Source organism: Mustela putorius, unplaced genomic scaffold (genome assembly GCF_011764305.1).
Source record: "Mustela putorius furo isolate JIRA1106 unplaced genomic scaffold, ASM1176430v1.1 tig00003853_pilon_pilon_pilon, whole genome shotgun sequence".
NCBI classification, from domain to species: domain Eukaryota; kingdom Metazoa; phylum Chordata; class Mammalia; order Carnivora; family Mustelidae; genus Mustela; species Mustela putorius.
In genome coordinates, this window is record NW_025422005.1 from 19,456,706 (window position 1) to 19,578,319 (window position 121,614).

General features: G+C 45.7%; 3 protein-coding genes across 9 annotated transcripts; 2 read left to right on the plus strand and 1 right to left on the minus strand.

The window, feature by feature from the left end:
* Positions 1–12,196: 12,196 nt before the first annotated feature.
* Positions 12,197–12,553, minus strand: LOC101676244 (transcription and mRNA export factor ENY2-like). Its single transcript, XM_045064938.1, is given in 1 exon segment — positions 12,197–12,553. A coding segment is annotated over 1 exon segment (282 nt). The 5' UTR covers positions 12,533–12,553; the 3' UTR covers positions 12,197–12,250.
* A 20,440-nt stretch (positions 12,554–32,993) lies between these two features.
* ARID1A (AT-rich interaction domain 1A) lies at positions 32,994–102,784 on the plus strand. 4 transcript variants are annotated; one of them, XM_045064010.1, is made up of 20 exons: positions 32,994–34,550; positions 58,995–59,207; positions 60,557–61,009; positions 62,257–62,364; positions 85,527–85,767; positions 86,050–86,139; positions 86,652–86,819; positions 87,483–87,795; positions 88,948–89,093; positions 89,186–89,295; positions 90,520–90,729; positions 93,168–93,375; positions 94,720–94,852; positions 95,025–95,200; positions 95,546–95,696; positions 95,778–95,912; positions 95,997–96,093; positions 96,560–97,451; positions 97,805–97,935; positions 99,699–102,784. In XM_045064010.1, exons 1-20 carry the CDS (start codon positions 33,411–33,413, stop codon positions 101,427–101,429), a joined length of 6,846 nt encoding a protein of 2,281 aa, XP_044919945.1. In that variant the 5' UTR covers positions 32,994–33,410; the 3' UTR covers positions 101,430–102,784. The 4 variants fall into 4 exon arrangements, with proteins under 4 accessions (XP_044919945.1, XP_012902725.2, XP_044919946.1 ...); XM_013047271.2 differs by having other exon boundaries at positions 95,028–95,200; XM_045064012.1 differs by lacking the exon at positions 32,994–34,550 and adding an exon at positions 44,591–48,378.
* Positions 102,785–108,877: 6,093 nt separating this feature from the next.
* PIGV (phosphatidylinositol glycan anchor biosynthesis class V) lies at positions 108,878–119,536 on the plus strand. Of its 4 annotated transcripts, none has more exons than XM_004741095.3 (5): positions 108,878–109,105; positions 110,682–110,775; positions 112,560–112,694; positions 116,279–117,400; positions 118,733–119,536. In XM_004741095.3, exons 3-5 carry the CDS (start codon positions 112,617–112,619, stop codon positions 119,012–119,014), a joined length of 1,482 nt encoding a protein of 493 aa, XP_004741152.1. In that variant the 5' UTR covers positions 108,878–109,105; positions 110,682–110,775; positions 112,560–112,616; the 3' UTR covers positions 119,015–119,536. The 4 variants fall into 4 exon arrangements, with proteins under 4 accessions (XP_004741152.1, XP_044919948.1, XP_004741151.1 ...); XM_045064013.1 differs by lacking the exon at positions 108,878–109,105 and adding an exon at positions 109,128–109,485; XM_004741094.3 differs by lacking the exon at positions 108,878–109,105 and adding an exon at positions 109,522–109,689.
* Positions 119,537–121,614: the final 2,078 nt, after the last annotated feature.

The window sequence follows — 121,614 nt, forward strand, 5'->3', positions numbered from 1 at the left end:
AATTTGATTGGGTTGACTTTATTCAGTACTGAGTGCTGCTTTTTTTTTTTTCCCAATATTTTATTTATTTATTTGAGAGAGAGGGAGAGTGAGGGGAAGAAGCCAACTCCTCACTGAGCAGAGAGTCCAATGTGGGACTCAATCCCAGAACCCTGAGGTTATGGCCTGAGCCAAAGGCAGGCATTTAACTGATTGAGCCACCCAGGCACCCTGAGCACTGCTTTTGAACACAGCTACCACTACTGCCTCGATGCCTTAGTTGGCTAATGTATGTGTAGTTGCCTGTGGCTCATGTGTTAATCATCTGTGACAGCAAGGTTTGTCTCATTCAAAACATGTTGTATGAGTCAGAGCACCTGAAGAAGAAAGAACAGTTTGGATCACTTTGCCTAGAAGGGGGCCATGTACCTGGCAAGTCCAGATGGCTGCCTGGACTCCTTGCCTCCTTCCAGTAAATTGTTCGTTTTCTTTGTCTCAGTAATGCATTCTGTTTTTGGAAATCTAACCTAGGGAAATGATTTGTAGGAGGTAGTTTAGAAGATTGGTTAAGAACACACAGGCTCTGGAGTCAGATATACCTAGGATTGAATCCCAAGTGGTGGTGATCTTGAGTACGTATCTACTAGAGATTTATATCTCTGGGTGCCTGGGCGACTCAGTTGAATAAGCATCTGCCTTTGGCTCAGGTCATGATGTCAGGGTCGTGGCATCAAGCCCTGCATCGGGCTCCTTGCTCAGCGGAGCCTGCTTCTCCCTCTCCTTCTGCCTGCTGCTCCCCCTGCTTGTGTTCTTTCCCTCTTTCTCTGTCAAATAAATAAATGAAATCTTGAAAAAACAATTTAAAGATATTTATATCGTTGAGCCTTAAGTCATAGTTATTCAATTTTTAAAAAATATCTTCATTGATACAATTCACGTACCATAAAATTCACTCATTTAAAGTATACAATTCAATGGTTTAACCATATTCACAGTTGTGCAACCATCACCACAATTAATTTTAGAATATTTTCATCATCCCCCAAATAAACTCCCTGCTCATTTATCACTCTCCATCCTATAGAGTCCTATATAATCACTAATTTTTTGTCTGTGTGGATTTGTCTATTTTGGACTTTTTGTATTATGGAATCATACAATATGTGGTCTTTTGCACCTGGATTCTTTCGTTTAGCATAATGTCTTCAAGCTCATTCATATTTTAGCATATATCAGTCCTAGATTCCTTTTTATTACTGAATAATAATTCCACTGTTTGAATATATCACTTTTTTTTTAATATAAAAGCCCTGGCAATACACTCTTGGACTTTTTTTTTTTTTTTTAAGATTTTATTTATTTATTTGACAGAGAGAGATCACAAGTAGGCAGAGAGGCAGGCAGAGAGAGAGAGAGGAGGAAGCAGGCTCCCTGCTGAGCAGAGAGCTCGATGTGGGACTCAATCCCAGGACCCTGGGACCATGACCTGAGCCGAAGGCAGAGGCTTTAACCCACTGAGCCACCCAGACACCCCAGAATATATCACTTTCATTTACCCACTCATTAGTTGATGAGCATTTGGACTGTTTCCGTTTGGGGGCTATTATGAATGATCCTCCCATGAACATTCACCCACACCTTTTTGCATACAAGTTTTGTGTAGACATATATATATATATTTTAAAGATTTTATTTATTTATTTGACAGACAGAGATCACAAGTAGGCAGAGAGGCAGGCAGAGAGAGAGGAAGGGAAGCAGGCTCCCTGCTGAGCAGAGAGCCCGATGCGGGACTTGATCCCAGGACCCTGAGATCATGACCTGAGCCACCCAGGCGCCCTAGACATATATTTTTATTTCTCTTTTATATACCTAGAAGTGGAATTGCCAGGTTATAGGATAACTCTGTCTTCAACTTTTAAGCAATTGCCAAACTGTTTCCTAGAATGCTACATCTCTTTACAAACATACATCCCAGCAATAGCTGAGAATCCAGTTTCTGCTTCCTCACCAACACTTGTTATGATCTACCTTTCTGATTATAGCCATCCTAATGGGTGTGATTTTATAGCTCATTATGATTTGTTTTTTGTTTTTTGTTTCTAAGTAGGCTCCATGCTCAGGCGTGGAGCCCAAGGCAGGGCTTAAACTCCTGACCCTGAGATCAAGCCCTGAGTGGAGATCACAAGTAGGCTCCCTAACCAACTGAGTCACCCAGGTGCCCCTCATTAGTTTTGATTTGCATTTCTCCAGCTGTGTGTTTGCCTTCAGCTCAGGTCATGATCTCAGGGGACCTCTTGCTCTGTTGGGAGTCTGCTTTTCCTTCTGCCCCTCCCCTACTTGTTCTCTCTCTCTCTCTCTCTCAAAGAAATAAAAATAAAAAAATATATATTTTATTTGTGGGACACCTGGGTGGCTCAGTGACTTAAAGCCTCTGCCTTCGGCTCCGGTCATGATCCCAGGGTCCTGAGATTGAGCCCCACATGGGGCTCTCTACTCAGCAAGGAGCCTGCTTCCTCCTCTCTCTCTCTCTCTGCTTGCCTCTCTGCCTACTTGTGATCTCTATCTGTCAAATAAATAAATAAAATCTTTAAAAAATATTTTATTCAGGGCGCCTGGGTGGCTCAGTGGGTTAAGCCGCTGCCTTCGGCTCAGGTCATGATCTCAGGGTCCTGGGATTGAGTCCCGCATCGGGCTCTCTGCTCAGCAGGGAGCCTGCTTCCCTTCCTCTCTCTCTGCCTGCCTCTCTGCCTACTTGTGATCTCTCTCTGTCAAATGAATAAATAAAATCTTTAAAAAAAATATTTTATTCATAAGTAATCTCTACAACCAGAGTGGGGCTCAAACTCACAACCCCGAGATCTAGAGCCTCAGGCTCCAGTGATTAAGCCAGCCAGGGGCCCATTCTTCATTCTCTTGATGGTGTCTATCATTTGCAGTAAAATGTTTTAGATTTTGATATAGTCCATTTTGTCTACTTTTTCTTTTGTTGCTTTTCCAATCAACGTTTTAAATTCGTCTTTACTCAGTCTCTCTTGATCCTACTCCAACCAGGCTTTAACTTTCAACACTGTATCAGAATTGCTCTTGATAAACTCATCAGTAATCTCCATATTATTGATCCAATGGTCAGGACTCAGCCTTCATTTTTACTTGACACAGCTCTCACCCCTTCCTTCTTGAAATACTATGGTTTATTCACTTGGCTCCAGGATACTACACCCTCCTGGTTTTCTCTTACCTCACTGGCTGCTCGTCCCAGTCTCCCTTGCTGCTTCTACCTCATCTCCCTGACCTTAAACATTGGAGTGCAGCAGGACGCAGACCTTGGATTTGTATCTCTTCTCAACAGTCACTGTGTTGGTGATTTCATCTAGCCTGATGGCTTTTTTTTTTTTTTAAGATTTTATTTATGTAGGGGCGCCTGGGTGGCTTAGTGGATTAAGCCGCTGCCTTCGGCTCAGGTCGCGATCTCAGGGTCCTGGGATCGAGTCCCACATTGGGCTCTCTGCTCAGCAGGGAGCCTGCTTCTCTCTCTCTCTCTCTCTCTCTCTCTCTGCCTGCCTCTCTGTCTACTTGTGATCTCTCTCAGTCAAACTAATAAATAAATCTTAAAAAAAAAAAGATTTTATTTATGTATTTGAGAGAGAGAGGAGCAGAAGCAGGGGCAGAGGCAGAGGGAGAAGTAGGCTCCCCAACAAGCAGGGAGCTCGATGTGGGGCTTGATCCTAGGGCCCTGAGATCATAACCTGAGCTGAAGGCAGACGCTTAACCAACTGAGTCACCCAGACACCCCTAGCCTGATGGCTTTAAATATTATCTGTATGGGACAGGGTCCTGAGATCAAGTCCCCACATCAGGCTCCTTGCTCAGTGGGGAGCCTGCTTCTCCTTCTGCCTGCTGCTCCCCCTTCTTGTGCTTTCTCTCTCTCTCTGAGAAATAAAAATTAAAAAAAAAAGATAAATATAATTTGTATACTAATAACTCCTTAACTTATATCTCTGGCCCAAACTCTCTGCCAAAACATTCTTCCCCCAGATATCTGCACTGCTCACTCCCTACTATGGACTGAATTGTGTCCCCCACCAAATTCATATGTTGAAGCCTTAACCCCCAGTGAAACTATTTGGAGATAGGGCCTTTATGAAGGTAATTAAGGTTGAATGAGGTCATGAGGGTGGAGTTCTAATCCAATAGGAGGAGGAGACTCCAGAGAGCTCACGCTCCAGCCCACCCCCCCATGTACAACATCCAGGAAAGGCCATGTGAGAACATGACGAATGAGAAGGCTACCGTCGGCAAGCTAGAAAGTGAGCTCTTATCAGAACCCAGCTATGCTGACACCCTGGTCTCAGATTTCCAGCCTCCAGAACTGTTAGAAAATAAATGTCTGTTGTTTAAGCCCCACAATCTACGGTATTATGTTATGGCGGACTGAGCCAATTAATAAACTCCCACACTCACTTTAGATTTTTGCTTGATGTTTCCTTTTCACTGAGGTATTTCCACATTGTCTTGTTTAAAGTTGCAAGCTTACCTAACCCTGGCATTGTCTTTTCTTTCCTGTTTTATTTTTCTCCATTGAATCAATTGACATATATACTATCTATATTTTAATTAACTTTTAATTATCTGTTTTCCACCACTAAAATGTAAGGTTTTTTTTTAAAGATTTTATTTATTTATTTGACAGAGAGAAATCACAAGTAGGCAGAGAGGCAGGCAGAGAGAGAGAGAGGAGGAAGCAGGCTCCCTGCTGAGCAGAGAGCCCAATGTGGGACTCGATCCCAGGACCCTGAGATCATGACCTGAGCCAAAGGCATAGGCTTAACCACTGAGCCACCCAGGTGCCCCAAAATGTAAGTTTTTAAGGGTAGAGTCTTTTGTTCACTTTGCTTACCTCTGTTAGGGGATCCCTGGGTGGCTCAGTTGGTTAAGGGTCTGTCTTTAGTTCAGGTCATGAATCCAGGGTCCTGGGATTGAGTACTGTGTTGGCTTCCTGCTCAGTAGGGAGTCTGCTTCTCCCTCTCCCTGTCTCTGCCCCTTCTCATGTTCTCTCTTGCTGTCTCTCTCAAACAAACAACAAAAAAATTTTTTTATGTTTATTTATTTATTTATTTGAGAGAGAGAAAGACCACACAGGCACAAGCAGGTGGAGGGGCAGAGGGAGAGAGAGAACCTCAACTGGACTACCCACTAACATGGAACCTGCTGTGGGCCTCAATCTCATGACCCTGAGATCATGACTTGAGCCAAAATCAAGAGCTGTATGCTGAGCACCTGAATGGTTCAGTTGGTTGGGTGTCTGTTCAGTGGGGAGTCTGCTTCTTCCTCTCCCTCTGCCTATAGCTCCCCCTGCTTATGCTCTCTCTCTCTCTCTGTCAAATAAATAAATAAAATCTTAAAAAAATAAAAATATACATGTTTAATGAATGATTTCCATTGTAGCTTGAGAATATACGATGAAATTGGATATATTAAATTGGAAAATAATGAAGTTGGCTACTTCTGTGAAAGTGATAATTCAGGCCTTCATAGTTACTTCTTAGGAACTGTTAATGAACAGCTTTTTTTTTTTTTTTTATGTTCCCATGAGTCATGTTGGGATGTGTGTGGGTGAAGTATTGAGTTCATGGACAAGGTAGGGATTGTTCAGGTGTGCCTTTCTCTTGGAATGCCTTTCACACTTCCCTTAATCTCTCAATTTTCAGTCTCATTGCTTCCATGAAGGTTTTCCACAGCTATTGCAGCTACAAAGCCCCCACCCTCATGACCACTGGCGTGAAAGACTCTTGGTGAGCAAGTCACAATTGGGACAGGGATGCTCTTTATGTCGACATCATGTAAACAGAGCCCTGTCCTAAAGCATCATGCTTGAATGTTTCATATACGTTGGTGACTCCTCTGACATTGTTAGGAGGTCCTCTTCAAAGCTTGTGGTCCATTGCTGGCATGATGGTGCTGGCCCCTTTGTGGTGATCTAAATGAAAACATTTTGGCATGGGAATACCCTTAAAGAAGCAGTTTAAATGTTTTTGGTTCTTTACTAGGATCTGTGTTTCATGGTCATTATACTTTTGCTGTTTAAGATAGACTTGTTTTTGTGATTGTTTTGTAGCAATTCTTTGTATATGGCATGAGAAAGCATCAACAGAAGGATCTCTAGTAGGGTGCCTGGGTGGCTCAGTGGGTTAAAGCCTCTGCCTTCGGCTCTAGTCATGATCCCAGGGTCCTGCTGGGATCAGGACCACATCAGGCTCTCTGCTCAGCGGGAAGCCTGCTTCCTCCTTCTCTCTCTCTCTCTGCCTACTTGTGATCTCTCTCTCTCTCTCTCTCTCTCTCTGTGTCAAATAAATAAATAAATAAATAAATTTTTTTTTTAAAAAAGAAGGATCTCTAGTGAAAGATATGACTTCATTATTTTAATGATGGAACTCTATATAGATACATTAATATAAATAAGTTATATTAGTAGCCACTGAAGTAGGAACTATAAGTGAAAGACCTACTCTTACACAACAAAAGAGCAGTTAATTATTTAAAGACTGGGGGGGGTCTTTCATAAGTAACTAGAGAAAATTAACAGATTCAATTCTCAGTCACCTCTAAATCAACGGATACTCTTGCTAGTTTTAATTAGTGTGTATACTTATTATATAATTTGTATAATCAATTTTAGTTGAAGTCAGGTCAGATCATTTACATGTTCTGGTATAACATGTACTTTAGGTGTACTTTTCTACTGAGAATGACTTTAATAGTTCTCTTGCAAATTTTCACAGTGACATAAAATAAAAATTAATTTTAATTTTAATTTTTTTAAAGTAAGCTCTCTGCCCCAACTGGGGTTGAACTCACAACCCTGAGATCAAGAGTACCATGTTCCGGGACTCCTGGGTGGCTCAGTTGGTTAAGCAGCTGCCTTCGGCTCAGGTCATGATCCCAGCGTCCTGGGATCGAGTCCCACATTGGGCTCCTTGCTTGGCAGGGAGCCTGCTTCTCCCTCTGCCTCTGCCTGCCATTCTGTCTGCCTGTGCTTGCTCTCTCTCCCTCTCTCTGACAAATAAATAAAATATTTAAAAAAAAAAAAAAGAGTACCATGTTCCACTAACTGAACCAGCCAGTGCCCCAAAAGAAAAAATTAAAAGTATCTGCTAACTTGTTGACACCCATAACAATGGTATTTATACATATGACCATTTGTATGTATTACTGTAAATACTATACAGTCTCAAGGCATTTTGCTCTGAGCTTTACTATTACATGTATCATGAATTATCCAAATCCTATTATCAGTTGAATTTTCTAGTACTTTGAATGGCATCGTCTTTCAAGAGAGCCCTTCTAATTGCAGAATCTTGGTACCCTTGGATTTGCTGTTTCAGTATAAACAGGGGTTGACTAGTCTGTAGATCCACATGTCTTATGAAATGTCTATTTCCTGTTTTCTCCACCTGCTGAACTGTAACAACATTTGGAATATAAAAGTTACTACTGCTGGGGTTCCTGGGTGGCTCAGTCATTAAGCATCTATCTTTGGCTCAGGTCATGATCCAGGGTCTTGGGATTGAGCCCCACATCAGACTCCCTGCTAGTCAGAACTCCTGCTTCTTCCTCTCCCCCTACCCTGCTTGTGTTTCCTCTCTGTCAAATAAATAAATAAAATCTTTAAAAAAGGGCGCCTGGGTGGCTCAGTGGGTTAGGGCCTCTGCCTTCAGCTTGGGTCATGATCCCAGGGTCCTGGGATCAAGCCCTGCATCAGACTCTCTACTCTGCAGAGAGCCTGCTTCCCCTCTCTCTCTCCGTCTACTTGTGATCTCTGTCTGTCAAATAAATAAGTAAAATCTTTAAAAAAAAAAAAAAAAGGGAGGGGGGCGGGGCGCCTGGGTGGCTCAGTGGGTTAAGCCTCCGACTTCCGGCTCAGGTCATGGTGTCAGCGTCCTGGAATCGAGCCCCGCATCAGGCTTTCTGCTCAGTGGGGAGCCTGCTTCCCTCTCTCTCTGCCTGCCTCTCTGTCTACTTGTGATCTCTCTCTGTCTGTCAAATAAATAAATAAAATCTTAAAAAAAAAAAAAAAGGATTCTACCGTCTTGGCTGTGATTTACTGTCCGAGTAGGACCTTTTATTTAAATTTGGCTTGGTCTAGAGGCATTATTTAGAGGGTTTTATTTTTAAATTCAGTATAACTGGTGATATTACAACAAAGCGAAGAATTCTCCAAACTGCAATTGTGCCAAATATGGCACAATTTTAAGTCATGTACAGTATCATGGGAAGTCCACCTTTAGTTATTCCACAAACTGATCACTTAATTTACCACTCAACAAGCATTTATTGAATACCTTTGTAGGGGACACTTGCAAATATTGGAAATACAACGTGATAAACTAAGGTCCTTGCCCTCATGGAGCTCATAGACAGCCAACTCCTATTTTTTTTTTAATTATTTATTTGACTGACAGAGATCACAAGTGGGCAGAGAGGTAGGCAGAGAGAGGAGGAAGCAGGCTTCCTGCTGAGCAAAGAACCCGATGCGGAGCTCAATTCCAGGACCCTGAGCCGAAGGCAGAGGCTTTAACCCACTGAGCCACCCAGGCATGCCAGCCAACTCCTATTTGGTGCGATAATGCTACAACAGAAGCACAGAAATGTTTTAATCCTATGTGAAGGATAGTTTTTGGGAAGACACCATTATAATATGCTTTAGGCACACAAAATGTTGGGAGCAAATCACTCTTCACTTTAAGAGTCTTTATTTTGTTTGTTACTAGATATTTACTAATATTTATATATTAGTAAATATCTATATCTATATACATATATACATATATACATATACACCTAATGAAAGATACAGACATTAAATAAGTATAGAGTTAGATATTTTATTTTTTTTAAGATTTTATTTTTTTTTTTGACAGAGAGAGATCACAAGTAGGCAGAGAGGCAGGCAGAGAGAGAGAGAGAGGAGGAAGCAGGGTTCCTGCTGAGCAGAGAGCCCGATGTGGGGCTCAATCTCAGGACCCTGGGATCATGACCTGAGCAGAAGGCAGAAGCTTAACCCACTGAGCCACCCAGGAGCCCAGAGTTAGATATTTTAAATGCTAGAAGAAATGCTAAAAAGGTGTTTTTTTAAAAATATTTTATTTATTTATTTGTCAGAGAGAGAGGGAGAGAGAGCGAACACAGGGGGACAGAATGGCAGGCAGAGGCAGAGGGAGAAGTAGGCTCCCTGCCAAGCAAGGAGCCCGATGTGGGACTCGATCCCAGGACGCTGGGATCATGACCTGAGCCGAAGGCAGCTGCTTAACCCACTGAGCCACCCAGGCGTCCCTAAAAAGGTGTTCTGAAAGACTATAGGGATTTTGTTTTTATTTTATTTTATTTTTTAAGATTTTATTTATTTATTTGACAGATGACAAGTAGGCAGAGAGGCAGGCAGAGGGAGAGAGGAGGAAGCAGGCTCCCTGCTGAGCAGAGAGCCCGATGCAGGACTCCATTCCAGGACGTGGGGATCATGACCTGAGCAGATGTCAGAGGCTTTAACCCACTGAGCCACCCAGGTGCCCCAAGACTATAGGGATTTTAGATAGAATGAAAGCTACTTAGCATATTGTATGTTGTTTATTGCTGTATAACAAATAATTTCCCAAACTAGCAGCTTAAGACAATAATAAACATTATCTCATATAGTTTAAATGGGTCAGGATTTCAGGAGAGTCTAAGTAGTATAGTTCAAAATCTCTCATCAGTTTATAGTCAAAATGTCAGTTGAAACAGCAGTCTTCTGAGACTTAACGGAGGAAGAGAAGATCCAATTCCAAGATGGTTCACTCTCATGACTGTTGATACAAAGCCTCATTTCTTTGTTCCAAGTTCATGCATTTGCTTGTCCTCAACAAGTTTCCTCCAAAGAGAGTAATCAAAGAGAGAACAAGGCAGAAGTCACATCACTCTTCTGACTTGTTCCAGAAGTCATACACCTTTATTTCCACAGTACCTTATTAGTTACTAGTTTGTCATGGTTCAGCATGGGAGGTGACACCAGTGCCAGGATGTAAGGATTACTAAAGGCCATCTTGGAGGCTGGCTACCGCATATATAGTTTCCAAACGCAAACTTGCTGAAATCAAACTTTGCAGAAGAGCCTAATACAGTCATTTTATAAACAACATCTGTTCGCGTTACTAGAAGTTCATATTCAATTGCCTATCAGTAGAGGATTTGCATGATCCTGTTTCCCAATTATTTAAGAACCCTACCTCTTCCTACATTTCTCCCCCACTTTTTCCATAGATGTTTACAGAGTACCTGTAATCATTAGGATTTCGGTTTTGCTCAGTTAAGAGAGATATAAAGACAGAACATTTGTCCTCAAGGGCTCATATGATGGAGGTTTATAAACTTTTCATACAAATGTGATAATGGAGGCATGAACAATCAGGTTGGAAAAGAAATATCTAAGTAGACGGGCACCTGGGTGGCTCAGTGGATTAAAGCCTTTGCCTTTGGCTCAGGTCATGATCCTGGGGTCCTGGGATAGATCCCTGCATCGGGCTCTCTGCTCCGTGGGGAACCTGCTTCCTCCTCTCTCTCTCTCTTCCTGCCTCTCTGCCTACTTCTGATCTCTATCAAATTAATAAATAAAATCTTTTAAGAAAAAGTAATATTTAAGTAGAGTAGGGGCCGCCAAATCAGAGATCATGGGCCAAATCTACCTCACTGCCTGTTTTTATGAATAAAGTTTTATTGCTGTGCAGCTACTTCCATTTGTCTATTGTCTCTGACTACTTTTGCACAACAATGGTAGAGTGAAGTCATTGAGATTGAGGCATTAACTGGCACTCTCATCCCTCTTGGCTTGTATAGCATACAATATTTACTACAGGGTTTTTTACTGAAAATGTTTGCCAACCTCGGGCCAGAGGAATTAATGTCACCCACACAGGTGACATTGGAGATAAGACTTGGAGGAGCCATAGAAGTACTTTTGCAGAAGGGAGCATCATGAGATAAGGTATGAAGGGATATATCTTTTTTTTTTTTAAGATTATTTATTTATTTATTTGACAGAGATCACAAGTAGGCAGAGAGGCAGGCAGACAGAGAGGAAGGGAAGCAGGCTCCCTGCTGAGCAGAGAGCCCTATGTGGGGCTCGATCCCAGGACCCTGGGATCATGACCTGAGCTGAAGGCAGAGGCTTTAACCCACCGAACCACCCAGGCGCCCCTGAAGGGATATACCTTAATACCCTGGAGAGGGGTCTTTAGTGGACTAAGACTACATTGGGTTAACCCTCAATCACTGCAGCTTACAACTACAGGAATTGAAGGAACAAGATACTAACAGGAAAACATGAGACATAACAAAAACATGGCACCATAGCTCCCAAACCACATCCCTACTTTCCGCTCTCCTCACACAAAGATCCAAAGCAAAGCTTTGAAGGCTAAGTTATTGACCTTAGCTAACTTTTAGTTCAACTGAGTTTTGACCACAAATGCATTTTGGCCCCAACTTTGGTGGAGTAGAACATCTGAAGAAAGGAGAACCCCTAGAATCTCAACCCTGTTTACAACATCTAAGATAAGTTGCTTCACCTCTCCTAGACAAAAAGTAATAGGTGTATGGAAGGCCAAGTAACAGACAAAACAATAAATGTGAAAATCTGAAGGAAAAAACGAAAACCCAACCTAAGGATGGAGTGGGCTAAAGAATCATGGAATATTGTACCTAACTGGGTGGAAGCAGTTTGGATAGAAACTCTAATACAGTAAAATATATATGGCATATATTACATAGCATAAAACCAACATAAAGCAGAAGCAGAAAATGGGAGAAAACATGAATTAACTGAGGCAAACCGGAATTGGTGTTTGTCACAACTAATAGGTTAAGAAAGAAAAACTAAAGAATTAAAGGCTTCAAAAGCTGCTGTAAATATTAAATAAGAGCTCAGAAAAGCACAATCCTTATTGTCATTTATTCATTAGTGGCCCATACCATTGGCTGATGGAACTTGTGAATAATCCTATGATTTAAGTCATCTCAGACATCCGCATGGAAGAGCTTGTCCCCTTTAATCCTCTACATATCTTCCAGAACCATGTATTTTAGAAGATTGTCCAAGATTTCTTCTTCTTTTCTTCTTCTTTTTTTTTTTTTTAACCACCATACAAAAAAGGATTTTATTTTGGGAAATCGATTCCTAATTTATGGCAAGTTTTACTTTCAGAAAGAAAACCACAAAACAACACAATCTAATTCAATCTTAAAGGCTGGCATGCTGAGCAAGGAATGTTCTTATTCTTTGTAGGAGCTCCTTCTTTACACTGTCAGGTACCAGGGCTCTGCCTTTTGGTGTGATTTCAGCCACCGAAGTCATCAATAGACCCTTTTCTTTAATTACCTCTTTACAGTGTGCCTTCCACTAATGTGTCTTTCAGCCACATTCAGTTAATTTAGCTCTCAGCAACTCGTTGAGGCGTTCTCTTTCTCCAGTTTCTATCAACTTTTGGTCAATCGCTGCGCTCATCTGCGCATCTTTGTTCATCTTGCTAACCACACTCTTCAGCTGCCCGGACCTAGACCCGCAGTAGCTTGGGCACCTAAGCACACAGAAAGCTAAAACACACATTTCCCTTATTCTTTTTTTAAGACTTACTTATTTATTTAAGTAATATCCACACCCAAAGTGGAGGCTCAAACTCACAATCCTGAGATTAAGAATCACGCTTTCTTCCTACTTAACCAGCCAGGCACTCCGCCTAAGATTTCTTCTTATTGAAATACTTCTGTACTTGTTTCACCAAAATCTCAACCTTATGTTCCATCAACCCAATATTTGCCTTTGCACTCTGGATGAGGTATTCATATCCCTGATAAGCTAATATTTGACCCTGTGGCTTTCCTCATGTGGCTTTAGATCTGCTCTTATGGGACCCAATAATGGCCTTTAAAAGATATGGCCTTTGGCTCAAGCTGGGCTAGTTCAAGTCATCCCCAACCCCTCCTTCAGGGGGAGATACTAGCAGCCGATGGGAACCACTACTACTTGATCTCCAAATAATAATTGCTGATTACAGACACGGCTGGTTGGTTACATTTCTTACCAATAGGTCCTTGGTCAAGTTGACAATTATTACCAAAATACATGCTCAATACATCTTATTACCTCTCAAGCAATAGTGTAAGGATGGTAATTTGGCTTAATAGAAAGAATGCAGACTTTGAGAATAGCCTTCTAAGTATGACAATGCGGGGGGAGTGGGTGGAGGTGGGGAGATGAGCATCCTTAGTCCCTAATCGTCATTCATCCGGGGCATCCGATCCCCTATTTCTCCTTTCCTCAATATATGGGCATTTGAAGTTTTCTTGGCCTACCTGTGTTTGGCCACTGCTGATCCAGAGCAAACTGGAACAGATGTTCCTGAGACTGAGTTTTGACCATGCAAGGGGAGTGAAATCCCCATAGGAGAGGGCAAAGCAGCAATATGAAAAGAACCCAAGTCCTTGACTGACCAGGTGGAGTAGAGCTGCCTGCAATCCACAGTCTTCCAGACTGTTATTTGACAAATAAATTCCTGTTTTCTGTTTTTATTTTATTTTAAAGATTTTATTATTTATTTGACACAGCAAGAGAGGGAACACAAGCAAGGGGAGTGGGAGAGGGTAAAGCTTAACAACTGAGCCACGAGGCGCCCGTTTTCTGTTTTTAAAAAGAAAAAAGAAGGGGTATCTGGGTGGCTCAGTAGGTTAAAGCCTCCCCCTTCAGCTCGGGTCATGATCCCAGGGTCCTGGGATCAAACCCCCGACATCGGTTTCTCCACTCAGTGGGGAGCCTGCTTCCCCCACAACCCGCCTGCCTCTCTGCCTACTTGTGATCTCTGTCTGTCAAATAAATAAGTAAAATCTTAAAAAAAGAAAAAAAAAAGAGGAGCACCTGGGTGGCTCAGTAGGTTAAGCCTCTGCCTTCAGCTCAGGTCATGATATCAGGGTCCTGGAATTGAGTCCCGCATTGGGCTCTCTGCTCAGCAGGGAGCCTGCTTCTCTCTCTCTCTCTCTCTCTGCCTACTTTTGATCTCTCTCTGTCAAATAAATAAATAAGATCTTAAAAAAAAAAAAAAGAAAAGAAAAGAGAATCCAGACTTTTTACTCAGGATTGGATTTGAATCTCAGCTCTTATACTTATTATTCCTATAACGCTGTTTAAGTCACTTAAAGTCTGTTAACTTTAACTTCCTACAAATGTAAATTAGGGTTGTTACATATTTTGCAGAGATGCTCTAAATAGAGGGAAGAAAATATGTATACCTGGCATATATTGGACACTCAATGTAAGATGGTAATTGTAACTTTTTTAAACTGAGTATGTTGGTTTTATTATTATTTATTTATTTATTTTTAAATTTTTAAAAAAGATTTTATTTATTTATTTGTCAGAGAGAGAGGAGCTAGAGTGAGCACAAGCAGACAGAGTGGTAGGCAGAGGCAGAGGGAGAAGCAGGCTCCCGGCTGAGCAAGGAGCCTGATGCGGGGCTCGATCCCAGGACGCTGGGATCATGACCTGAGCCAAAGGCAGCCGCTTAACCAGCTGAGCCACCCAGGCGTCCCTTATTTTTTATTTTTAAAGATTTTTATTTATTTGACAGAGAGAGAGAATGCACAAGCAGGGGGAGCAACAGAGGGAGAGGGACAAACAATCTCTCTGCTGATCAGGGAGCCCGCCCCACATGGGGCCCGATCCCACTGAGATCATGACCTGAGCCGAAGGCAGAGGCTTAACTGACTGAGCCACCCAGGTGCCTGAGTACATTGGGTTTAATCTAAAACTAAAACTCAGACATTTTTCTTATCATAAAAAAGTATCATATTTTGAAATGTCTCTGTAATCTATAAGAAGATCTTGAGATTTTACCAGGTTTTCTTTATGCCCATATAGGAAGGACTAATGGTTTTTAAATCAGAAATTAGAAGGAACTTAAAAAGAACGGTTTAGAAACAAACAACTTTTTTTTTCCCCAAGATTTTATTTATCTGTTATTTGAGAGAGAACAGGGAGGGAGGCAGAGGGAGGAGCAGACTTCCTGCTGAGCAGGGAGCCTGAGGTGGGGCTCAGTCCCAGGAGTTTGGGATCATGACCTGAGCTGAAGGCAGACGCCTAACCCACTGAGCCACCCAGGTGCCCTACAAAGAACTTCGGATGAAAAAAATCATATCTGGCTGAATTGTGTTAGCAGAAATTGATAACACCTCACTTTTCTACAGAAAGTAATTTAACAATCTAGGGTATCTGTAGGGGAATTGAGAATATTGGAGCAAGTAAAAAGGAACATTGAACTGCTTTGAAAAGCCAGTACTACTCACTTTTTAGGAAAGACTCCCATATTTAAAAACCTATTTGCTCTCACTTTACACACAATGCTAATAAACTTGGTTATCTGGTTTCCTAGGACACAGATTAGGTAGAGGACTGCTAAAGCCAGGTATTCAGGAAGTAGTAAGAAGTACTACCTAACATTTTAACAAAATAAGAGGCAAAAAGTCAGAAAGAAAATTATTAATATGTAAGCAGCCCAAGTGTCTATTGATAGATGAATAAATAAAGATAAAGAAGATGTGTGTGTGTGCATGTTTGTGGGTGATGGAATATTACTCAGCCATAAAAAAGAATGGGTAGATCTACAGAGTATAATGCTAAGTGAAATAAGTCAGTCAGAGAAAGACAAAAACCATATGATTTCACTCAGCTGTGGAATTTAAGAAACAAAACAAATGAACAAAGAAAAAAAATAGATAAACCAAAAGCAGACTTTTAACTACAGGGAACAAACAGATGGTTACCAGAGGGGAGGTCGTGGGGGGATGGGTGAAACAGGTGAAGTGGATTAAGAGTACAGTTACCAGAATGAACATTGAGAAATGTATGGAATTGTTGAATCACTGCATTGTACATATGAAAACTAATATTACATTGTATGTTGACTCTCTACTGGAATTAAAATTTAAAAATAAATAAATAAAATAAAGTGAAGATTAGGAATGTAAAGAAAAAAGAAAATTATTAGAAGGACATAAAGGAACACAAAAACACACTTAACCTTGGATCATTTGGGGGAGAACAAAAAGTCTAGAATATTTCTGTTTCTTAAAGATGCATCACTTTGCACTCTAGTTTTTTTTTCTTTTTCTTTTTTCTGAAGATTTTATCTATTTATTTGAGAAAGAGTGTGACACAGAGAGAGACAGCACAAACAGAGGGGAAGGATAGAGGGAGAAGCAGACTCCCCACATAGCAGGGACCCCCAATGCAGGGACTTGATTGGGCAGAAGCTTAACCAAATGAGCCACCCAGGTGCCCACACTCTAGTTCTGAATGCTAATAATGACCAAGAAAGAAGTTAAATTATATTTGCTCTATGTTTCAAGAATTCAGAAATCTATTTTATTTAAAATAATATTTCAGGAGTATATTTCAGGGTGGCTCACACATTAAGCATCTACCTTCAGCTTACGTCATGATCTCCAGGTCCTGGGATCAAACCCCACACTGGGCTCGCAGCTCTATGTGGAGTCTGCTTCTCCCTCTCCCTCTGCCCCTCCCCTTGCTTGTGTTCTATCTCTCTTTCTTAAATGAATAAAAAAGTCTTTAAAAAATAAAATACATAAAATAAAATACTTCATTAAAGGTGGGTTTAAAGCATTTTATACTTAAAGGGATTACTTCCAATTATTTAGAAAACGGATTCATACCTCTCACATTTTTCAAAGACAAATGGAGCTTTTCTGAATTGTAATAGCAAAGACAGAGTAAATACACACCAGTTTGTGTTGACAGGTCTTCTAAAAGCGTCTTTAGATCTGGTTGGTTGCTTTGACCCCCAAGCAAGAGAAAATAAATAATGCATTCCACTACAAGCTGACTAACAGTAAAAGTTTAACAAGCTCCCATTGGCATGCCCAGCTCTGTAGGAGACAAAAAGTAGAAAATAGAAAAGGTATGCAACACCTTTTTCTAAGTTCCCAAGAATTAAAGGAGGATCATACAAGCAAACCCATAATATGAAACTAGATAAATTAACAAAGGTTCTATATAAGAATAATTTCTAAGCAATGCCTGATACGTATAAGTTATTAAGAATTCAGTAAAATCATGAAGTCCATTAATACTATGGTTCTTTGCCTTTGCGATACCTCTGTGGCTCTCAGGGGTTTATTCAAGTGTCAGAGTAAGTTGAAGGCAGAAGGTTCTGCAAGGCTACCAGCCAGGACCACATGATTCCATCTGCTTTTCTTCCTTGATGTCCAAGACAGCAAGGTCTTTCTTGCCTGCTTTCACTCAGAGAGAGCGGGATTCATTAAGACACACTGAGGGAATCCGCCAGACATATGACAGTTCTATTCCGGCTGCGGTGTACCATTATAGAGCCTCCTCCACATCCCCCTGCACAAAACAAGTGAGACCTGGATCCTTGTCTGCCTTGTGTACAGCACAGGGCTGGTGTGGAGTAGTATCCAAACATTTCTTGAATGACTGTGATAGAGTGACAGTGGAAGCTTGAGGTTCCGGAAGCCTAAGACTAGAAAGCCTTTCCCAGGACTAAGGACATGACCTGGGGACACATGTGCTACTCGGAGAGCACAGGGTAGCATACAACAACCTGTAGTCAAGCTACATACCCCCCAATGAACTCAGGCAAGGTTCTAAATCCAGCCACCAGCAATGCGGGAAAGTGCTTTTGTTATTATGCTGATTTTAATTTTCATTTATGTTTCATATCAAGAGTTCTTCATTTATTAAAGAACACCTTGATTTTGGAGAACAACAAAAACAACAACAAAAAAAACCCTCCTTTTCCTTGATCTGCTGTTCAGTCGGGCAGAATGTTTAGACCAACTCTCTTTTTTAAGTAGTAATTTAGCATACCCAAATGTCTAAGAACCCAACCGTTGTGCTGCTGGAAGCACAAGAGAAAACAATCCAGGTAGAAAGGAAAGGGGAGAGATGTTTAGGTTCCCTATTCTGAGAAGAATAGCATAGAGAAATGAAAGTGAGCTGAAGAGAGGAAGAGAAATGGTAGCTGAAGAAAGCTGAGAGAATCAGGAAGGGAGATTGCAAAAGCGTGTCCCTTTTAGCCACACGTGCATTTGCACTTGTTTCTTTCTCTGCCTCTTGGTTGTCTGAAGGTACCAAGCATATGTTCCCACACAGCACACCCTCGGCCTCTCCTGGTCACACTCTGTCATGAGTCACAACCTTGACTGCTGTGGAAACAGCAAAGGGCAGGGCTCTGGGGAGGAAGGCAGTGCCCGACCCAGTGTCCACTACTTCAAGAAATGGGCATAAGGTGGCAGCACTGGTAGGGCCTGCAGGTGTTGTGGAGAGTAACTTGGCCAAGGACCAGCTGTACTTGAGCTGCTAAATCCCAGGGAGAAGATGGGAAAAGGGGACTCTGTTAAAGTTCTCCTTATTAGGGTTGTTAGTAATGGGAAGTGCCAGGCTTCTCCTAGGGGAACAGTGGCACTCAGGAGTTGCACAAGGAGGAGTGGCTGATGGGTCCCATTGTCAGGTACCTCCACCTCTGTTGAAGGAGCAACTACCACTTATGAGGAACGATTAAGACGCATTGATGTACAACATGGATGAAGCCTGAGAACATGGTAAGTGAAAGAAGCCAATCACAAAAGACCATGTATTGTTTTGTATTGTACTGTACTGTATTGTAGGTCCAGAAGAAGAAAATCTGTAGAGACAGAAAGATTAGTGGTTGCCTACGGTTGGGGCTGGGGAGATTGGGGGTGACTTTTAAAGAGTATGGGGTTTCATTTGGGGGTGATGAAATGTCCTAAAATTGATTGCAGTGACAGTTGCACAACTCTAAGTAAGTTAAAAACCATAACTGAGTAAGTTAAAAACCATAGCACTTTAATGGGTGAGTTTTAATATACCTCAATAAACCTGTCACTAAAAAAAAAAAAAAAAAAAAGAATGATGAACATATAGTTAAAAAACAGAGAGGAAAGGTAATTTTTGAGTGCATTTGAACATATAGTTTAAAAAAAAAAAACAGAGAAGAAACGTAACAATGTGAGTGCATTCTTACCATTCTCTCCCTCCCTGGTCTTAGGAACAAGGAGGGCCTCAGTATGGGAGAGAGGCATCCCTTTTTCTGGAATCCCCCATCTCTAAGACAGTGCCACTTAAATTTTAAGTTGCATACAAAGCACCTAAGGATCTTGTCCGAATGAAGATTATGTTTCAGAAGGTCTGAAATGGGACCTGACATTGTGCATTTCTAAGAAACTCCTAGGTGATCCTGAAACTTCAAGTCTTGAAGTTAAAGTTTCAAGTCTTAAAGTTAAAATTTTTATTTATTTACTCTTATTAACATATAATGTGTTATTTCTTTCAGGGATGCAGGTATGTGATCCATCAGTCTTACACAATTCACAGTGCTCATCATAGCACATACCCTCCCGGAAGTCCATTAGCCGGCCACCTCATCCCTCCACCCCCCTCCACTCCAGCAACCCTGAGTTTCTTTCCTGAGATTAAGAATCTCTTATGGTTTCTCTCTCTCTCTCTCTCTGGTTTCATCTTATTTCATTTTTCCCTCCCCTCCCTGATAATCCTCTGCCTTGTTTCTCAAATTCCTCCTATCAGTGAGATCATATGATATTTGTCTGTCTCTGATTGACTTAACATAATACCCTCTACTTGCATCCGTGTCATTGCAAATGGCAAGATTTCATTTTTTGATGGCCCCATAATATTCCATTATACATATATATACACATATATACATGTATATATATACATCTATATATAGATGTATACACACACACATACACACCCCACATCTTCTTTATACATATACATATATGTATATATACATATATATGTATGTGGGGTGTGTGGGTATGTGTATATATATATATACACACATCTATATATAGATGTATATATAAAGAAGATGTGGTATATAGCATATACCATTCATCTGTTGAGGGGCATCTTGGCTCTTTCTATAGTTTGGCTATTGTGGACATTGCTGCTATAAACGTTCAGGTGCACATGCCCCTTCAGATCACTACATTTGTATCTTTAGGGTAAATACCCAGTCGTGCAATTGTTGGGTCATAGGGTAGCTCTATTTTCAACTTTTTGAGGAACCTCCATGCTGTTTTCCAGAGTGGCTGCACCAGCTTGCATTCCCACCAACAGTGTAGGAGGGTTCCCCTTTCTCCGCATCCTTGCCAACATCTGTTGTTTCCTGACTTGTTAATTTTAGCCATTCTCACTGGTGTGAGGTGGTATCTCATTGTGGTTTTGATTTGTATTTCCCTGATGCTGAGTGATGTTGAGCACTTTTTCATGTGTCTGTTGGATGTCTTCTTTGCAAAAATGTCTGTTCATCTCTCCTGCCCATATCTTGATTGGGTGATTTGTTTTTTGAGTGTTGAGTTCAATAAGTTCTTTATAGATTTTGGATACCAACACTTTATGTGATATGTCATTTGCAGATATCTTTTCCCATTCTGTTGTCTGTTGTCTTTGTCTGTCTGTCCATGTCTGTTGTCTCCCATTCCCATGTCTGTTGTCTTTTGGTTTTGTTGACTGTTTCCTTTGCTGCTCAGAAGCTTTTTATCTGGATGAAGTCCCAGTAGTTCATTTTTGCCCTTGTGTCCCTTTCCTTTGGCGATGTGTCCAGGAAAATGCTGTGCCTGAGGCTGAGGAGGTTGCTGCCTGTGTTCTTCTCGAGGATTTTGATGGATTCTTGTCTCACCTTTAGATCTTTCAACCATTTTGAGTCTATTTTTGTGTGTAGAATCACATTTTGAATAGAGAGAAGAAACTCTAAGACACCCAGTGAAATTATGTTTATTGCCTGATTGGGATCGATATTATGTCAGCTCTGAACTAAAGTTAAGAGATCTGGGGCGCCTGGGTGGCGCCATTGGCTAAAATGTCTGACTTGGTTTCTGCTCAGGTCTGATCTCAGGGTTGTGAGATCAAGCCCCACATCAGGCTCCATGCTGTGTGGAATCTGCTTGAGTTTCTCTCTCTCTCTCCTTCTGCCAGTACCTCTCTCCCTGCTAGCACTCTCTCCCTTCGAAATAAGTAAATAAATCTTTAAAAATCATAATAAAGTTAAAAGACCAACTAAATAGTTTTATTTTTACCTCATACTTGGTAGTGGCATTTACTAGTATCTTGAAAAAGCATATTACTAAAGTACACTGTGGAATTTATTATCTATTTTTATTGAAAAGTTAGTATTTGGAATTTGTAAGAGAACTAGGTTTGAATCCTGACTCTGTCATTTACCAGAGTCATGGCCTTGGATTACTTTATCTGAGTTTCAGTATCTTCATTACAGATTGGAGATAATGCTATTTATCTTAGTGGATTTTTGTGAGTACTAGAGACTATATGGTGTATACATAGTGGTCAATCATAAGATTACTACTTTTTAAAGATTTTATTTATTTACTCATTTATTTGAGAGAGAGAGAGCATGAGCAGGGGAGGGGCAGAGGTGGAAGCAGACTCCCCAATGAGCAGGGAGCCTGATGTGGGGCTCAATCCTAGGACCTTAGGATCATGACCTGAACTGAAGGCATCTCAGGAGATGCTTCTTTAAGATTCTTTTACTTGGAGTGCCTGGTTGGCTCAGTGGGTTAAAGCCTCTGCCTTTGGCTTGGGTTATGATCCTGGGTCCTGGAATCCAGCCCCGTGTCGGGCTCTCTGCTTGGCAGGGAGCCTGCTTCTCTACCTACTTGTGATCTCAGTCTGTCAAATAAATAAATAAAATCTTAAAAAAAAAAAGATTCTTTTTCTTCATCCATTTGAAAAAGATATTGTTTAGAGTTCTAGGAAAATGCATATGGAATATAATTTTTCATAGATAGAGCTATGGATTTTTTTTTTATTAGTTCTGATATGAAGGAATTCAAAGTAAAAGTTCAGATATTCAATAAGGAATTTTGGTCTCTTTGATTCTTTTTTTTTTTTTTAACCTTTTATTTATTTAGGTAATCTGTATTCCCAACATGGAACTTGAACTCACGACTCCAAGATCAAGAGTCACATGCTCTTCTGACTGAGCCAGCCAAGCACCCAGTCTCCTTGGTTCTTAAGTGTGAAGCTGAAATAATTCAACAACAACAATCTTTACTTTTGTTGAAAAAAATTTTCAAACTGTTGCTTAATTTCATTTTAGGGCCTCTGTTATTTTCCTTTTTGTTTACCGGTACAACAGGCAAGTTCTCCTAATGCCTGGCCCTCAGGGAAGCCTACAGAGAGAGGCAATTTGGAAAACCCTGCTTTGGATTGGAGTTGCTCCTTAATAGCTCCCCATGGAAGAGGGATTCCTGCTGCAAATGACATGACATCACAGGCACATGGCTTGGGCTGGAGCAAGGACTGCTGCTTCTTCCTTCTTGAGGCTCTCTGACCTAGGAGGTCCGTGGTCTAGACTGCTAGGTGAATGCCCAGGTCCCTTGTTCCTCCATGTCATGCCTGGTCTATTCTCTGGAAGTTACAGAGACACAGAGGCTGCCCAATGTGTATGTTTACTTTTCTTTTCATATGCTTTTGACTTTTAGGTTGACTTCATCTCCTTGGTTTTCCTGGTTTCTGGAAGAAAATGAGGCAAACGTTATCATTGGCAAATTCCTGCCATGCAGCTTTAGTAATATTCCCCCCACACACCGCTTTTTTACACTATAAATTTAAATTCTTGCCAACACATTCTATCACCATGTACTCTTCATTACCTATATGAAGGCCTAAGCAGTATGGAGACAAGAATTTGTTTTCTTCTCTATTTGATTTTTAAATTATAGACGACTCTAATGCTGCCAGCTGGTAAATGTTTAGAGTTTAAGGTAAACATCACTCCAACTTTTATAATGTTTAGAGTTTAAGGTAAACATCACTCCGACTGAAAACTGATTTTGAAGACACCCTTTTTTGGGAAAAAAAAACTATTTTATAAAGAATACTCTTAAACACATATTTTCCAAATTTGAAAGGGAAAACAAGGGGTTCTACCTGTTCCATGCGGTTTTGAATATTTAGGATTTCTTCTGTTAACTGTTCTGCTGCATGTGGTGCTCAGAAAGACTGAACGGGAGACACCAGTCCCCAGAAAGGAATAGCCTCATGTTCATGGAGTGAGGAAGTGCTAGCTGCTGGCTGGGGACTTCCCAGATCACTAATTTTGAAACCTCCAAACACTGACCTAAAGATCAAATTCTTGTCCTCAATAGCAAGGATCAAACAGTTGGAAGGCTGTATTCTGTTTCCTCATCCAGCACCAGGGTTCTGTTGGACAGTTGCAATTAAATGGATGCTAAGTCCCGCTTGTTCTTTTCTTTCTCATCTGTCCAATTAAGGATATTCTTTGATTTGGTGCATCTTAGCCAGTCGTTTTGGTGGACAGTTGCTCCTCTTGTTAAAAAGACCAAAGACCATTCTAAACTTGGAGTCAGCCAAGTAGATAGAACAAGTATCTCATCATTCCACACAGCTGCCTTAGGAGCACTGGGTTCCAATCTATGCAGAAGTCCCCGTTATGAGCGTTGTTATGTACAAGAACTTGAGCTTTGAGAGCAGCCATGTAGCATAAATTGTACCTCGTGGACATTTTTGTATGGTTTAGTTCAAGTACAATTACCTGACATGAGAGCCTATGTGACACTGAGACAAAAAAAGAGAGAAGAGAGAAAAGAGGGAGGAGCAGAAGTTATCTTGATTCATTTCTCTTAATTCTCCCTAGGGGAAAAGAATGACTAAAATATAACCTGAATATAAGAGCATTAATATTATTAATAATAATACTTTTGATAACTAAGCCAGTGATTTCACAATACTTTTATCATCCATTATTTTCTTTATACTCACCCAAATCTCAAGGTCCTATAGAATGGGTATTGCCATATCTTAAGTTTTTTTGTTTGTTTGTTTCTCTTTTCTCTTTCCTCATTAACTTTGTTTGAAAATGAGGGACCTTGGGGCACCTGGGTGGCTCAGGCTCAGTTAAGCCTCTGCCTTCAGCCCAGGTCATAATCTCAGGATGCTGGGATTGAGCCCCACATCGGGCTCTCTGCTCAGCGGGGAACCTGCTTCCCTCTCTTTCTCTCTGCCTGCCTCTCTGCCTACTTGTGATCTCTGTCTGTCAAATAAATAAATAGAATCTTAAAAAAAAAATGAGGGACCTTGACCTGAGCTCTAATAACTTATAAATTTTGAATGGAGGGGCGCCTGGGTGGCTCAGTGGTTGGGCCGCGGCCTTCGGCTCGGGTCATGATCTCAGGGTCCTGGGATCCAGCCCTGCATCGGGCTCTCTGCTCAGCGGGGAGCCTGCTTCCTCCTCTCTCTCTGCCTGCCTCTCTGCCTGCTTGTGATCTCTCTCTGTCAAATAAATAAATAAATCCAAAAAAATTTTTTGAATGAAAAAAGCCTATATTATTTTGAAGGCATTGTCTTTCCTCTTAGACATCAGCCTACAATGTCCTTTATAGGCGGTACAAAGGTTGTGTATATATACAATATTGTACATCCCAGCAGAGTGATGTCAATGGGCCTTCCATTTAGAGTAAACTCAATGACAGAATTTATATCCAAAATCAAAAAATGGAAAATTCTAGACTGGTTTCAAAGTATCATAGTGCAGAGACAGTTGACTCCTGGAAAGCCTCTCTTCTTGTACATCTGAGCACACATAGTTCATATGATTAGATTTCTTGAGTCTATTTAAAATCTTGGGGGCACCTGAGTGGCTCAGTGGACTAACCTTCTGACTTCAGCTCAGGTCATGATCCCAAGGTTCTGGGATTGAGCGCAGGGCATCAGGCTCCTTACACAGCGGGAGCCTACTTCTCCCTCTCCCTCTGCCCTTCCCCCTTCTCCTGCTCTCTCTCAAATAAATAAATAAAATCTTAAAAGAAATGAAATCTTGGGGATGCCTGGGTGGCTCAGTTGGTTGGACGACTGCCTTCAGCTCAGGTCATGATCCCGGAGTCCCGGGATCGAGTCCCGCATCGGGCTCCCAGCTCCATGGGGAGTCTGCTTCTCCCTCTGACCTTCTCCTCGCTCATGCTCTCTCTCACTGTCTCTCTCTCTCAAATAAATAAATAAAATCTTAAAAAAAAAAAGAAATGAAATCTTGATCATTACAGCTTATAAATGAATACAGCCACTTGGAAATCTGACTTAAAATGAAAGTCTGGATATTTGTCTCAAATGTTGAGATAGCTCTCAAATGGTAAGCTCTTTGCCTTGAATATTAGGTCGGTCATCCTCCTTTAAATCTTGTCTTTCCTTAACCCATCCCTACCCCCATTCATCTCCCAAATAAAACCTCTAACAGAGTTTTCCATGGTCTTTGTAGTACTCCATTCCTGTAAATTCCTTCCCCATGTTTTTCTTCTGTTTCACTTATTTTGGAAAATGGCAGTATAGAATATGTTTGGTAATGTTTGGTATAACCTTAATCCTGGCTGGCATCAGTGATCACTTAAAACACACACACACACACATTTGAAGATATCTTTTCTAAAAAAACCTATTTTATAAAGAATTTTGCTGAATTCTTTACATATGTAGAATATGTATATTTGTATATATTTGTGTATATTCCTCTGTGTGTGTGTGTCTGTTTGTGTGTGTTCTGGGGTTGAAGTATAGAAGTAAAAACCTTAAATAAAGTAGAAAACAAGCATCTCTTATTACCCAGTCCCCTTTTAGTTGTTTAGAAAAAATGTTTCCCCTGTTGTTCCTATTAAATATTTTTCTAGTTTTGGCATCATACACCAAAATGTGATGTCAGAGTGTGTGTGTATGTGTGTGCATGTGGGATAGAGGTAAGGGAGAGACTAGGTCACATCCTATAATGTGCAGTGGTGAAGAACCTATTAAATTACGTAATCTTTAATTAGCAGATCATTGAGAATATGAACACGCACACAGGCAATCAAAAGGTGACGTCAGTGAACGGTTACGGCTCAGCATGACTGTTCCTGTTTGGTATTGCATTTATTCCTAGAACTCTTGCTATCACAAGGCTGTCTTTTGAGTTTTACTGTAGGACTTTAGAAATGTCTATAACAAAGAGGCATCTGGGTGGTGTCCACCTCTTGGCTTTGGCTCAGGAAATCTTGGGGTGGTGAGATCGATCCCAACATCAGACACCACACTCAGCATGGAGTCTGCTTGAGATTCTCTTTCCCTTTTCCTCTCCTGCTCGTGCTCCCTTTCTCTAAAAATAAATAAATAAATCTTTTTAAAAAAGTCTATATCCGATAGCATTAATAAGTATTCTAGGACATAGTTAAAACAAGGAACAAGAAGGATGTCTGGGTGGCTGAGCCAGTTAAGCATCCGCCTTAAACTCAGGTCATGATCTTAGGGTCCTAGTATCAAACCCTTGCATTGGGTTCCTTGCTCAACTGGGAGTCTGTTTCTCCCTCTGCCTCTGTGTCTCCCCTCCCCAACTTGTGCTCTCTTTCTCAAGTAAGTAAATAATCTTAAGAAAGAAAAAAAAAAAAAAAAGCAAGGAACATGGTGCTGAATGAAGTATATAAATATGGCTTTGGAATGACCTTATTATTAGCAATAGTCACTTAATTAACTTCTAGTTGAAAGAATAACATGCTCACAAGATTACTGAGCTTCAGAAGACCCATTCTGGTATAAATTAGGTCAGAACAGCACATGCAACTCAAGGATTGCTGAGGAGGGTCAGATGCCTATGGTGAAGTTGCCTCCTCATGAAAGGGGAGTATTCAAGGAGGAAACTGGGTGCCCTTGATCTATGGTATTTGGTTAAGTTTATAAAAATGGTTTCTATCTAACCTCTTCATGATCAGTTATAAATCATGCTAATGAAGGATTACTAAAAATCCTCAGTAGCCAATCAGGGTTACCTCTTTACATCTGTTTTTTCCTAGAGAAGATCTTTTTGAAGGCCATGGACTACTCTAATTCTCCCACATCTTAGAAACACTGGTTGCTAGTTCATAAAAAAACAGAGAGTAGGTGTGGAGTCAACTATAATACTCCTTTTCTAGAATACTTTGGACTTCTATGGGCTAAAGGGGAAACACAACATCAGCCATCAACTCCAGTTTTTGCTGGACAGAGTATCCATATTCTTAGTTAGCTGTTGGTTGGTTGGTTGAGGAGGAAAAAAAAAAAAAAGAGAGAGAGAGCCCTTGGACTGTTCTGGGTCAAAAAGGACCTCACATTGACGAAATGTATAATCAATATCCTGGTCTTGGTGTTTGGGGCAAAAATAGTCCCTAACGTTGAATGGCATGGTGTATTCTTTTGTTTGAGTATAGTTTGTGGATGGACTCTATTGATGAAAACACACTGTGGTAGAGAGCAGTATGAGTATGTGTGTGTGGCGGGGGGTTCAGTGTTGTTTTTCAATGGCCTGTCGGATAGGCTTGATGGAGTGTGTTGGGTTGTTTCTTCTTTGTTTCCTGTCTTCTTCCTCCACAGCAAGACAGGCAGAACAACACACTTGTACCCAGATGTCCAGGAGTTTCTCTGGAGGGGTAGGCCAATGAGCACTAACCTGCCAGTGCCCACCCTTCAGCCCCTCCGGTTGCTTTTGAATCCAATTTTGTTAAATTTCCAAGCAGAAAGTGATAATTTGGAAAAGTGCCAAAACCCACAGTAGTTTTTCCTGGCAGCTTTCCTTTGGTGTCATTGGTAAGTTTGCATTTCACCAGAGTGCCACAACACTACCACCACAGTATCTCACAGCTCCCTTTTTTGTTTGGTCCACTTTTCTTTTCTCTTTGGAAGAAGCCATTTTCTTTCTGTAGGGATAGCTGGGTTTCAATTCTATTAAAGCTAGTCAGAATGCTTTCCCTTAGGGGCCATTCACTTCCTGTCTTATGCCTAATAGGATCCTTTGGATTTTCTTTGATTCTTACATAAAAAGCCCGGGCTGATCATTCTGTAGTATTCTCTTGAGGTAGCTGTGTTGCAGAGAACAGGCAGCACATTTGCTGTTTCAGCCTCCCATCCTGTTTTACAGGACTGCCTGCCTCCCTCCATTTTGTCAGTGCTCACACAGTTCTTCTCTTTCCCACTCTCTTCTACAGAACTTGTGTTGGAGCAAAAGACTCCATTCCAGATCCATTCCAGAGTTGCTATGAGAAACCTCCCCACTCACTGACTCTTTCTCCTATCTCAGTAAAATGGCAGTGTAAGAAAGCCGTATGCAATCAGGGCTGAAGGAAATACCCACCTAGAATATTTGATTTTCCTTCTGATTTTCTCCTCTACCCTCAACGTCCAAAAATTTCTCTTCCAATCATTTTTACGTGTGTGAAATTTTCCTGGATTGGTTTTAAAATAAAGCAAAACAAAAGCAGCCTACATTGATTTAATATGGGAAGTCGAAGATAACAGACTTTTCCTGTTCCTGAGCAATAGACTTCAATATTAAGATTGATGACCTTATCTTTTCTTGGTAATATTGTTGGTACTTAGCTCTCCAAATCCAAAAACAACTTAGTATAATAAGTACCAAATACAAAATCATGAAGTTTCTCTTCTAATGGACTATAAAGGGGCTTTTTTTTTTTTTTTTTTTTGGCAAGTAGATTTTTTTCATATACTATTTTTGTATCAGTTGGTGAATACAAACCTTCAGTGAGCCTCAGCAGAAATGTCCAAATTCCTGATCTGCCCAGTGGTTTTATAAAATTCCAGTTCAGGTATGTTTGTTTGTCTTTAAAATATTGGCAGTACTTTTACTCTCTGTTATCTCCAAAAGAATAGACAGCATGCTCACCAATGAGGTTGATGGATAAGGAAAAGGTACATAATAGAGTGGGAGAGTTGGTACCTATTTCCTCATGTTAGATGGAACCTGGGTTGTAAGATGTTGTTTCAAATCTGCCACAAATCAGACCAGCCTGGATCTTTACTTTATTTCTGATTTTAGTTTTTGGAGAGGTAATGGTGAGGGTAATTCTCATTTTATAAAGCAAACTGATGTACACCCTAAGGTATTTTTGGAGAGCTACTCTTCTGGTAGTGGAAAAAAAGAAAGCCTCATTCAGAAATGAACATTTCTCAAAATGTGTTCCTTATTATTCTATATGTGAATTTCTCCAAATTATTTTAAAACTTTGAGATTGGTGGAAGAAAGCATCTACACAAGCAGTTGTTGAGCGCCTGGCAAGCTCAATGCTTCTGGGGTTGCTGCTTCAGGATTCTAGACGTTGGGCAGGCACAATTTTACCGCTAAGAGCTGTTGAGCGCCATTTAGACTCCATTCCATTTTTCTCCCTGGCGATCCAGTTCGTATCTTACAGCTCCCTTCTGGGAGCCGATAATATAATGAATTGCCTTGACTCTCGCTTCAATCCACTTTCCTCGCTTAATATGCAGCCCAAAGTTTTGCTGTTCGCTGTCAGATGGTAGTGCTAGACTTTCACACTGCTCCCAAAGCCTCCGCTGGGGCTGTTTCTGAACACGGAGTTACAAACTTTAAGAAGCCGGCAGTTCCAGACGGAAATCCACGCCAGGATTTGAATTCTGCTTCTGGCTTCCGTCAACTGACATAGTTGCCCTTTTGCTCAAACTCGCAGCTCCAGTTCGCACTCGGGAGAGCTCCGCTGGGTGTCTGCTGCTTTGCCGCGGCGGGGACGCGTGTGGGGGCCACAACCCGGCGCTCCTCCGATTCCTCGCGCCTTATTCAGAACCGAGGCAAACCCTCACTAGGATCCCAGGGCTTAAAACGTCTTCCCCCCAAAAGAAGTGGGGAAAGGAAGGAGCCGATCTTGATCTTTTTTGTTTGTTGAGTTTTATATTTCGGACCCTTAAGGAAGCAAATTGTGAGAAAGGAAGGGCTGTTCTTCCAGCAAACGTTTCCCTCTCTTAGCAAGCCCTCCAGGCCTCGGTTCCACATTTTGCAGTTGACTGCGTGGATTTTAATAGGTTGTTCCTATATTTTCGGGCCCAATCCTTGCACACTGTACAAGCCGGATAAAATGAGAGCACGTCCTCTGCCATTTTCAGTCGGTTTGTCCTGGCAGCCCTGCCCCCCTCCTTGGCTGCCGCAACCGCTGGAGTTAAAGCTGAGCGGAGAAACTCCGCCTGATCCGCTGGGCGGGAGATCCAGTCCATATTTGCCAAGTGCTGTGCGGTCGGGGATGGCGATAAGAACTCTCTTGTGAGGGAGCGAGCAAGACTTTAGTCCGGTTTCCATGTCAACGATTCAGTCCATATTTGCCATCAGGCTGTTGGAGGCTGAGGCGCTTTCGTGAGGGTAGCGCTGTCCTAGTCCTAGTTCTCCAATCTGCGCCGGGATTCCTGAGCTGCCTGGGTGTGGGGTTAAAATACTGGGGCTATGGGGGAGAAAACTCCACCGGGAGAACCCGCAGCCCCAAACCTGAGTCTTGGAGCTCCGGCCAGCCACGTGCCCAGCTCCTCCCCTCCCCCCCCTTTCCCGCTGCCATTGCCCCTAGGGAAAGCTGATGGGCCAGTTTCTAAGAAAGTTCCCTTCAACTCGGCAGTCCCTGGGATAGTGGTCTGGGGCTCTAAAGGTAGGGGGTGGGAGAGGTCCCTAAACGATTTGAAATTTAAAAAAAAAATGGTAAAGGAGAAATCCTACATTACCTGCTCCAGTCCAAGTGGATAGAGTTTTACGCACTTTACCTTATTGCTAGATAAAAATGGTGGCTGTTTTCAAAACAGCGTGCCCACGTGTAGGAAAGGGATTTTGGCACTTTTCAAATTTCACTGCCATTGAAAATAAGGGGAATGAGGGCTTTCTCTGGAGACAAATCCATTCTGGCTTCCAGATTTTCACTAGGCTCCAGGTTTCCCATTACACTCCAGCTCTGAGGAAAATGGCAGGGTAATTGCATGTAAAAATTCCTCATTTGTGTGCAGGACTCAGGACTGTTTGCCAGCTCAGAAGCAGTTGATTAAATAGCCAAGCTCCATTTATGAGGCAGCCTATAATTTGGTTTCTAGGACCTAATGCACCGGGAGAGTAGTTGCCCCTGAGGACTGTGAGTGAAAGGAGGGCACTGGCCCATTCCAGTCGGTCAGAGCCTGGTAGTTTGGTTCTTGACTTGAGGGGGGGGTGGAAACCCACCAGGCTTAGATTAACAGAAAGGTTTTGTCTTTTTAGTGTAAGATGATATTAAGTTTTCTTCAGAGTAGGAATGACTTCAGGTTTTTTTAATTATTCACAGTGACCAGCGGCATGACCAGAATTTGTCCAAGGGGCCTGTAGGATCTGGAAGTTCTAAGATAATGGATCTGTGGCTATGACGTCTCAATTTATAAAATCTGAGGGGAAAAGAGGCCCTGGTGTCTAGTGACTACAGTGGCCTGGGCCTCTCCCAAGGCAGCCTTGGGCCTGGTGAGGAGCTGGAATCCCCTCTGGCTTTTGCAGCCTGTCACGTCAGAGCATTCCAAATCAGCTTGAGGAAAAAGCTGCTGCTGGGATTTGGTAGGGCTGGAGATCTAGAGTTTTCTCTGTATGTTTCTAGCTCAATTGGCACCTTTTGAAATATAATAGTAAACTTTGAAGAATCTTTACACTGGGGGGTTGAAAACAATTTGGTTGCATCCATTTTTTAAGTGACCTGTTAGACTGCCCCTTTTCTCTCTTTAAGTAAGGAGAAAATGGTTGGCCTCTCTGTGGCCATCCCCATTCTGTCGTGGTTCCTTTGAACACTCAGTTTCCTTCAGTCCCTGGAGCCTCTTGTGTCAAGTGTTCACAGTCTTACAGGTATTATCTTCAGAGACTGGGGCTATGATCATTGTGGCCTAAGTTCTCTTAAGAGGAAAAATTGGCCTTGGGTTCTCCTGCTAGAAGGCTGTCATATGTCCCCAAAATAGCTTCAATGGTGGTCATTTTATGTTAGTGTTGAGATAATCTAAGGTTGAGATGATCTGCTTTCAGCTTTGATCTCAAACCCATTCTTATATTCTGATCACAGTGTTGAATGTGGGAGGACTTGACGGCTTCTTTTTTTTTTTTTTTCTTTTAAGGCTAAATGGACGGGGATTCTGCTACTTTTAAAAATCACCCTCCTCTGTGCTTTGACAGACAGGGCAGTCCCTTCCCCTTGGTCTTCAATTCTATAAAATGGGGATAATCGGAACCTCATGCCCCCAGGGCCTTATGAGGCCCGGCTAATGAGGGAGGGGAGTGGAAAAACGGAAAGTCTGAACAATGATCTGTCATTCCTTTGGGCTTGCAAAGGGGGTAAAATGTAAGGCCCTGCTCGTTCACTCAGCTGGGTCTTTAAGAGCGGGTTTGTAAAAGGCTTTGAAGAAAAGTGCTGTAGAGGTGCTAAGTAGCAGCCAAGAGACCAGGCCCGCTGCCAGGGGGTCAGGCCTGGGCCGAGGCAGCCGCGGTCTCGGGCTCAGGCCAATTTTGCAGCCGCGAGTAAAGTTCACGCTGCCCGCTCCCCTCTGTGCGGCCTGGAGGGGACCAACCCGGATAGGAACGCCAAGAGGAAGGCGGCGCAGGCTCCGGAGAGGCGTGGGCTCCGGGCCGGGTTTTCCCCGAAGCCTTCGGCGGCGGCGCTGCCGAGCGAAAGCGGCAGAGGGCCTGCCGCCGCCGCGGCTCGTTCTCTCCCCTCCTCCTTTGTGAGGGGAAGGGAGCGAGTCCGTTCCATGGCCTGCACCCGCTCCGCGCTCCGTTCCGGGTTTGCCAGGCGGCCGCGACGGCGCTGGGTAAAATGGCAGTGCTGAGCCTCGTGTCGGAGTGAGGGGGACTCGGAGGAGAGTGGGGCGCTCTAGCCGCTCAGTCCGGCCGCCCGCCCGCTCGCCAGCCCGCTGCCGCGCAGCAGCCTCGGCCCGCGCCGCGGCCGGGGAGGGGAGGCAGGGCGCCCGGCCGGGTCCGCGCTCCGACTCTGCCTCCCGGCGCCCGGGCTGCTGCCGCGCGCCCTCCAGCCCGCCCGTCCCGGGTCCCCCTCCCCCCGCTCCCTCCCTCCCTCCCTCCCTCCCCGCCCCCTCCCCCTCGCCTCCCTCCCTCCCTCCCTCCTCCTTTCTCCGGCAGCAGAAAGCGGAGAGTCACAGCGGGGCCAGGCCCTGGGGAGCGGAGCCTCCACCGCCCCCCTCATTCCCAGGCAAGGGCTTGGGGGGAATGAGCCGGGAGAGCCGGGTCCCGAGCCTACAGAGCCGGGAGCAGCTGAGCCGCCGGCGCCTCGGCCGCCGCCGCCTCCTCCTCCTCCGCCGCCGCCAGCCCGGAGCCTGAGCCGGCGGGGCGGGGGGGAGAGGAGCGAGCGAGCGAGCGCCGCGCAGCAGCGGAGCCCCGCGAGGCCCGCCCGGGCGGGTGGGGAGGGCAGCCCGGGGGACTCGGCCCCGGGGCGGGGTGGGAGGGGGGGAGAAGACGAAGACAGGGCCGGGTCTCTCCGCGGACGAGACAGCGGGGATCATGGCCGCGCAGGTCGCCCCCGCCGCCGCCAGCAGCCTGGGCAACCCGCCGCCGCCGCCCTCGGAGCTGAAGAAAGCGGAGCAGCAGCAGCGGGAGGAGGCGGGGGGCGAGGCGGCGGCGGCGGCAGCGGCCGAGCGCGGGGAAATGAAGGCAGCCGCCGGGCAGGAAAGCGAGGGCCCCGCCGTGGGGCCGCCGCAGCCGCTGGGAAAGGAGCTGCAGGACGGGGCCGAGAGCAATGGGGGTGGCGGCGGCGGTGGAGCCGGCGCCGGCGGCGGGCCCGGCGCGGAGCCGGACCTGAAGAACTCGAACGGGAACGCGGGCCCTAGGCCCGCCCTGAACAATAACCTCACGGAGCCGCCCGGCGGCGGCGGCGGCGGCAGCAGCGATGGGGTGGGGGCGCCTCCTCACTCAGCCGCGGCCGCCTTGCCGCCCCCAGCCTACGGCTTCGGGCAACCCTACGGCCGGAGCCCGTCTGCCGTCGCCGCCGCGGCGGCCGCCGTCTTCCACCAACAACATGGCGGACAACAAAGCCCTGGCCTGGCAGCGCTGCAGAGCGGCGGCGGCGGCGGGGGCCTGGAGCCCTACGCGGGGCCCCAGCAGAACTCGCACGACCACGGCTTCCCAAACCACCAGTACAACTCCTACTACCCCAACCGCAGCGCCTACCCCCCGCCCCCCCAGGCCTACGCGCTGAGCTCCCCGAGAGGTGGCACTCCGGGCTCCGGCGCGGCGGCCGCCGCCGGCTCCAAGCCGCCTCCCTCCTCCAGCGCCTCCGCCTCCTCGTCGTCTTCGTCCTTCGCTCAGCAGCGCTTCGGGGCCATGGGGGGAGGCGGCCCCTCAGCGGCCGGCGGGGGAACCCCCCAGCCCACCGCCACCCCCACCCTCAACCAACTGCTCACGTCGCCCAGCTCGGCCCGGGGCTACCAGGGCTACCCCGGGGGCGACTACGGCGGCGGGCCCCAGGACGGGGGCGCCGGCAAGGGCCCGGCGGACATGGCCTCGCAGTGCTGGGGGGCTGCGGCGGCGGCGGCGGCGGCGGCAGCAGCCGCCTCGGGAGGGGCCCAACAAAGGAGCCACCACGCGCCCATGAGCCCTGGGAGCAGCGGCGGCGGGGGGCAGCCGCTCGCCCGGACCCCGCAGGTACACAGCTGAGTGGGGAGGGGGCTGGGGTGAGCGGGGTCCTGGGAGTGGGTGGCGGCTGCGGGGAGCAGGCCACAGCCTTGGGCTACCCCCAGTCCGGGGCCCCCACTGCTGGGGAGCTGCCATTGTCTGGCTCTTCTCTTAAAATGGCTGCCTGTCTGCCTTCCTCTCCTTCCCTCCTTCAGCCTTTGTGTGGGGCTTTCCCTGAGGTGTATGCTCCCCTTCTCCCTCTCCCCTGGTCCCTTCGAACTCCTGGGGTCTTCAGAGGGGTGCAGGGCAGAATGTGCGGGAAAGGGCCTGGCCCGGGGTGAGGGGGGTGCTGGGGGCTCAGCTTAGGGGTGTGCAGTGCTATGAGCTCGGGGGTTGAGTGGACAATTCTTTGCTCACCTGCCGCTCCTCTCTGCCCGCCCTCCTGCCTTCCTCTAGGCCGTTTCCCATCTGTGCTTTCAAGGAGGGGCCCCTCGGGCTCTGGGGTACCTCGGGGGAGGTCAGGGGCCTGCTTGGGGGCAGCTAGAGGCCGGCTGCGGTTCACCCAGGGCAGCCCGGGCCATCTCCTGTCTTAGTCTCCGTCGGCCCAGTGGCCTGGGCTTCTCCCTGGAAGTGCTGGTAAACAGCTGAGTGATTGGAGTAGTAAGTGCAGATTGCTTTGGTTTGGGATTTGAATTATGGAGGTAAAATCCTTCTGTCAAAGCCAGGAGACAGTTGGTCTTAGGTTGACATCCTATCTGTGATCTGATTGGCTCCCCATCTCCTGCTCTTGGCCATTTATAATTGCCTCTGATGTAATGGTACAACAATCCTGATGAGCTCATAAACTTTTACACTCTGCTTTTCTGCCAGTGATAACCCAAACCATCGCTGCCACTATCTGCCTTTTATTCCAGAGCTGAAATTGGCTGTGACCTTGAGGAGGGAGGTTTAAGCAGCAATACTGTATCAGCAGGAGCAGAGCCCCAGACAGGCTGCCCTTGTTACATTGTGCCGAAACAAAAGAGGAGGCAGTGGCATTTTGCTTGTACCTTGGATTTATTTTGCTTGTTATGTTTTATGCAGCCTGAAATAGATTCTGTGTTGTCAGAACAGTAGCTGAGTTTTTCTCTACAATGGGTTTGCTGTTTGTTTTGGTTTTGTGACTTTCCTGATGGTATAAATGACTTCTTTGATGGCTCTGAAGATGCATTTGTCTTGAGTAATTTTGACCATGTTCGCTTTTCAGAATCGAAATTATTTTATTGGGGTTATTTATTGAGTGACAAATGTGGGATCTTTATGGGAGGGGTGTAAGAGAAAACTTTTTTTTTTTTCTTAAACTGGAAGCTTTCTGAGAGAATTTCATATTAGGTTCAAGTGTTCTGTTTTAAGGAAGACTGGCCTCATTCTTTGTTTACATGTTGAATCTTGTTAACACTTTGTTAATTGAACTTTGGGAGAGCAGCTCCGATTTAAAGAGAAGCTGACATCTTTTATGATCTTGTGTGGGACTTTCTCCTAAAGGCCTGGTTTGTTGAAATTTATCATTTGTTTCTGGGATATCAAAAAGGCTGGTTTTCTGTTTTGTCATCAGTCACTTTAGAGCTTTGAAATAGAGGTCATCTAATTTTTTTCTTTGCATTTTAAGGTATGTTCCATTTTTTTTCTATCTTCCAAACCTATAATGATACATGGTATTTGCTTAGAACTGACAACTTTTAGGTAAATTTTTATGCATTCTATTTTATTTTTATTTTGCTCTTAGTATCTCTTAGCATCTTTCTTTCTTCAGTGTTTTAGTCAGGAATATTGGGTATTCTGTGGAGTAGGTATCTTTTGAAAGGGGAAAAGCTCTTCATGCCCCCAGCCCCCAGTAGTACCTAGTGGTACCTTCCTGCTATGAGATTTTGTTCACTGATTAGCTGTGTTCCTTCCTCATCCTGGAACTGCTTTTCTCTTCTCTTGAGCTGGGAGTTTTGAAAATAGCTGTGTTAAATGGCAGATTTAGAGCTCTGTGCCTTGACTCCATATTGTCTATGATGTTCTGTGTTGGGGCAAGAAACGGGAGTTTTATATGGAATTTCTGGTTCTGGAGGATAAGTTTTGTCTTAGAGAAGAGAACATCCTCTTTCTGGATAAGAAACATTACATCTCTTTTCCCTTGAGGGGAGGAAGTGTGAGCCAGTTACCTTTCTTAAACTATTAGAAGAAATAATTTGGGGTAAGTTAAGACTCATTTACAAGCAAAAATTAATTTGAATTCTGCTGGTTTGGGGATATCCAGTCAAACACTTTGTTTTTTTGAGGGGGTGGGGGGAACTGGATAAAACAAACTTTTGCCATAGAGTGGTTTCTGTTTTTCAGTCATTAAATATTTGAGCACTTTGTGTGCTAGATACTATGCTCTGTGCTGAGTAAATGGTAGAAAAATAGATGTCGTCCCTGTCTGAAAGCTTGTCTGTGCTACCTCTCAATGAGTTTCTGGATTCACTTTTAACATCACCATACCTAGCACTTAATGCAAGGTTCCTGTTCAATTTCATTTCAGTTGCCTACTCCCTGACCTCCAGAGAATGGGCTCTTGAGCATTCACTTGTGGAAGAGACTATACAACTTTCAGTTTTGTGGTAGTCTCCATGAACCATGTAGATGGATAGATTTTGATACAAATTCTTCTTTGCTACTTAAGGATAAAGCTCTTGTCAGACGACGAATCCTTCTTTTTAAGCATTCTTAAATAAGAGGGTCTTGCTCTGTCCCTTTCTCAGTCTTGGATTAAGACTGTTTTGCAGAGAATTGATTGACACAGCTAAGATGGTAATGTTCTCATTTGACTCTACTTTTATGAAATAAAGATTAGCTAAGTGTTTGTATTGTGGCTCTGTCTTTTTCACAGGAGCAGGAAGATCCCAGCCAGCAAACTTTTCCTTTATTGCTTTCCATATGTAACACTGTGGCTTCAGGTGTTGAATCCTGCTACTGATGAAATATTTTTCCGTCACCTATGTGCTTGAGCCTCATGTGAAGCTTTTTATTTGGGATGCTTTTAGCTGTAGTACCTTGAGAGGAGTATCAGCTCATCAAAGTAAAAAATGAAATAGAATATGTGGTCCAGGATCAAGATGAATTTGATTGTAGAAGTTTAGCTGTTCTTGCTATGATATTTCCGATTCCTGGGAAACAAATACAGGAATCTTGGGCTTGTTATGGGAATGCCTGCTGGCAGAAATTCTGGGCTGGCTAAAATACAGGACTCTTGGAGCTCTCTCAAGTAGGAGGGACCAGGAAAACCACACTGAAATGGCACTTAGTTGTGAGGCTTCATGTTTCTCTACTGTCCATGAGAAAACTAGGGGTGATGGGGGTTGGGTTGGTGGCAAGAGAAGAGAAAGCATCCAAGACCAAGGTTGGCTTCTTTGTATTGGGCCCTGTAAGGACTTTTCAAGGTTTCTTTCCTTTGTGTGTGACACAGAGTAACCATGACAAGTGGCACCTGCTGTAATAAGATGTCTTGGGTTGCATTAAACATTCATCTGTTGGATTGATTCCTTCAGGGTGTGATGTCTACAGTAGACTTTAGCAACGAAGTTAGTGAACTTTTGAAAATGTGGAAAGAGGCTAACAGAGTATGGCAGGCCCATTCCCAACACCCCACTTCCCAAGGTTGTATTATAGAATTCTAGAAGCCACCGAACTGAGCAAATATATGGTTAAAATATGGTATTCAAAATAAATTGGCACTGAACTGTTCTTTCCTGCCAGTGAACTGGGATACCTCAGTCTCTAAAATGGAGTCCTGATTCCCATGGCTTTTATCTCTGGGTTTCTCCTTGTTTAGATTGATCATTATTATTGATGCACACTGAGTTGTGTGTGACATAGTGGTGGGGGGTAAAGAGCACAAGGCTCAGGAGCAAGAGGCTTTGATTCCACATTCAGTTCTAGATTAAGCTGTGTGATTTGGGGCAAGCCGTTGGTGTTGTCTCTTCATCAGTAAAGTGAAATTGGTGGATTGCATGGCCGCTTTCTCTGATGCTACACATTGGGCTGTGCTTTCGTACCTGACTTAACATGACGGCAACTTTTTCCTATACATGTACTGGTAGGGGTCTTGATACTGTCTTCCCTTGGGCCTGAAGAACTCAAGGCTGTTTCCTCCTGAGGATTTACAGGAGCAAGCTCTGAACAATTGGGTACCACGATGATCTGTGGCCCTTTACAGAAAAAGCCCTACCAAACTATTTTGCTTTGAAACTTTGTCATTAATCATTCTACCTGGCTGGTGGTTAAAACACTAAACATTAATGGAAAAATTGGTCAGACTTCATTAAAGGAAGACTTGAAAAATAGTTGCTTCAAAATCTCTAAGAGGGGATTTGGGGAATAGATTCAGGGTGGGGTAGGGAATAGATATTCATAACATTAACAGTCTGCTTCTTTTTGGAGGGGGAGGTTAGGAAGGTGGGAGAGGTCTCTTTAAGTTTTCCAGACTCTTTGGGTGTTTGGGCAGGTCTAGGTCTGGTTTGGGCAGTTGGTTGTAATCTGAGTGCCTGAACTTGTCCTGTAAGTTTTGCTGAGAGAGGAGCAAACGTTCCTGAGACTGGAACAGGAAAAGCCAAGCATTACAGGGTCAATTTCATAGGCCTGTTGCCCTTTTCTCATACCTTTGGTTTTTTAAGCTACATGGTGTGATTTCCAAATGCTGGAAATGCTGTTCTCTCTCTTCTCCAGCACACCTGAATTTCCTTTCTTTCTCCTCCTGGCTTAGTAGTTTAGAAGGATAATTTAGGCATATTCGAAGTATGCTAAAAGGAAGCTTCCCTTTATGAAAGAGGGGAAAAGGTAGAGGAAAAGGTGTTTGATCATTCTCTGCTTGACACAGCAGCTTCTTCCTCTCTGAAGGAACCAAATGTTTCAGAGCTTTGTGTAAATACTTGCTGAGCTGTCAATATGTACCCAGGAGGTTTCTGTAGTAAGATGTAAACGGCTCTATAGAATGTTTGACAGGCAAATTAATAAACAGTTTTCAAGCAAAGATAATGCTAGTCTGTTCTCATGTGGGGGAATAAGTAACATTGGAGAAAAAGAAATGTGGGTAGGGAAGGGGGTAGTAAGGGGGGGGGTGTGGAGATGTGGAGATAAGGAGAGATGATCTAAAAGAGATTGGAAGTAAAAAGATGCTGTCCTGGAAGAGAAGCCTCCATGGTCCTGGCTCCAGGCTAAGTTCAGGGCACATGGAGCTCCTGTTCAAAATGGATTGCAGTTTCAGAGTGAAAATAAACAGAAGTTTGGAAAGAAGATACTAAGTTTCAATAGTGAGGTAAGTGCTCCAAAAGCTTGGTTTATGAGACACTGAGTTTCAAAGCCTTGTTCTTTGGGAAAGGTTTTGTAGTTTGGTGAGATGTTTTTAGGGTTGGGTTTGCATTTTTGGAATACCAGAAAGGAGAGGGGAGAAAAAGATACTGCAGCTTCAGCGTCGTCCTCAGCATCTGTTTTGCTGTGGCTCTCAGGATTAGAAGCCCACTTTATGGGCTGGGTTTATTTGTATAGTTTTCACTGGATTCCTGTGCATTCTTCATATATATGTTCAAATTAATGCTTCCAGGTTCCTGGGTTAGTACAAGGCCTAAATGTTTGGGGACTCTCTAAATACTGCCTGAAGGGTTATATGGGTAGATTCAGTCTTTGTTTTTGAAATTGCCATTTTAGGATTAAAAACATTTCTGTGTTCCTTCAGTGAAACATTCTTTTTGTGGAGGAAGAAATATTTTAGAAGTATTTTAGCTGTGTGCCTGTAGTATTCTGCTTTGGTAGCCTTGTGAGATGACCAGATTTATCTCCTCAAAGTCTCTTTTTAAACAAAATCCACTGACTCTGACACCAGTTTTCTTCACAAGAAGTGTTTTTATAGACCAGAGTCCTGGAAGTGCCTGTTTGACTTAGCATAGTAGTAGGGAATATGAATATCATTATGGCCCTGGCCATAATTTTTAGGTTCCACTGACTTACCAAAGGCTATCAGCTTGTTCTAAAACAAAATACAAAAATTTGGGTTGACACGGACATTGGTTGCACAGGCCTTTCTCAGTGTCATGGTGATAAGGGTATTAGATCATCAGACTTGTTGCCGAAAGTATGATTTCTGGCTCCGGGATTTGGAGGTTCAGATGGGAGTAGGAAATAGCCCTTTGTGAACACGCCAGTTAGATACTAGGAAGGGACTTAAAAAGACAGTATCTGCTTCAGAGGAATTTCATTTTCTTGGCAAAGCATGCTTATGTGCACACATCTGGAAAACTTGCAAAGCAGGGTTTTGTAAATGGGTATAGACCAAACTAAGTGTGTGGGCTGAAAGAATTCAAGAATAAGGAGCAGTCAGAGTTGGGCAGGGTTAACCTGGGACAGGTTTTCGGAGGCAGTGAATCGTGAAACTTAATGTTCAAGAGGGGGAAAGTTAAAATACTAATTTGCTTTTTCATAATGTTACTCTGAGTGCCACAGGCTCTATAGGATCCATGTTACACAACCATCTCCAGACCTGTAGTTGCTTCATTCTGGTGACTTTGAGAATTTGGACTGTCACTATAAAATTCTGTGAAAGAGAGTGGCTCCAGGGTCTTAGTGGTTCTTGTGGTTATGTGGGGCCTTTAGTACAACCTGCCAAGTTCTTGGCCAGTTTCAGGGGCTCTTTTTTAGTAATTTTGGGTTTCGAAGGTTGTGTCACCTTCAGAGTTGTGTGCCCTGGACAACTCTGCAGTGACAGTGGTTCAACTTTGGTTGGAGAGCTTAGGTTTTTTTCTTTTTTTGGCAGAGCTAATCGACTTTTCTTAAAATGAGAGCCATGAAGTACCTGTCCAGACACTTAGGCTGCTGCTATTTCTAAAAAGTTGGGAGCTGTGCTGAAGCTGAGTTGCTTGGATCAGACCTTATATTGAGGGTTGATGGGTGGGTAAGGCAGCACATGTGCAGTTTGCCCATCTGTTCAGAAAAATGGCCTTTAATATTGTTCTTGATTAGGTTGGCTATGGCCAAAAAGCTCATAAATGCTGCAAACACATGCTTATTCCTATGGGAGCCTCTGAAATGGCAGTGATTCTTGTTTCTCTCTACCTGCTGGTCCATGTGCAGTTGGACCACACATGACTTCTGGTACTTTTCAAGGGCTGTAAGTGGATGCTTAACCACTGAAGATGCCTGGAGAGTCCAGTGCCAGGCTGCTACCTTGCGTTCACCTGGAAGAGAAGGCTAGGTTACACTGTTGCAGTATACAAAAGTATAAAGTCCTGAGTACAGATTCTAGTCTAGAAATCTCTTTCCCAACTTGTTTTGCCTTGCCATTCTGGCATTTTGCAAAGCGAGTTTCCAGGCACTCAGAATTAAGGCTCAGTGGCTCATCTGCGATGGATAGCAGGGGAGTAGGGGCCTAAGATGAACTCCTTAGGCTGTCTGGGTTTTAGAGGAATCCAGGTTAGGGTGAATGTTGACTTAACAACCTTGAATATTCTTCACGAAATTGTCCCCCCCCCCATTCAAATGGGATGGGATTAGTTTTTATTAAATGTTAAGGGACATCTGAGTGAACTTTCATGTGTTTTTGCTAGTCATGTGTGCATGCCAGAAGATGATCTTGGGACAGGTTGAGTCTTTATTTCCCAATGGCTTCTGCATATTCCAAGGGTGTGCTGCAGTAAGAGGTCCAATGCCAAGAATGCATTCCAACACGCTGCAGAGTAGGAAATTTGATCCCTAAAATGTTGACTTAGTGTTGGTTATGGTACATATTAGAAATCACCCAGTAATCCAGGACAGATTTTTGTCACCCTCCAGGAAGCTAATGTTGATATGAAATACTAAGGGGCTTTGGGCACCGGGGCTATGTGCTCTGCAGGCCCAGAGTGCTGCTTAAATTGCCACCCATATGAAGAGGAAATGTGCCATGTGCTTTTTTTCCTCTTTTGCATTTGGGCTTCCTTATGGCTTCATTGCTTCTGGGTTCCCAAGTCTGCAATGTTAGATATTAGACTTCCTCCTCCCTTGGCACGGGCACATTCATGATTTTTTGTGGCTCATCACCAGCAGCCAAGATTTTTGTATGCTTTTTCCCTCTTAAACTTGTTAGCTTTCAGCTTGCTTGTTTATAGACATCTCTGTTAAAAGGAACTCCCTGCTCAAGATCTAGCACCAGCATGACGGCAGCAGGGGAGTTGAGGGGCTGGTGTGATATCAGTCATTTAAAAACCCATTTGCTTTGTGCGTGGTGTTTTTTATTTTGCCTCCTGTTTTCCTTGAGGTCACAACTTGCTTGTTGGGCATGAGTGCATCTGGGTCCAGCTGTTTGCTCTCAACTGACTTAGGCCTGGTATACTTTGACTTTAAGCAGAGTGTGAGTTCAGCCACATGGTAGATGATTAAAGGCTACATAGTGCTGAGTGCTTCCCCTTAGAGGAAACAAATGCGTGTTTGGGCTCTTCTTGCACAGTGATTTCCCCCTCCTTCTGAGTGGACCTTCTTATGGCTTTCTCTTGTCCTTAGTGAACAAGTCACCTAAGCAGAAATGCTGGGAATTAGTTGCTCTTTGCTACTGTGTCTGGTCTGGTGCGTATGGATTGCTATCTCTGTTCCGATCCTTAGGTGATGGAGTTCTTCGGTTGCTCCAGCAGTAGTAGATGTAAAAAGTAGTAGATGGGAATCTGGCTGCCAAAGATAGCTCTACTATAAAAGATTTGGGAGGCAATTCTATAGGTAGTTGATCCATAACTTTGTCCTGGGCTAGGGATAGGCTGAGAATCTCACTGAAATTCCAATTTTCAAATGATGGGATACTGAGGGTGAGTGTTACTGTTAACAGCCATGCATTTGCGTACTTACCATGTGCCAATCTCTGTGCTGGGTCTTTCTATGAATTTACTTATTTAATCTTCAAAACCATGAGAGGTGGGTTCTATTGTTACTCCTCCCACTTTACAGATGAGGAAATAGAGTAAAAATGAGAAATTTGCCCTAGGGCAAAAAGCTAGTAAAAGGTAGAGTTCTGATATGAATCAAGGTTTGTCTGATTCTTGAGCACCATAACATTTTAAAATACTAAATTTGCTTCTTCAAAATAAATTATTCAAGCACTAAGGCTTATTGGGACATTATTTTTGCAGTAGCCTGGGACTCTTAAATGGGATGAAAGACTGAAAAGCCTTTAGTTACAGTTTTACATTATGCCTAGATTTTTCTGTCCATCTAGAATTTTATTTAAGTTTCTGATGAATGGCCATGTGATTCCCAATGCAAAGAATTGGTGGCATTTGGTCATCAGGCCACTTTTCTTTTTGGGAGGGACCTTTGAGAGGAGTGAGGGTAGGGGTGGATTGAGGCTCAAAGTGATCTAAGTAAGAGCAACTTGCCTTATGAGAGTATTTGCAGATTGATTTTACTTTCTATGACTTGGAGCACTTGCAGGAAAGGCAAGGTTTATGATCTTAATTTCCACTCGGGGAAAGTGAACACATGAAGATTGAGTACCTCACACAAAGTTTCATAGCAGAGTCAGCTCTAAAACCAAGGTTTAAAGTTCCCTTATGCTGTGTGACTTTAGGCAGGTCACTTAACTTCTCTGAATCTGTATCCTCAACTATATAATGAGGAAAAAGATCTACCTTGTAGGTTTCAATAAATATTAATAAGATATATGAAGATACTATTATCAAAATAAAATTTGAACATGACTCCTGGTTGGTAGAGGCCCGTTTGAGAGGGGGATAGTAGGGAATGGTTAAGGACACTTGGTCTTTACTGAATTAAAAGCTATCCCATAGTTCTTAGCTACGTATAAGTTATATTAATGCTTAAAAAAAAAATAACAGATTTTATTACACATCTTTTGTTCTGGTTTGAGAGATTAGTCCAGTGGTTCTCTGTGGGATCCCTAACCATTAGCATCAGCATTACCTGGACCCTGTTGAGAAACGTAAGGGGGCGCCTGGGTAGTTCAGTCAGTTAACTGTCCAGCTCTTGATTTCAGCTTGGGTCTTGATCTCAGGGTCATGAGTTCAAGCCCCACATTGGGCTCCATGCTGGGTATGGAGCCTACTTAAAAGAAAGAAAGAAAGGAATGCAAATACTTATCCAGACCTGCTGAATCCAGAACTCTAGCAGGGTGTTTTAACAAGCGCTCCAGGCCGTTGTGATGCATACCCAAGTTAAAACTACTGGGTTTATGCATTTATGGTTAGCTGTGCTACAGAGTATATCTGAATTACGGGAGGGACTCCTTCCAGATTATACCATAGGCTAATGTTTCACATGTATCTGCCCTTCCAAGATGTGAGAGAATTACTGGATAGAGAAGAGGTAAATGCGTAGGGTTGGGGAAAAGAAAGGAATACTTTTGAGATGGATCTTCTGCTATGCAGTAATGATAAACTCCAGTGACCAAGCAGGTCTGTTTCCTTATAGGTCTTAGGGACTCCCTGCCTTCCAGTTCTCTTTTTCTTAGCTCTTTGGTGACATGCAGAATGAGGATAATCTGAATCTGTGGTACTGATTGTTTGATGAAGGGGGAAAAGTTCATTTTAGGATTGTGACTGTGTGGTTAGCAGGTATGACCAGGCAAGTAAATTGACTAAGAAAGTGTTTCTTGAAAATGGCACTGAGGCCAGTTTGGGAGCTTTGATTAAACGCCATGATGTCCCTTCTGCTCGTGATGGCCAACTGATCTGAGAACAGGGCCTTTGGTGATCTGCTGGTCTCTTAGTAGGACATCCTTAATGACCTCCCTCCTTCTCTCACACCTTAGCCTTTCAGTGGCTAGCTAGAGTCTTGCTGTAATTCCTTTCCTTGTGACCCTTGTCTTAAAGTCCTAGCTTCTCTAAGTCAACTCCTGACAAGCTGCCCATCTTTGAAGTGGTTGAGACCTCTCCGAGAAGCGAACTTTTGAGCCAAGACCTGTCCCCAGTTGTATGACTTGATAAATAATGATTGTGCTTGGCACAGAAGTGGAAGTTTGAGAAATGGTCCAGGAATAAACAGTAACAATGCAAAGACATAGTGTAGAACCAATGTTTTAGTACACCTGCACTTTCTGAAAACCTGATGCTGTTTCTGTATTGTTCCCATTAAAAACAAGTTTCCTTGTACCAGGCCTCTTTTCCCTCCTGTCTGAGGAGTGAAGCTGTGATCACTGTGACCCGGCTGCCATGAACGCCAAGGCTTCTAGGAGGCAGTGTACTGACAGTTTGATCTGTGATTTGACATTTATGGGTACAGACAAATAATTTTAGTAGGGAGTCCTATGTTCTTTGTGTGTGCTTGTGTGTTATAATCTCCCTTTGTCATCCCTCTGCCTTCTAGCCTGATTTTCTCTAGTTTTTGTTTACCTTTTCCGTTCCCTCTTTTGATGTCTAACTCTGTTGGTAGAATGCAGAGCACATGGAGGCCTAGTAATTTTACCATACTAGAGCTGGTAAAGTGTCTTTATTGGAGATGCAATTTACACCACTTTGAGATCAACTGCTATCTGTGTGCCTCAGTTGGAGGTACCTGCCCTAAGGAGAGGCAGGAAGTGCCTTTGTCTAATTAACTAACAAGCAGAAGTTTTCCTAAATGATCTCTACCTCTTCTACTCTCTTTCCCACTTTATTGCCTTTGGCCTGGAGACTGTTTCTTAGCCTTCCTCAATCTGTTTTTGGGGTTGTGTTGGTACAGGACAGATTGTAACATTTTTGTTTTTCTTTCTAGTCTGTGATTTGAATCCTCTGCTTTCCCAGTGCAGCTTTGAATCGGCTTCTTTAAAACCCCTACATGAAACCTCAAGTGACCAATATGTGGTCTCATTATGGTATTTTGGGTTAAAATAAAATGAGATTGAGATAGCTGGGTTCACCCACCCAGACGTATTCACCAAAAGGAAACTCTTGTGTGCCTTGAATAAGACAATCTCCAAAGAGTGTGTGAGCTAAAACGAAAACAGACTTGGGGGTGGGGGTGAGGAAAAGATAAATTTTAGCTAGATTTGCATAACTTAGCTTGCCAGGTATCCATCTCAATTTGATTATACTGGCCAGAGATAGCAAATAAAGAGGAGAGACAACTAAACTTCAGAAAAGATAGCTAGTAACTTTGGTCTGGCTCAGGCATATTTCTGGTGTAACTGACGGAGCCAGCCAGCGTCTCCTGTACACATTTGTGTCAACAGTGGTGTAGAGGAGGTTGGTACCAATGTGCTTTTGGAGCTTTGAAAAGAACTGGAGAATTCACAGGACTGTATGGCTTTTCATTCAGGGAATTGCTGACCTTAAAAAAAGCCTGAGGATTTAAGAGGCATCTATAATCTTAATAAGGTTGGCTGTGCCCTGGGCCATTCTTTAACTTACTTGATTGTGCCTGTTAGAGTTCAGAGTAGATTTCGGGGGACCAGGAGAAAGACTGGCATTTTTGGAAAGTGGTCCAAGGCAGCCCTAGGAATTAAACACAGTGGCATTGCTGCTTCACAGTGTCTTTACAGGACTTGATTGGATTGATGACAAACGGAATCTCCGACTGCATGTAAATCAAGTTCCTACAGCTCAGTGATGTGTCACAGATACCTTTTTTAGTACAGAAGGAGAAATTTTGGCAGGATGTAGAACTGTGCACTTAGAGAAATTTAGGATCTTTTTATATAACCCATGCAAGACCAGTCCAAGTTTGGAATTACAGATAAAATAAAAGGAGTGGGGGAAAATGAGAGCTTCTTAAAGAGAAAGCAAATGAGGCCTTAAAGTTTTGCGACTATGAGCAGTTTTTGCCTTTGCCTTTTTTGTTTGTTTTTAAGCAGTTATCTGCAAAGCAGTTTAATATGGAAGAAGGAAGAGTATTTCAGAAACTAGGTCAGAAGAAGTAAGCATGATTTAGAAGTGTTGTCTTTATTGAAAAGTTGCTATGTGCCCTCCTGGGTGAAGCTGTGTTTGTAAAGTTACATGACCCTTGACTCTCTATTCCTTACGTGTACTGTATCACTTCATGATAAGAGACAAGTAAGCAGGGTAGAAACTGTCTTAAAAACCGTGCCACTCCGTAGGGCTTGTGGTCCATCCACACTAAGGTCCTTTTCCTAATAGAAACACCAAAGAATGGTTTGTGGGAGGAAGTACCTTTTCCTGGTGTCAACCCAGACCACCTCATGTGGGTAGCAAGGTCTCTACATTGTTTTTAATTATCGAGCGCAGTACTGGGATGCGACATCCCAACCTGTCTTTCTTGCATACCATCAGGATTTCCTAGACTTTGATCCTATTCCCCATTTTTCAGGAATTTGGGGGGATAATAACTTTTTAGCTCACTTAATTGCCCAATCCTGTTATGGACTTACTTGCCAATGTAAGAAGTCTATGACAGAACTTTTTTTTTTTGGAAAACCTGTGAGTACCCACCTTCCATTTGCAGGTTGCTTACAGTAATGCAACAAATACTTACTGAGCTACAATGTATCAGTTACTGTGTTGTGAACATAGGATTCATAATTTCTACTTCAGTGGAGTACTTTCTAGTGGGGGAAGATGTAAGTAAGTAATTACAAATAACCATTATGAAGTTGTAATAAATGCGCTGGAGGAGAAGTGCGACCTTCAGTAAATTATCTTCTGACAATTTTTTAAAGTAAATTTTATATATGATTACCTTGGCTACTGGGTGGCTTTGTAATGCTGGGCTCTTGGGATGGGTACTGGTCAGTTCTGATTCCCTTTCCCTTCACTGCTCCAGGGTCAAGTGTTACAGGAAATTCTCCATCTAAGATTGGACTTGTAATGGGCTAGAGTCCATTGTTTCTCCTCGAGGCTCTTCTTTGTGTGGAGATGCATTGCAGGACATTTGGCATCCTGCTCCCCAGGTAATAAATGCCAGTAGCACCACAGAGTTGATGTGATAACAACAACAACAAAAAAAAAAGGCACTTTAATACATTTATTTCCAAACACTTCTCAGGGGATTAGTATTGTTCTGATTGAAAACTATTGGGCTTTACTGTCAGGATTCTTGGGAGGAGATTCCTTGGGATTCCTTTGGGAGAAAAGACTGAAAGTAGATAGAGCTTGAAAACTGGACTGATCAACCCTTTAGATGTCTGACTTGTGTTGTTCTTGATTTTTAAGCAGGTAGTTTGAAACTGCTTACAGCCCATTCTGCTTTTTCGCTCATTGAGGGTAAAGGGAAGTAATGTCTGTATGTGTAGTTTACGAACCTGTATGTTTAACAAGCATTTCACATATTTAATCATTTCAACTGTCTTATATCTTTGTTAGACCATTTTTAATCCCCCAGTTTTACAGATGATTCTGGTGCAAGGGAAGTGACTTGCTCAATGTAGTATCAAAGCCTGTGCTTTTTTCCCTCTTTTTTAAAAAAGCATAACCTCAGTTTATTTGTTAGCTGACCTCTAATTGACCACTTTGGGTTTCTGGTCTTGAGTGTATAGGACGAGACCTTAAGTGTTCTAGTTGCTAAGCTTTGTTTCTAGAAAGCTGGGACTTGTGCAGGATGATAATAGCTAACATTTTGGGTGCTAGAGGATATAACAGTCAATGAAACACACTTTATACCTCTAGTATCTCTAGACATATACCCACTAGCTTATATATTTTAGTCTAAGATACAGACATTAAACAAGATAAATAGTAAACCATAGAGTATTCTAATGATACATGCTTGGGAGAACGGTTAATCATGGACCAGGTCTAAGAGCTGTGCAGGATTGAGATACTGGATGGGTTTACCAGGGAAGGCCATGTTAAAGTGTTGTTTGATGTGGAAGAGAGCTATACTAATACTGGAAGGAGGAAAGTGTATTTCTGGTGGAGAGGTTGGTGAGGCTGCAGCATGTCCAGTTGGTTTGAAGAAGAGGGTCTTGTTTTAATGTATTAAGTCATTCATTCAGCCCCGAGGGTGCTACTACTATTGTCTCTGTTCTCTTGATGCAGAAACTGAGGGACAGAGATGTTGAAGGCCTTGCAAGGGCAGAGCTCTTAACCATTGTGTAGGACTGGCCACCCAGGGCCAAAGCATTTCCTCTGCATGAAGGAGGTTAGGAATTAACAAGGCCTCTAGAATTTCACTTTCCCTTCCACAGTCCCCTTTTTTTTTTTTAAAGATTTTTTTTTATTTATTTGACAGAGAGAGAGAGGTCACAAGTAGGCAGAGAGGGAGGGGGAAGCAGCCTCCCTGCCAAGCAGAGAGCCCGACGTGGGGCTCGATCCCAGGACCCTGGGATCATGACCCGAGCTGAAGGCAGAGGCTTTAACCCACTGAGCCACCCAGGTGCCCCCACAGTCCCCTTTCCTTTCCTACTTTTAAAGAAGGAAAGTTGCTTTACACACACATCTTCACTGCCCTGGAATACAGAATGTGAGCAGCATAAGTATATAGTATGTTAGTGATACGTGTTTAGGTGAACAAGACAACGCAGGGACTCAGTATATGAATTTCGGAAAGCTTGGTTTTGACTGAGACTGTGGCTTATTTAGGAATCTGGGAGTCTGAGATGCATTCCTGGTGGTTTCTCTATTGGCCAGGCACTGCCCTCTTAAGACCATTGTTTGGCTAAGGAAACTGAACATGCATCTCAGCTCTAGAGTCACTTGGTACTAGAGATGGGAGGAGTTTGGGAAAGAGGGCATTGTAGCCCGAATGCTCCCAGACTTGACAGGAGAATTGCCTAAGGAGATTCCTGGCCCTCTCCCAGAGCTGCTGTTCTAATCTGGAGGGCCGGATTCCATTGTGTTACTGAGGATGTTAAGGTACAACCTGGCTAGTGCTTTGCCCATCCCCCCCAACCCCAGCCCACTCCAGGGAACTGGTCAGAGAACTGGGATGGGAACCCAAGTGTCTTCTCAGTCTAGTACTTTTCACCATGTTGTGCTGCTGCCTTACTCTTGAGATTAAAAAGTTGTTGAGGGGATGTTTAATTTTATCAAATGGCATTTCAGTTCCTGTTTTAATCATCTTCTTGGGGACTTAACTGTTTTTAAAACCTGGGATTGAAGCAGGACCTAACGAGGAATTCCTTCTCAAGAAGTTGTGTGGTTTCCTCAGAGGCTTTTGTAATTCGTTAGAAATGGGAGAGATTGGTTAGCTAAATTTGGTCTTTGAAAAAAGTGCTCCTCATTATTTTCAGAAGAGCATTTTCTTTGTGAAAGGTGGCTAATGAAAGTGTGCTGGTTAAGAAGGACTCATCGTTTGTTGTTCATTAGTTTGGTGCTGTTGCTGCACTATTTGAAGGGCTCTTTCTGGAACCAAAGAAGAAATAAAGAAAATACAGCCACCTGGTTGTGGTTTTTCTGGCATGCCTCTTCTGGGTGGACAGCTGTGAGGTGGTTATTACAGTTGGCTCTCATAATCTGTTTGAGTTTTGCTAGATGATTCAGTGACTCTTACCCTTTGGTCTCTTTTCTACCCTTCATAAGTTTTCTGTGATCATCTGACCTAGAAGGAGGGAGCACAGTAGCCTAAAATCTCTGAGCCAGGGAGAGAAGCCCCTTGTTCTCTATCACTTTTAGAGACAGAGTGTGGATTGGAAGATCAAGTCTGATGTCTGGTTGCAGCCCCTCCTAGATGTTTGGTCAGGCTGGTGCTTCAGGTGGTGGCTTTGAAATGAGTTCTTAGTCTGCAGAAAGGAGTGTGCCCTAATCTCCTAGAACTATTTCTGTAAACAGAGTAGGGTTGATAGAACTTTTCATTGAATTTGGGTTGTTTTTTTAAAGATTGTATGTATGTATGTATGTATGTATTTGAGAGAGAGCACAAGTGGTCAGAGGGAGAGGGAGAAACAGACTCCCCAATGAGCAGGGAGCCCGGGAGCCCAATGCAGGGCTCGAGTCACGACCCAAGCTGAAGGCAGACACTTAACTGATTGAGCCACCTAGGCACCCTTGAGTTTGGATTTTTAACACTTTTTTTTTTTTTAAGATTTTATTTATTTATTTGACGGAGATGGAGAGAGGGACCATAGGCAGGGGGAGTGGGAGAGAGAGAAGCAGGCTCTCCACTGAGCAGGGAGCCCAATGTGGGGTTCTATACCAGGACCCCAGGATCATGACCTGAGCTGAAGACAGAAGCTCAACAACTGAGCCATCCAGGTGTCCTGAGTTTGGATTTCTGAATTTATATTCTATTTGGACACTTAACAGAATTTTGAAAGTGTTTTTTTTGTTTTGTTTTGTTTTTTGTTTTTTAATCTCTTTGGAGAGGGGCACCTGGGTCACTCTGTGTCAAATAAATAAATAAAATCTTTAAAAAAAAAATCTCTTTGGAGAGGTAGTTGTTAATACTTGTCTCACCATAGGCAGATGACCAGTTCATTTAGTAGTTGGATGAACTAGCACTAGAATGTTTTCCATCTCTTGTAGAAAATTTGGGGTATGATTCTTAGGTTAAGAAGGATAAGAATCTTGGGCTTAGTGGATTTAATTTCCTAGGTCAAGTGTTGGTATGTCTGAAGAGGTATTTTTCTTTTCCTATCATCAGTTTAGCTTCAGAAAATCTTAAATAATGTCTCTGGTGAGACCAGATAGGAGGTTAAGGAATGTCTTATTGTTGTCCTAGGTCATAAACAGTAGGGAAACCTGACTGTTTAAAATTCAAAACAGAATGAAGGGAGTCTCTTTATTTTAAGAGGCAGAGTGTGGGGATGGAACTAAACAAGCAGGTTTCTGGGCAGTTTCTCTTCAGTTTGGGTAGGGGTCCTTGACCAGTTTTCAAAGCCATGAGATATTGGAAGAGTAAGAAGAGAATGAGGCGGCTTTAGATACAGATGTCTGTGTGGCGGGGGAAGAGGGCACAATGAGAATGATTTATTCTGGTTAGCTGCTGTGTACCAGGGTATAAAGGGTGATTCTTTTTAGGGGAGTCTATTCTGTCCATCCTGGGATCCCAGTGGAGCCACGTGGAGCTTGGGGGAAGCTGAAAGCGTTGATTGGGAGAGGCCTTACCTTTTATACTTGTCCCTGCCTGGAATGCCCCTCAACAGGGGAGGGTCCTGAACGGGAACTGGATCAACAGCTGCCGCCTGTCCCTGTGATCACAGGAAGCCGAGGCCGGTGCCTTTGTATGGGAGCTCCGCAGCCAGACAATAGTTTGTGCTGGCGGGGCCATGTGGCGAGTCACGTGACCTGGGGCTGTTTTCTGCCGGGGTCCTTACCCATCTGTTCTCTCGGCTCTTTCTGGGTTATCAGGCGCCAGTCCAAGTCCTCCCAGGCAGCCAGCTTCATGGCCAGAGATTACGAGCACTAACCTTCCTGGCAGGGGCGGTGTGGCTTCGCGTTTATGCAGATTAGCCATGTGTTTCTCACTTCAAGGCGTTCCACAGGAAAAGCCTTTTCCTGTGTTTGGCTCTCAGTGGGCGGTTCCCAGCTTACTGTACTGGGACTCTCGAGCAGCAGGCATGCACGGGAGGGATCACAGTACACTGGCCCCCTCCCATTCCACCTCCAGTGCTACGTCACCACAACACAACCGCTCGCGCTCTCATACTGTTGGTGTCATTCATTCGGTGCCAAGATTGCTTTAAAAAATTCCCTTGGCCCCAGTTCAAACAGGAGTACAGCTGGGATGTGTTAGATTTTAGGCAGTCTGCCCTCAATTTGAGATGAGTTATAAATAGCAGTGCCGACTTCCTTAACTACCGCTCTCTGAGGTAAAATGCAGGTTAATTACTGTGGGAATCAATTAGGGGGTTCTTTTGGTTAAAGAGCCAGGGATGCTTTTTTTTATTGTTATTATTAAAAGTCATACAACAAATCTGGCCAGGAATGAATTGAAAGCACAAGGAGTAAGGAATAATATTTAGATGTCCAAATTCCAGGTTATGGCACGAAGTTTATACTGGCCCCAACTATTTGGCATTTAGGATGACAGAACAAGTGGTAGTCAAGACTTCTGCATTCTGATGGACAGCTTTTCCGCAGCCTCGGCCCATCCCTTTCTACTCCTGTTCTTGCCAATCTTTGGGTACCAAGTCTGGCTCCTTAGGTTTGCCTGCCGCCTGGTCACATCCTTTCTGTATCTTTGGATTGAGACTGAAGCCTGGAGCTTTTGGACTTTTATTTCAAGAAAATTAAGTTGATCTTTATTTGGTGCCACAGGAACATGGTGTGATACATTTTGGTGAATAGTATCTTTCTGCTTGGAAGTTTGAAGGAGGGGGCCTTGGGGGCGATCTTCCCTGCTCTCTTCACAATCAGTCATGGTCAGGAGTTGGAGAATTTTGAAGTCCAGTTTCTTCTATCTCAGCATCCCTGAGGGTTGTTATGGCTTTTCTTGGTGCAATAAGAAGTTGTCAGGGATTCCATTAGCCCACTGGTCTTTTGGGCATGTAATTACTTTTGCCTGGATTAGGGGGACTCTCTGCAAATGGTTAGTCTACAAGCTGTTCTGACTATATTCAGAGGGTCCAGCCTACTAGGCATCTTTGCCTTTGATGCCCCTCAACTGCATCTTTTGATGCATTTTATTTGGCAGGTGGTTTGTAACATGGCCAGTGATCTGGAAAGAGATAAGCGGTGGATGGAGATGGATTTTTTTTTCTTCTGGTTCTTCCCCCTTTTTTATTTTTATTTTTTTATGAATACAGGAGAGTATATATAGCAAGGGGCCCAACTTCCCTGATCAAGGGGGCATCGTTTTCTTCTCATTTATGTGTCTTTGTGGCAGAGCCTTTGCTTTCGAAGTATAATCACAGTAATCTACTCCTGTGGTTTCCCATTGAAAGGATTTCCTCTCCATCATTCCCAGAGTGGAATCTCTGGCTCTTTGCAGCCAGAGTTTGGTGTTTCCCCATTCCCTGCCTCTTCCTTGATGCCTGCAGACTGCTGATACTGGCTTTTCTGTCTTGCATGTAGTAGGGATTTTTCTGGCTTGAAATTGCTATTTTCCAATAAATCTGATTAGTGATGATTTAAGGCCCCTTCTCTATTATGAGAGATTGTAAGATGGCATTTCATCTATAACTGCAAATCGCAAATCTTTCACAGTGGTTTGAAATGTCAGAAGTGTGAGTTAGGTCTCTACTTACCTCCCCTTCAGATATAAGCGGATGTTTAGCTTTGACATGAGACCAGAGTTATCGGATTGTTTGAACTGAATATGTTTTAATTTGCAAAGCTGCATATTCTGTTGATTATAAACCTTTGGTGAGGGGAGGAGGTCAGAAATCTGATGTCCAGGAGGGGCAATGTCTAAATTTTATTTTTAGAATAAGGATTTCTTTGATTTGCATTAATTTTTGGTCTGCAAAGATTTCCTAAAGTTGATGGAAGAATCCTTGAAAGCTTTATTAACTAGGCCCCTCTAAGTAACTGTCCTCCACTGGGAGTACAGGTTCCTAGATAGGAGAAAGAGATAACTTGCTTTTAGCCTTTTGTTTCTAAGCTGTGTTTGGGGATGCCTTTGCAGTTTGAGGATCTCTCTGGTACAGCATGGCACATAAGATTCTTCTCAAAAGTGCTGCTTCTCCCCTGGCTGTTTGTTCTACCCTGCCCTCTTTTTTCTTTCGGTTTAATCCACATTTTTTTTCCTCTTCCCTCAAAGTCATAACGTGGTTTAGGGTGTGCCCTTGGCCTATGGCTAGATGGTTTGATCTGGGCTTTCCTCCCCATAGTATCCCCTACCTACTTCTTACAGTAGGGCAGCCTGGCACATTGAAGTTACTGGGCCCTAGCCCTGCACCTGCTTTCTGTAGCAGGGAGTGGAGGGGGAGGACTTTGAAGGTGATCTCTGGCTTCCTAGAACAGCTCCCCCCCCAAGATTTTATTTATTTATTTCACAGATCACAAGCAGGCAGAGAGGCTGGTTGGGGGGGGGCAGGGAGGGGAGCAGGCTCCCTGCTGAGCAGAGAGCCCAGATGTGGGGCTTGATCCCAGGGCCCTGAGATCATGACCTGAGCTGAAGGCAGAGGCTTAACCCACTGAGCCACCCAGGTGCCCCCCTAGAATATAGTCTTGACGGATGCAGTCAGCTAGACAACTAAGTGCCAAATCTTAGGATTCTGAATTTACTATAGGAAGTTTAGATTTTTTTTTTTTTTAAGATTTTATTTATTTGACAGAGAAATCACAAGTATGCAGAGAGGCAGGCAGAGAGAGAGAGGGGAGGAAGCAGGCTCCCCGCGGAGCAGAGAGCCTGATGTGGGGCTTGATCCCAGGACTCTGGGATCATGACCTGAGCCGAAGGCAGAGGCTTTAACCCACTGAGCCACCCAGGTGCCCCCCTAGAATATAGTCTTGACGGATGCAGTCAGCTAGACAACTAAGTGCCAAATCTTAGGATTCTGAATTTACTATAGGAAGTTTAGATATATAAGAGATCAGAGTGTGCTGAAGAATGGGAAGTGCCTTTATGTTGAAGGGTTGGGTTTCTGCTAGTGGAAGCCATTGTGGACAGGAGGGCAGGGCAGGATACCACTGTGTGGAGCTGGGCATGCCCCTGTGTGGGTTGAGTCTGAAGAATATAGAACTACAGCACACTGTGGACTTCAGAGCCAGGCAGAAGCACTGTTAATCGTTATTGATAATAGCTACTATTTATTAGGCATTTAAATGGTACTGTGTGTAGTGTGTTATGTACATTTTTTTTAAGATTGATTTATTTATTGAGAGAGAGATTAATTTGGGGGGAGGGGCAGAGGGAGAGGCCAAGGCAGGGCTGGATCTCACAACCCTGAGATCATGACCTGATGAAACCAAGAGTCGGATGCTTAACCAGCTGAGCCACTCAGGCCTTCCAAGTTATGTGCATTTTAGGTGAAAAATTTTTCACTGTTTAGATGGACTTATGCTCAAGATTAGACAGTGATAGAGTTAGGATTTGAACCCAAGTCTATAGATTTACACATTCTTTGTTCTTTCTGTGCAATACTGTACAGGATGTAGACAGGAATTTTGGAGCCCTTGGTGAACAGGGAAAGAGGAAAATGATTTGTGAGCACTGCTCTAGAACTGTCAGTCCAGTATGATAGTCACTAGCTACAGGTGGTTATTTGAATTTAAATAAAAGTAAATAAAAATAATTCAGTTGCAGGCATTTGGATGGCTCAGTCAATTAAATGTCTGCCTTAGACTCAGGTCTTAATCCTGGGCTGGGGTGGAGCCCACATTGGGCTCCCTGCTCATTGGGGGTCTGCTTCTCCCTCTCCCTCTGCATCCCCCCTCCCCTCCCACTTGTGCTCTAGCTGGCTCTCTCTCACTCTCAAATGAGTAAGAAAATCTTTAAAAAAAAAATAATTCAGTTCCTCAGTCATACTAGTCATATTTCAAGTACCTAAGTCACATGTCAGAGAAAATTTTATTGGACAGTGTGTCTCCAGATCTCACTTACATTAGTGTACATTAGAGTCCTCCAAGGATCCTAAGGAGTGGAGGGAGTTGGGGAGAGACACAAGCATTCGTGCAGCCTCACAGAAAATTCTGATCTGTTGCCCTGGTTGATAACTACTGCTCTAGAAGCTCCACAGTAACCATGGTAATAACTGCCCCACTTGTGTTGTGGGGAGACCTGATCTGACAGAGATACCTAGAGTGCGCTGGTCTTTCAGTTGAGCAAGTGTAGTCTCCTTACCTGGGGGCCACATGGACAGCAGCTGCAGTTGGGGGTGAGCTGAGGATCTGGTCACTATGTGTGGCATCGTGTGGCCATGTAAGCCCCTGAGCTCTTTGCAGGAGGGACTCATGATGTTTTGGCTTCATTGCTAGGTGTATCTGGAGAAGACCCCCTGCTATTTATTACTTACTAGTCCAGTTGTTAAATTTGAATTTCCTAAACAGCGCCAAAAGAATCCCCATAGCTCCAAAATTAATGATTGAGATTTTATTGGAGTTTCTTATTACAGAGGCAGGACTTGGGCAAAAATTTGGTAGGTATGATGTTGGAAACAGCACTTTAATAATATTGACATGTAGTAGTGATTTGGTATACGGTTTTACTGTGGTTCACTGTAGTCTAGAAACTTGAAGGGTACTTCCATCCTCACTGTTACCTTTTTAGCTGAGATTTTGCTTAGGAGGACAGTTTCTATGGCTTTTTGTCTTACCATTTTCTGTATAACAGCTTGACTTTCCCCTCTGTTATAAAACACTTAGGTAGTACTCTGTCCCCCAAAAAAGATATGTACAGAGAACCAGTTATCTGAGTGTGCCTCCCTCCCCGTTTCTTAGAGGGCTTTTGTTGTTTTTTAAGGTCTTATCCACCTTAAATTATAGAACACTAATTATAGAAAAGCAGAAGAGGAAGGACCCCAGGTATAATCTAGATCAGTGGTTCTTAAAGTATGGCTCCTGAACCAGCAGCATCAATATCAGGAGGATCTATTACAAGTGCATAGCTTAGGCCTGACCCTGAACCTGTAGAGTCAGACACTCTGGGGGTGGGACTCACCACTCTGTGTTTTAAAAAGCCCTCTAGGTGATTTTGATGCATTCTAAAGTTTGAGAACCACTGAATCCTTAATTTGAGAGCTAATGTTATACAGGCCCAGAGTATTAATATATCTATTCCCCATTCCCAATTTAAGCTTCAGTTTTCAAGTTTTCTGTCAAGTCCAGGCCTACTCTTCAACTCTGGTGTATCTATTTAAGGTCTTTAACAACACACCCCACCCATCAGTATAGGTAGGCATCACTGGCTGGAAAACATGCTGGACTCTGTCCTATATATAGCTCCAACAGGATAGAGTTATGTCAGAAAGTGAATGAGCTGATTGAACCTATTGTCCCACATAGAGCTGAAAGAAAGCCTAACTGTTAGTAGCCAAATACTTGTGAAGTATACTTTAAGCTTCCTTATTGGTGTACCTGTATATCTTGTCCTTTAAGGAGATAAAAATTCTATCCTTACACATTCAAACCTTTGAATATTAAAGGAGATGACTTTTCAGTTGAGATGGCCAAGGCTCTAAATTCAGAGTCAACAGCTGTAACTTAGCCATGTTACCCATTGAGAAGAAAGCATAAGCGTAATTGCTTGTGCCATAGTGTAAACAAGCTACAGACATGCAAGAAGAAAGATTCTACCATTTAAAGAATGGAAGCATCTAGATAGTTAAGTATTTGAATCCCCAACCACATTATTGAAGCATTAGATTCGATAGTGTTGAACAAGATGATGGCAGAGCATAGCAGCACTGTCCTCTTGCAACTGAAGGGTCTTTGTTCTGATTTTCTGCACCAGAGGGTGCATATATTCACTGGTTCACACCTGGCCTGTTCCTTGGATCTCAAGTAGTGCCACAGTCACAAAGTGTAGTGCATAGCTTTCATAGTGGTATTTTCATTTCACATAGGATAAAACCAAGGTTATGAGGAAGGTTAAATGACTTGCCCGAGGATTACTGGGTCTGTACCACTACTTTTTCACAATAACTGTTTTCCTATGTGGCATACAGACCTGTACGCTTGTGTTTATGATCATATTGGCCAGAGGCTATCAAAGCTTCAGGTTAATGAAATGCTTTTTATTTTGTAGCCATCCAGTCCAATGGATCAGATGGGCAAGATGAGACCTCAGCCATATGGCGGGACTAACCCATACTCGCAACAACAGGGACCTTCATCAGGACCGCAGCAAGGACATGGGTACCCAGGGCAGCCATATGGGTCCCAGACCCCGCAGCGGTACCCAATGGCCATACAGGGCCGGGCGCAGAGTGCCATGGGCGGCCTCTCTTATGCACAGCAGGTAGATGGTGACTCCAATTACCTTAACCCTTGTTGCTGTCCATGATCTGGTCTTGAGCTATAGACTCAGAATGAGTCTTTGGCATCTAAACCTCTCAACAGCAGCATAGGCCAGTGGGCTCAGTTGTCTACAGTATGCTGCTTACAAGGCCAAGGTTGTGGGCATCATCCCGTGTGTGCTCAAAGAAAAGCTGTTTGCTGGCCATAGGCGGTTACCTGTGTCATCTGTGTCCTTTGACCTGGCTGGCCTGCTTGTACCAACCACTGAATAGTGATCTCCAAAGGATGTGGGGGAAAAAAGGCAGGGGCTGGGCACCTGTCCACTGTAATCAGGAAAATCATCTCATGCCATGTGCCCTGGGAATGGAAAAGGCCCTTCGTGTTTCCAGAGGCCTTCGACATATAGCTGTCTCATTCAAAAGGAAAGATTAAGAGGGACTCGGAATAGAAGAAAAAGGGAAGATTGAACGGTAGCGATGCTAACAGTGCTGTTAAAAATGTTAAGGTTTCCCTTGTCTCCTTTTGTCTGGCCATCTGCACCATTATCTATTGTCATTTTTTGTTTTGACAGCATTTCCTATCGTTTATATTTGAGTAATACTCATACTGAAAATGGTGATGGACAGAATATAAAACCTAACTTTACTTCTAAGACATTAAAGCAAAGTAGCTCCTTAAATATGGAAAATAGAATAATGTCACTCTGGGGTTTGTTTGTTTGTTTGGGGGGCTTGTTTGTTGTTTTTGTTTTTCCGGTGAGCAGATGGAGGAAAGATGGATGGGTATTACGGGGTTGGTTGTTTTTTTGTTTTGCCTTCTTACCAGATATACCCCCAGTGCCTAGAATTGAGCCTGGTACAATCAAGCAAGTAGGCTCTTATATATTTTTTGAATGAAGACTGAATGAAAAAGAGAACCAGAGTAGCTTAATGATTTGCACACTGTCTGGGGCATTAAACCCGGCGTTTTTAGTCAGCTGAGCCAGGCTGCTGCTGACCATTCGTTGTGGTGAGGATACAGATTCCTAGCACTTACAAAACAGTTTAGGTTGTGATAAAGAAGAGGTTCACTGATGAAAACGGCTGCGCTCGAACTCTTAAAAGTTGCCCAGATATTAGTGTCAATTTTCTGTAGACAAATGCAATCCACTTGTAAACAAACCAACTAGTAACCCAGCTGGGCTGTCCTTCTGGCTCTGTTTAGAGAGGGCTGGTAGGAAAAACCATGGGCCTTCTAAGTGGGAGGCTGGGCTTGCCTACTTCCTATACCCATCCTCAAGCGGTAGTCAGATAGAATACCTTTCTTCATCCAGAAGAGTCTATGCTAAAAGTATCCTTTCCTTTCCTACAGATTCCTCCTTATGGACAACAAGGCCCCAGTGGGTATGGTCAGCAGGGCCAGACTCCATATTACAACCAGCAAAGTCCTCACCCCCAGCAGCAGCAGCCACCATACTCCCAGCAGCCACCGTCCCAGAATCCTCACGCCCAGCCTTCCTATCAGCAGCCGCCGCAATCTCAGCCACCACAGCTCCAGGCTTCCCAGCCTCCCTACTCCCAGCAGCCATCCCAGCCTCCACATCAGCAGTCCCCGACTCCATACCCCTCCCAGCAGTCCACCACCCAGCAGCACCCACAGAGCCAGCCCCCTTACTCACAGCCACAGGCACAGTCTCCCTACCAGCAGCAGCAACCTCAGCAGCCAGCCTCCTCGACGCTCTCCCAGCAGGCTGCGTACCCTCAGCCCCAGTCTCAGCAGTCGCAGCAAACTGCCTATTCCCAGCAGCGCTTCCCTCCACCACAGGTAAGGTGCCCCTGCCTCTCGCCCTTGCCTCCGTGTGACCACAGACAGCTTGGGGCTTGGTGTCAGGAGAACTTTGCCATACAAATTATTCTCTCATGTGCACTTAAAAACCAATTAAACTCTGGGTAAACATGTTAACTGGATTGCTTGAACTAATAAAGGCATAACCTTCTTAACTCCATAAAAACCTGTGGCTCTTCTTACTGATGAAGAAATAGGGCAATGGGAAGTTGCATAGACTGATAAGAAATTAAAAATAATGGGACTGGTTTTGTTTTGTTTTTGTTTTTGTTTTTGTTTTTATAAACGAGCATTCAGAACTGAGCATCCAGGTGAGTTTGGTTCTTTTTGAAAAGTCCCAAAAGCCTTTGGGAGGCTGTACTGTACGTTCATTCCAGCCGCCGTTACATTCTGCCATTGCTTAGGATAGTTTGGACCCCTTCATGTGAAGTTGCCATCGGAGCTGCACATTCTTAGAACATTCTTTAGAACAGTCTCAGTGGTGGCAAGTTTGATTTGTTGAAGGTGGATTTGATTTTAGGAAATAGCTAAAATTCCTTTGTAGCCATGTCTGTGAGCAAGGTAGGTGATAAAGCCTAAAAATAACAATTTGGGCTTTATTATTTTAAGAGCAAAAAAGAGGAGCTGTGACCAGATGACAGGTCCACTAAAGATTCTGTGCATTGATGGCAGTATTGGAATAAATATCTCATCCCAAGGCAGTTTCATTTTGAAGGAAGCAGTACTTGTTTTATTGTAGAGTTTCTAGCGTGAGTTTTTTTTAAATTAATTGGTTTCATTCCTTGATAGATTATAAAAAACCTTGTAGTTAGCTGTACTTCAGCGTTTAACTCCAAGGAATAGCTGTCTGTGCCGATAAATGGTCAGCAGTGTGGTTCAGAGTCTTAAATGCACTGTTGACATTCTTTTTTTCCTTCTAATTAAACTAACTTTATTTTTTTAAGTTTTTATTTTAATTCCAGTTAGTTTACGTACAGTGTCATATTAGTTTCAAGTGTACAGTGTAGTTATTGAACCCTTCCATATATTACCTGGTGCTCGCTGACCTTCCTGTCTTAAGAGCCACACCTTATATTTTTCTGCCTTCGGAGAATATCATGGGTAGTTGGGCAGTCTTGGTCCCGCCTGCCCTCTGTGAGACACTTCCGTAGCCCTTTCACCGTGAAGTAAGCTTGCCTGGTTTACCAATACCAGGCCTTCACAGCATTTTGTTTTTCTTATTTTAGGAGTTATCTCAAGATTCATTTGGGTCTCAGGCATCCTCAGCCCCCTCCAGTAAGGGAGGGCAAGAAGATATGAACCTGAGTCTTCAGTCAAGACCCTCAAGCTTGCCTGTGAGTATTCTTGCCAACCTCTAACAGATGATGGGGCAGAGAAGAAAGCAAAGAAAACTAGTTTCTGGTTGGATGTTTTGGTGGTATGACCTAAATAAACAATTAGCTATTCCTTGAATTCAGGTTGAAAATTCTAAGTAGGAATTTATGGTCTGATCTTGTGGAATATCTGTTTTGGCTGGCTGCCTGGGGAATAGGTTTGGTGATCTCTATTTAGAGTTTTCTGGTTTTGTGTTTTTTGTTTTTTTAAAATCTTGGGCCCTGAGGCATGAACCAGGTAAGGGACAGAGAAGATGAAGATATTGGAAACACTGTTCACTCTCTGTCAAAGTTGAGAGAGGTTTCAGGGTTGTTTTGACCTTATTTTTGAGGGTTTAATTTTTAGGTTTTTGTCTTAGTATTTAGCTAGGAAGTACGAGCTGGGGTGCATTTAGCTTGGATGGTCCCTTTGAGCATGGGCTGAGTAAAAGCAGTTTTTCTGGTTGTTTTGTGTGAATAGGTGCTTTTGTCTAGTAGAGTGCTTGGTTCCCAGATGCTTGATTGCTGTTTATGGATGAACTGATTGTATCCTGAGAAAGGGAGTACAGTCTGCTGATGAAGAGCTCGGGCTCTAGAGCCAGAGCTCCTGGATCTGCATTTTGACTCAGCCACTAACTCTGTACCCTTGGGCAAGTCACTTAACCTTCTCCTGCCTTCGTTTTTGCATCTGTGAAATGATCCTATCATGGAGTGGTTGCTAACATGAGATAGGTTAAAGTAGAGTGCTCAGGCATTGTGGGCACTCCCTAAATGTCAGAGAGTCTCATTATCATCTCAGAGGACGTAGGGACTCTACTTGATACCTGAGAGACTGCACCAACTAGTTAAAAGTAGACTGGTTCTGGGAACACTTACCCCTCGTCTTAGCTCTGGTACTATGTGCAGGCCAGTCACATAGGTTCTGAAAGTTAATCTGCTGGGCACAGGAATAAAATGGGCTGCTCTAAAATCTAGTAAGACCATTGGTAGACAAACCCTCCATTATAAATCCTGCTTCGGTTAGTAAATAGAAATTCAGCCACACATGTCTAGATAAAAAAACGTCTTTAGAAATTTTGATTCTACTCCGATTTGAAGCCTACCTCTTCAGTTTTTCTGACTTGGGAGAAAATGGTCTCTGGATCTTTAAGGAATAAGTAGGAGGCAGGAACTCTCTTCATCATGAAGCCTCCCCTGGCTTCCCCTGAAGATCTCTGAGCCATAACCTGCGTGGGGCAAGGTCTCGGATTCCCTCCGTACCTATTGTGCAGGCATCCCGGGCCACAGGCGTAGCCACTGTCACGTGGGCCCCAAGACTGTGGACTTTCTCAGTTGAGGAATTGGGTGAGGATGTGTCTGGATAAGGCAATCCCTCTTTGTTCCCTTTTCATTAAGGACTATTGCAATCCTTTTCTGCATCCCAGACCTCACTGGAATGTGTTTTTTAACCTGGTTGAGTCAGAAGTGTGTACCTACTCCCTCCTCATCTGTGGTTTGTAGCTGACCGAATCTGAGTGAGGTGCTACTGTGGCAAAAAACCGAATCAGTGGATTTTTGCCATTGCTTTAAGTCGCTCCGTGAAAAGCAGAAAGTTTCTGCTTGCTCCTGGTAATCTTCTAGCGGAACTGTGTCATTTTTCAGTCCTGAGAAGCCTAGTGTACAAACAGGGTTGAGAGCCTTGTACCGTCACATTCAGAGCTTCTGATTTGACCTGCCGAAGTGAGGGCACTGGCAGCTTCGTGGGCCCAGGAGAGGATTGTTCCTGGGCAGCCTATCACAAGGAGCCTTCCCAAGTTCAGGCTTCTCCTATAGATTCATCCAAATGGGTCATTTGCTCTGTGGTAGAAGCTCTATGTGGGAGGTGAGTTGGCTGGGTTATTGGCATCTTGTTTGTTGAATTGCTTTTTATCCCTCTGCTATTTGGACTAAGAAACAAAAGGTGGTTATTCTTTGAAATTTTGGTTTGATGCCAGATTTGCCTAGCCAGGCTGGGAAACGGTCATATTTGAAGAAAGGAGAAGTCAGGATTCCCTAGAAGGGGCCCACTCTTTCCCGAAGCAGTTGTGTCAAGGGATCCCGAGGTTTGCCGCTGTGCTCCTTCTCTCAGCGGGTGTTTGTGAGGCGCCTCTTGGTGCTGGGCTCCAGAACGGAAGCTGGGCTGACTGGAGGGCAGCCTCTCCAGTTCTCCACGTCCTCCTCTTTGCTCATTCACCTTACCACATAGCCCTAAAGGCGTTATGATTGTGACCCTTGATGTAAAGACTCATGGTTTCTGATCCTGATTATTACAAAAATTAGATTTTGAGGAGTTTTTGCTCTGCTGTTAATGCCAAACCATTTAGCTGCTATTATCCTGGTTATGTTGTCCCTTTGTTTATAATCTCTCAATTGTTTTTCATTAATCTTAGAATAAATTCCAAAATCCTTAATATTATGTAGGCCGCCCCCTGCTTCTGATTTAGGTCTGGAATGAGGCCTGAGACTTTGCATTTGAAACAAATTCCTTGATGCCGCTGATGCTGTAGATGCTGTAGGCTAGGGATGGCACTTTGAGAACCTGCACTTCATCCTGTTTTGCCCTTTGCCTTGTTACTGACTTTGTCTCAGTTTTGTAAGGCTCCATGCTTTATTCTGCTTCCACACCTCTGCACAGACCCTTCCCTTTGACTGAGACACATTTCCTCCTAACTCCTCTAGTCATATTTCAGGCTACATCTTCAAGATTATTTCTTCAGAAAACTTCTTCCTAATCAAATGTCAAAACTCAGCTTAAATAACTTCTATGATGCCCTCACTGACTAAAGTCAGTTTTTATTTAAAAAACAAAAAAAACTGCAGTATTTAAGATGTATTAAAAGGTATAAAGAGGGGTGCCACCTGGGTGGCTCAGTGGGTTAAGCCTCTGCCTTTGGCTTGGGTCATGATCTCAGTGTCCTGGGATCGAGCCCGGCATCAGGCTCTCTGCTCAGCGGGGAACCTGCTTCCCCCGCCCCCCCTGCCTGCTTCTCTGTCTTCTTGTGATCTCTCTGTCAAATAAATAAAATCTTTTTTTTTTTTTTTTTTTTAAAAAAAAGGTATAAAGAATGATTCAGGGCCTGATGACCCACCTTTAGAAATCAAACCTTGCAGGATGCCTGGGTGGTTGAGTTCATTAAGCGTCTGCCTTCAGCTTAGGTCGTGATCTCAGGGTCCTGGTCTCGAGCCCCACATCAGGCTCCTTGCTCAGCAGGGAGCCTGCTTCTTCCTCTCCCACTCCCCCATCTTGTGTTCCCTCTCTCGCTGTGTCTCTCTCTGTCAAATAAAGAAAAATAAAATCTTAAAAAAAAAAATCAAACCTTGCTAACAGGTATATGTGCTGCCGAAGCGAGCACCCTTGCTAACATAGGTAAAAGCACCTTATATGGTCCTCTGGGATCACTTCCCCATCCTTCCACCAGGAGAAACACTATCCTGTATCTGAGGTTTCTTTGCTTTAGGTCACCAGAGCAATTTGCTGATACTTGAACACTTGGGTCTCTGTCACTTGATGGTAGGCTTCTGGAGAGCAGGCACTGTGTTACTGGCCTGTGTGCCCCTAACATCTATCACATGATGCCCCAGACCAGTGGTTCTCTACCTTGGCTACGTGTTAGAATTATCTGGGGAGTGAATAATCTTTAAAAACCAGTGGCTGGGGTTCACAGAGTTCTGACTTGTTTGGGGTTGACAGCAGTTGACCAGCTGTCCCTGGTGATTCTGATTTGTAGCCCTGGTAGAGATCCACTAATCCAAACTGTGTCAGGTTCCTTTGCTAAAATAGACTGTCTTAACACCCGTGTTTTTTGTCAGTATTTATCTCAAGTGTAATTTCAATTACTTCTTGACACAAGCTCAGTGAGGGCTGATGGTCTCTGTCTTGCTCATGGCCATCATAGTGCCTGGCATAAAGTAGGCACCAATTCAGGGAACGAATGAACCTGAGCAGTATGTATTACATTGTTCATTCAGAAAGTGTATGTCTGACAGGGGACAGCTTGACCATCTGTAAGATTGTTGTTTTCACGGTGAGGGAAAGACAAGTATCACAGCCTTTATGGGAAGGCCTAAACTCCATTTTAGAGGACAAATTAATTTATTTGTGCTTCCTGACAGTGTTTTTAGGAAGAAGTGAAGTTAGGGTTTGTGGTTTATCTTGTAAAATAGCTACTACTTCACCTTACGGTAAGAAGGTCTTTGTAAGGGATGGGTAAGCAAACCTCTAGGTGTTTCATTAGTCTTTAATTTCCTTTAGTTTGGGGCAAAATCTTTAAGGGTCTCATCTGAAAATTAGTATCTGACTTTTGATTTTAATTATTTCAGGGAATGACTTGGAGTTGCATCTTTAAAAGGTTCTGTTTAAATGATTCACTCAAGTGTATGTGGTTTCCCTAGAATAATGAATGCTTCCCAATTTTTTTCTTACTATAGTCTGAAAGTGTACTTGGGATAGAGTTTCCATTCAGTGGTAGAAAATAGATACAAGATTGAAAGCCCAGATCTGGAAAGGTTAACTAGATCAGTGCTTCTCCAAACTTCAACATGCAGTGAGAATCATCTGGAGATTAATTAAAACACGGATTACTGACCTCTACCCAGAGAGATTCCATTTCAGTAGGTGGGAGTAAGAATTTGCATTTCTAGCAAGCACTCACTTGGTGCTAAAGTTCCAAAAACCATATTTGAATAACAGTGGGTTTAGGTAGTAGTAGTCCTTTAACAAGGGAAGAAAAGAAATCACAAGACTAGGAAGCCACAGTGGTAACTGAATTAACAGTGGTTACTTACACTGTAGTGTAACTCTTGGTGATCTGGAGGGAAGACCATGGCTTGAAAATGGTAGAAGGAAAAGAAACTGGGGCAAAACAGACTGCCTGCAGCCATGGCCCCAGTGTAGTCTCTTCCTGGGTAGGGCAGCCTTTGACTGCAGTACCACCCTGGGGGTTCTCTCTGTGGCACTCACTGGATTCCTTCCAGAAGTTGGTCACCAAATCCCAGTCTACCTCAGATACAGTTTTGAATCTGGTTCCCCCTGTCCTACCCATTGCTGTTTTTTTGTTTTGTTTTGTTTTCCTTAAAAGGACCCTGTTACCTCCTACCTAGTGTCTTGCCCCCCCTGGCTGTTTAATTCCTTTTCCTTCCAAGTCTGTCCTCACCATAATCACCGGAGTACTCATCTTAAAAAATCAAATCCGGGGGCACCTGGGTGACCCAGTCGAGTAAATGTCTGACTCTTGGTTTTGGGTCAGGTCATGATCTCAGGGATCTGGGATTGAGCCCTGCATCGTTGTCAGGTTCCCCACTCGGTGGGGAGTCTGCTTATGTCTCTTTCTCTGACTCTCAAATAAATAAATAGATCTTTAAAAAAAAAATTCTTGCAAGTGAACATTACTGCTTTAAAAACCTGGCTACCTGTTGCCTATGGGTTTACGCCCAAGTGTGACACAAGTTCTTTTGTGATCTGGAGGATAAGGATATTTAAAAAAACAAAACAAAACTGGGGGGGGGCGCCTGGGTGGCTCAGTGGGTTAAAGCCTCTCTCTGCCTTTGGCTGAGGTAATGATCCCAGGGTACTGGGATTGAGTCCCACATCTGGCTCTCTGCTCCTCGGGGAGCCTGCTTCCTTCTCTCTCTCTGCCTGTCTCTCTGCCTACTTGTGATCTCTGTCAAATAAATAAATAAAATATTAAAAATAAAAAAGTTTCCCATCCCTCCAGTGAAAGCTAGTACACTGTTTGTTGTGATATTCTATGGAAGGCAGACAGGCATTAGACAAGGGTTAGACTTTGATGATTTCTGAGGTAGACTGTGATTTGAATATCACTTCGTTGCTGCCCTCAAGTATTCTTCTTTGTTTATATAGTAAAACAGAAGAATGTATGCCTGAATGTTACAATGGGTGCTTTCCTAGTTTGGGGAAGACAGTGATCATTTATGTCTAAACAGTTGAGGAAAAACATGGCAGAAGTTTTAGAATGACCTAGATACGGACATATTTGGGTGGTTGGGAAGGAAAAGTATAGCCTGAGCACAGGCCAGGTGGAGGTGTGGTATATTATAGATGATACTGGGGGACTGGTCAGGATCAGGCTTCTAGAGGATAGGCTGGATTATAGGGGTTAGGGCCCTGGTGGGCCAAGTAAGCCATTTGAATTTGATCTTAGAGTCCTGCAGATAGGCTGTCCAGTAACATGATAAAATTAATGTTACAAAAAATCCATTCATGTATAAAGTGGTTTGAAAAAGGGAGAGCCTGGAAGTAAGGAGAGAAGTTAAATTGTTGAAATAATTCTGGTGAGAGGTTTGGAGTTGTGCACCCTCTGTCCCGTTTGCATAGCCAGCTAGTCCTGGTTCTGAGCTATGCAGGAAGTATTCTGTAGAACTGGGAGAAAGCGGGTAGAAAAATGTAATGATCTTGAAGAGGGGTGGGGAGAAAGAGATCTCATTGACAGAAATAGAAAGGTTAATAGGAAAACTCATTTTGGGGAACAGCTAAGTTCCGTGTAGTGGAATGTTTAAAAACAAATGCTTAGCTGCTAGTTGGAGACAGGAGACTGCACCTTGGGTAAGAGCTGAGTGTGTGTCAAGTCAGAGAGCATAGAGCAGTCTGTGGAGTGATTCATCCTTAACCCGCAGAATGAAGGATGCCTCCGAGGCACTGGCTTATGGAGGGAGGAGCCAGTAGGAGTCCTGGACAGTGTCTGTGGTCACCAGGTAGGAGCGCCCAGCAGATTGCTGGTCAGCTTGGAGGAGGACCAGGAAGGGTTGTGTCTATGGAAGCCCAGGGTAGGGGGGCGGGGGATGGTCCACATCACATTTATAGTTCAGAGAATATGAAGTTGGATTTGTCAGGAAGCCCGTTATGGGGTTCCTTTTTACGTATGGAGAGGACCTGATGTCTGAGGGCTGGAGGAAAGGAAATGAACAAGGGAAAGGCGTAAAAGTAAAGAGCATTCTTGAAAGGCATTGAAAGGAAGGGGCAGCTGAATCAGCCCGCATTCCTCTGCTTCATCTGAAGACCCGCATGTGTATAATGCAGATAGATTGAAGGGTGACGATGCTGGCAGAATATTAGGAGGGTATAAACAGACTTATCTTTCAGGAGTTGTGAAAGAAAGGAATCAAGGGCACTCACTGGGTTAGCTCACAAAGGACACTGTACCCTTGACTGGAAAAGTCTGAGAGGCTGCCGTTGAAGAGCTGGATCATACTTGTTTCTTCTAGTGAGGTAGGCGTGGAAGTTACTGATGCTGGGAATGAGGTGGAGAATAGGATTAGGATTTTTAATCTCTCTTAAATTATCTGTAGTTTTTTGTTTTTTTCCTTTTAAATCACTTGCATTTCCAAGCCCATCTTTAGATTTCACTTAATAAAACTGTAGCTGTTAGCACTCGTGTTTTACTACTGTGGTATTTTCATACTCAGAGAGCTTGGGTTATAGTGATCTGGAAAAAGGAAATGGGAGGGAACTATGTTGTTCCTGTAGAATCCAAATCTTAAGAGGGCAGGAATAAGGCCAAGAATGGAGCTTACAGGCAACACCAGTCCTCCTAGAAGAGCGGGAATTCAAATGAACTGAGTAACCACTCCTTTTTTATATTAGAAGAAACTAAGGGTCAGAATCAGGATTTGAATCCAGTCTCTATCTCTGATATTTCAGATGAAATATTTCCATAGCATCCCACCCAGCAAAAGACAATCTGATCCTCTATTCAGGTTTAGCCAAAAGCCTCAACCCCTTTGCCATTTAATATTTACCAGACTTGTCCTGAAAGGATTTCCATTTCACTTTTGTTTTCTCAGGCCACCTTTTTTTTTTTTTTTTTTTTAAATATTTAATTTATTTGTCAGAGAGAGAGAGAGCACAGGCAGCCAGAGGCAGAAGCAGGCTCCCTGTCGAGAAAGGAGCCCCATGTGGGACTCGATCCCAGGACCCTAGGATCATGACCTGAGCTGAAGGCAGCCACTTAACTGACTGAGCCACTCAGGCATCCCTTCTCAGGCCTCTTGTCAGGGAGGCACAGATGAGTTGTGAAAAGGGCAGCTGTGGTGTGGTACAGGGAAGGGTGGGAGAGGGAACATGTCCAAGTCCATAGGGCAGGTCTGCTAGAGGAACTAACCAACTAGGGAATCCCCTCAAAAAGTGGAAAGCTGACTAGAGTTTGGTTCCCCCTGAATTGGACAGGAGCACGTCCTATTCTGTGCCTTTCTTCTTAGAGCACAGTGTCCTGATTAAGGCTAATGTTAATCAGGTAGAGCCTTGTTACTGAAAAAATGTGGTCCATTATCTAGCAGCACAGACATCACCTGAGAATTGTCTTAGAAATGCAGGTTCTGGGGCACCCGAGTGGCTCAGACTTGGGCATCTGCCTTTTGCTCAGGTCGTGATCCCAGAGTCCTGGGATCGAGCCCTGTGTCAAACTCCCTGCTTGGCAAGAAGCCTGCTTCTCCCTCTCCCTCTCCCTCTCCCACTCCCCCTGTTTGTGTTCCCTCTCTCACTGTCTCTCTATCTCTCTTTATTAAATAAATTAATTAGTTAAAATCTTTAAAAAAAAAAAAGAACCCACAGGTTCTCAGGTCCTACCCAGCTTTATTGAATACAGCAGTGTTAACAAGATCCCCAGGTGATTCATTTATCTAATGGTTTAGAAGCAAGGAGTTAGACCCTGAGAACGGAGAGTAAAATTTTCAGATGAATATCAAGCTGGGGACTTTGGAATACAATGAGTTTTACTGACTGTGTCTAGTAACATTTAAATACTCTGCGTGGGGGGCTTTGAAGGGGGAGACCACCACCATTTGTTTTGTGGTACTTTGGAGGGCCCTGGTTCCCCATGCCTACAGCCCAGACCCCTTTGTGGGACCACCTGCAGCTCCCAGCAGACATGTGCAGCCTCAGCTCCAGCCACTCGGGCGTGCCTCAAGCTCCTCACAGCACCCAGTCCTTCCTGCCATTGTCTTCATACTGAAGATGTCTGCCCATCCACCTTCCCGCTCTGTTAATGTCCAGCAAAACTCCTGCTTTGGCTTCAAAACCCAGCTGAAATACTTTCTCTGGGACTCCCCCAGTTTCTTCCTGTTGGCCTGGCATCATGCGGGCGCCTCTGCGTGGGCATTGGGTCCACATCCAACACCTGGGCCAGGCAACCAACTACTCGGGAAACCTGTGCTGAGCAGTCCAGGTTCTTGCTGCCCACCTGAGCTTCGCGGCCTGCTTCTTGTTTAGATTTACTGGGGGAAGTGACAGAAATCCTCTGAAGGCTTAAAAAATTGAAATGCTTGAAGGACTTAAATTTTACACTGTGTTGCCTTTTGTCACATTTCATGGTAAAAGGAAACAGGCCAACAGTTTTTGCCTAGGCTTTTTTGATGGCTTATTTTCAAGGGGCTAATAACAAAAATGCCACTGGCAATTTTGGTACTCAGAGAACCTGGGCCTTTCTGAGGTTGGTGACCTGTTTTCTTTATATCTGACTGTGTATCTGTGCTTGTTCCCCTTGAATTGTAGCCCAGGTGCTCTCAAAAAGTCTCAGAAAGGAAATCCCCACCCCCTCTGTCAGATCTGCCCAGACTGCTCAGAGCAGCATGTGCTTTGTGCAAATAGCCGTCCCTTCTCTCAAACGCTGGTTCTCCGGCTGGTTCTCGGGCAGGGCTGGCCAATCCACTTCTCCATCTTAGTCACGCTGCCGGGCCCTAATACTGCCTGGTGCCTGCTGGAGCCTGTGCGGCTCGCTCTGCACTACTGTATGCTTGTTCCTGGGCCCATTTCCTGTTTCTATTCTAGTCACTGGTGGCTCAGCTCTGCTTCCTGCCTGTGTGTCTCACACAGATTCCTCTTGCTAGAACCTTTTGTTTTCTTCAGAACAACTTCACTCTGAAAATGAACTGAGCCTCACTTCTGGTGTGATGGCCCCTGGGGTGAGTTTGCCCTTCTGAGGGCTGGCAGGAAGTACCTCCTTCCCACCAAGCAAACCATACCCCTTGGATTCAAACTTGTTCTTCAGGTTGTCCCCAGTCCTGCTATAGGAAGCTGGTGGCTCGTTGCTTAGACCAGAAATTGCTCTAAGAAGACGAGCTGGGATCTTTGGCAGTTAAACCTGTCTTCACTCCCCAGCTGCTGGGGGCTGTCAGGATTGCTGCTCTATCACCTGGAGCTTATAAACGTGTTTCTCGCCACTGTGGAAGATACTTGGTACCCTGTCTAGCCCAGTCCTCCCTAAAGTCTGGAGAACACTTACACGGGGTTGGGCAGGTAGTGCTATCCTCAGCAGAGTAAAAGCTTGCAGAGAGTATAGAGATGGAAAGAAAGCATGTGCTGACTCAGCCTTCTGTCCCGAGTGAGCAGTTCAGCAGCCCCCCACCCCCACTCTGGCATTAGAGTGGGAGGGAGAAAGTACAGGGAGGTTGTAAAAAAGGGAAGAAGTAAAGGAGCTTGTTCTGGACAAATGTATTTTAAAGTTCTAAAACTCCTCCGTCTTGCCCGTTTTTCCCAAGAAGATGCCGACTTGGCAGAGAACATGCCTTGTGAATAACTCTGTTCTCCCTTCTTCCTTCACAACTATTCTTTTCGGATCATCTGATAATCCCGTCAGATGGAGTGGTTTCTACAGTGAACCGTAGGCCTAGGTATGTTGAATAGAGAGGGATTTAGTATAGGGATTTGGGCTTACAGAATTGCTAGAAAGATTGAGGAAGCATGCTCTAGGCTTGTCCTTCAGGAGCAGGACCTAAAACTAGATTTCACCCACCCGGGAAACTCCTACCTTTAAACCACTATCATATTATATTAATTGCTCTACATCTGCTGTCCAGGGATGCGTAAGCTAGAGTCAAGAAGGAGCAGCTGCTGCCACCAGAACCAGCACCCAGTTTACTGGAAGAGGAAGCCAAAATGCTGTTGCAGGAACAAATGAAGGAGACAGAAATATGGTCTCTGCCATACTTTGATCTAATCTTGAGTTTGCTCCTAATTAGTAGAACCTGAATTACATCTAAACTCATTCACAGGGGGTTTTGGGAAACATGGTTTTTAGCTTTTTAACCCCTACAATTAAGAAAAGAGTAGCATGGAAGTGCCTGGGTGGCTCAGTGGGTTAAGCCTCTGCCTTCAGCTCAGATCGTGATCCCAGGGTCCTGGGATCAAGCACCGCATCGTGCTCTCTGCTCAGCGGGGAGTCTGTTTCCCCTCTCTCTCTCTCTGCCTGCCTCTCTGCCTACTTGTGATCTCTGTCAAATGAATAAATAAAATCTTTAAAAAAAAAAAAAAAAAGCCTCTGCCTTCAGCCCAGGTCATGATCTCAGGGTCCTGGGATCAAGCCCCCACAATGGGCTCTCTGCTCAGCGGGGAGCTTTCTTCCCTGCTCTCTGCCTGCCTCTCTGCCTACTTGTGATCTCTCTTCCTATCAAATAAATAAATAAAATCTTAAAAAAAAAAAAAGAGTAGAATGGAGACAGCATGAGCTGGTCCACAGAAAGTTCACTACACTAACACAAACATGACACCCCTTCCTCTTACTCCCTAACCTTACATATGAGGAACCTAAGACCCAGAACGGGTAAAGGACTTGCCCAAGGTCATTCAGTAAATGGAAACATTCCATTTCTGGACTTCCAGTCCAGTGCTTTTTACTATTAGGACCAACTCCTATAAAGGATCAGGGAAAAGCTCCTTTATGAGAAAGAAGAATGCCATATTGCCTTTGGAGAGGAAGAGGAGGTATTTAAAGATGTGGGGCTGAGATTTTTAGGCAAAGGTAGTGATACTATAGTTTCTGGATTTAGATCTACTCTCCAGGAAGATGTAGGAAATACTTTGGAAGGAAGAAACCTCAAAAACCAGAATTTCCTGCAATTCCTGAGTCAGCATATGGATGAACCCCGTTGCCTTGGTGATCATGGCTTTCGTCCACCCCCCTCCCCCCCCCCCACTTCCTTTTCTCTCCTATTGGTGCTTTTTTTTTCTTTTCTTTTTAAGATTTTATTTATTTGAGAGACAGCAAGCGAGCATGAGCAGGAGAAGAGGGGAGGGAGAAGCAGACTCCTCGCTGAGCAGGGAGTCCGATGTGCAGCTCAGTCCCAGGACTCCGGGAATCATGACCTGAGCTGAAGGCAGACACTTAACCAACCAAGCCACCCAGGAGCACCCCGTTGGTGCTTTAAAACCTTCTGCAAAGGGGCTCCTGGGTGGCTCAGTGGGTTAAGCCGCTGACTTCAGCTCAGGTCATGATCTCAGGGTCCTGGGATCGAGCCCCACATTGGGCTCTCTGCTCAGCGGGGAGCCTGCTTCCTTCTCTCTCTCTCTCTCTCTCTGCCTGCCCCTCTGCCTGCTTGTGATCTCTGTCTGTCAAATAAATAAATAAAATCTTTAAAAATAAATAAATAAATAAATAAAACCTTCTGCAAAGCTCTTTGGGAGATTATCTCAGTGAAGTGCGTGCCCCAGCTTCTGCCATTGTCCTTCTCCAAAAAGACCCAACAAAATAAAAAAACGGGGCCTCCCAGGTGTGTGATTGCCAAGCTGTGTCTCATCTGTCCTGAGGGCTAAAGGGGTGTTTGGGCTTTTTGAACAAGAAATAAGCCACGCCCTCCTACATATGCTGTCCTTCAGAACCACTAGGGCCCGCCTGCACCAGAGTAAAACTGTTTCACCAAACTGCATCCAGAGGGGAGGACCTCGGGGTATGGAGCTTTGTTAACATACCTGATAAATCAAGCATAGAGAGTTCTTTTGTCTTTTTTCCATGTTTTTAGGATATTTGGCATTCAGTCTTTGGGGACTTGGGCTTGTTCTCTTGCACCATCCACTTCCACAGCCCGAAGCTCTTCCATCTTTCCCACTTGGTGTTAGTATGGAATTGGCTGGTATTGTGACATAGTCTCTGATTGCCATTGGGCGGAGCTCACCTTCCAGCGGCTAGCTTGCTTCCCATTTGACTTTCCCAAGGAAGCTAAGAAGCCATGCCTTGTTGAAAATGGAAACTAAGAGTTGAAGGCTCAAGCTGAAAGTTGGCAAACCTGTCCCTTTAAGGCCAGCTTTGATGTGGGAAGAATATTAAATATTGTTTACGGAGATAAGTGAAGGTAATTTCCTGATACTTGGGGAAAGGTAGGAGAAAAATCAAGTTCCAAATAAACTGAATCAGTCAGTATTCAGAGGAACTGTTATCAGGAATATTTGGTCATTTTCCCCTCATCTGCTTTTCAAACTTTACTGTGTCTTTCCCTGTGTTCAGAGTTGTTCTTCTGGTTTTAAGGCCTTTGGGGTTGATGGTTGTCTGTTTTGGTTTAAGATGCTATTCAGTCCCTACTCTCAGATCTGTTTGTTGCATACCTTCCCCCCAATCTTTGGATTTTATCTAGACCAGTAGGCCGTGGTAGGGAGGACCACTGGCAAATACATATTTAGGGGTTAAATACCAAACCCAGAAGGCCATTGAGCTCCCTGGACCTTGGTCTAAACTGTGCTCAGCACAGTGCCATCCTTGCCTTCGCTAGTTACGCACATTCATTGTTTTCTGGTTGCTGAGGGGCAGCTAGGTGAGGTGGAAGCCTAAGGCCACACATTCCCTCTCCCTTCCACTTCTCATATCTAGAACTCTTCCTTCTTTTCTGTGTTTCTTTCCTCTTCCCTTTCCTCGACCCCTCCTGTTGCCTTCCTTGCTCAAGTTCTAGGATTTCAGCTGAAGATCTTGGTGGAACAAGGTCTATGTGGTTGACTTTCCTAACAGGAAATGCTTAACTTGGGGAAAGTAGGGAGTTCCTAACTTCTTTGCTTTCTCAAGCTTTACAGTGCTTGTTTCCTGCTGGGATTAGAACAGCCCCTTTCCATAAATATGCACTGTTCTTGACTGCTCTAACTCAGGCCCAGCTCTGACCCAGTTTCAGGGGGTTTTTTGTTTTGGTTTGGTTTTTGTTTTTCGGGTTGTTTTTTTTTTTTTAAGCTCAGATTTGAGTCTGTTAGCTAGTGACCCTTAAAACACTGTACGTTTTTGGCCAAGAGGTTGTTTCTGACTAGATAAGACATTCTCTCCTGACCCAAGTGAGAAGCCTTTGCAGAGGAGGGGTGTGTGTCCAAGGCTGGTCAGATCGTAACATGGTATTTTACAAGCCTGGTGGGGACTGTGACAAAGTTGGAAAACAAGGTTTCAATGATTGCTACACTGTGGATCTATCTAGGATCTATTTTTTTCAGGAGTTGGGAAACTGGAAGCTTTTAATGTAAAATCTCAGAATTCTTAGAAGGATCTGTATGAGAGTGTTGTTCCAAGGGTTAAAAGGTTCTCTGGCACCTGTGGGTCTGTCCCTGCAGCTTCGTGTGGACTGCGCATGTAGCTTTGGCTCCCTCGGAGCTGGTATTTAGGATTTTCTGAGGTTGGAGGCCAGTTGTGGCCAGAGACATCTACCCATTGCCAACTCTGCTTGTTTGGTGTTTGTTTTATTGGTTTGGGGAGGGGGAAGCGCAGGGGAGATGTTGAGCAGAAGCACTCAATGTGATTAAACCTCTAGCCGTGCAGATCTGTGGGAGCAGAATATCGACCCTTGGAAAATCAATGGCTGCTGCAGTGGCCAAGCTGCTGTGTGCAGGGGCTCCCACCGCAGGAGTGCAGGCAGCCCCCCACAGTCTTTCTTCTCCCCTTTCTCACCTCAGAAACGCCCTCAGCCCCCACCCAAAGGGGCAGACCTACCTCAAGAGATTTTGCTGAGGTGGATTAGAACAGCGGGTTCTTGTATTTTTGTAATTAGATTGAAATTTCTCTGACACAGAGCCCCGCCTCCCCACAGCTTCCTTTCCAGACGTTCCTTCCCCGCACTGCAGTTCAATCAGCTGCTCTTACCCAAGTGGCCAGGGCCTACTCGGGCTTGTACTTGACAATTTTAGACAGGAGAGTTCATTCCCTTGATGTCAGCACCCAAGAGTCCCTTCCTCCATGTGGAGGTCTAGAGCTCAGGTACGGGATTATGGTGGGGGGATCAAGGTTAAAGGAAAAAGAGAAGGCTGATAGAGATTGGGTCTACAGAGGATGCTTTTGAGTAGATTATTCATTCAGTAACTTCTCAAACAGGTTGTCTTTTGTGTGCCCGGCATTTTTCTGGTCTCTAACAACATAGGAGGACCTGTCCTGGTCCTGCTGTCATCTCCCAGGCATATTCAGCACAGTGCCATCAGTCCTGCGACAGTGGGTCCAGGAGGAGCCCCTTGGAGGGACTCTGAGCATCACCCCTGGGTGAGGGGCGAAGGGCCAGGAAGTTTGTGCTGACCGTGGAGGCTTTGTCCCCCCAAAGCTTTTCTTGTCTCCAAGGCAAAAATGATTTTAGTCTTACAGCACCTGTAGCTTGACTTCAAGTATTTGGCCTTCCCACCCAGTTCTCTTCAGTGACTGGGAAATGGGCCACCCTTCTGTGTTAGAGGAGAGTTCTGGTGCCTCCCCTTACCCCCACACCTGGTGGATCACAGCTATGGACAGGGGGTTGAAGCTTGTTTTGGGAATGGGCCCTGTAAACAAGGCCTAATTGTCCTGCAGTTGGGAAGGGTGACAGCAGAGCTGGGTGAGGATTTGAAATTACCTGAGATGAGGCCATCTAGAGGCCACGGATGTTTTGACTTCTCCCTCTGGGCCACACCCCTGCACCCGATAATAGGGGTAGAGCACATTCAGTAGGAATATCAGCAGATAACAACCTACATGGGACTTAGCTTCCTAAGGGTCTTCCTAGATTCTGAGTCACTCCCCCCGCTTCCCCCTACTCCATGTACATTAAGTACCCTTCTAAGGGCCCAGAGGTGAGAAAATGTACTAAACCATTTAGTGTAGCCAGTGAAAGGGCTGACTTAAAATAAACCATGAAAAAAGGGTTAGAAAGGAAGAACGATTTATGGGGAAAAGTGACTAGGCAAGAGGAGAGTATGTAGCATTGTAGTCTAGTAGAGTTAAATTATCTAATTCTGGTCTTTATTTCTATAGAGGAACCAAGCAAGGCCTAGTGAGGTTAACTTGTTAGAGCCATGGCGGTAGTCAGTCAGTATGTCCAGACACAGATTGTGGCCAGACTTCGGAGCACGGAACCTCGCTTCTGATAGCGGCAAGCTTCCACCTTACAGTAGGAAGAACGCAAGCTCTGGAATCAGAGCAACGGGGTTTGAACTCGAGTTCTTCTGTGTGACAGCTCTCTGTCCTCGGGCACCACCGTTTAACTTCTGAGCTCTTGCTTTGGTAAAACAGGGAAGAGACTTGCATCTAGAAAATGGTTGTAAGAATTAAATGTGAGCCAGCCATGTACCTGAGGGCTAAGCACATGAGAGTGACACATTTGTGTTGCGCTCTGCTTCCCTTCAAGAGGGAGACACGAAGAGACTTCCTTTATTCCTCTTTCCAGCATCCTTTGGATTTAGAGATTTGGTCTCCCTGGGTTTTATTTATGAATTCTGATGTATAGATTTAGGGGATTTCCTCTTGGAGGTGGGCCCATGAAAAGCATTCTGGAGACTAGAAGAGTTCTACCTTTCTTTACTGTGCATCCCCCATCAGGCAGCCAGAAGGTCACCAGGAAGAAATGACCCATTAATCCCCCCAAAGTAATAGCCTACTGTTGAAAAAGAGAAGAGGGAGTATGGTGATACGTTTTTGGAAACTTGGGGTAGGAGTTAAGAAATCAGGTTCTCTTAGCCTTTCTTTTCCAGAGCTGTTTCTGCTGTTCCACACGGTGGGTGTAGTTCAAGCAGGAGATGATGTTTGGTCCTAAGCTAGAAAGATGGTGCCAGGTTCTGTGCCTTTCCTTTACCCTTCTCAACCACCTGCTTAGCCCCTGACTCGGAAGTACCACCAGTAGTAAGAGGCAACCTATGCTGTGTATTAATTCATTCTTGCCATTTCACCAGCACCAGCTAGTCCGCTCCCTGGGCAGAGATGGCAGCGGCCGTAACCATTCATCAGAGTTCTATAACTCTGGAGTCCCCGACAGTCTGTGGGGTCAGGTTACCCTTTCTTCCATTTAGCAAAGACTGAGGAAAAGAGAACCTATGAACGAAGCTTTATTGTACTGAATATTTCTTAGAAGTATTTGGTAGAGGTAGCCTCTTCTCCCCTGACACTTGACAAACAAGTTGCTTAAGGAAGTCTCTATGAAAAACAAGGTCTCCCCAAAACTTACTTGCCTTGTGTTTGCTGTACTCCTTTTTCCTTGAAGTTTCTCCCCTTTCCAGACAGAAGTGCTGTCTGCCTTTCTTCAAGGGTCAGGTCTCCCAACCTTTTCTGTGTTCTTCAGGATTTCCTCCCACTCCCCGGCATGGGAGCAGCGTCCTGCTGCGGCCATGGATCTGTTAGGTGCACAGCCAGAGAGCACCTGAGAAGTGCCAGTGCAGATCCAGATTGGTCATCTCAGGCTGTGCCTTGGGGCTTCTTTCATACTAGGAAAAGTCATTTAAATGAGTATGGCTGAATTGCAAGGTTCCCAACACACACACACACACACACACACCCCTCTAAGTATATATGTAGGGGGGTGCGTCTGGGTGGCTCAGTGGGTTGAGCCTCTGCCTTCGGCTCGGGTCCTGGTCTTGGAGTCCTGATCAAGCCCCACATCACGCTGTCTGCTCAGTGGGGAGCCTGCTTCCCCCTCTCTCTGCCTGCCTCTCTGCCTATTTGTGATCTCTCTCTGTGTGTCAAATAAATAATCTTTAAAATTAAAAAAAAAAGTATATATGTAGGATTTACCTGGTTCTCTTGGTGGGTGGTTTCCCCGCCAATAGTCAGCACAACTTGGCAGAAGCTCTTCTCAACTGAAAGAGGACAAGAACTCCATCTGGGGGTTAACAAAAGCTCCATTTCTCGAGGACTCATCCAAATTTACGAGAAAACCCTGAGTTGAGCATTTTCATGAGCCTGTTCTTTAGACCTGCCTGTTGGTGTTATTTAATCTGCTCGGCAGAATGAACTGATGTCATCCTCAGGCTCTGTCAGGAGACTGTTTAAACCCCCTTCCTCTAACCCTGATCTGGTATCTTCCTGCTTGAAAATGTACTTCATCAGGCAGCCAATTCATGTTAGAACTTGCAGCCCTTCCTGTGAGAGCACTAGCAGGCCTCCCCCAACGTCCCTCCCCTCAACGAGGTATGGACTGTGTGATTTCAGGCATGGTTTTGTTGTGGTGTGAAGAGAAGGTGTTAGCTGCCGAGTTCTGTTTGTCAGCAGAGCCTGACAAACCCATGCTGGCACTTGCTGGGGCTGGGCAGCCAATCACAGCTGGAACGGTTATCGTCATGGAGTCCCTATGGGCTTCCTCTATCAGGTCACATCCCAAAATAACATTGGGCAGTATTTCAAGTGAAGAAACGAAGGCTTTCGGGGCTGTAGCCAGCCTGGAGTGTGAGATTCTGTGTGAAATAGTTGGACTTGCTCCAGCGCTTTTGATCTGCATGGTAGATGAGCAATAAAATGCATGAAACACGTTGGAAACACGTGAGGAAATTCTCCCTGGCCCTGCTGCTTCCTTGGAGCTGGCAGGGCACTGAGTGGGCTGATCCTCACCTCCTATCTCCCAGCAGGATTATGCTTGGAAGAGAGCAAACCTGGGAAAAGAAATCTTTCCTCTTAAGGGGCATTGCCACAGTTCTTTCAATAGACATCCTGGAAGATACCTGTTAGGTGGGCCTTTTAGGAGGAACCAAGACACCCTGAATTTTGAAATGCAGAAGTATCCCCTGCCAGGGAGAGTAGGGGCTTGCGCTGATTGAACTTTGTGTGATAGGTGTGTTGTGGAAGGTCAGACTTGTTCAGCACACTGAGATCTGACTCAACAACCAGACATCCGGCTTTTTGTGGAACAAAAGACCTGAAAAACTGGCTTTTTGTGGGGTAGAAAGCAGAGGTGTGTCCCATGTAATAAAAGAACATGGATTTCCGAGCAATATCTGTTCGTGTAGAGAGAGGGGAGACACTTATTTTGGAGTCTTCCTCCCCACCAGGCCCTGCCATTCCTCAATGAAGACATTTACTGTGATTAAGCTACTGGGACTGATCGATATGTCTTATATCTTACACTGCTTATGTGTTGTCATATCTCTCATTCCAGGCTGTTAACTGCTGGTACTGCATATTCCATATGGCCCCAACCATATGGTGCCAGTGGAGTTTCATGCATATGGCCCAGGGTTACCACAAACTCAGATTTGTCCAGTCCCCCTCTTGGGTAACTGAGAAAACCAGGCCCAGCTTGTTGCCAGCTTGTCCAAGGCCATAACTGATAAGTACCAAGAACCAGGCCTTGGTCTCCTAACTCAAAGGTGTGGTTTTTTTTGTTTTTGTTTTTTTTTTTTCAGTCCGGATAGTATCACAGCATAATGGAGAGAGAGAGAACATAGGCTTTGGGGTTCACCAGACCTGGGTTCAAAATCTAGTTTCTGATACTCACTTGTTGGGTGACTTGGGCATGTAACCCAACCCCTCTGAGCTCACATGCACATCTTGAGCATGTCAATGGTAGTAGTACATGCTTCCAAGAATAGTAGAAAATTAAGGAACTCCATAAAGGGCCTGGCACATTATACATGCTCAAATGGCAAATGATTTGTCCCTTTCTATGCTAACATTCTGGTTCTTAAAAAAAACAAAAAAACAAAAAACACCGGCGCCTGGGTGGCTCAGTCGGTTAAGTGACTGCCTTTGGCTCAGGTCATAATCTCAGGGTCCTGAGCTCGAGTCCCACATCAGGCTCCTTGCTCAGTGGGGAGCCTGCTTCTCCCTCTGCCCCTCCCCCCGACTTGTGTTCTCTCTAGTTCTTCCTAGCTCTCTCTCCACCAATAAATAAATAAAATCTCTGTCTCTCTCTCTCTCTTTTTTTTTTTTTTAAGATTTCATTTATTTATTTATTTGACAGAGGGAGAGAACACAGGGGGAGTGGGAGGGGAAGAAGCAGGCTTTCTGCACACCAGGAAGCCTGATGTGGGGCTCCTCCCAGGACCCCAGGATCATAACCTGAGCCAAAGGCAGACGCTTAACAACTGAGCCACTCAGGCATCCCAATTTAAAAACAAAAAACAAAAAAACAAAAAAAAACTTTTAAATCAACTACCCTCATGCTGACCAGTTGCCATCTGCTGAAAATGACAGTTTGAGAGATTGGCCTCAAACCAACCAAATCAGAGAGATAAGAAGATTAACGCTGCCTTCTTCCCCACTATTACTATGTGCCCAGGCATCCCTGCCCAGGTGGGACTGCTGTTGACAGTGGTTTATTTAACACTTTTTCTCCAAGGAGCTCAGGGCACTTTACCAAAACTGACGGCACTCCTCAGAGTGCCTCTGGGAGGGAGGCCTCCCCGCTGCTGCCTCAGAGACCCCCAGGGTCCTGAGAACCCAGTCCCAGCGGCTGCCAGTGTTTTCTTCATGCTCCTGGGATCTCTCAGCTGAACTAACACGTTCACTTGTGGATCTGTGGAGAACCTGGTATTTAACAGAAGTGTGGCCGAAGGAGCCGTCCGTAGGCCCTGTCCCGACCCATAGCAGTGCTTGGTGGGCTGTTGGGTATCCCCCATCCCGCCCTCTTCAGTTCCTCAGAAGATTTCCAAGGGTGTATACCAAGTTGAACAGAGGGGAACTTTTTCTTTACCTATACTATCTGAACTGTTCTTGCCATGAGAATATTCCTATTTTGTTTAATTAGAAACAGAAATATTCAGGGGTACCTGGGTGGCTCAGTTGATCATCTGACTCTTGGTTTTGCCTCAGGTCTGGTCTCAGGGTCCTGGGATTGAGTCCTGCATGGGGCTCTGCTCTCCATGGCAAGTCTGCTTGAGGATTCTCTTTCCCCCTCCCTCACCCTCACCCCCACACTTACATGTGCAAGCAGGGGCATGCTGGTATTCTCTCTCTCTCTCTCTCCCCCTCTCCCTCTCTCCCTCATAAATAAATAAATAAATAAATAAATAAATAAATAAATAAATAAATAAATAAAAACAAAGGTGTTCGAAACACTTAATTTTCCAAAGCCATTTGAATAGGGCCAAGTTCTTATGGATGGACCTTTGATTCCTATTCTGCTTCAAAACACACTGATTTCTTTTCTCTGTAAGCAAGTAGTTCATATCACCGGGAGCTGGCAGACCAGTAAGGAGTGGGTACTGAGGGAAGGAATGCTGAGGGAACCTAGTGGTCCCTGAACGAGAGCTTTGAGCTGTGGTTTCTGTTACTGATCCAGGCCTAACAAGTAGCTTTCAAGCTCTACACCGCTGGCTTCTCTTGTCTTCTTGCTGCCTCTTTGAGTTTATTCTCCTTGTATCAGGAGCCAGATGTCCCTGGTATAGCTTAGCCCTCCACATGAGAGTGGAATCCTCCCTCCTCGGGATGAACCCAGGGCTTCTTAGAGCTCCAGGTACTGCAGTCCTTCGCAAGGAAAGACACCCTCTGGTGTTACCTACAGGACAGCCTTCTTGTCCATGCTGGGACTAATTCTCACGGAGTATTTAAAGCATGCTATGGTGTGCTAGGTCTGCTTCTTATAGGAAAGCTAGCATTTTCTGACTTCTGAGCTAACACTGGAGACCTGGACACAGGCACAAATGCATACTTACCTGCCTGCCTCGCCTTCAGGGCAAGCTTTATTCCCATAGAACTCAGCAGAAATGTTCCCAGCTTAGTGAAGTAACCAGATGGTTTGCAGGAAGTCCAGCCAACCTGATACCAACCTGATACATGGCGGGAGAGCCCAGGAGATACCCTCTGGCCTTCAATGTTATTGTCAGACTCCAGGATGCGTGTCATCTTGAACTAATCTTATTAGGTTGAGCTTGTTGTAGGAATAAGAATGGACTTAACTCGGGCCATTTCGGATCTCCTTTCTCTTCAGGTGTATTTCTTTAAGAGAACTTTTTAAACCATTTCACCATTAGGTGTTTCCCAGATCTGAGCGCCTGCCTAAAGCTCTCATCCTTTGTTCAGTATACTGTCGTTCCCAGCCCGAAGTTAACGTGTGGTGTTGAACCAGTGATACTGCTAGAGAATGAGGTTGGGGCTGGGTGTGCATTTCCGGTGGTGAACATTTCTCATATTGAGCTCCTGGTTGCTAATCTGGGGAGTTTACTGACCTAGAGTGAACTCTTTACTGATGAATTCAAGGTAAGCAAAGCCCCCCAATTAAACATCAAGTTCTCACTGAAAAAGCTAGAAGGAAAACTGATTTGTTCAGTTGGTAAGCATTTGTTCATCCCTGTTGTGGGCCAGCTGTTGGGAATATAGTTCTAAATCTCCTTGGCAGTTAAGGAATTATCTTTCCTATACAATATATCCCTTTCCCACATCCTATCCTTTATGTTTACCGTGTGGTAACTTGGAGCAAGTGTGTCCTTGGTAAATGTAGGTTTTAAGAATCTGATGGAGAGGGGATCTGTGAACATTGCCCAGACTTGTTTAACATTCTCCTGTAGCTAGCTCCTGGTGCCATCCTGGTAGTGTTTTGTTAAGTTTCCCCATCGGAAAGAACTAAAGCCTTACTGAAAGAGCAGCTTTCTTACAACTATAGAAGTTGGGGACAAGAAAGAAGATCAAAGTGCTGGATGATCTGCTCTGGTAGATAGACCATGGGTCAGCAAACTACAGCTTATGGGCTAGTTACTTGTTTTGTTTTGTTTTTAATTTTTTAAAAAAGATTTTATTTATTTGACACAGAGAGATCACAAGTAGGCAAAGAGGCAGGCAGAGAGAGGAGGAAGCAGGCTCCCTGCTAAGCAGAGAGCTCCATGTGGGGCTCAATCTCAGGACCCTGAGATGATGACCTGGGCCAGAGGCAGAGGCTCAACCCACTGAGTCACCCAGGCATCCCTAGTTACTTGTTTTTATAAATAAAAGTTTTATTAGAATACAGTCCACGAATTTTTTGATGTATTATCTGTGACTGCTTTTGCACTATCGTATCAGAGTTGAATAGTTGTGACAAAGACTAAAGGCTCAGAGTCTGAGGTATTTTCTATCTGACTCTGAATACTTTGCCATCTGTAAGCTTTAGTATCATGACTACATAACTTGTGCAGTGTGTTTGCTCTTGGTTGTCTAGGGAAAATATTAATTGTGTAGTACAACTGTTGAAAGAAGAGTCTTTCTGCCTAACATTGCTAATCCATATCCTTGTGTGTGTTTCAGGATCTGTCTGGTTCAATAGACGATCTCCCAATGGGGACAGAAGGAGCTCTGAGTCCTGGAGTGAGCACATCAGGGATTTCCAGCAGCCAAGGAGAGCAGAGTAATCCAGCTCAGTCTCCTTTCTCTCCTCATACCTCCCCTCACCTGCCTGGCATCCGAGGCCCCTCCCCATCCCCTGTTGGCTCTCCCGCCAGTGTTGCTCAGTCTCGCTCAGGACCACTCTCGCCTGCTGCAGTGCCAGGTACCTTCAAGTGCTGGACTTCGGGGAGAGGGTAAAGGTACTGGCCCTCAGTGATAGCAGGGCCCTAGCCTTCCCCTGCCACAAAGAGCATCTCTAATTCATGTCTACGAAGTTTCCCTTCAGCATTCGAAGAAGAGAGGTGGGACCCCCTTGGTGGGGTCCTCCTGTGTATGTGGTATTGGGAGATTTAACCTTGCAGGAGCTATTTTCAGCTCTGAAATGACCTCCTACCTAGAATTTCCAGGCTTAGGCATGATTGGCTTCTTTTTGTGTTTCGAGCAGGCAACCAGATGCCACCTCGGCCACCCAGTGGCCAGTCGGACAGCATCATGCATCCTTCCATGAACCAATCGAGCATTGCCCAAGATCGAGGTAAGACCCTGGGCTTTCAGGGAGGTGTGGAAGTTTAAGGGAGCTTTTTGGTTATCCCGTGCAATAGTTTTTTGAGAACTGTATGACAAGGAAGCTTAGGACAGTCTCAGCAGTGAATCGTGAAATTAGAATGGGCTTGACCACGCTGGTGGCTCCAGTATTGTGTTTTTCCTTGTTTGTGTTCTGTTGAATTCCTCCCTTCACAGTATCTAATTTGGTCAGCAAATACTGAAGACTCGACATGAAATCTTTACTCTTTAAATGCTGTCCCATTTTGTTGTCAGTGCTTTGTCTTTCAGACCTGCATTTAGTAGAAACAGTTGCCATGCCCTGGTTAATGGCTATGTCACTTTGGAGGGTGCCTAAAAGAGCACATAATTATATAGCAAATAAGATACAGACTTTGTGCAAGTAGTTGCTAAAGAAAATGTAGATGGTGAGGTCCTGTGATAAGGGAGAACATTTGTTCTCATTATACTGAGGTAATAATATATGGACACTCCCACAAATAGGTTACATGCAGAGGAACCCCCAGATGCCCCAGTACAGTTCCCCTCAGCCCGGCTCGGCCTTATCTCCGCGTCAGCCTTCAGGTGGACAGATGCACACAGGCATGGGCTCCTACCAGCAGAACTCCATGGGGAGCTACGGTCCCCAGGGGAGTCAGTATGGTCCACAGGGTGAGTATGCTACCCAGTCAAGAGTACACAGAGGTGTATACATACACTGCTCTCTGGGTTTTAAGAATAGGATTGCCCTTTGCCTTAAATCCACCAAAGCCAGGCCCTAAAATAAGGCAGGACTATCACCCTGGGAAAGTCCCTGAATATCCCTGAGCCTCTCTTTCATCTGTAAAATGGGGAGAAGACATTTTGCACAAGACTGGGCAGACACTTAACGGCCATTAGAGTAAGTTAGTCCTAATAGAACGTATCTTTGCTCAAAATGAGCTCTGGACAGATCTAAAGCTGAATGTCTCATGCAGAGCACGGGAGAGATGGCGGATTACCTATATAGAAAGGAAGGAGTTCTGGGAGATGAGGGGCCTGGGTAGCAGCAAAGCCACTCTTGCCTGCCAGCCAGCCTTGCTCTGTGCTGCGCTGGCTTTAGGATGAGAGGACAATTGAGGCCTGCCTTTCTGTGTTTCTTGCCTCTCCACCACCCCCCCCGCCTTTTTTTTTTAATGGGGTGAAGGCTGCAATGAAGTTGGTCTTTTATCAAATCAAATAGCGAGCGATTCCTATCATTTATTATCTTTGGAGTTTTAGAGCTGAGCAAGATTAAGGAATTGCTAGTGAATCACTAACCAGTCTCTGCGTCTTCTCTTCTTCTTTCCTTCCCAGGAGGCTACCCCAGGCAGCCAAACTATAACGCCTTGCCCAATGCTAACTACCCCAGTGCAGGCATGGCCGGAAGCATGAACCCTATGGGTGCTGGAGGTCAGATGCATGGGCAACCTGGCATCCCACCTTATGGCACACTCCCTCCAGGGAGAATAAGTCATCCCTCCATGGGCAACCGGCCTTATGGCCCTAACATGGCCAATATGCCACCTCAGGTTGGGTCAGGGATGTGTCCCCCACCAGGGGGCATGAACCGGAAAACTCAAGAAACTGCTGTCGCCATGCATGTTGCTGCCAACTCTATCCAAAACAGGTAAGGCCTAGGAAGTGAAGAAGGTGTCAGCAGAAGGAAATAAACTTCAAAGTTATTTGGGTTGTTGAGATGCTTCTGGATCTGAACCATGCCATTTTGGTAAATATGTATTTTATTGAGAGCTCTTTAGAAAACTGGGTTTCCTTGCAGTGGAAAGAAAACCAACAAAAGTGCTGATTCTTAAGCTTCTTCAATTGATATCAAATTTCACATGACCAGACATTGTATGTAAAGAACTTTATAAAGCATAGCTTATTTTGATGAGTAAAATAAGTTTTCAGAGCTTCTCTATTTCTTCTGTCAATCTAGTTTTTTTGGTCTCCCAAGGGATTTTAATGATACACATGACTTGGATCTGTAGTGTGAGAAATGGAGGATGGTAGGGTTGTGGTTTGCCATTTCTCTACTGTTCTATGTGGTTCTTTGTGTTTGAATCTGGCACTAACGTGCAGAGAGTTCATGTGATTTGGTTTAATGACCTTGAAGATTCATCCATTCTTCCTTGGACACTCACTTTGGTGGCTGTTCACTTCAGTGAATATGATTCCATTGGCTTTTGAAGGCCCTGTCTGTGTACGCCATTGTTGGTGGCTACAGTTCTTACAGTGACTCTTGTCTTACTGGAATGCTGATGAACTAAGGTAGAATAGGGTAATTAGTGGTAAAGAGATGGGTTTGGTAGTACTTCAGAATAATGGAAGCATAGAGCAGTAGCTCCATCAAGAAAGCACTGTGCAGTGCTGTGCAGTGAGGGGTCCAGATTGGTTGGGATTTGACATGACAAAGTGGTAAAATCTAGGCCTTTTGCCGTAGAGAGGGCCCTTAAATGGAAACACATTTGACACTGGAAGTGCCTGGAGGGAGGTGGTACTTAAGAGACACGGTAGGGGTCCCTTCTTCAAGGATTGTATCCTTTAAAATTGAGCTATGGTTTCCTGTTTGGAGCCTGAACCATCTTAGAACCTTTCATGGGAGGTAGTAGATAGGAATGTCTAGGTCAGGTGGTACATGGTTGTGGTTTAGGAAACCCATAAACTTTTTCCTTTTAAGCCTTACTAGATGATCTTGGCTCACAAATTATTTAGCTCGGGTCCAAATCTGAAAGCTCAGTGTCTCTAACTCTTGTCTGTCACTTTCCATCTTCTTCCTCAGGCCACCAGGCTACCCCAATATGAACCAGGGGGGCATGATGGGAACTGGACCTCCCTACGGACAAGGGATTAATAGTATGGCTGGCATGATCAACCCTCAGGGACCCCCGTATCCCATGGGTGGGACCATGGCCAACAATTCAGCAGGTAAGTCCAAGCCTTTGCTCACCCAGGAATTTCTTCTAGAATGATCTTCATTTCAAACTTACTGGACTTTTGATCTTTTTTCTTTTTTATAGGGATGGCAGCCAGCCCAGAGATGATGGGCCTTGGGGATGTCAAGTTAACTCCAACCACCAAAATGAACAATAAGGCAGATGGGACACCCAAGACAGAATCCAAATCCAAGGTAATGATTTATATCCTGACTCCTCTCACCTCTCTGTCCCATCCTCTCCAGGGATAGGAAGGAAAAAGAAAAGAAGGTGACTAGACTCTAGCCTTTTATGACACGGATTAGATCTCAGAAAAGTCTGCTCTTGCCTCTTCTAATCATGAAGGGAGGGTCCCAGGCTAATAGCTCATTGAATTAGATTTCAGTTAGCCTAAAGGGTCCTAATAGAAATAACACAATGTTTTCATAGCTGTCTGTGATAGAGGAAATGCCAGGCCTGCAGTGTAGAATTCTCTGTATTGCCCTTTGGGAAACTGTGCACCCTGTCCTCATGCATTGGTAGGTGGTGTGTGCCATGGGCAACTAGTTGCTCTTCTCTTCCTGGACCTTCCTCCGAGCAGCAGGAATGGTTGGTGCCCTGTGTTTTATAAAGAGGAGGATGAGGCAGGTGGGAGTTTGGGTCCTTGCTGGCCTCCCAGTAGGATGGTCCTGAGGGTGCTGTCTGTTGGCTTGTATGGCAATCTGGGGACCTGCTCAGTGTTTGAAACATTTCTGCCCTTTGTCATACCCCATTTTCCCTTTCTCGTAAAGCTGGGGAAATAAAAATGTACAGCTGCCACATTCTGTGGACCCTCACCTCTGGCTCTCAGGCCCTCGTAGCCATCCTCCTGTCTGGAACAGGACAATTAACATCCAGAGCCTTTCAGGAAGGTTAGGAAGACCCTTCCTTTCTTGACAGGAGGAAGTTTCTTTTCATTTGAGTCCATCCCATTGTCTCGAAATCACGTTTTGAATTTCTTGAGTTCTCTGAAACAGTCTCTGACAGCATGCCCAGGCTCCTGGGTAATAGCACGGGGGTAGTATAGTGACACTGTTGTCAGGTGTATAAGGGTTTGACACTTAGCTCTGTTACTTAAGAGCAGTGAGTTTTAGGAATGGGCTCCTTGTGCCTGCTTCCTTATCTTTTAAGAGGAGGATAATTAATAATGCTTAATATATAAAGGCATCTAGCATGGCACCCAATGCATAATACATAGGCAATGTTAGCTTCCTTCCTTTACAGGAAGAATTTCTAGCTCCCATTTGGTCTTTTGACCTTGCAAAAGGCAAGGTACATGTTAGTGACTGCCCCAGAATAAGAAGCTTTACCACCGTCCTAATCAAAGGACTTCTGAGACCACCCTTAGCATAGGCTTTGAATCTGACCGGTTCCTATGAATCTTGACCTGCCCCTTCCAGAAATCCAGTTCTTCTACTACAACCAATGAGAAGATCACCAAGTTGTATGAGCTGGGTGGTGAGCCTGAGAGGAAGATGTGGGTGGACCGTTATCTGGCCTTCACGGAGGAGAAGGCCATGGGCATGACAAATCTGCCTGCTGTGGGTAGGAAACCTCTGGACCTCTATCGCCTCTATGTGTCTGTGAAGGAGATTGGTGGATTGACTCAGGTGAGTGCCTAGCACTTGGCTTCCTCTGTGGTTTCGACAAGCCTCTCTCTAGGTACTCAGTGGCTTCACCTGGTGCCAAGCCTCCTACAGGGACATCACCGTCTCCTGCTTTCTGAGGCACATACTGACAGACTGGAAGCACAGGGCTTCTAGAAGATAAGATAAAGAGGAGGCTGAGACCTGCCTGGGTAGTATGATGTATTAGTATTGAGTTTACCATATGTCTAGGGTCTCACTGGGGTGCAAAGATAGGGAAAATGCGGGAGGCAGTTTGGCATAGTAAGCAAGGACATGGTTTGCAAAGCTGGGTCTGGTTTTGAATTCTTTCTTAGCCACTTAACAACACATGTGACCTTAATCAAGGTGTATGACCACTCTGAGCCCTAACTTTCTTACTTGTAAAGTAGGGAGAGTGTGTATCCTGCTAGACCATTAGAAGCTAGAACTAACACTCAAAGCTTGCAGCAAGATGTCTGCTGTGTAAATTGGTCTGTAATATGGTATGGTAGTTGCTGACCCTTCCAATCCCAGTGAAGATGGGATTTCAGGAGCTATTTGATAGAAATAGCTTATGAGGGATGAAGTAGGTGGGGAAGTTGTGTTTAGGTGCTCCATATGGCATACTGACGTGAATGCATTAGTCTGTGCTAAAAACCTCTGAACTGAATACCTCCCTGAACCTTGCCCCTGCTCTGAAGCCTTAGAGCTTTGCTTCACACTCAGCCCAGGAGGCAAAGAGTTGAGGCAGTGCTGTGCTTTGCAAACTTTCCTCCTATGTGTATTCTGTAGTCATCAGATCAGGAGCCTGCTGTTGGATCTGAGTTTGTGGCTGAGCTCAGGGGGAGGCGTGGCGGGGAGAGACGTATTCCAAACCTTCTAAATCAGAAGAGGAAAACAGCTGTCACCAGCAGAAAAGAAAGTGATTGGAATGAAGCCAACCAACAGTCAGTTATGAATTCCTTCTCCCTTCAGGCTTTATTCCCCTCCCCCACAAAGGAAAACAAAACAAAACAAGACACGTGCACACCGCCACATAACTGGCGTGGGAAGCAAAGCCACAGCAGGCTTCTGAGGTGACCCTGGGCTTATTCCTGTCATTCTCCCCGGTATTGAGTTCTCCAAAGCAGGCTTCTCCTGCCTGTAGGGAAAGGGGGGGGGGGTGCGTCGTGTTAGGTGCGGCAAACTTTCGATTGGATGGGCTTTTGGTTTCACCGAACCTAGGATGCGGTCCAGAGGGAATCCCGAAGCCTGCACCTGTCTTCTGGTTGGCGAAAGGATGCCAGCCTTTTAGGGGCTAGGATGTAATTGAATGCTAAAGACAGTGCGAATTCAGAGGAGAGAGTTAGTTTTTCAAGCTTCCAAGAAGGCAGAATATGAGTCCTGAGCCTCTGTGAAGATAGAGGAGGGGGTCATCCAGTTGACCGGCCTGCATGGCACAGATATAGGAGGGTCTGGAATATACCTGGCCAGCGCCATCTCCGACCTTCAGGCTTCAGCTCAGATGGTAGCCTGCTCTGGAAGTGTTCCTGGTCACCTCCCCACCATGTAGGTTGTCCCTCTCTTTGCTTCCTTATCACTCTTCTCTCCGGTATTGTAGGTACCAGGTCAGCAGACAGACCACAGCATGTTGAGCTTCCTGTGTGGTCTGGGGCTAGAAAGCTGGTGTTCCCAGCCTTTGAGGTGGATGAGTTAAGCATGAGAATACATGAAGAAGGACACCTACCTGGCTAGAGCAGCAAGACCATCTAATTGTAGGGATTGGGGAATGGTCTTGGTCAGTGTGTCCTGAAGCTTAGGAAAGGAGACACGTGTAGGCTGGCCGCTGGGAGGGCACAGAGAAGTTAGAGGGATCTCCTGGACAACCAGGACAGTGACTGGTGAGGAAAGGGAGCTTGTAGTTTGTGACATGTCACTGAAAAGCAGGACAGCAGAGGCACAAGAATGTAAAATTTGCAGAGCCCCACAACGAGAAAACACCCCAGATATGGAAACTTCCAGTTTGACAAAGTAAGTCAAGCAGAGTGGTAGCTGATACTGCCATGCCTCTGTTTTGGAAAATGTTGATTTTTATTGTTGCCTTTGAAGGGGTTTGGATCTGATGGTGACTTGCACAGCCCTTTTCAGTACTGTACTTGTGTTAAGCATCATACCTTCTGAATTCTGTTCTCTCCCATTAATAGTGATGTGAAATCTGCCCTTTTTTGAATAAGCACTGTCTGCTAGTTGCTGTGATCTGTAAATAGAGCCTGCTAAGGGTAGAGGGAAGCTAGCCATGGATTTAACACTTGTTGTGGACTCTGCACCAAGGGGGCTTAACTTTGGTTGGTTAACTGCTATTCCATGAGAGATGAGTACGTGGTAGCCTGACAGGGTTTGGGGCTTGTGAGCAGGAAGACCAGGTGGAAGATGGCCCTCGACTCTTCTGGTTGGTTGTACAGGTCAACAAGAACAAAAAATGGCGGGAACTTGCGACCAACCTCAACGTGGGCACCTCAAGCAGTGCTGCCAGCTCCTTGAAAAAGCAGTATATCCAGTGTCTCTATGCCTTTGAGTGCAAGATTGAACGGGGAGAAGACCCTCCCCCAGACATCTTTGCAGCTGCTGATTCCAAGAAGTCCCAACCCAAGATCCAGCCTCCCTCTCCTGGTAAGGATCTGGTGCGCAGCCCACTAAGGCTCACCCTTCACGGGTAGCATTCAAGGGTCCAGGCTCCTTTATGCAGCAGTGCCTGGCCCTAGGGACGGCTGCTCTGCCCTGCCCTACCCCAGGCCTTAACCGCGGTGATCAAACTGAAGAGCAGCGGCCAGTGGCGACTCCCTTGAGAGGTAGTCTGTAGCAGCCCTTAAGTTTTAATTTTCGTTGTGCACCTGGCGTCTTGCCAAATGTTTGTAAACTAGCGAGTAGGAGGGACACCAGAGGAGTGGGGAAGTCTGACAAATCACAGTGAGGCAGGGCCATCTGGGAGCTTTGGCCCACTGATGTCAGCGCCTTAGAATGCAGCTCAGACTAGAGCCCTGAATTCCCCAGGGAGTGGAGATGCTAATGAATGGGAAGGAGGGGTTGGGGAGGGGATATGAATGGAACTCGCTGATGGGAGTGCCTCTGCCCACCCTCCTTTCTAGAGGAGGCTGGGGCCTGAGCAAGCATGGGGAGGGAAGAAGGCCAGGGCTCCTAGAAGGTGGGTGTAAACACATGTGCCCTGGTGTTGACCTCTGAGGGTGTAATGAGTGCCTGAGATGACTCATCAGCTGGGGAGGCCTAAGCAGTGGGATATCTGCTGCCGGGGATGGTAACTCATGGAAACATTAATTACTGGTAGTTCTGCTCACATCAGCTTGGAGGAACATTGAAACCTGAGAGGTGACACTGTGCTAGATGTTTGTTGAGTGGGAGCGCCTAGGTTCCTAAAGTACACTGCAGGTCTGGGACAAGATGGAGCCTTCCTACCTAGGATTCCAGGGGCTCTGACTTGGGAACTTGTACACCAGCATTACAGGGTTTAGTAGGTTCGAAATGGTCCTTGGGGAAGTAAAGAAAAGTAGTCAGGGAAGCTGGCAGAGACTCAAGGAAATCCCTAGCATGGTGATGGCATCTCCACGCTACTCCTCGTCTCCAGATGTGAACAGTAGCAAGGAGCAACAGAAACCTCCGATTCCCCAGGGCACCTGGGCGGCTCAGTCAGTTAAGCATCCGACTCTTGCTCTCAGCTGAGGTCTTGATCGGAGTCATGCGTTTAAACCCCACATCAGAATCCACAGTGGGCACGGAGCCTTTGTTAAAAAAAAAAAAAAAAAGGGAAAAGAAAAGAAAACTCAAAATTCCCTTCTTTATTATCTGGCCTTACATATCCCCTGCTGAGAAGGGCGATTCAGACTTTAAAGAAGCCCAGCTTTAGCCTTATAAGGATCCTTTCGAAAGAGACCCCACGGCATTTGTGTATTTCTGTGAGAGTTAAAGATTTGCCAGCTCACCCCACATCTCTATCCACAGCGGGATCTGGGTCTATGCAGGGGCCGCAGACACCTCAGTCAACTAGCAGTTCCATGGCAGAAGGAGGAGACCTGAAGCCACCAACTCCAGCATCCACACCACACAGTCAGATCCCGCCCTTGCCAGGCATGAGGTAAGGCCAGGAGCAGGGGCAAGGGGCTTGGGAGGACCTGGGCAGAACTGCAAGAGCTTCTGTGCAGCCCGAGGTGTCCCTGCTCTGCCAGCCCAGCCAAGGACTCTCACACGCCCTGCTTACTGGAGGAATTGCTTTATTTGGGGTTTAATTGGCTTTCCTCACTCTGGAGCAGGAGCAATTCGGTCGGGATCCAGGATGCCTTTCCTGATGGAAGTGACCCCACATTCCAGAAGCGGAATTCCATGACTCCAAATCCTGGGTACCAGCCCAGTATGAATACCTCTGACATGATGGGGCGCATGTCCTACGAGCCAAATAAGGATCCTTATGGCGGCATGAGGAAAGGTGACCAACTGCTTGAGGACAGAGCCAGGGAAATGGGGGGATGTCTTGAGCGGTTCAGGGTTCTTGACAAGCCATTCTTAGAGATACGGCCTTCCCAGACCTAAGTACCACTCTTCATCCCTACCTCCTTCCTTGTGTCCCTCTCCCTGGCCACACCTCATCACACCTCAACAAGTAGGAGCTCTTTGCTGATTGGAGCCTCTTTAGATCTCTTTGAACCTGTCAGGGAAACCGTAGGAACAAGCCAAAGCCCTGAAGAGGGCTTGGTCTTTGGGGCAGGCAAGGTGCGTGTTGCTAGGCTTGCTGGCTTACCAGTTTGCTCACTGCTTTCCTTTCTACGTGCAGCACCAGGGAGCGATCCCTTCATGTCCTCAGGGCAGGGCCCCAATGGCGGAATGGGAGACCCCTACAGCCGAGCTGCCGGCCCTGGGCTGGGAAATGTGGCGATGGGACCGCGACAGCACTATCCCTATGGAGGTCCTTATGACAGAGTGAGGTGAGCATGGCCCCTGCTCCTGTCCCACCCCAGCCCCCCACAGCTGTTGTGGACTCAGTCCACTTCTCCAATTGTGTTTAGGACGGAGCCTGGAATAGGACCCGAGGGAAACATGGGCACTGGAGCCCCACAGCCGAATCTCATGCCTTCCAACCCAGACTCGGGGATGTATTCTCCCAGCCGCTACCCCCCGCAGCAGCAGCAGCAGCAGCAACGGTGAGGGAAGGCTGGTGTTAGTGTCTCTTTGGCTCAGGCTTTGCCATTTCCCACCCTGATCCTCTGATTCTCTCCCTCCTACAGACATGATTCCTATGGCAATCAGTTCTCCACTCAAGGCACCCCTTCCGGCAGCCCCTTCCCCAGCCAGCAGACCACAATGTATCAGCAGCAGCAGCAGGTGAGGACAGCAGGGCGCACTGACACACAGCTTCCCCTTAGAAGTCGGTTCGAGGCCTAAGTTGAAAAGTGTAAGAAGGGCTTGTTCTAGATACTTCAGTTTTCTCCCACCCACATGGTTCTGCTGAAGAGCCAAGCCCTCCAACTCATCCCTGTTTAGATTCCAGTCCAATCTCTCCGGTTCCCCCAAAAGAGCCAGAAACCAACCGTGTTTTGGTTTTTGAACTTTTCTACGTCTCTCTACGTAGAGCAAGGGAGAACCAGGGGGAAATAGGGACTGATTTTTGCTTTCAGAAACAGTTTCAAAAGATCATTTGTAAAGGTGATTCCTTTCTTCCTTGGAGTCCGTGTCCTCTTCTGGAGGCACAGAAGCCCGGCGAGGGTCTGCTGTAGCCGTCTTGGCAGCTATGGGTCTTGGGTCCCTGCACGCAGAATACTAACTTCCCCTCTGCTTGTCCCTGTCTTAGAATTACAAACGGCCAATGGATGGCACGTACGGCCCTCCCGCCAAGCGGCACGAAGGGGAGATGTACAGTGTGCCGTACAGCACGGGGCAGGGGCAGCCCCAGCAGCAGCAGTTGCCCCCAGCCCAGCCCCAGCCTGCCAGCCAGCAGCAAGCTGCCCAGCCTTCCCCTCAGCAAGATGTGTACAACCAGTATGGCAACGCCTATCCTGCCACTGCTGCCGCTGCTACTGAGCGCCGACCAGCGGGCGGCCCCCAGAACCAGTTTCCATTCCAGTTTGGCCGAGACCGTGTCTCTGCACCACCCGGCTCCAATGCCCAGCAGAACATGCCACCGCAGATGATGGGCGGCCCCATCCAAGCATCGGCTGAGGTCGCTCAGCAAGGCACCATGTGGCAAGGGCGTAATGACATGACCTACAATTACACCAACAGGCAGAGCACTGGCTCTGCCCCCCAGGGCCCCGCCTATCATGGCGTGAACCGAACAGATGAAATGCTGCATACGGATCAGAGGGCCAACCATGAAGGCCCGTGGCCTTCCCATGGCACGCGTCAGCCTCCATATGGTCCCTCTGCCCCCGTGCCCCCCATGACAAGGCCCCCTCCATCCAACTACCAGCCCCCGCCAAGCATGCAGAATCACATTCCTCAGGTATCCAGCCCCGCTCCCCTGCCCCGGCCAATGGAGAATCGCACCTCTCCTAGCAAGTCTCCATTCCTACACTCTGGGATGAAGATGCAAAAGGCAGGTCCCCCAGTACCTGCCTCGCACATAGCACCCGCCCCCGTGCAGCCACCCATGATCCGGCGGGACATTACCTTCCCACCTGGCTCTGTCGAAGCCACACAGCCTGTGTTGAAGCAGAGGAGGCGGCTCACAATGAAAGACATCGGTAAGGAGACCTCCCTGATCAGGTTGCTTCATCTGCCCCTAAAAATCTTGTCTGTTTTTCTGTCTCCAATCCTAATATTCTGGATGGGATAAGATTCCAGTACAGTGTTGTCTAAAATAGAGCCAGAGAACTTTGGATAAGGAAAAAGGCTTATTTCAGGCTTTACCAAAAGGCAGGCTCCATGCAGTGATGTCCTAGAAGGGGGCCTAGAAGCAGATGCGTGTCCTCTCCTAGCTAGGAACTGCCTCCCGCCATGTGTTAACCTTCAGAGTAGCTGGACTGATGGGCCAGCCCTGGGGGAGCATCCAGCCAACCTAGGCTTGGTAGATGGGCGACATGGAGGTTTATTTCAGGAACGCCGGAGGCATGGCGGGTAATGATGTCCCTCAAGTCTGGGCTGCTGGCCGAGAGCACGTGGGCATTAGACACCATTAACATCCTGCTGTACGATGACAACAGCATCATGACCTTCAACCTCAGTCAGGTGAGTACAGGTGCCTGGGAAAGATGGGCAGAATGGGAGGGTCTGGGATCTTCTTGAAGTAGACTACGCTGAGTGACATGGGGAGTTAAGCCAGCCCCAGCCAACATGGTCTCCCCTCTCTCGCTCACTCTCTGGTATCTTCCGTGCCAGTGCTTTGATTCCATGCCAGTACTTTACCACTGGCCATGGGCCCAGAACACTGAGAACAATAATAATTTTGTGTAAGGTATCAGAATTGACTTCAAAGGGAATTGGGGAGAAACTTTTGGTACTAGTACGAAATGCAGATTCTGTTGATGTGAATGAAGACACCAACTTTCAAGACTACCAAGAAAAATCTGTGGTGTTTATTAGTGAGCCACGCAGTTTCTTCTGCCCTGTCTTCATCTGCTGTGCACGTTGGAGGTCCTTATCGACCCCATTCTCTTGATGCGTAAAGGGGAAGTGGAGTGAAGTCTGCTTGTGGGTGGCGATAGTGGCAGTATCTTAACTACACTGTTGCAGAAGCAGTTCTCCAGGACCTCTCTCCACAGGATGTGCGCCTTGAGTTTTCCCGACAGCTGAGAAGAGTTTCTGCTACGCCATCCCACTCTTTTGATCGTCCTTAGTACCTACCAACCCGTCTATTGAGCTAGGGGGCATTGAAGAGTTAACCGTTTCTTGTGCTGCTGCTTTGTGCTAGGTCCTTCGTATTTTCTTTCATGTCATACTCACAACAGCCTTCCAAGACAATATGACCTCTTAGAGATGAGTAAAGAGGCTTTACCTTTGCCCAAGTTCACACAGCTGTCAGCGGTCTTTCCAATTCCAAAGCCTGACTTTATGTCCATTTCATAAAATTGCCATGAGAAGGCAAAGGAACAGCTATTGACTGAGCAGTTTCCATATGCCAGGCATTTGGAATATTCCATTTAGACCTCAGAACAATCGTGTCAGGTGTAGGAATTACCCTCGTGTTCAATGGAAAGATAGAAGTAGTACAAGTTGGAGAGTTAAAGTCACATGGCTAGTTCCTAGAAAAGCCAGAATGCAAACCTAGATCTTTCTAATTCTAAAGCCCTTATTTTTTCCATTCTGCTTTACTCTCTTCAGCCAGAGATGAATCTGACTGGGGAGATTCAGTGTTTTCTTCTAGAGGTAGATGGCCTATACAGGATCCAAGCTGGAACTTAGGTCCGCCTACCACCAGCTTGGTCCCATGTTTGGAGGACTGAACCTCATCCCACTCACTATGTTGCCTGATTGATTCATGGAGGTCCAGCCTCCTGGAACGTTGGGGAGCTTGGAGAAGAGAGTAGGTGAACATCTGTCCACACTGCTTAACCCCTTCTCAGCTCATCTTGAAGCCTTGGGTTGTGCTTGGCAGTGGAGTATAGAGAGTGTCCTAAGAGGGACATTGGCAATGACCAGCAGGTAGGAAGCTGGGCCTGGTGAGGAAAAGCAGGGATTGGCTGGGAAGAGGAGGCCAAGAGATGGTGAGGTGCAGAGCTATTGGTCAACATGTCCGTCCTGCTGGAGGCAGGCTTACAAGAAGGTCGGCCAAACAGAAGGAAGAACTGTGTGCTGGGCACAGGAAAGATTGAATGACTTGCTCTGTGGAGATCCTTTGGGAAAGGAGCAACTCCGTCTCTTGCAGGGATATGGTCGTCTGACGTACAAGGAAAGGGGGAGATTAGGTAGAAGACCACGGGAGGCCTCTCAGGTCATGGATTCTCTCCTTTGGCCCCACTTTTCTTCATTTATTTCCTGTTTTTCTCTTATAGCTCCCAGGTTTGCTAGAGCTCCTTGTGGAATATTTCCGACGTTGCCTGATCGAGATCTTTGGCATTTTAAAGGAGTATGAGGTGGGTGACCCAGGACAGAGAACACTACTGGACCCTGGGAGACTCAGCAAGGCATCTAGTCCAGCCCCCGTGGAGGGGGAGGAGGAGGAAGACCTTCTAGGTCCTAAACTAGAGGAGGAAGAAGAGGAGGAAGTAGTGGAAAATGACGAGGAGATGGCCTTTTCGGGCAAGGACAAGGCAGCCTCAGAGAGTAGTGAGGAGAAACTGATTAGTAAGTTTGACAAGCTTCCGGTAAAGATCGTGCAGAAGAATGACCCGTTTGTGGTGGACTGCTCAGATAAGCTTGGGCGTGTGCAGGAGTTTGACAGTGGTCTGCTGCACTGGCGGATTGGTGGGGGGGATACCACTGAGCATATCCAGACCCACTTTGAGAGCAAGACAGAGCTGTTGCCGACCCGGCCTCATGTGCCCTGCCCACCAGTCACCCGGAAACAGGTCACGGCAGCAGAGGGTACGCCAGGGACAACAGAACAGGAGGGCCCCCCGCCTGATGGCCCTCCAGAGAAACGGATCACAGCCACAATGGATGACATGTTGTCCACCCGGTCTAGCACATTGACCGAGGAGGGAGCTAAGAGTGCAGAGGCCACCAAGGAGAGCAGCAAGTTTCCATTCGGCATCAGCCCGGCACAGAGCCACCGAAACATCAAGATCCTAGAGGACGAACCCCACAGTAAAGATGAGACCCCACTGTGTACCCTTCTGGACTGGCAGGATTCCCTCGCCAAGCGCTGTGTCTGTGTCTCCAATACCATCCGAAGCCTGTCGTTTGTGCCCGGCAACGACTTTGAGATGTCCAAACACCCAGGGCTGCTGCTGATCCTGGGCAAGCTGATCCTCCTACACCATAAGCACCCAGAGCGGAAGCAGGCACCACTGACTTACGAGAAGGAGGAGGAACAGGACCAAGGGGTGAGCTGCAACAAAGTGGAGTGGTGGTGGGACTGCTTGGAGATGCTCCGGGAAAACACCTTGGTCACGCTTGCCAACATCTCGGGCCAGTTGGACCTCTCCCCATACCCTGAGAGCATTTGCCTGCCTGTCCTGGACGGACTCCTACACTGGGCCGTCTGCCCTTCCGCTGAAGCCCAGGACCCCTTCTCCACCCTGGGCCCCAACGCCGTCCTCTCCCCCCAGAGACTGGTCTTGGAAACCCTTAGCAAACTCAGCATCCAGGACAACAATGTGGACCTGATCCTGGCCACACCCCCCTTCAGCCGCCTGGAGAAGTTGTATAGCACCATGGTGCGCTTCCTCAGTGACCGAAAGAACCCAGTGTGCCGGGAGATGGCTGTGGTGCTGCTGGCCAACCTGGCTCAGGGCGACAGCCTGGCAGCCCGCGCCATCGCCGTGCAGAAGGGCAGCATCGGCAACCTCCTCGGCTTCCTGGAGGACAGCCTCGCCGCCACGCAGTTCCAGCAGAGCCAGGCCAGCCTGCTCCACATGCAGAACCCACCCTTTGAGCCGACGAGTGTGGACATGATGCGGCGGGCTGCCCGCGCACTGCTGGCCCTGGCCAAGGTGGACGAGAACCACTCGGAGTTCACGCTGTACGAGTCACGGCTGTTGGACATCTCGGTATCGCCGCTGATGAACTCCTTAGTTTCACAAGTCATTTGTGATGTACTGTTTCTGATTGGCCAGTCATGACAGCCGTGGGACACCTCCCTCCCTGTGTGTGTGTGCGTGTGTGGAGAACTTAGAAACTGACTGTTGCCCTTTATTTATGCAAAACCACCTCAGAATCCAGTTTACCCTGTGCTGTCCAGCTTCTCCCTTGGGTAAAAAGTCTCTCCTGTTTCTCTTTCCTCCTCCTCTCCACACCCCTCACCCCCCACCTCACACCTTTCTGTTCCTTGTCCTCACCTTACCCCCCTCAGGACCCCACCCTGTTTGAAAAGACAAAGCTCTGCCTACATAGAAGACTTTTTTATTTTAACCAAAGTTACTGTCGTTTACAGTGAGTTTGGGGAAAAAAAAAATAAAATAAAAATGGCTTTCCCGGCCCTTGCATCAACGGGATGCCACATTTCATAACTGTTTTTAATGGTAAAAAAAAAAAAAAGGAAAAAATACAAAAAAAAAACCTCTGAAGGACAAAAAAGGTGACTGCTGAACTGTGTGTGGTTTATTGTTGTACATTCACAATCTTGCAGGAGCCGAGAAGTTCGCAGCTGTGGACAGACCCTGTTCACTGGAGAGGCCTGTGCAGTAGAGTGTAGACCCTTCCATGTACTGTACTGTACACCTGATACTGTAAACATACTGTAATAATAATGTCTCACATGGAAACAAGAGAAGCGCTGGGTCAGCAGCAAGCTGTAGTTTTTAAAAATGTTTTTAGTTAAATGTTGAGGAGAAAAAAAAAAAGGCTTTTCCCCCAAAGTATCATGTGTGAACCTACAACACCCTGACCTCTTTCTCTCCTCCTTGATTGTATGAATAACCCTGAGATCACCTCTTAGAACTGGTTTTAACCTTTAGCTGCAGCGGCTGCGCTGCCACGTGTGTATATATATGACGTTGTACATTGCACATACCCTTGGATCCCCACAGTTTGGTCCCCCTCCCAGCTGCCCCTTTATAGTATGACGAGTTAACAAGTTGGTGACCTGCACAAAGCGAGACACAGCTATTTAATCTCTTGCCAGACATCGCCCCTCTTGGCGCGATGCTGTACAGGTCTCTGTAAAAAGTCCTTGCTGTCTCAGCAGCCAATCAACTTATAGTTTATTTTTTTCTGGGTTTTTGTTTTGTTTTGTTTTCTTTCTAATCGAGGTGTGAAAAAGTTCTAGGTTCAGTTGAAGTTCCCTGATGAAGAAACACAATTGAGATTTTTTCAGTGATAAAATCTGCATATTTGTATTTCAAACAATGTAGCTAAAACTTGATGTAAATTCCTCCTTTTTTCCTTTTTTGGCTTAATGAATATCATTTATTCAGTATGAAATCTTTATACTATATGTTCCACGTGTTAAGAATAAATGTACATTAAATCTTGGTAAGACGTTTGTGAGGCTTTTTACTGTTTTCAAACCAGTTAACAGCTTGACCTTTGGCAGGGGGAGCGGGGTAGGGTGCGGTGGGGATGGCTGGTCCTGTTCTTGGAAATCTCTCTGGGTGTGCTCTCTTCCTAAATGGTGGCATCCTGGACCCTGTCATTTCTGCACCATGTTCCGCTCTACCTTCCACAGTGTAAGTAAATTGAAGAAAGTGGCTGCGATGATTTCATCTGCAATAGGTAGTCCAAGGCATAAAAGGCACCTTTGCCCCTTGAAATAAAATGGGTGTAAGTAGCCAAAGAAATTGATGATACTCTAGGGAAAAAGTGGGGTTTTTTGGAAATCGTTGACTAAGGGAGGATATCTGCTTTCCTGAGGAAAAAAAAAATTTTTTTAAGGTTTTATTTATTTGACAGAGATCACAAGTAGGCAGAGAGGCAGGCAGAGACAGGGAAGCAGGCTCCCTGCGGAACAGAGAGCCTGATGGCAGGGCTTAACTCACTGAGCCACCCAGGTTCCCCGAGAAAATTTTTAACAGTAAGACAAGCATTTATCTCAAGGCAGCCTCCGACTTAACTGTGTGAAAGTTTAACTTGAACACCCCTGAACTAAAATGCCCTATCTTCCCCTAGAAGCCTGCTTTTCCCATACTTTTCCCAGTAAACAGCAACTCCAGTGCCTGGCAAAACAAAACAAAACAAAAAACTACTTTCATTTCCAAACCCAGTCTGTTTGCACTCCAAAAAAGAGCCCTCAGTCGAGACACTACCACTATAGTTCAAGACACTACCCTATCGTAAAATTCTTGCAATCTCCTCCAAACTGACCTTGTTTCTGCTTTGCCTGGTTGAACCTATTCTTTTTTTTTTCTTTCTTTAAATCACATTAGGCATTTTTTTTTTTTTGGACTTTCAAGAGAACTTTAAATATTTATTTATTTATTTGACAGACAGAGATCACAAGGAGGCAGAGAGGCAGGCAGAGAGAGAGGGGAAGCAGGCTCCTTGCTGAAGCAGAGAGCCTGATGCGGGGCTCGATCCCAGGACCCCCAGATCACGACCTGAGCTGAAGGCAGAGGCTTTAACCCACTGAGCCACCCAGGCGCCCCTGGTTGAACCTATTGACATAGCAACCAGAACACTCCCTTTATAACCTACAATCAAAATCCTTCAGGGCGCCTGGGTGGCTCAGTGGGTTAAGCTGCTGCCTTCGGCTTGGGTCATGATCTCAGGGTCCTGGGATCGAGTTCCACATCGGGCTCTCTGCTCAGCAGGAAGCCTGCTTCCCTCTCTCTCTGCCTGCCTCTGTCTACTTGTGATCTCTGTCTGTCAAATAAGCAAATAAAATCTTTAAAAAAAAAACCCAAAATCCTTCAGTCTTCTCTGAGTAAAGTCCAGATCCTCAGAATGACGTGCAAGGCCCTTGGTTGTCTGGCTTGCTGTTAGCCCTCTGGGCCCCTTTCCTCCTCCCCATTGCTCACTCCCCCACACAGGGACGTTTCCGCCTTAGGGCCTTTGCATCTACCATCCCCTCTGACCAGAATACTCTTTGACCAGATAACTCTTTGGCTGAAGTCCTCTTTTTCAGGTCTTTGCTCAAATATTGTGTGGGTGAACCCTTCCCTATCCGCCCTATTTAAAATAGCAATCTCTGCCCCCCTGCCTGATTTCCCTCTCTGCCTTCTTTGTAGCCCTTGTTACATCCAGCCTTTTGTACAGTTGAACAGTGAGGAGGCTAGAGGTGCCAATGCCCTCCCTGGGCAAAAATACTCGTATACTTTTTCAAATTTTACAAATGTTGCCTTTATTTGTTTTTACTTTTTGTTTTTTAAGTAATCTTTATCCACAACCTGGGGCTTGAAAATATGACCCCAAGATCAAGAGTCATCCTGACTGGGCCAGCCAGGTGCTCCCTCCCCCAGAAATACATGTATAATTTGACTCCCCCAAAACAGAACACTAATAGCCTACTGCTGACTGGAAGCCTTACTGATAAATTAACAGTGGATTAACATATTTTGTAGGTTATATGTATTATAGACAGTATGCCTACAGTCAAGGAAGAGGGAGAAAATGATAGGAGAGAATACACTTATAGCACTGCACTTATCCAAAAAAAAATCTGTGTAAGTGGACCCACGCGGTTCAAACCCTCTGTTGTTCAAGGGTCAACCATATATCATACTCACCTGTTGTCTCCCACTATAATGTGAGCTGAGAGCATTATTATTTTGTTCACTGCTACATCCGGGTCCTATGACACAGGGTACTACTTAAATAGTTGTTGAGTGAAATTGTAGATGTTGGCCAGATGTGGTTACTTTTATAAGGCTAATGTTGCAATATACAGCTTCTCTGTTCATCTCCTTCCTTAGGGAAACAATGAAGAGACCACAAGCAGTAACAGAAAATGACGTTGTTGTGGACCCTTCGAAGTAAGACCTGAAACAAGTTTTCTAGTGAGTACCTACTTGTGTACCAGATTTTGTTCATCACATCATCCTGCAAGGGATCGAGGACAGTGCCTGGGACTCAGTATTCTGGCTCCCATTTTACCGTTGAGGAAAGCGGCTGGTTTGAGCTCAAGCACCAAGCGAGGTTCCACAACCGAGGCCCTCCTTCCTGGGTCAGAGGACAGGCAGGAGTAACTGAATCTAGCCGCGGAGCTCAACAGGCAAGATTGGTTTTTGTCGTAGTCAGCATGAGGTAAAAATTGTCCCAAGAATTTCAATCAAGTGTTCATCAAGCTAAGTGCTTTTAAAGTGCGGTTGTTAATATTTGGGTCAGGGACAAGAATCAGTATTCCTCTATTGATTGAGGGGGAGGTAGAGACAATGGCTAACCTTCGTCAACCAAGACACCTTCCTAGGACCCTTCTGGGAAAAAAACTACATGGGAAACTTTTCATATCTATATTTTGGTGAGCTGTGTTGCTAATTACTATTTTTGTACTGGGCCTCTTGAGCTCCATTTCTAGTCTAGAAAGTGCATTTCTGGGCTATGTGTGGAGCATTACCTAGGAGTTTGGTTTCCTGGGTTCCTTTCATCTGCTCCCCTGCAATGCAGGGGGAGCCTACCCTGGTCTCCAGTTTCCGACTGGAGTTACCACAGACTGAGAGAACTGCTAGCCACTGAGCTGTGAGTAATTTGCTTTTGAGAAGTAAATAGAACCTAGCCAGTAGAGAACCCAGGGGTGTGGCCAGTAGTTCTTTCCCAGGCTCCTCCCTCCCCACCCCCCAAATGACCTTAACCTTCTTTCATAGCTGGAGAGCTGCCAAGTCTGTCCCAAACAATACTCACCACCTCATTGGCTCTTTTGCCTTGCAGCCACTGCCACCCCCAAGCGGCTAAGGCCCTTCCCACTAGGCCTCTCAGTGGGGTCAAGGTTTTCTAACTACTGAAAGGCAAACACTGACAGAAGGGTGAAAAATATTTAGTGTCCATGGCCTTTAAAAGATCAGTGTTTGACTTCTGCAGTTGATAGGCCAAGTGCGGTCTTTGTCCCGCTGTGGATGGACATCTTCAAATGACACAACAGAGGCCAAAAGAAACATCCAAAACCTGATTGGTGCCACCCCAGATTTTAGGATGGATATAAATGTCACCCAGCACCCTTGGAAACTGCCAGTGAATGCCCACTGAGAAAAGACAGAGGATAAAGTTCTGGGAAGGCACAGCTGCCTGTCATCATAGGTTATTAGCCCCTGCCTGCCTGCTAAGTTGGCAGTGACAGAATCAGAGGCCAGTGCGGTCGCTTTTGTCCCATAATGGCATGGCCTCAAAGCCAAGATCAGGGTCAGCTATGCCATCATTCCCATGGGACTGGGACTGGGCCTGTGGAAAGTCTAGTGTATGAAACTCAATTACTGAGAATGGATACACAGGTCTGTTCCTCTGCTCAGTCTGGGGCCAAGGACATCTTCAGATATGGTACAGGAGCCAGGCAAGGCAGCTACAGAAAGAAATGAGTTGTCAGGTTGTCCCAGCATGGTGAGAGCTCCATGAGAACTGCTGAATTTCTTTCTTCACACCTCCAGTGGGAACACCACTTTTCCCCCTATTTGTTCGGGGGAATTACAGCAGCCTGTCTTTATCAAGCACTTTGGGCCAAGCACTAGAAAATCCATGAGGTAGATATTACTACCATCTCCATGAGGACAAGGACTGTGTCTGTCTTGCTCAGAGCTACATCCTGATCCCCTGTCACATGGTAGGAACTCCAATTTTGTGGACTAAATCAAATAGATAAGATAGGAATTTATTAGAGGAAAGAGTAGTTAGGAGCTGTTAAGATGCGGTGTGCCCTATGCAAGGTTCTTGGCATAGCCTGTACAGATTCTTAGTTGTGTGGAACAAAAGGACGAGAGGGAAAGAAGTAAACCCAAGAAAGTTTAAAATAGTGTGGTGTGGCAGGAAGAAAAGCCAGCCTGGAGATCTGAATGCAAGTCTTGCCTTTGCCACCAGCTGTGTCATTTCAGGCTGGCCACTTCCCCCTTTTCTAAGCCTAGTTCCCACATCCATAAACTATAGGTATCAGTTAAACAAACTGGTTTATAAACCAGATCTTTACTGAGTACACACAACACGCAAAGTTCTGTTCTAAGTGCTGGAAATACTTCGGTGAATGTGGCCCCCGCTCTCTCAAGCTTATATTCCGTAAGAGGGAACCAGACAATGAGAGCAGTAAAATTCATAAACAGGACAATTAGGTGGTGAGAGGTGCTATGAAGATAACAGAACAGGGTGATGGGATAGTACAGGGGGCTGGTTGTGGCTCGGTAGTGGGACAGAGCTTCTCTGAGGAGGCCACCTTTCAGCTGAGACCTGAAGGTAACGGCCTGGCCAAAGGGTGGTCTGGCAGTGAGGCATTTCAAGCAGAGGAAGCACAAGAGCAGAGCCAGGCAAGTCTGAGACACAGAAATGCTGTAACTCTTTTACCTTCTAGGATTCCAGAAACAGTGATGCACTGCTTGTATTGTTTAGGTCAGGGATTTGTATTATGAAATCATTTGTTGGTGGTATGGGATATTTGCTTCTTCATGGAAGTGACTGGATGGTATAGAGTCTTTCTGGAACCCTTGGCTACGTCTCTGTCTCCCTGGCTCTCCCACAGTGCTGGTTCCTCGGCTGGCTCCCTGTGTAGATGGATGCAGGCTCCATTTTAGCTGCAGACTCCAAAAGCAGACTGGAGAGAGTTGCCTTCTAGAATCCCCTCCCATCCCACCTAGTCTTCCTCCATTCTGACAAGCCAGGGCTTTGAGAGCACAAGGTTCAGCTTTCTTGTTTTCCTGTCAGAGCAAGAGCCAGAAAATAAAACAGGAAACAGAGAGGAAGGGAGGGGAGGGGTAGCAGAGAAGGAAAGGAAGGAGAAATTGCTGGAAAGTAGAGCTGAAGATCTGGACAAAGTTCTACCTCTTAAAGGGTGACAGTTGAGCTGTTAGAAAACATTCTGACTTGTCACAAGAGACCCCTGTCCTTTTTTACAGACAGATTTTTGAGGGAATTTGGTGTGGATGGAGAAACCCTTAAGAATGCCTGTCTTTTTCCCTTGTGAATTCACAAAGCGAGTACAGTTCATTGCTTGGTTTTGTCTTGCAAACAGAGTACTGCTGGGAGCCTCATGGAGTTCTAGAGATTCAAGCCACAACCTCAGGCCCCAGTCACGAGTGTGCACCACAGCCTTGCCGATTCACTGACAGGCCTTTGGAGCAGAGAACAAGTGTGTGTCAGTGAAAAAAACTGCGGAAGAGTCTTCTCCATTTTTTTCCCTTCTTCAACTCAGGACTGACATGTGATTTCTTCTGTATCCACCTCACACACAACAGTATCTTAGGCCGGCTTGGATGTCAGAGTCTGAAATGAGTTAGAATCAAAAAGTGCCTTTCCTGGCCCCCACAGAACTGATGGAGGCCAGTTTTCCTTGCCTGGAGAGATAGCAACCATCCCTTTGTTCCCACCCACACTAATAGCTGTGGCAGAAGATAAACCCCTCCCTCGCCAGGTCGGTGGCCAGAGGCAAACGCAGACCCCAGCTCCGTTTAGACAACCGATAACTGAAACCACAGAAGGCTTTGGAATCCTGAGAAACGAGAAATCCACCAACGGAGAAGGATTTATTATCTGTTTCCTTGAAGGAGGGTGCAAAGTTGTTCTAACAGTTTCCGTTACAGGGGTACCCACTGGCCGCTCCTCCCTAACAGCCTTTTTTGTTGAGTTGGCTTCTTGGGCGTTGCTTCTTCTTTTTTGGCCCCACTTCCTACCAGGACAACTGTTTGAGGAAGAGCCCTGGGGGGCGTTCTCGGCACCGTCCTCATTAGCACCTGAGGTGGGGCTGAGGATCGAATTAGGTCCCCGTTATCTTGAGGAAGGGGAAGGCAGGGGGATCCCCCCACTTTCCTCACACCGGACGCAGGGTGCCACTGCTGGCCACAGAAACCCCAAGGCTCCTCTTTCTATTCAGAGACCATCTATTGTGCGCCAGGCCCTGTGCTGAGCGGTTGACGCCTGACAGCAGGGAAAGTGCGGCTCTGGCTTCCGTGCAGAGGCCCCAAGAGCCTCCTCCGCACAAACACGTCGGGAACTCAGTGGATGTTTGTGGGCTGCAACCGGGCGAGAACGCCGACTCTGCCACAGTAGCACGGACGGACTAACTGAAGGCTAGGGAGGGGACCTGAGGCGCGCGAAGCGCCGGCGGGAACTCTTCAGGTGTCACCAAGGCGGGAAGGTGCCACGGCGGAGGGCACAGACTCTTGGGGCTAAGGCGTCCCCGCCCCGCGCGCCCGGAGTCAAGATGGCCGCCGCGGAGGGGGGCGGGGCAGCTCCGAGACCGGGCAGGAGGGGGGCGGGGCCGCCTTGGCGGAGCTGGTGCGCAGGCGCAGGCCGCTCGGGGTCCCGGATGAAGGAGCTGAGGTTCGGGCCCCGCCTGGGAGGTCGAGATGGGCCGGGGCTACGGACCCGGCGCCAGCTTGGGAGCCTTGGAGTTTTCGGGGGGGAGGGAAGTTGTCAAGCGGAGGCCGAGGGAAATGAGGCGGAGGTCGCCGAGAAGCGGGGAGCCCGCCCCTCCGCCATAGCGGCCTCCCGATGCCGCCACTTCCTTTACAGCCTCCCGCCCTCCCCTGCCTTCCGGCCGTAGGCCGGCTCTGGCCGGGCCTCACCGGCCCCCTCGGGAGTGTCCCCGAACCGTGGCCCCTTTGGGGAGAGATGGTTCCCACCACCCGCCTGGGACTGTGTCCGAAAGGAAAGGGTTAGGATGGTCTTCGGACCTGGCTGGGGCTGGCAGAAGGCGGCCCCTGGCTCGCGACAGCCAGTGATGCCTCTGGTCCCGAGGACCCTGGGTCACGGAGACTTCCCTACTGTACAGCGGACGCTGTCCTACTCCCATGAGTCCAGGGCTGCAATTCAGGCTTCTCCGGAGTCTGAGCTAGGGCCCTCCCTTCCCTAAGCATACCCAGTAAGAGCATGCGCTGTCTTTGGATAAGTATTGGGCTCGGAGTTGGGAGTCCTGGGTTGTTACCATGGCTCTGAAAGAGCACATCCCCTTTGGCCTGGTTGAGGGCCGGTGGGAAGATCATGAGGTTCCAGAAGGGATAAAGGAAATATTCGCTTTAAATATAGCCCAGGGTGTGTCACATGACCCCAATGAGCCTCAGTTTCCACATCCATAAAACGGCGATGGTAATTATACTGGCCTCACAGGGTCTAAACCGTGGAGATTTTTATTAGTCACCACTCTGGGCATATTTATCTCCCAGGAAAATAGAGTAAAACTAGTTGCTCCTAAGCGTCCTGCCAATTCAAGAGTTTGTGATTTTGTAAAGGGGTTGTTGGGAAGCGAGGTCTTCAACTAGCCCAGAGGGACAACTCATTGGCTTTATTTTGTTTTAATTTGGTTTACCTATAAGCAAGGGTAGGTTACAAGAAGCCTGTGGTCGTTGGGGCTAGAGCTTGACTCTGGAGAGAGGAAAGGAAGAATGGAAGCCTGGTGAAGAGGCAGAGGTGGGTTAAGTGCTTTTCTGTCCCCAACTTTTCTTCTGCATGTGGGTGGGAAGTGAAGGAAAGAAAAAAGTGAATTCACCCTGGGATGGGGAATCAGCGGCCATGTGAAGCTGGCCGTACTGATTTCTACAATTCCTCTCGATTCCGCGAGTCAGATGCTGGAAATGCTGCATGGATTCACAAACTACCGCCGCTCTCTGGGGTTTTCAAAAGCTTGCCTTTGAACTGAATTTTGATGAGTAAACCCTTGTGGCCATGACGGCCCCTCCCTTCCTCCAGGCCGCCTAGTAATGGTGTGAGCAGCAGGCGCCCCCTTGTGCTGAGAAAAGTGTACTGTTGCTATTGGCCAGTCTTGCGCCCTTGGTGGAGAAACTGTTTTCCTGTGACTTAGGTCTTAACTAAGACGTGAGATGTAGCGGGAAGAATACTTAAAGCAGTGATTTTATATCCCGAGCCAGTGAACTGGTGATGCCGTATCTTGTTCTTGCCACTTCCACTCAGTGAGAAACGGAGGCTTGAAATGCCTGTGTGTAATGCCGGACCCAGCGGGTGTAATTGGGAGCATGACAAAGCCCCTGCCCTCCCGAGCCACATAAGTAAATCACAGCAGTAAAGACGACGAAACAGAGTGCAATGAGAGCATATCATATAGTCTAGTGAGCATCAGAGAATTCCAGAAACGAATAATAGCTAAAGATTTGATAGATACTACTCAGATAAGAAAGAAAAGTCTTCCAACCCTCGCTGTTAATTTCCCAGTTGAAATGTTTCTTCCTTTAGGGATAGTTCACCCCAAATCATCAGTGAGCTGCCTTTGGTGCTCTGGCCCCCACTTCTGATTTCCCAAACTAGTGTTGGAATGTTCGGTAGGAGCCATTGCTACTTCCTTTAGCCCAAGGAGTTGTGTTTAAAAAAAAAAAAGCCTCGAAGTTCATTCCTTGCCTCAGAGTGGCTTCGCAGTTGTTTGTACATTGCTGCCATTCCAACAAAGAGATGGGGAAATAACAGTTTTCTGCATCCCTAGTAGTCGACTGTCTTCCCCCCTCAGTTTGTTTTAGCAATGTGAGCTGGCTGAAGCCCTGCTGAGTGGTGGTTTTCTTTTCCTTCTCCACTTAATTTAACAGACCAGCTGAACACACATAAGAGAGCCAGGCTACAGTGTGTAGTCATTATGGTCTTCCAGTTGAGTCCTGTGCCCCACTTTTGGGACTCTGGTTTGGGATCTAGTTTATTATTCTGGGCAAGAGGGAAAGGGCACACACCAAAAAATAGCAACCACAACATGGATTTGGTGGTACTTCTTCACACTTTCATCCCCTTCACCATCATGACAATTTTGTGAGAGAAAATAGTCTGGGGAAAAAAACAAAAAACAAAAAACCAACAACAGTCTGATCCCATTTTATACCTAAAGACCTGAGGCTCAGAAGGTCTGAATTAGAACTTGCAAGTAACAAAGTCAGGATTTGAACCCAGGTCTTTAATTCCTGCACAGGGGTACCCAACATTTTCTGTGAGCCTAGCTACTAATTTCATGCCTATCTGTCTAGAATTTTCCTGAAATACAGTGCTTCAAAGTGACACCCAAGAGGTCCCGTCTGCCTTCAAGATGCTTCTCCCTCATCTGGACCGGACAGTTGGGCAATTAAGTTTGCCATGTAATGCTGAAGGGGGAATCTTCTGTGAAGAATACTTTCAAGAATTTACTTTTGTGGAAAAAAAAAATAACAGTAATTTACTTTCGGCCCATGTGTGACGTTTCCTCTTTGGGTTTTGGAGTTTAGAAGCCTGCGGGAGCTCAGTCCGAGCAGCAACACCCCTGAGTTCCCGGTGGTGAGAGGATGTGGCCCCTGGACCCGTCCAGGAAAGAGGTGCTGAGGTTTGCAGTCAGCTGCCGTGTCCTGTCTCTGGTGCTGCAGGTCAGTCTCTGATCTTTTGTCCTGAACTTGCTGTTGCCACATGACTGGGCTAGGCACTAAGAATCATCCCCACATTCTTTCTGCCTCCCAGGTGTGTCCTTCCATGTGGTTGAAACCACAGATACCTACACCTGATAACCGAAAGGTGGGCAGGACTCTTAGAAATGGTCTCTGTTTTCTTTTTTTAAAGATTTAATTTATTTAATTTTAAAAGTAAACTCCATGCCCAACGTGGAGCTCGAACTTATGACTCCAAGATCAAGAGTTGCATGCTCTGCCAAGTGAGCCAGCCAGGCACCCCAGAAATGGTCTGTTAATCCTTTGCTTTACACGCGAAGAAACAGAGGCCCAGAAAGATTCAGTAGCTTCCATAAAGTTGCACAGCAAGTTAGAGAAGGGCCAGAATCAGACCCCAGCCTTCCTAAGTCCTGAGCTAGTGGTCTTTCCAATGAGCCATGAGGTTCTGTAACCAGAGATGCCTTTAAGGCACGACAGCCCAAGGCATCGGCCTGGGTCCCCTTACCAGGAAACTGAGCACAGTGTCAGTCAGTTGAGAGGCACTGTCCTGGGACCATCTGTGTGTATTCAGTTAGTCAGCAATGTCCCCAGCTCTTCCCCCAGGTGCCTCACCCACCACAACCCTCAGAATGCATTTGCACTTTTGCAACTTCCTTTCCCCTCCAAGGCTCCTCTTGATACATATTTTGACCAATTTTTGCATATATATGAATTCTGTCTGGTGCCTAGCACAGTGCCCAGTGCTTAGTATGTGCTCAGTATGTGTTGTTGTTGAAAGTCTGTCAGCAATCTAGTGGTGTTATATTAGCATAATTATGTGTGCTTTTTCCACAGATGCCATTTTCTCAGGGTTCTCCTCCTTTCTGGAAACCTCCTTTCTCCCTTCCTGCACTATGACGCCTAGCAGCCTCTACGGGGCCCCAGGTTTAGTTAAAAGTAGCTTCAGCTTGGAGACTAGGGCTGTTATCTGTGACTGTCACTCCTGTCCCATTCGTTTTCACTGTTTAAAGTGGCCTGATAAAGAAACTGACCAAAAAGAGAAAGTCTTAAGAATGGAGTTATATCGCAGTTGTGGGGCTGGGAAAACTGACCCAATGATGGCTTTGAACAGTATCAGATGAGGGATTACCAGGCCCCTGGGGGGGCCTGGGGAACTGGCATCTGGGATAGGGAAGCAAGCCTAATTCAGATAGTGATTTGGAAATGCGTATGTCTCCTGTTCTCTCCTCTCATTCTACCACAGATCGTATTAAGTGTGTGCTCTGTTCCAAGAACTGTGCTAGGTGGTGGGAAGGAAAAGTCACAGTCTCTTATCCTTTGAGTAGCTGACAATCTGATGATGCAAAAAGACCTTTAACAATAATGCTATTTCATTATCCCCCTCTCTCCCCCATCCCCCTTCCAGCTTTAATGCTCATGCCATCAGATGTTCACCCCAGTTACCCTTCACTCTTGCTGTCGTCTCTGTTAGTGACAGCTCATTCCTCTTCATTCCTTGAAGGTTTAAGCTCCTGATTCACTGTTGCGCTTTCCAGCACTCCTGTTAATTTCTTGGTGGTCTCAATATTAATAAAGCTGATAGGACTAACCACTATCTCCTATCTTTCCAGCTCACTCCCTCTAAGTACCCCAGTTCTAACGGCTCTTCCACCCCCTTAGGACTTACAGTCCACTGATTCTACCACTGTTTCATTGTGCCTCATTTACCTTCTGGCTTCCGAACCCCTTCTTACCCAGCTAGATTCCATGATCCACCAGGCACACAGGCACAACTCGCGCGCTCCCTTCTCCCCGGCTTAGTCACAAGACAGAGGCCCAGGCACAGTTCAGTTTCGTTCTCTCTCTACTTCTGCATCATGCCCAGAGAGAAACACACAGCTGTATTGACTAGTCGCTTTCTCTTCAAGATCTTTGGCCAACATGAGTCTTTAGTGCTACCTGGCGATCTTAGTGTATTTCCCTGGCCCATTCACCTTGCCATTCGCTCAAATCGTTCTGCACATCAGAGTCACTTGGGGGAGCTTAAAAAACAAAACACAAAAAACCAAAAAAACTCAATGCCCAGTCTGTATCCCATACCAGTTAAATCATTAACCCTAGGGGAGGGACCCAGCCATCCAGACATCAGTATTTTTGAAACTCCCTGGATGATTCCAGTGCACAGCCTATTTGGAGAACTAGGGGTCACAGAGGACTTACTTTACATGTTTATCTTTTTTTTTTTTTAAAGATTTATTTATTTATTTGACAGACGGAGATCACAAGTAGGCAGAGAGGCAGGCAGAGAGAGAGGAGGAAGCAGGCTCCCCGCTGAGCAGAGAGCCCCGATATGGGGCTTGATCCCAGGACCCTGGGGTCATGACCCGAGCTGAAAGCAGAGGCTTTAACCCACTGAGCCACCCAGGTGCCCTACATGTTTATCTTTTAATTCAAGTCCCTAACACCTTTTCCCCAGTTTGCTTCCCTGAGCGAAAACTCAGAAAAATAGATGTAATCAGAATTGACCTTGTGTGTGCTCCCCCCATATTCATCCCATGCATGGCACCCGTGTGCCTTTGCTGCTGAAGCAGGCCAAGCCCTGCTGTCCTCCCTGAGCCTTGCTCCTCCGCCTGTGTAGCAGTTCCTACCTGCCTTGTGCCTGCTCCAGCAATTCTTCCCTCGCCCCTGCATACTTAATGGTGTCCTTTCCACCGGATTATCCCCATTCACAAATGCTTCTCTCTCCCGTCGTCATTCACCTACTACCCCATTTGCAGCCAAACTCGTCCAGATAGTTATCTGCTTTCCTTCTCCCCTTCTCTGCTGAGCCCAGTCTCGGCAGTCTTCTCTATTCTCCACTCCACTGAAACAGCTTTTGTCAAACTTAACTAGTGACCTACACATTTCTAAATCCAGCGGTCACTTTTCAGTCCCCATCTTCCTTTTTTTTTTTTAAGATTTTATTTATTTATTTGACACAGAGAGCGATCACAAATAGAGAGGCAGGCAGAGAGGAAGGAGCAGGCTCCCTACTGAGCAGGATCTTAGGACCCTGAGATCATGACCTGAGTCTAAGGCAGAGGCTTAACCTACTGAGCCACCCAGGCGCCCCAGTCCCCATCTTCCTTGACCTATTAGCAACATTTAACAGAATTGATCACAACCTTGCTTCACTTGGTTCTAAGACACCCTGCTCTCCTGGTTTTCCTTCTTTATCTTCATTCTGGATCCTCACTCTCCTTCAGGCCTCTAAACGTTGACACATTCAGGGCCCAATCCTCAGATCTCTTTTCTCTAGCCCTGCTTCCTTCCTCCCCAGGTGATCTTATTCAGTCCCACGCCTTTAAATACCTTCTGTGCACTTAGGACATCTGAATTTATGTCTCCAGCCCTGATCGCTCTCCTGACTGTCAGACTCCTGTGTCTGCCTCGTTGACCTCTGCCCTGGAATGTGTAGCTCAAACTTCGCTAGTCTAGAACTGAACTCCTGATTGTCCTCCAGCAAGTCTGTTCTTCCTCATTTTATGATATGGTAATTCTTTCCTTCACTTGCTCAACTGAAATCCTAGTTCTCCTTCATCCCACAGGCTCTCTTCAATGCCATCATCCCCGATCACCATGCAGAAGCCTTCTCTCCTCCTCGCCTCACCCCTTCAGGCTCTGTGGACCAAATCGTCGAAGGTCTTCTGGGTGGCCTGTCTCACTGGGATGCTGAACACTTCCTGTTCATTGCTGAGCGTGGCTATCTCTATGAGCACAACTTCGCCTTCTTCCCTGGCTTCCCCCTGGCTCTCTTGGTGGGAGCTGAACTACTGAGGCCCCTGTGGCCATTGCTGAACCTACGAAGTCGCCTGTTAATCTCAGTAGCGCTGCTCAATTCCTTGTTCTCCGTGCTGGCCGCTGTCGCACTTCACGACCTGGGCTGTCTCGTTTTGCGCTGTCCCTGCCAGGCCTTTTATGGAGCCCTACTCTTCTGCCTCAGCCCCGCCAATGTCTTCCTGGCAGCTGGTTACTCAGAAGCTTTGTTTGCCCTCCTGACGTTCAGTGCCATGGGACAGCTGGAAAGGGGCCGAAGCTGGACTAGTGGCTTCCTCTTTGCCCTTGCCACTGGTGTACGCTCCAACGGGCTGGTCAACATTGGCTTCCTCGTGTATTCTCAGTGCCAAGGCTTTCTGTCCTCTCCCATGGTGCTGAATCCTCTGAGACCACTCTTGAAACTAATGGGCTCTGTATTCCTGTCTGTGTTCGCGCTTGGCCTTCCCTTTGCTCTCTTTCAGTATTATGGCTATACCCAGTTCTGTCTGTCAGGCTCAGTCCGCCCCATCCCGGAGCCCTTACGGCAGTTAGCCATGGACAAAGGCTACCGGACTGTGGAGGGAAATGAGCCACCTTGGTGCTCCTGGGAACTGCCCCTAATATATAGCTATATCCAGGATATCTACTGGAATGTTGGCTTTTTGAGATACTATGAGCTCAAGCAGGTGCCCAATTTCCTTCTGGCCACACCAATGGCTATCCTGGTTGCCGGGGCAACATGGACATATGTGACCACCCACCCTTGGCTCTGCGTTACGCTGGGGATGCAGAGGAGCAAGCACAGTAAGACCCCAGAGAAACCCGACCGCGGATTCCTCGGCCCTCGGGTGTTTGTGTACCTGGTCCATGCCACGGCGCTGGCGCTGTTTGGTGGTCTCTGCATGCACGTTCAGGTGAGCGGGGTTCCTGGCCAGGGTCAGGGTGGGAATACAGGCAAGACCCCCGGGCCAGGGTCAAGGAAGACTGCTCGCTTCTTCCCATTTGAGTGACCTGTGCCTAATTTATTCATTTGCCAGCTATTAGGGGGTTTTCTTTGTCCAGACCCTGGGTGAGACCACTGAGGAATGGAACATGAGTGAGGCAGGATTGCTGCCGTCGCGGGTCTCATGGTAGAAATGGGGAGACAGACACTCACAGATAAAATTCTAGTTCAGTGGAATGGAAGAAGAGTTGCTGTTTTGAGGTAAAGGATTGTGGAAACACAGAAGAAAAAGTAGCTCATAGACGGAAGGAGTCGAGGAGGACACCCTCGACTGGGTCCTAAAGAGTAGGAAAGAATTGCATTTAAGAAGCAGAGGAAGAGTATTCTGGGCAAATGAGGGGTGCGTGCAGAGATGCGACAAGGACCTGAAGTGACAGCGCAGAGGAGAGCGCGGGACCTTCCCCGACTGCGCGGGTTACGCCCAGTGCCTCCTTGGGTGTTGACTTAAGGTACTCTCAGCCCTGGCAGGTGCTCAGTCTTTCGAGGAGATCCCTTGTGTCATGTTCGGGGTGGGAGAGGGCAATAGAAGGGTGGGAAGCCTTTGATACTTTCCATTTTTTTATTCCTGGCTGTGGCCCCGGTTCCCACATAACCCTGAGGAAGTCGTAGTCCTCCATGCCAGCCGCTCCCTAACAGCTTCTGCCTGTTGGAGGGGCACATTGGCTGTTTGTAAAGTTCTCTGGGCTGTGTGGATAAGAGGCACAGGGGAAACAGAAAGTGGCATTCTGTGTTTGTAGCTGGATTAACTGGTAGAGCGAGTGCCAGCACAGCTTGGAGTTTCCAGCTTAGATGAGGGAGGCCATGTGGAGACTTGGCTCTGAACTCCCCTAGGACGGAAAATGTTGAACCGCAGGATGCCCTGCCCCCTTTCCTTCTGTTCTGCCAACCCCAGGGCATGAGGGAACCCCTTCAGGTTCCCAAAGCCCCATGTCACAGCCTAGTGGTTAGAGTCCAGGCCCTAGGCTAAAATTGGACCTCGTAGGTTTTAGTATTGATTGGCCGATGACTGTGGTAATTAGTCTGTGGCTCTGCTTATTTGTAGCATTGAGGTCACCTGGCTGGTGTCACACACAGCTCTTTATAAGGCAGATCCTAAGTTCTGCTGAATCCCTTTTCCAGAACAATACCGTTCTAGTCATGGGGCTATAGTTGACCCAGCAGCGGGGAAGCCCCGGGCTAGTCCAGTGTGAAGCAGTGATAGTCCAATAAATGTGTGGGTTTTCCCCCCTCTTATGATTTCCAGGTTCTCACCAGGTTTCTAGGTTCCTCCACTCCTCTCGTGTACTGGTTTCCAGCTTATTTGCTTCATAATCAGGAGCCACTGCTGAGATCCCTAGAGACCGTGCCTTGGAAGCCCCGTGTAGGGGATTCCCTACCAGGACAAATGGTCCCCAGAAATTCCATCATGGGACTTTTATACAACTGGAAAACCTGTTCTCTAGTCACACGATGCATTCTGGGCTACTTCCTGTCTTACTGGCTCCTGGGACTGCTCCTACATTGCAACTTCCTACCTTGGACATGACCCAGAGTCTCAGGGGCTTGGAAGTACAGATCCACACTGGGACTGTCTGTGTTACCCCGGGACCTTTGCTCTGTCCTTTGGGAATCTCCAGTCTCTCTGAAGGCTGGTCAGGAACGGGAGAAGTGTGAGCCACTGGAGAGCCCCGTCTGGTCCCGGCTATGGCAAATTTTAGAGTAGTACCTATTTTCTCTGTAAGTGAAGAAATCTCATTCTCCAAGTCTAAATAAAGTACACTTGCATTTGTCTCATCAACCAAGCATAGCAGAGATAGTTGTAAACTTTAAAGCGTAAACACATCTTGAGACCTGCCTTAATGTCAGTCTCATCAAAGGCTCTAGCCAACGGGCTGCTAATAGTCCACACAGGATGGTGGAGGCCTGAACAATGTCCTGGCAGTAGTAAGTAAAGTAGGACCATCTTTTTAAAATGGAACATTGTTTCTGAATATTTTCATGATTTGTTCATATATATATATGAAAAACCTTACAAAGATATGCAAATTAAACAACTTTTGGTTATGCATGCAATGACTTATGTATTTATTTGCTTGTTTGTTTGTTTATTTTTAAGTAGGATTCACACTGGGAAGGACTTGAACTCATGACTATAAGATCAAGACCTGAGCTGAGAGTAGGAGTCGGACACTTAACTGGCTAAGCCACCCAGGTGCCCCTGAATTATGTGTTTTTGTTTTGCTTTGCTTTGTTTTTTTTTTTAGATTTTATTTATTTTTCAAAGAGCAAGCAAGAGAGAAAGAGAGCAACAAGTAGGGGGAACGGCAGGCAGAAGGAGAAGCAGGAGCCCGATGCGGGACTCGATTCCGGGACCGTGGGATCAAGGCCTGAGCTGGAGGCAGACACTTAACTGACTGAGCCACCCAGGTGTCCCCGAATTACATTTTTAAAAATAATATGGAATACTTAGGGGGAAAGTCACGGTAAAAAGAACATGGTACAAAGAACCAGGAGACCTGGTCCTCTTAGTAAAACCCCACCTACTAGCTGTGTGACCTCGGGAGAATTTTCACAGCCTTACTGACCTCTTCTGAAACTGGGGGAAATGATATTATCCTCCTGGAAGAGGCGAGGCGGGTGGGCCATATAATCTAGTAGGTCCCTTTCGGCTCTAAGATCTTGAGACCTGGGGCGCCTCGGTGGCTCAGTGGGTTAAAGCCTCTGCCTTCGGCTCAGGTCATGATCCCAGGGTCCTGGGATCGAACCCACATCGGGCTCTCTGCTCCGTGGGGAGCCTGCTTCCTCCTCTCTCTCTCTGCCTGCCTCTCTGCCTACTTGTGATCTCTGTCTGTCAAATAAATAATAAAATCTAAAAAAAAAAAAAAAAAAATATTGAGACCTGCCTTAAGCAATGGCATCCTCCCAATCTGAATATTTATGGAGAGCTATTTATGGATAGCTCAAGCTATCCAGTTCTCTTACTTTCAGTGCTCAGAACTCTCCCTTTTTAGGTGCAACTCCAAGGCGTAACTGAAGTGACCCTTCCTTTGAATGAGGGAAAGCAGTGATACATAGCCAATCAGGCTCCCTTCCTGTGGAAGTAAGTCTGTGCCAGGCAAGTAAACGATCAAAGTGGTGACTGGTTTTCCTGCTGTGCCCGAGTGCCTGTGCTTTCTTGATAGGTAGACATGGGTCGGAGGAGCCAACAAGGCAGCATGAATTGATAAATTGTGGCTAAGTCCAAGGTTGAATGAAATAGTGTCTTCTTGGCCCCCATTTGGTTAGGAGCCCATCACTGTACTGGTAGGAAGAGCGGTGACTCCTGCTGAGCTGTTGTGCTCGTTCTTTGAGCGAGGTTAGAGGCTCTGCAGCATCACCACTCATTCCCTTTTGGAAATTCCAACAAGCAGAAACGTTAAAATAGATGGGCAATCATAGCTTCTGGAGGGCACTGAGAATTGGAATTTTGACACACTCCCTCTGACCATGACAGAAAGCTAAACTTGCCAGCTTCAGGGAAGCTCCTGGCTGAGCCCCAGCACCCTCTGTCAGAGCTTCTAGTCAGCCTGGCCAATAAGCATTTCCCATCCATCGCCCCAGCTTTAGCACAGCTGAGAGCATTTGGTCCAGAGTCAAATGCTTCTGAAAATGTACACACAGATCGGGGCAGCCCTCTGCCTTCTGCCAAGACACCCGAGTGCCCTTCTTGGCAGAAGAGGATAACCCCTGCCCTAGTGTCCCTCCAGCTGGCAGAAACTGTTCCCTCCCTCCTCACCAACAGCTGCAAATCCAGGGACTTCCACCCGGTGTGCATGAAGACTTGAGGGCCTATTTCAGCCCTGTACCGCAGAGGTAGGAGCTCTAGATCCTTTGCTATCTTGGATTCTCCTCTTTACCTCTTTTTGGGGGATACTCAGGATGGATTGCTCCCCAAAACAAATAATGTCCAGGACCAGAAACCCTAAAAATGGAAATACTACCTTCTCAACTAATGCCAAGCAACCGAAGGTACCAAACTCTTGGTATTCTGCCAAGGCCACTGTGGCTCCAGTTCATCATAGAGGAGATAACTGAGGACTCCGGCTTGGTGAAGGCACCTGGTGTGTGACCTGGAGACGGACACAGTTTTCTCTCTGAACTTGGAGG

Coding starts and splice junctions, on each gene's coding strand:
- ARID1A (XM_045064010.1), top strand. CDS start 33,411: ATGGCCGCGCAGGTCGCCCCCGCCGCCGCCAGCAGCCTGGGCAACCCG. Junction 95,697..95,777: donor GGTCCTTATGACAGAGTGAG/GTGAGCATGGCC, acceptor AATTGTGTTTAG/GACGGAGCCTGGAATAGGAC. Junction 96,094..96,559: donor TGTATCAGCAGCAGCAGCAG/GTGAGGACAGCA, acceptor TCCCTGTCTTAG/AATTACAAACGGCCAATGGA.
- PIGV (XM_004741095.3), top strand. CDS start 112,617: ATGTGGCCCCTGGACCCGTCCAGGAAAGAGGTGCTGAGGTTTGCAGTC. Junction 112,695..116,278: donor TCCTGTCTCTGGTGCTGCAG/GTCAGTCTCTGA, acceptor TTCATCCCACAG/GCTCTCTTCAATGCCATCAT. Junction 117,401..118,732: donor GTCTCTGCATGCACGTTCAG/GTGAGCGGGGTT, acceptor TATGATTTCCAG/GTTCTCACCAGGTTTCTAGG.